General features: G+C 37.2%; 7 protein-coding genes across 16 annotated transcripts in view; 6 read left to right on the top strand and 1 right to left on the bottom strand.

Moving 5' to 3' along the window:
- Positions 1-3,350: 3,350 nt before the first annotated feature.
- Positions 3,351-6,435, top strand: LOC132096323 (pentraxin-related protein PTX3-like). Its single transcript, XM_059501616.1, has 3 exons — positions 3,351-3,669; positions 4,554-5,111; positions 5,819-6,435. The coding sequence occupies exons 1-3, from the start codon at positions 3,495-3,497 to the stop codon at positions 6,433-6,435; spliced, it is 1,350 nt and encodes a 449-aa protein (XP_059357599.1). The 5' UTR covers positions 3,351-3,494.
- Positions 6,436-12,744: 6,309 nt separating this feature from the next.
- LOC132096317 (Golgi integral membrane protein 4-like) lies at positions 12,745-22,201 on the top strand. Of its 8 annotated transcripts, XM_059501603.1 has the most exons (15): positions 12,745-13,252; positions 14,335-14,409; positions 14,586-14,635; positions 14,737-14,790; positions 14,898-15,048; positions 15,188-15,270; positions 15,584-15,667; positions 17,958-18,119; positions 18,460-18,502; positions 18,575-18,793; positions 19,124-19,194; positions 19,653-19,784; positions 21,107-21,163; positions 21,268-21,357; positions 21,529-22,201. In XM_059501603.1, exons 1-15 carry the CDS (start codon positions 13,066-13,068, stop codon positions 21,616-21,618), a joined length of 1,548 nt encoding a protein of 515 aa, XP_059357586.1. In that variant the 5' UTR covers positions 12,745-13,065; the 3' UTR covers positions 21,619-22,201. The 8 variants fall into 8 exon arrangements, with proteins under 8 accessions (XP_059357586.1, XP_059357591.1, XP_059357593.1 ...); XM_059501608.1 differs by lacking the exon at positions 17,958-18,119; XM_059501602.1 differs by having other exon boundaries at positions 12,746-13,252; positions 18,460-18,793.
- A 405-nt stretch (positions 22,202-22,606) lies between these two features.
- On the top strand, positions 22,607-47,280 carry LOC132096316 (programmed cell death protein 10). Its single transcript, XM_059501601.1, has 8 exons — positions 22,607-22,757; positions 42,049-42,210; positions 42,628-42,681; positions 42,850-42,967; positions 43,095-43,221; positions 43,725-43,803; positions 46,250-46,332; positions 46,496-47,280. The coding sequence occupies exons 2-8, from the start codon at positions 42,121-42,123 to the stop codon at positions 46,575-46,577; spliced, it is 633 nt and encodes a 210-aa protein (XP_059357584.1). The 5' UTR covers positions 22,607-22,757; positions 42,049-42,120; the 3' UTR covers positions 46,578-47,280.
- A 36,982-nt stretch (positions 47,281-84,262) lies between these two features.
- Positions 84,263-89,290, bottom strand: LOC132096314 (SLIT and NTRK-like protein 3). Its single transcript, XM_059501600.1, has 2 exons — positions 88,739-89,290; positions 84,263-87,658 (listed from the first exon to the last, which is right to left on the bottom strand). Exon 2 carries the CDS (start codon positions 87,632-87,634, stop codon positions 84,986-84,988), a length of 2,649 nt encoding a protein of 882 aa, XP_059357583.1. The 5' UTR covers positions 87,635-87,658; positions 88,739-89,290; the 3' UTR covers positions 84,263-84,985.
- A 3,795-nt stretch (positions 89,291-93,085) lies between these two features.
- On the top strand, positions 93,086-108,468 carry LOC132096313 (nardilysin-like). Of its 3 annotated transcripts, none has more exons than XM_059501599.1 (31): positions 93,086-93,222; positions 93,655-93,855; positions 94,147-94,408; positions 95,123-95,204; positions 95,302-95,455; positions 95,658-95,731; positions 95,821-95,916; positions 96,009-96,131; positions 96,218-96,275; positions 96,359-96,432; positions 96,517-96,586; positions 96,885-96,962; positions 97,099-97,219; positions 97,524-97,582; positions 97,701-97,755; positions 97,903-98,007; positions 98,114-98,237; positions 98,928-99,014; positions 99,120-99,239; positions 99,376-99,427; positions 100,729-100,879; positions 100,971-101,098; positions 102,278-102,440; positions 102,666-102,697; positions 102,823-102,961; positions 103,077-103,124; positions 103,768-103,820; positions 103,908-103,991; positions 104,917-105,124; positions 105,235-105,324; positions 107,862-108,468. In XM_059501599.1, the coding sequence occupies exons 2-31, from the start codon at positions 93,680-93,682 to the stop codon at positions 108,081-108,083; spliced, it is 3,288 nt and encodes a 1,095-aa protein (XP_059357582.1). In that variant the 5' UTR covers positions 93,086-93,222; positions 93,655-93,679; the 3' UTR covers positions 108,084-108,468. The 3 variants fall into 3 exon arrangements, with proteins under 3 accessions (XP_059357582.1, XP_059357581.1, XP_059357580.1); XM_059501598.1 differs by having other exon boundaries at positions 93,159-93,222; positions 93,562-93,855; XM_059501597.1 differs by lacking the exon at positions 93,086-93,222 and having other exon boundaries at positions 93,259-93,855.
- Positions 108,469-113,089: 4,621 nt separating this feature from the next.
- LOC132095769 (protein FAM163A-like) lies at positions 113,090-140,585 on the top strand. Its single transcript, XM_059500871.1, has 4 exons — positions 113,090-113,546; positions 137,371-137,470; positions 137,597-137,711; positions 139,768-140,585. The coding sequence occupies exons 3-4, from the start codon at positions 137,619-137,621 to the stop codon at positions 140,125-140,127; spliced, it is 453 nt and encodes a 150-aa protein (XP_059356854.1). The 5' UTR covers positions 113,090-113,546; positions 137,371-137,470; positions 137,597-137,618; the 3' UTR covers positions 140,128-140,585.
- A 3,004-nt stretch (positions 140,586-143,589) lies between these two features.
- rabgap1l2 (RAB GTPase activating protein 1-like 2) overlaps positions 143,590-144,179 on the top strand; it is a 3,353-nt gene continuing 2,763 nt past the window's right edge. Inside the window, exon 1 of the mRNA XM_059501596.1 lies at positions 143,590-143,899. Within this exon, the coding sequence (XP_059357579.1) occupies positions 143,789-143,899 (111 nt within the window). The 5' untranslated portion in view covers positions 143,590-143,788. The remainder of the gene's footprint in view (positions 143,900-144,179) is intronic.

Raw genomic sequence — 144,179 nt, 5'->3', positions numbered from 1 at the left:
GGCAGGTCTTCCAGCCAATTCTATCAAACCTTTACAATTAATTCAGAACGCGGCAGCAAGATTAATTTTAATGAGCCAAAAAGAATACACTTCACACCTCTGTTTATCAATTTGCACTGGCTTCCAATAGCTGCTCGCATAAAATTCAAGGCATTAATGTTTGCCTACAAAACTAACACTGGCTCTGCACCCATTTACCTAAATTTGTTAATTCAGACTTATGTGCCCTCTAGAAGCTTGCATTCTGCAAGTGAACATCGCTTGATTGTGCCATCCCAAAGAAGCACAAAGTCACTTTTACGGACTTTTAAATTAAATGTTCCCTCCTGGTGGAATGACCTCCCCAACACAATCCGAGCAGCTGAGTCCTTAGCCATCTTCAAGAATCGGCTGAAAACACATTTCTTCCATCTTTATTTGACCCTCTAACTTTAACACTCACTGTTCTAATTCTATTCTTTAAAAAAACCTACCTACCTTTCTAATCTTTTTGTATTCTATTTTCTTTTCATTTATTATGCAATTATATGTGTGTGTGTGTATGTGAAAAGATCTCTAACACTAGCTTGCTCTATTCTTTTTTTATTCTATCGGTTATTTTTTAATTTTTATTTATTTTTATTATTTAAAATCCCATGCTACGTGTACTGTGTTAACCTATCTGAGACTTGTTATAGCACTTATATATCATTGCTCTTTTTGTTGTTTTTGATTGCTTCCACTGTCCTCATCTGTAAGTCGCTTTGAATAAAAGCGTCTGTTAAATGAATAAATGTAAATGTAATGTAATATATATGTATATATAGTAAAATCATACACATATGTGCATAGTTTACTTAATTTGAAAAAGTAGTGCAGAAATATAATTTAGTACCATTTTTATTTGCTACTTAATTTTCTAATTGTGGGCCAAGTACAACAGCTAATGATGTGTGTGTGTGTGTGTGTGTGTGTGTGTGAGAGAGAGAGAGAGAGAGTAGTGCATATATATATATATATATATATATATATATATATATATATATATATATATATATATATATATATACTGGCACTTTATATATATATATACAGCACAGATCAAAAGTTTGGACACACCTTCTCATTCAAAGAGTTTTCTTTATTTTCATGACTATGAAAATTGTAGATTCACACTGAAGGCATCAAAACTATGAATTAACACATGTGGAATTATATATGGAATTATATACATAACAAAAAAGTATGAAACAACTGAAAATATGCCATATTCTAGGTTCTTCAAAGTAGCCACCTTTTGCTTTGATTACTGCTTTGCACACTCTTGGCATTCTCTTGATGAGCTTCAAGAGGTAGTCATCTGAAATGGTCTTCCAACAGTCTTGAAGGAGTTCCCCGAGAGATGCTTAGCACTTGTTGGCCCTTTTGCCTCCTGTCTGCGGTCCAGCTCACCCCTAAACCATCTCGATTGGGTTCAGGTCCGGTGACTGTGGAGGCCAGGTCATCTGGCGCAGCATCCCATCACTCTCCTTCTTGGTCAAATAGCCCTTGAATTTTCAATTTGAATTTTCAGCCCTTCAATTTTCATAGTCATGAAAATAAAGAAAACTCTTTGAACAAGAAGGTGTGTCCAAACTTTTGGTCTGTACTGTATATATTGTCACAGTTCGGGTGTGCAAGATAACCTTTCTAACGAAGATGAAAGTAAAACCTTTGTTTTAATAAATCCACACATAGTAAATCAGCAAGCAAGGCAGGAGACACACATGGGGCAACATTCATAATACCAGACGAGGGTCAACTGAACACTGAACTGGGTCACAGAACACATAAGGAATGAAAACTAAAAATAACAGAACATAAGCGTGACAGATATGTTCAAAGCCACTATAACAAAACTGCAGAAATTATACATATAATCTCAAACAACTTTCAAGATTAAAAAATGTATAAAAGCAGTATATTTTTACATTTGGGTGCCAAATAAACTATATTTATATAGCAAAGTACTTTCATTGCTTATTTTACAGTCTAAAAACAGACTGTAAAAGGTGATACTGATTAAACACTCACACATGTGCACAGCACAAAACTAGACACACACTAAATCAATCTGCATTTAAACAATGCTATTTCTGTCCCTCTCATAACCGCCAGTATATTGGAAAATGAAGACACGCCTCAGACAAGGAGTATTTAACAGACGTTTGTCCTCACCTCAATAAATTATTTGGCTGTGCTTCTAAAAACGTCTCTATGCTCATAAGCAGTGGGTGGAGCATTAATTGAAATTAGCCCTGGTCTGATGTATGGGGACAAAATTATTTCTGCTGGAAAAAGACCTTTCAGAAAAAAATAAAAATAATAAGTTTCAGGTGTTCAAGACACAATATTGCGTGAAGGGGGACTTTTCGGTTTTCTGTCTGTTCTTACAAAATGTAGTGAGGTCACAAATATTTCCTTCAATAGTATGAAAGCTGGAAACCAGACGATATTACTTCATTGTTTTGTATTGTATTTATTAACTTGTTTGTGTCGTTGAGAGTTTGACCTAAGGGTCTAAATAGCCATGACATAGTCATTATCTCATTGTTTATCTTGAGATCTGTTGGTAATTTATTAATACAGTCCTTGACACAATTATTTCAATATTGTATTGTGTAACTCAATTCCCAAGTTCTCTTTTCCCTCTATACAATATGGCGAATGAGTTAAACTTCAATCAGAGATTGATGCTCCAATGCATCCACAGTTAATATTTACACTACCTGTTAATATCTAGAGAGTTGAAACCTCAGATTATGAAATGGATTGACCCAAAATAAACATTCTATCATATTTTACTCAACCTCATGTCATACCAAACCTATATGATTTTCTTTCTTCTGTGGAACGCAAAAATATCTCATGTTTTTTGATGACGCGTGGACCCCACTGACATTCATCGTGGAGGACAATCTTCAAAATATCCTATTTTGTGTTCAAACAGGTTTGGAATGACATGATGGTAAGTAATCACTGGCAAAATTGTTGGCTGATCTATCCCTTTAAGAACCAGATGTAAAAGAGGATCTCCCATATTCAAGTGCTGAATAGTGATAAGAAAGAAATGGATGGGCTAAATCCTGGACAACATACAAAGGAAAGCTCCCTCTGGAGACATTATAACTACTCCCATAAGATCAAACATCCTTTTGCCCAAATCTCTCTCCTTATGCTTCCACCTGACCTGAGACCTCCTTTGGGGAAATTCAACCTCTTTCCTACTTTTCCTTTCCACACCCCATGGCAGTTTCTTGCCCAACCAGCAGTAGAGGCTGTGACATTTGAGTACATCACATATGCTGCCCACCTCCAACAAAGTATTACTCACACTGTGACAGCCCTGCTCTGAGTGCTGTGTTTAAAAGAGCTTGCTCAGCCTCATGTACGCTCACAGTGGGTTTGCAGGCACAGGAGGGACAACGGCTGTGTGGCTGTGGAACATCTGATTTACTTCAAAATAATCTGATTACATGCAGGGGCAGACTAACATACACACCAGCATTAACATCAGAATGTGTGCGCCCAGGGCCCTGCTGGCCCTCTGCCTGCCCTGCTTTTTGAGTGGGAATGTGTTTGGTTATGAATATGGAGAGGATTACTCTGATTCCTACTATAATGAAATCTCCAATGGTGAACGCCTGCAAAGTAAGTATTTTCAGTTCCAGATGTCTCTTCATTTTTATTTATACATGCAGCTGTAGTGACATTTTGCTTTTCATCGGACTTTTTAAAATAATCATGACTGCATGACATTATTTTAAAACAGGACTACTGAATAAAGGGTAAGTTGAATTGTTTTGTTAAATTGTTTTGACAAAAGGAAACATACTAGGTGCTTATAATTATTTCACTATTTAAAGTAGATTTTGTCTTCATCTTATATTTTAGATGTGATCAATTAATATAAAATGATTTTTCACATTTATGCTTTTCACAAGATTTAAATGTTCTCATCATGCGACAAATTCAAGAACAATATTCCATAGAACCTCTTAAATCATAATGTCATAAAAGTTGCACACATATAATTATAAAAAAAAAGCTAAATATTTCTGTTAAAGGTTTTAAATGTAGCATATTAACGAATAGCATATGGCAACTTTCTACAAATATTTAATGTCAACAACCCAAATATATTTAAATATCTGTATTTTTAATACACAGTACTATGAAAACATAATATCATGATTCATGACCTATAGCTTTCAAAAATACAAAAGTGTTGACAGGTTTCATGACATTTGACTTTTGCATACCTTTCCACTGACACTCTCCTGCAAAGCCAAGCCTGGAGCTTGAACATTTTAACCAGAGGATGCTTATGAGCATCAAAGGTAGTATTCCTTGTGGCCACTACAAAACCTTTAGAGGCACCCCTGGGGGAAAAAAATGACAACAAACCACAATGTTATTCATGACAAGAACATTTTGTTTTGTATTATTATATGATGTATGAAGGTATTACCTTTTAAAAAATTGGTTATGTTTCACCAACACAGAATAGTAAAAAGCATACTCTTTATTCACAGCAGGAGCAACACAAATTCCCTGTCCGCCTCAAGACCTTTCACGCTGGGACAAACTTTTTGTCATGCTGGAGGACTCTCAAATGAAGCAAGACATGCTCTTGAATCAGAATGAAGACATGGTTAAGGCGGAGATGGACTCCATTCGGAAGGAGCTCCATAAGCTTAACAACAACAAAGTGTGTGTCCAGGCCTCAGAAAACACCTGTAAATGTATAAGTGAACAGATGAACGGCAATCTGAACCAAGCCATGGAGCAGCTCAGAGAGGCTGCAGATACTTATCAAGCCCAAAACAATGAGACGCTGCTGCAGCTCATTCAGTTCAGCAGGAACCAGGCCACCCGTCTCAACAAACTGGAGAGCAGCTCACTGCTGGGAGCAGGTCTGGGGCAAGTGGCCATGAAGTCTTTCTCCGCTTATCAAAAGGAACAAGAAGCAAGCAATGCAGATGGCGGAAAGCTGGAGAGAGCGCTTATGGCCACCGTTGCGGATCTCCAAAGGGTACATGCCCAGCTGGCCCTTTTCCAACGAGCAACGGCACATCGATTTCTGCCTTCAGGTAGATGTTTCAAGGAAAACCAAACTATGATTTTACTGTTTTTTTAAATTTAATTGAATACACTTTATTCATTTGCAAAGGGCAGTTTAGTTAAGGGCATTCGGAACTGACAGGGTAGACCAACACTGTCTATTTATCTTATCCACAACAAGGCTTAATGTAGTTAAACAAAAGACAGTAAAAACATTTATATTGAGATATAAATTATCATATATTTTACGTTAATAAAAAGAAGAGACCAAAAGTGACAGTAAAGACATTTATAATCTTACAAAAGATTTCAATTTCAAATAAATGTTGTCCTTCAGAAAAAAATTTATTCATCAAAGAATCTTGAACTTATAACTGAGCACAACTGAAGTCTGAAATAATGGCTGCTGCAAATTCATCTTTGCAATCAAAAGATGTTTTTTAATATATTAACTATAGTTATTGAAATGTGATAATATTTCATTTCAATATTACCGTTTTTACTGTATTTTTTTGATCAAATGAATGCAGCCTTGGTGAGCATAAGATACTTATTTCAAAAACATAAAAAAACAACGATTCCAAACTTTGAACTTATAACAGAATGTGTAATATAAAACATCTGTGGCCTTGAGAAATAATAAAAAAAAAAATTTGCAAACACTGTACTTTGTTAGTATTTGCATGATGATTCAATGCAGTAATGAATCTTTAATTTCTTGCTCACTCTGTTTTAGGCTGTGAAATGGCTTTATTATTCCCAATGCGCTCCAAGCACATCTTCGCAGAGGTAATACCCTCCATGTCCATGTCCGTACAATCATTCACCATCTGTCTGTGGGTCAAAGTGACTCAGACTCTGAATAAAACAGTGCTTTTCTCTTACGGAACCAAGAAAAACCCTCAAGAGCTCCAGCTTATTTTGGCGAGACACTCAGTGCTCCTCACAGTAGGCGGTGAGACCCATCTAGTGGAAGCTCATAATGTAGTAACAGATGGGCAGTGGGGACACTTCTGTGCAGCTTGGAGCTCAGAGCAGGGGCTGGCCGCTTTGTGGGCGAATGGAGAGAATGTTGCCAGAGTGCCTGGAGTAGCAGAAGGGCACGTATTGCCCGGTAATGGGTTCATTCTGCTCGGACAAGAGCGCAGCCGCTCGGTTGTCTACAGAGATCTGGACTCATCAGTTGCATTCACAGGAAAAATGACAGGGGTAAACATGTGGGACCACGTGCTGGACGCAGGGAGGATTAAAGAGTTCGCCAATCAAGACGGATCCTGTGATAGCCTTGGGAATGTGATTGGATGGGGCGTTTCAGAAATCATTCCGCATGGTGGCTCTCAGTATATCAACTGATACTGCACCAGTATACACTGCAATAGAGTCTTGTACATTAAGTAATATTACATTGTACATCATCAATGATTTTGTATTTAACTTCTTCTTCATTCCAAATAGAAAGCACTACTAAAAGGAGTAGTCCTCTCAAAACAGAAAATGTCGTATTTACTCAACCTCAAGCAATCCAAGATGTATGGGACTGTCTTTCATCTGTAGAACAGTAAAGAAGATTTTTAGTTGAACCCATGGTCCTTGGTGGTTCATAAAATACAAGTCAAGCCACATAGACTCAGTTGCCCGGCAACTCAGAAAACAGGAAAATGATCGCACGATACATAAAATTAAATCTGATAAAGGTGAGATCCTGATTAAACCCAAGGACATTAATGATCGATTTCTCCAATTCTACAAAAATTTGTACACTTCCAAAAGTAATACAGACTATACAGCTATGCAAGATTTCTTAAATAAGTCCAATCTCCCCCAACTAGATGAAAATGAGGCAGCTCAGCTGAATTCTGAAATTTCTGTTGAAGAAGTTAAAAAAGCTATTACTTCACTCAAAAGTAATAAAGCTCCAGGCTCTGATGGCCTTCAAGGAGAGCTGTATAAAAAATTTAATGTAACCCTGTGCCCATACCTACATAGGGTGTTCACTCAAGCCCACACGGATGGTGTCCTACCTCCTACTTTAACAGAAGCGGTTATTACAGTGATACATAAAAAGGGTAAAGATCCAGAAGAGGTTGGCTCTTTTCGACCTATTTCTCTATTAAACCAAGATGGGAAATTATTTTCTAAAATTTTGGCCAATAGATTGAGCCCTTTTTTAGATAAATTAGTTCATCCAGACCAAACTGGCTTTATACCAGGTAGAAATTCTTTTTTCAATCTTAGACGTTTATTTAATATCATATATGCTACTAATAGACCACAAGAAGAGCTAGCCATCCTTTCACTTGATGCTGAGAAGGCATTCGACCAAGTCGAGTGGCCGTATCTATTTGAAATTTTAAAGAGATTTAATTTTGGAGAAAAATTTATATCAATGGTAAAGCTTCTTTACAACAACCCTTGTGCACAGATACTGACTAATCAAATATTGTCCCCCCGTTTCAGACTACATAGAGGAACGAGACAAGGGTGCCCTCTTTCCCCCTTAATTTTTGCTTTAGCAATCGAACCCCTTGCCGAGAGTATCCGCTCAGACCCTTTAATTCATGGTTATAATACACAAAAATCTATAAACAAAATTTCACTATATGCCAATGATGTTTTATTATTTATCTCTCAACCCCAAGTCACAATCTCACAATTACTCGATAAAATAAATTCATTTGGGACCTTTTCGGGTTACAGGATAAATTGGAATAAAAGCGAGCTAACGCCCATGCAGGTGCGGAATACTGCCTGGTTACAGAACCTCCCTTTTAGTGTATCTTCAGAAAAATTCACGTACTTAGGAATTCAGATTACAAAATGCCACTCTAATTTATTTAAGGAGAATTTCCCACCACTGCTGTCTAAATTACAATCAAATATACAGTTCTGGAAGACCTTGCCAATCTCATTACTTGGCAGAGTGAATGCCATCAAAATGATTTTCTTGCCCCAACTACTATATTTATTTCAGGACATTCCAGTATTTCTCCCCAAATCTTTCTTTAAAAAAATTGACTCGATTGTGCTCCCTTTCTTATGGGACTACAAAACCCACAGAATAGGCAAGAAACACCTCTGCAAATCTAAAATAGAAGGAGGCTTGGCACTCCCGAATTTTTTATCATACTACTGGGCCTCACATATCAAGATTATGGCATATTGGCTGGATAACACTGCTACCCCATCAAACTGGCTCGAATTAGAACAAGAGGCATGCCAGCCTAACTCTATAGGTGCCATCCTTCTGGCACCTTACACTATTGAGAAGTCTTTGTACAATAGCAATGAGATGATCCACAGTACAGTGCGTATTTGGAAACAAATCAAATCACACTTTAAGTTGAAACCCATATTTTATGCATTACCCATTACTGGAAACCCTACGTTTCCTCCATCCATTCTTGATAATACTTTTAATCTCTGGATGAACAGAGGCATCCATACAATAGGAGAGTTATACATTAATGGCATTTTTGCATCTTTTGCACAATTACAGAGTAAATATAATATACCGGGTAGTAGTTTCTTTAGATACTTGCAAATTAGAAACTATGTAAGAAAACATTTGCAAAATTTTGAGACCTTCTCAGGCTCTTGTCTGGATCGATGCCTCCGACCCATGTCTTGCTCAGAAAAATCGATATCTTATATTTATGACACTTTGCAGTCTATCAGTCCAGTGATCTCCACTTCAATAAAAACAAAATGGGAGGAGGAAATGAACACTGTGATCCCAGACCCTCTATGGGAAAAGAGTTTGGAACATACTCATCGATGTTCTAATAATGCTAGGCACTGCCTAATTCAATTTAAGATTCTACATCGTCTTCACTATTCTAAGGAGAGATTACACAAAATATACCCTGAGATATCCCCTCTTTGTGACAGATGCTTTGTTGCAGAAGACACGTTGCTTCACAGCTTCGTTCTGTGTCCCAAGGTTAAGAATTTTTGGTTTAATATCTTCAGTTTAATTTCTAGGATACTTAACATACAATTGGAGCCTAATCCACTCATTATTATTTTAGGAATTTCAGATGATATTAAAAGGTTAAACAATTACCAACAATGCCTCCTGTCCTATAGTCTCATCACCGCAAAGAAACTACTTCTCATGCATTGGAAAAATAAAGAAACACCCTCCACAAAGATGTGGCTTAGTGATCTTACTAACACTCTCCACTTAGAGAGAATAAAATATATTCTTATGGATAAACTCCCACACTTTGAAAAAGTGTGGTTACCTCTCATTCACTATCTCACACCTGGCAGTGGAAATTAATGTTTCCCTCTAACTATAATAAAGTAGTATTTAGACGGAAGGATAAGGCTAGGTAGGGTGGGGAAGCGGGATTTATTTAGGTTTTTTTTTTTTTTTTTTCTGTACTCTGTATGTCTATCTGTTGATTCTGTTCTTCTTTTACCATTGTTGTATGTTCAAAAAAATGCACACATTTCTATGTGGATACTCTTGTGTATGATGTAGATAATAAAACGTTGTGAAAATGTGCTCTAATAGAAATATTTGAAACACATAAAATACAAGTCAAGAGTAACAAACTTTGAGAGAGAAAAAGAAGATACAAATGAAAATGAATGTATACATACTGAATAGAATGATCAGAAACTACAGCATTATTACTTATCCATTCAGGTTCAGAGAAATCGTTTAACTTCACAGACTTCAATATATCTCAGAGACTTCAATATATCATTAGAAGACACAATTTGAAGAATTAATTTAGTTTTTCTGTAACCACTTTTTTTTACTCCTAAAGTGTAAAAAAATTTACCTGTATTTTATGACTCACCAAGGACCACGGTTTCAGTAAAAATCTTCTGTACTGTTCTTTTGAAGAAAGAAAGTCAAAAACATCTTGAATGGCCTGGCGGTGATTCATTTTTGAGTGAACTATTCCTTTAAAGGGATAATCTACACAAAAATGTAATGTCTGCATCATTTACTCACCCTTATGTCATATATGATTTTCCCCCCTTTGGAACACAAACATATATTTTGATACATTTCTCAGGCACAATGGAATTTTACTGTATAGTCAAAAACAGCTGAAACATTCTAAAAAATAACTTAATAATAAATAAAATATAAAATAAAGCATGACACAAGTTTCATTTTTAGATGATAATCTCTTTAATCTTAAAACACTGTACACTAAAACAATTAAAATGGTTTAATTAAAATGTTTTTTAAAAGTTAAAAGTTTATAAATTCTAGTGGTGTGGCTCAGTGAGGATAATTAATAGACTATACAAATAGAAGAAATGTTTCTCTGTTGTTCCAAATTTTTCTTTTAATGACTTAAGGTGGGGCAAGCCTGGATTTATTTACATCACCATGCTGGATGTGACTGTTTACATTGGTCACCAATGATTAAAAACAGATTCTCCCTCTTCTATAGTTTGGTAATTTACAATGTTTGGCTGGTGTATTGCTGCATAGGTGTTGCTCATGACTATTGCCAGTTGGTCCAGTCTGACCACAAATAACATAAAATGAACCCAAACAAGGCGTGTGCTTTAACCATAGTGACAGTAACTCTGAAATATCACCCACATGTGTGCATATAATGTTTGTTACACTGAGCAGTATTTTCCAGTGGTTTGTGAGACATACAGTCAGAATAGCCCTCCCATGTTAAATGACCTAACTTTGTCCTGTCATGCTTAAAATAGGCTATATTTAACTTTATTATTTATTATCAAAGCCTAACACATCAGTATCAATGACTGTACAAATTGATGTATATCACTTGCTATTTCTGTATTACAATAATCATTGTATCATAAAATCTTGCTATAGTTTGAAACATGACAATTTAGATATTTTTTGCATGACATATCATAAACAACATTGTTCAAGTTGTTATATTTATATAGCTCAGAATTATTTGGAAATCCATCAGCTCAAAAACAAAGAGGTTACACTATATGTGAATTTGTAGCAAAACATATCCTGATTGGAAGTCTACGCTGTCGTTGAAAAGCCATTAATGCCGTTTTGGGGTGTCTTGTTCTACACTTTTATGTCCCAGGAGTTGATTTTTATTAAAACGAACCAAACATTTTACATTTTATATGAATTTAATGTATTATATGAAGGACACGTTAAAACTGTCTTGGAAACTTTTATGATCCACTCAACATTTATTTCTTTGCATTTTTAATTTTTAAGAAAGTCTATCAAAACACAGGTCAGATATGTAAGTCACAGCAGGATTATTTTGATGAAAGAAGTGTTGAAATTGTTGTGATAAATCTTTGAAAAGACATATGACAAATCATACATGCAATACAAAGGTTGCACGGTGACAAAAGAAATCTTCAGGATCCTTCTTTGCCTGCCATTCACCCAGGAACAAGGGGTCGGATGACTACTTCACATTCTTTTTCTTCCCTTTAGCTTGCTTTTCAGCTTATAGAAGTGAACAGCATGTATATCATTCCTCTCATCCCATTATTTATAAAAGGTCTTTCACACCTGACTGGCTCTCCAGCTTTCCAGCACATTCGATGGTCTCCTTCCAGCCATCAACCCATGTATTCCAGTCCACATTCTCATCCCAGATAACAGCAGCAGACTGAGCAGAGTTATTGTCAGGTCTGGAATCTTTGCATGCCAAAGAGAAAAGTTTCAACCATTTTTGCATTGTTACCCAAAGTTCTTGGTCTTTTAGCAGTACAGCTGGCATGATGGCGGATCAGCTTTCTAAAGCTCCTCTGCTCCTAACCTCTTCTATCAGGGGCTGGCTTCTCTTCCTGACCCCAGTCTACTTCATTCCACTTGTTCCAGGACATCAAGTAGTTATCGTCGGCCCATGAGACAGAGGACTGTAAAGAACTATCTATCACTAGCATCAAAATTTCACAGCTGCACAAATCAGACATATATCACAAAGAAATATGAAAGATCTGACCAGAGCAATGACTGTGCTCAATTAAAGTGCTTTATAGAATGAAGACCACCACTCCGACATCATCTTATCGGCAAGAAAAGTTCCTTTACTAGAATCATACTTGTCATTTTGGAAACTTCATCTGCATAAAAATAAGAGTATTTACACTACAAACATCTGGTTTATGGTTTATGATTCGCAATCATGTTCATAAAAGTTAAATGACAGCAAAACTAGTCTCAGCAGACTGCCTTCTGTCAGTTTATAGCTATTTACTATTTGCCAGAAATGAGAATAAAGCACATTTTTTATTGTTTTTAATTTCATCTTGTAGTTTTTTTTTTTTCAAATTATGCAAGAAGTGTGGAAATATTATTCAGTTGTGTACCTACATAAAAACACTGTTATGAATTAGTCGTAGCAATACAATAGTTTTACTTTATAAATTAGCCTATACATTTATATTTTACTTCAGCAATGTTTAAAAATTCACTGTATTTCTTCACCACAAAACGCTAATAAAAACAATAGCCTGAATGTGGTTGAATTTATGTGGTAGCAGTTGTAATGCCTTTCAGAAAACATATACTAAATAATTTGTGCCCCAGGTGAGAAAACACTGTTTTATAAGAATATATCATATTTTGGATGGATTTCTGATGCATATTAATCTCTTTTGAGTACAGTAACCGAAGTAAATGTACAACCGCGTGCTGGCCTCTGGGTGGCACTGTAAAGCTACTCAAAAGGGAGGAGTTGGTTAGAAGAAACTCAAAATAATGATAGTCCTTTGTGAATGACACGTATGAAAGTTTTGAAAAAGCCAATTCATAGCCATTAGTCGGACTTACTTTTTCCGTAAGGTATAAGTAGCCTATAATTAGGGCTAACTCGAGAAGTCTAGGCGAAATCAACTGATGCGTCCATTAGCTAAAGGGGCAGCATCGAGAGGAGAAACAAAAAATCAAATAAACCGACGGATCATGTGGCTTTCCTAAACATTTACGTTACTGAAGAAGAATCGGATGGCACATAGTCTTTACTGTCTACTCAAGAAGAGGAGGAAAGGATGGGGAAAGGAATTTGTTCGAGACGACAGAGAAGAATATTTCAGTCTTTCCTGCTTCTCATCTTCGTCTGCGGGACGTTGTACGCCTTCATGATCTCATATGAGATGCATAAAGAGCTGAAAAAGACTGAGGCGACGGCTTTGAAGTACCAGCAGCATCAAGAGTCACTTTCTGCGCAGCTGCAAGGTAGAAAATTAATGAAAAAGATCCTACAGCGAAGGCACTTTGTATTAGATGTTTGAGTGGGGCTTATCTGATTGATTTGAGATATCTGATGCATGCCTCTGGAGATTTCTTTTGAAAATGTTTTGGCCTGTTTTATTAATTCCTCTTATCCAAGCGTAATAGTTGGTGCATAATAATTGACAAGCATCAGAACAACAAGATTTTCTTGTGAACAAGATTCCTTGAGAATACTTATTTGTTTTCACTTGATGGCAATGCTTTCTGCCCTTTAAGCTTTTGAATGGGGTCCTTTGACAAACATCGGGTAACACCACACTGAGGATTTTCACCTTTCTGTGCCAGATCATAGTGTTTATTATATCAAGGTGAAGAACATAAAACCAAATCACATTTCTGTCCAAAAAAAAAAGATCTTGCATAAAATAACTTGAATATATACAACTGGACTTTTTACATTGTGAAATAATTTTCAGAACAATTAAGTTAATTTTACCCCTATATTCTAATCACTGTAAAGTTTCTGGTATTCTCTTTCTACTTTTTTTCCCCAGCAATGATTCTCATTACTGTAATACAGCCATTTAATGTATTGCAGTAAAGATGCAGTGATTTAGAGATTTTTTAAATAAAAAAAGAATTAGCTTTAATTCGTTAAAGTACAGTACAGTAAAATACTATGATAAAATAAAATAAAGTATATATGAATATTTTTTATTTAATTTTAATTTATGTTATTCCAATGAGAATGAGATTTTCATTACAGTAATGATTTGGGGATAAAATTACCTAAAATATCCTGAAAATAATATCATTAAAAGATTAAAGGAAAATTAGTGTATATGTATAGTAAACATGTTTGTGTACATGTATATGTGTATCTATGATGATTTTTTATGTGCTAATGTATTAAGCAACCATGTCATCAATATTTATTTTATTTATATATGCAACTTAATTAATACAACATATAAACAAAAAAATCTATTTATATGTTTTTGTAATTCCACAAAGCTGATAATTTCATATATTTACATTCTAAAAAAAAATGTATAACAATAATATTTTTTTCTTTCTCTTTTCAGTGGTATATGAGCATCATTCTAAATTAGAGAAATTCCTCCAGAAAGAAAGACTTGAGCATAAGAAGGCTGAAGAGGGTAATGTCCTGTTCATTTGCACAATAATTGATTTCCTGATACACACAATCCACTTAATCTGGATGCGATTTGATAATGATGATAGATAATGAATTATAATGAGTCCAGGTTGTGCTGAATGCAGTCTGCTTCACGTTTGTTTTTAAAAGCCTCTATTGATTGTCAATACATCCTAGATTTGCTTGTGTTTAAGCGGGAATCACAGAAAGCCCTCAACAAAGAAAAGGTAATTTAAAAGTTATGGTGTTTTGATGACTAATGATGTATAAATATGATATAGCTGCTGTCAGATGTTGTGGATGCTTACAGTTTTGTTTGACCTAACAGCAAGAATCAGCCTATCGACTGAATGCTCTGCATACAGAGCATCAAATACTGAAGGTGAGATGGAATAATGGAGGTTTTAAAAAAAAAATAGTTATGGTATTTTAATTGTGGATGTTGTTAAATATAATAATTCTCATATCGTTTGCATACCACTAAATCAGTCCCAGCATGAAGACTTGAAGATGCAATACTATGAACTTCAAGAGAAGCACCAGAATCAAGGGCAGGATCATGAGCGTGTTCTGGATGTGCACAGGTTGGAAATAGACAATCTGCAGAGGGAGAAGGAGATTGAAATTTCCAGACTGAAAGGTGAATCTGTGTGCTACTCTTCTATGTGTTCAGAGTAATCAGATTTAAAGATCAGACCAAATCCATTTCCAGACATATAAAATGCACCTGACCACATACATTTGCTAGAGTCTTTCATCACCAGATTTCCTCCTTGTAGAGAATATGTACAACCTTAGAGAGGAGAACAGACAGCTGCGGAAAGCTCATCAGGACATCTACACACAGTTACTTGATCTGCAGGTCAGAGAAACTACAAAGGATTCTGTGATGCATTGTGTGATTAGAGTTTCAAGGAAGTTTGAATTTGCATGTAGTAGTTCAGTTAAGGACAGAGAATATCCTAGTCAACATTTGAAGTGGCTCAAAACCTTTCATCAAAGTTGTTCTAACTAAACTTAAAACCAAAATGTGTTCTTGTGTTAGGACAACTTGGATTAACTAATGCTGACTACTGTATTGCTGTTCAATTTGTAATCCTAAAACCTGGACTTTTACTATTCTAACCATTACTGAAATTACAGTTACAGTATTTATTTCTTCCTCATCATTTCAGGAACAGCACAAGAACCTGCAAGCTTCAAAAGATCATCTCTCACTCACATTACAAGACCATAAAAATGCACTTGTTGCTGCCGAGGTAACACACAGTCATGACCACTGCTTTAAGTTTTTGTGTATCATGCTTGAAGTCACATGATCCTTCAGAAATCCTTTACCGTATTTTTCGGACTATAAGTCGCAGAAAAAACATATATAAGTCGCACTGGACTATAAGTCGCATTCATTTACAGCCGTCTACAGCCGCGAGAGGGCGCTCTATGCTGCTCAGTACTCCTGTAGCCTCTCCCTGAAAACATAGAGCGCCCTCTCGCGGCTGGAGACGGTAATGTTTTCTCTTGGTTCATTTAACTTGGTTCATAAATAAGTGGCACCTGACTATAAGTCGCAGCACCAGCCAAACTATGAAAAAAAGTGCGACTTATAGTCCGGAAAATACGGTACTTATTAATTTTGGAAACATTAGTTTGCTTTGGATCAGTTTAATGCATCCTAATTGCACCTATATTTGTTTTTTCTCTCAAAGATTTTTATTGACCCTAAACTTTTTAACCTACTAATCATGTTCTCATCTCATTTCATGCCATCTCACCCTACAAAGACAGCTTAAATGTGTGGAGAGATGTGAAATGGAGTTAAGTTTGTTGGAAACACCTGCCTAGCGATGTCTACATCTTAAGCATGTCTTAAGTCTCTTATTATGGTTGCTCTTTTTCTTTGCCTTAGGCCATCTCAAGCTGTAAATACTACCGATGTGTCACCCTGGCATTTGAACATGTGTGAGTGATGCATGTTTGCCTGCTATTAACATTTTAATACTGACATTATATCTGACCGGATATACAGTGCTGTGAAAAAGTTTTGGCCCCCTTCCTGTTTTTTTTTCCCCCCTTATTTCCATATTTGTCACACTTATATGCTTCAGATCATCAAATTAATATTACTATTTCACAAAGATAATTTAAGTAAATACAAAAAGCAGTTTTTAAATGATTTCATTTATTAGGCATGATTAAAGAGCAACACATAATGCCATAATCTAAAGAAATTTAAGAACAGATGAGAAACAAAGTAGTTGACATGTATCAATCTGGAAAGGGTTATAAAGCCATTTATAAGGCTTTGGGACTCCAGTGAACCAAGGTCAGAGCCATTATCCACAAAAGGAGAAACTTGTAACAGTTGTGAATGTGATGATCAACAGTAAGAAAGAGACAGCATCCACAGGAGAGTTCCAAGGCAAACGCCACTGCTGACCAAAAAGAACACAAAGGCTCGTCTCACATCTGCCCTAAAATATCTTGATTATCCCCAAGATTTCTGGGCAAATATTCTGTGGACTTATGAGACAAAAGTTGAGCTTTTTGGAAGGTGTGTGTCCCGTTACATCTGGCGTAAAACCAACACAGTATTTCAGAAAAAGACAAATCATACAAACGGTCAAACATAGTGGAGGTAGTGTGATGGTCTGAGGCTGCTTTGCAATCCTGAAGGAGAATTTCCGGCCGTCAGTTTGTGACCTCAAACTCAAGTGCACTTGGCTTATGCAGCAGGACAGTGATCCCAAACACGCCAGCAAGTCCACCTCTGAATGGCTCAAGAAAAATAAAATTAATGTTTTGGAGTGGCCAAGTGAAAGTCCGGATTTAATCCGATTTAGATGCTTTGTCATGACAGTCCTTTCATGCGCGAAAACCCTCCAATGTGGCTGAATTGAAACAATTCTATGGCCAAAGAGTGGGCCAAAATTCCTCCACAGCACTGTGAAAGACTCATTGCCAGTTAACGCAAATGATTGATTGCAGTTGTTTCTGCAAAGGGTGGCACAAGTTATTAGATTTAGGGAGCATTTACTTTTTCACATGGTGCCAGGAAGGGTTTTTCCCTTAATAAATTAAATTATTTATAAAAACTGAATTTTGTATTAACTTGGGATATCTTTGTGTAACATTTAAATTGGTTTAATGATCTGAATCATTCAAGTGTGCAATGCAAAAAAAAATGTAAACTTTTTTGCCGGACTCTAATGTGCTACTGTGACATTCTAACATGTAAACTACATATTCTTCCTCACCTTGCATTGTAGAAATTATAGTGTCATGCCGTATAAAACATTGTTCTCAAATAAAACTGGGGAATCTGTTTTATAACAATTATTTATGAAGGTTAGAATATATAACATTATAAATTAAGTACATTTTCTCCTTGGCTGTTTATTTAATTTATGTTCTAAAGTCTTTGTGCTGAGTTTGCATCTTTCTCTCGTAGAGTCAGCTCTCACACTATTTGACTTTCATTACCCAATCTATGCAATACAAAGTATCACTTGAGAAATTTTAATTCCATCCTAATTCAATGTTTGAATAAAGCTTCAGGTGGATGAGCTGAGGCGCTTAAAGGAGAATCGCAATAAAGCATCCAGTGCAGGCCGCGAGGCTAAAACCTATAAATTTGCAACTGAACGCACCCGCAGCTATATACTGAAGACAGTAGAGCGCCTAAATGAGGAGCTGCATAATAAGCCCATTCAGGTACAGAAGGAAATGTAACCTACAACGTTAACTAATTTACTATTTGGCTTTTTGCTTTTATTAGTAAAGAAGACTATGGATTAGCCTACTGTAGACATGAATGTGTGCTGTTCACACTCTCGCGTCACAAATGGATTAAGTCTTAATCCTTTTTTGAAATTATTCTCACTTCCTATTGCAGTTGAAGTATATATTCAAAGGACATTTGGGCTAGTTTGTCAACTCCAGGATGAGATGACTCACATAACCTAATAATGTAAATGTGTGACTGTGGCTAATGCAAGTGTCTTATCACCAGGCCACACCACACTTTGGTCATACGGATGTTTCTCCTTTACAGGTGGAAGGATATGAGGAAAATGGAAAAGGTTTATCCCCTCAAGGTGTGTTGGAAATTGAAAATAACAATGCAACCAAAGTGGCAATGAAGCAGCCTCGGCAAATTGATATTTTAGCTAAGGGAAACGGCAAGAAAGAGGAGAGAAGCACATCAAAGGATAGAGGAAGAGAGGATAAGGGGGAAAAGGCAGTGCTGGAACATTCCTTATCAAACCCAGAAGACCTGGGCATTAACCCTCGCAACACGCTAAGCCAAAGCCCCGGGAAACAGACACAGACAGAGCCACTTCACAGAACCAAAGGACACTTTGAGGCTTTGGATACAGTTATTGCTGGTAAGGAAGGATATTTTTGTGGCAGGTATAGGGTTTTCTGATTCCGCTGTATTTTATGAAGCTAAGGGTTCAAGCACAAAAGTGCAAAGGGCTACCAAGCTGAGATTTGAACTGACAACATTTAAATAAAAAAAACTGATGTTATTATGCTGAAAAACATTATGTAATTTTTTTTTACCCATGAAATTGTCATTAAATTTCACAAATTACAAAAAAAGTAAGTAACATATAAATTAAACATGAAATTTCTAAATAGATAACCTAAAGTAGTATTTTCTTGTAAAACAAAAATCTATACAAAAATTAGTTTTCATTTCTGTTGAAATACAGGGAATGCTGTGCAATCACACCATGTTATGGCTGGACGAGAAGATGTAAAGGAGATGCAAAAGCTTGAAAAGGTGTGTCTGATAATGCAGTGTGTGTTTTATTATATATAATGTCTCAGTGTCTTTTTTTGATCTGCATTTGCAAATTTTCCTCTTTGCAGTAAGAACTGCATGATCAGACATGAAAGAGGCCTAAAACAGATTTGAAAAGATCAATGTTTGTTTACGCTGTTCAGAAATTAGATCTGTGTCACATGTAGAGAGGAAAAAACTGATCCGGACCACTTACACAGCGAGTGAATGACAAATTGCATGCAGAGTCATAAATTAATTATTCAATAACATCAAGGCAGTGTGGCGTAAACACTGTGGCTGCGCTTTCTCTGTATTATTTCTCGAAAAGCTCAATTATTTGACTTTGAAGTGCAAATTACAATTTCTTTAAAGTTTTATCACAGGAAAGTATATCATTTGAAGTTTAAGATTTCTATTAATGAATTCTTCTCTCTTGAAATGACTCCTTTGAGCAGGGCATAGGAGAAAAAAACCTGAACTCTGTGAATGAGGCCAACAATCAGAATGATTTTGAAGAGGCAGAAGAAGAGACAGAGTACAAGAGCAATGCGAATAAGATCAGGCCTGAAGAGGATGAGCAGCTTGTGGTGAGTTAACAAGAAGGATACAGACAAGCTCCTCTTCTAATATTCATGGAATAAAGTCTGCAGTGATACTGACCTCTGACATTTGTACAAGTTTGATTTATTTTGTCAAGGGATGTTCTTTAATTTATCATTATTTGGCAATATTAAACATACACTACTGTTCAAACATTTGGGGTCAGTAAGATGATTTTTTTTTTTTTTTTAAGAAATGAATTTTATTCATCAAGGAAACTGATCAAAACTCATTGTAATGCCTTTTACATTGTCACAAAAAATATATATATTTCAAATAAATGCAGTTAATGTTTTAAATGTTCAGTTGACCAAAGAATTCTGAAAATATCATAGTTTCTACAAAAAATAATAACTGTTTTCAATATTGATAACAAAAACACTGAAGACACTGTGACACCGAGCAATGATGCTGAAAAGTTAACTTTGCCATCATAGGAATAAATAATGTTTTAAAATATATAAAAATAAAAGCAGTTATTTTCAAATTGTAACTATTTCACAGAATTACAGTTTTTACTATATTTTTGATCAAACAAATGCAGCCTTGTCTAAAAAACACTTCAGCAAATCTTTAAATTAACATCCATTTTATAATGTACAGTACAGACCAAACGTTTGGACACACCTTCTCATTCAAAGAGTTTTCTTTATTTTCATGACTATGAAAATTGTAGATTCACACTGAAGGCATCAAAACTATGAATTAACACATGTGATATTATATATGAAATTATATACATAACAAAAAAGTGTAAAACAACTGAAAATATGTCATATTCTAGGTTCTTCAAAGTAGCCACCTTTTGCTTTGATTACTGCTTTGCACACTCTTGGCATTCTCTTGATGAGCTTCAAGAGGTAGTCACCTGAAATGGTCTTCCAACAGTCTTGAAGGAGTTCCCCAAGAGATGCTTAGCACTTGTTGGCCCTTTTGCCTTCTGTCTGCGGTCCAGCTCACCCCTAAACCATCTCGATTGGGTTCAGGTCCGGTGACTGTGGAGGCCAGGTCATCTGGCGCAGCATCCCATCACTCTCCTTCTTGGTCAAATAGCCCTTGATGCCTTCAATGTGACTCTACAATTTTCATAGTCATGAAAATAAAGAAAACTCTTTGAATGAGAAGGTGTGTCCAAACTTTTGGTCTGTACTGTACATGTATATAGTTTTTAGTGATTTATTTTTTCGTTTAGACAAAAGAGTAAATATAAAATAAATGTAATACCTGTTGCTGTTAGTAGTTTCCAGTAAACAAACTAAACCCACTGGTATGGAACGATAAGCAGATTACTGAAGCACTATATCAATAGGTGGCAAGCAATCCCGAGCAGCAAGAGGACCAGCTGGATGAGCAATATGAGGATGAGGTGAGGGAATACAGGCATTGATGGACTGGTGTGCTGAGGAAGTGATACAAAATGCTACATGAAAAATGACTTGTTCTCATCATCCCCACTGCAACATCCATTAGACTCTTGATGACTCAGTGCATGACAGACAGAAGAGAGCAGAAGAGGAAGAGAGTGAAGAAGATCCCTACAGTGAGCGTAATGGAGCACAGGTCAGCCAACTGCTTAAGAAGGCCATTCCTATCAATCAAGAATTATAACTCTGTACTTCAGCTGAAAATGCAGAGCAGTGTCTTTAGAATGTAAATGCACAGAATGTTAGACCGGCTAAGTGAATTTTGAGCACAGAAGATTTGAAATATCAAAAAAATGTTTTGTTTCAGGTCCATGGTAAACTGAATGAAAACCCAGAAGCTGAAAATGATGCCAATCAGATGGAGAGCTTCCAAGAAAAACTGATAAAAAGAGGATGAAGAAGAGCTTAGGGAAAGAAATCAAAAGCCTGAGATGTGGAGGGGACTGATTCTAGTTTCTGATGAGTGGCTTTACACATTTCTTCTTGCAGAAAACTAAAGTGCAACAACTGTGATCCCTTGTTTTGTTTTTTTTTCTTTTTAAGTGACTACTTATGCAAGAGCCTTGTACTTCCAAGTACAAGGATTTGTTTAGCATTCATATTTAATCAAAGCATTGTATCTTTTTGATCTAACGGATATGAAATGGCACCCTGCTGAATACAAATAAGTAAACTTTTGATTTCTTATGTCAGAGAGTAGTTGAATGATTTCTTATAGGCAAATACTATTCATTTTTTAATATTCCCTCAGTTCTGTACTTCAGATTTTTAAGGTAAAAAAAATTATTATTACACTTATTAAAAGTAGTAATGTAGTAAAATGGATAAGAAGTTCAATTTTAAATGATTTTCAAATGTTTCTTTTTACCTTTTTGTACTTTTTGTCTGGTATGTCGATTTCATCTCAAAACCTAAAGCACATCTGGACATTCCCTATAAAGTATAAAAATAGTTTATATATTAAAGCTGTAAAAAGAGCTCTTTTATCGTTTTCTGTTATCAAATTAAATTGTTATGCTTCTCAGTAGGAACCTTAAATAATTTGAACATGTGGTCATAAAATGTACTTATAAAAGTTTTTTTTTTTTTAAGTACACTATATTTTGAAATATTTACATGAAACCAAATCAGGGATTTTTAAAAAAAAAAAAATTAAATTCATGATTAATGTGGGTTCTTTTGTTCATGTTCACCCATAGTGTTCACCCCTTATAGTTTTGTCTTCTCTTAACTGCTCATACTATTATTTATATATCTGTATTTTTTTTTTGCGAATAAAATGCTGCATGTTTACTGATTTGCAAATTAAAAGGTCAAATATTTCTACAGTAATTTACATTATATTCAATAAGGTGCAGTCTTCTCGTCTGGTTGGTCAGAAGACGGAAGTCGTCAGCTTTCTAGCTCACGCAGAAAATTTCCGACTTCCGAAGTTGAAAAAAACAACAACACAGCTACATTTTGCTAGCTAAGCTTCAAGGAAATCTTTATAACTTACCATTCAGCTGTGGGACGTGCGGGCGAAGACGAGAGCGGGTATTTCTGTTAAGATTGTGATCATATTAAATGTATGGACGTCGAAATGAACAGATCTGTCTGCTAACTTTGATAGCCAGCCTGCTCATTTTTAGTTGGGTAAAGTTGGTTTTATATTCGCACATTCGCAACTTTTCCCACATTTCCGCGTTCAATAACTTTCAAATTATATGTGCAATAAAGTTTTTTTTGGCATATTCTAATCAGCGACATCATTGTGAACCAAACAGAATGGTTTCAAAATCGATCAAAATGGCCAAATATTGTTTTTATGGCATTTTTAGAAGCGAATGTCCGCTGAATATCCAACGTAGTGCTGGAAATTCGTTAGGGACCGTCTAAAAAGTTTTTTTTTCATTGTGTGCGAACAGACAAGTATTCTTGAGCCAACCACAAATGTGCCAGCAAATTTCACTTACATGATGTCTTCTAATGCTATAGATTTTCCTTGAGCAACAATAGAAATTGCATTATAATTATGGTGTTTGTAAATATGTTTAGGAACTTAAAAATAATAAACGTACATAAAGTATAATTTATTGCATAATTTAACAATTCAGACAAGTGGAAAATCAAGTGTAATCTCCTGAACATAGTTAATGGCATAGTTAAAGCAACATTTTGATATATTTATTTGCCTCAAAATGAACATAAACTGTGTTGATGTGTTGGTTTTAACAATGACATATGATTTCTTTCAATAGGTTTTAAAAGCATGGGTCAACTTCTCCGAAGCAAGCTGGAACATCTTGTCTGGATCCTACAGAACATACTACAGCCCATGTCTTGCAATTTATTCACCTTTGTTGTTTTTTCTGATTTTAAGTATGATAAAGACTTAACAGTGTAACAGTGTTCTCCAGGTGTTGAATGGAAAAAATGGCTGAACTCTTTTATGTTTTTCTTATTTATGACATCTTTGTTTAACATTAATCTCTCACAATTCATGTGCAATTCATGTCTGCAATTCTGCAAAAATATCACTTTGCCTGGTACTGAATCCCTCAGATTATTGACCATTACTCAGAAATCATGACAGCAAACACAATGTGGATTTTCGGCGAACATTTAAAAAATGATGGCAAAACTTTCTTCAAGATGGATTATAAAGAATTTGTGGTTCACATATTTAATTTGACCATCACTGTTTTTATGGGATTCCTCAATGACAAGCCACCCACTTCAACAGCTTTTGAAAGAAGGGAACATGTGCTAAGTAGCGATATATTTATCTGACCCTAGATAACATACATCCAGTCTTGAAATATAGAAGTATGTAGTGTAGATGTTGAAAAAGATCCATACCTATGTACTTGTCCATTGACACAAATTCCAGTTCAATAACTTAAAAAAAGCCTCACATTGATACAAAACAAGCTGCTAAATAATTATGGGACCTTATAGAACATATCTGAAGTCTTGAAATACAAGTATTGCCCATACATACATTTGCAGCATCCCTGTGTTTCTTCATAGACACCATAACTTCACTTCCAGTTCAATACGTTTCAAAATAAGGCTCACACTGTTACCAATGAAGTTGCTAAATATTTATCTGACCTTCTTCATCATATCAGAAGTCTTAAAAGAACTAGTATTTGCTTTAAATTATACATTTACAGCATCTCTGTATTTTTTCATAGAGACACTTACCTACACTTCCAGTTCAATACCTTTTTAAAAGAGGCTCACACGGTTACAAAACAAGCTGCTCAATAATTATGGGACCTTGTAGAGCATCTCAGAAATCGGGAAATACAGGTATTGCCCATAAAACATTCACTTGCAGCATCCTTGTGATTCTTCATAGACACACCATTACTTCACTTGCAGTTCAATACCTTTTTAAAAGAGGCTCACACGGTTACAAAACAAGCTGCTCAATAATTATGGGACCTTGTACAGTATCTCAGAAGTCTGGAAATACAGGTATTGCCCATAAAACCTACATTTGCTCTATCCATGTGATTCTTCATAGATACACCATTACTTCACATGCAGTTCAATACCTTTTTAAAAGAGGCTCACACAGTTACAAAACAAGCTGCTAAATAAGTATGTGACCTTGTAGAACATATCAGAAGTCTTGAAATACAAGTATTGGCCATAAAACATACATGTACAGCATCTATCTATTTCTTCATAGACACACTATTACTTCACTTCCAGTTTAATACCTTTCCAAAGAAGGCTAACTCTGTTACCAATCAGGTTGCTAAATATTTATCTGACCTTCTTCATCATATCAGAAGTCTTAAATGAACTAGTATTTGCTTTAAATTATACATTTACAGCATCTCTGTATTTTTTCATAGAGACACTTACCTACACTTCCAGTTCAATAACTTTTTAAAAGAGGCTCACACGGTTACAAAACAAGCTGCTAAAAAATTATGTGACCTTGTAGAACATATCAGAAGTCTTGAAATACAAGTATCGGCCATAAAACCTACATTTGCTCTATCCATGTGATTCTTCATAGACACACCATTACTTCACTTCCAGTTCAATAACTTTTTAAAAGAGGCTCACACGGTTACAAAACAAGCTGCTAAAAAATTATGTGACCTTGTAGAACATATCAGAAGTCTTGAAATACAAGTATCGGCCATAAAACCTACATTTGCTCTATCCATGTGATTCTTCATAGACACACCATTACTTCACATGCAGTTCAATACCTCTTTAAAAGAGGCTCACACGGTTACAAAACGAGCTGCTCAATAATTATGGGACCTTGTAGAGTATCTCAGAAGTCTGGAAATACAGGTATTGCCCATAAAACATTCACTTGCAGCATCCTTGTGATTCTTCATAGACACACCATTACTTCACATGCAGTTCAATACCTCTTTAAAAGAGGCTCACACGGTTACAAAACGAGCTGCTAAATAATTATGGGACCTTGTAGAACATATCAGAAGTCTTGAAATACAAGTATTGCCCATAAAACATTCACTTGCAGCATCCATGTGATTCTTCATAGACACACCATTACTTCACATGCAGTTCAATACCTCTTTAAAAGAGGCTCACACGGTTACAAAACGAGCTGCTAAATAATTATGGGACCTTGTAGAGTATCTCACAAGTCTGGAAATACAAGTATTGCCCATAAAACATTCACTTGCAGCATCCTTGTGATTCTTCATAGACACACCATTACTTCACATGCAGTTCAATGCCTTTTTAAAAGAGGCTCACGCAGTTACAAAACAAGCTGCTAAATAATTATGGGACCTTGTAGAACATATCAGAAGTCTTGAAATACAAGTATTGGCCATAAAACATACATGTACAGCATCTATCTATTTCTTCATAGACACACTATTACTTCACTTCCAGTTTAATACCTTTCCAAAGAAGGCTAACTCTGTTACCAATCAGGTTGCTAAATATTTATCTGACCTTCTTCATCATATCAGAAGTCTTAAATGAACTAGTGTTTGCTTTAAATTATACATTTACAGCATCTCTGTATTTTTTCATAGAGACACTTACCCACACTTCCAGTTCAATAACTTTTTAAAAGAGGCTCACACGGTTACAAAACAAGCTGCTAAAAAATTATGTGACCTTGTAGAACATATCAGAAGTCTTGAAATACAAGTATCGGCCATAAAACCTACATTTGCTCTATCCATGTGATTCTTCATAGACACACCATTACTTCACTTCCAGTTCAATAACTTTTTAAAAGAGGCTCACACGGTTACAAAACAAGCTGCTAAAAAATTATGTGACCTTGTAGAACATATCAGAAGTCTTGAAATACAAGTATCGGCCATAAAACCTACATTTGCTCTATCCATGTGATTCTTCATAGACACACCATTACTTCACTTGCAGTTCAATACCTTTTTAAAAGAGGCTCACACGGTTACAAAACAAGCTGCTCAATAATTATGGGACCTTGTAGAGTATCTCAGAAGTCTGGAAATACAAGTATTGCCCATAAAACATTCACTTGCAGCATCCTTTTGATTCTTCATAGACACACCATTACTTCACTTGCAGTTCAATACCTTTTTAAAAGAGGCTCACACAGTTACAAAACAAGCTGCTAAATAATTATGGGACCTTGTAGAGCATATCAGAAATCTGGAAATACAAGTATTTGCTCTAAAAGATACATTACAACATCCATGTCTTATATACCATGTATATATATATATATATATATATATATATATATATATATATATATATATATATATATATATATATATATCATACAGAATATTGCTCTAAGCGTTAAACTTGAAACGACCTTGAAATATTTGTATTTTAAAGGAAACCTATGCTATTTTTTATTTCATGCCACTGTCCATGGTCCTGATGCTACCCGCACCTTAACATTTCCATAAATTTCAGTGTTTGCCCAAGTTAACCCCAAATAACTTTGTTATTAAGCACACTCCAACGGTCACACTACACCATGGGGATTGGCTTATGTATTACATTTAGGTGACTTTGAAAAGAAGCTATACATAAAGCTCAAATATGCAATCAGGACCCAGCATACTGAGTGTTCTCAGTATTGATCATGCAGGTAGGCAGCCTATGAGGACACAGGACTTTAGAGTTTAATTATTATTATTAATAATAATAATTAGGATATCCGAGTTAAATTAAAGTGTGTACAGTATATAAAACATGAATAATATGGATTCAGCACTGTATCTAAAAACAATAAAAGGCATCATTTCAAAAACCAAGGCTTGTGCATCATAGGGAATAATGTTGTGATTATTTTACAGTTGGATGAATCCCTTCATCTTAATAACATTCTTTGAGACAAATGTGCAGTTTGCAGTCTTCATATATCAATTAACAACATATCTCGTCTAATACAGTACCTATAGTACATCCTTGCATATAATGTATTTTTCACCATTACATGTCCTATATCCTGTTCAAACATCCCACCCTTACCCAATGTACATTTTACATGAGAAATGTAGACAAAGATGCAACAACAGTGTAATATGCACATTTTAATATTAAATTGCCGTAGAAAAAACACTACAAACTAAAAAACACTTACAAATGATTATACTGTACTGGCTACACTCATAAAGAATACAATGTATGGATGTATGTGAAATATGACAAAACATAAGAGCAATTCTTTTACACAAAGAGCAGTAGACCAATATGCCACATACACTGAATACTACAAAAGAAATTCCATGACATATCAAAAAGGCTATACTTCTTTATTTAGTGTTTTACCGCACTTTCAGCATAAGCTTCTATACGAGCTTACCAACACAAGTCACAAATCCATGCTTGTTCTTCTGGTGGGGCACATTAATTTTGAGACACTGAACATGAAACCACCTATTACATGATTCACATTGGATCTGGAAGGGAAATATGACATGCTGTTAGATATATTCAGAAACTGGTAATAGTACTATTGAAAACACTTGTTTAAGCTTTGTCCAACTACTCAGTTGGCAGAAGTGGCATAGTCAATACCCAGATTACTTGCTCCTCTGTTTGGCCATTGTCGAATTTCCCACACACAGAGCAGTACTCGTCTCTTGAAACTGCAATTAGTAGAATGTAGATAGGAGTACAAGGAATCTTTCTGTGTGTGTGACTGATTTAAACTGTTTGTTAAAATGTTTGATACCTGATGCCAGCAAAATGTCTTTGGCCAGATTTTCCCTGTAGTGGCACATCATGGCCTCGCTGGGTGTTATATTAATATTCTCAGGAATATTGGGGAATTCTTCCACCACCTGTTTGCCCATCTAAAAGGACAGTTGTGTAAAGGAACAGACACTGTGTCATATGGGCAAAGGTCAGGACAGTGTTTATGTCCCCCCCCCCCCTCCATTTACCAGCATCACAAAAACACCACAGCTGAAACTGTCTGCCTGAAATGAATGGCTGATTTTGTCAGGTGTCCAGGTCTTCTGCACCCAGTCTTTCTTTTCATCCCGTTCTCTTCTCATTTCAAAAAAAGCTCTGGTTTAGGAAAAAAGCAGTGCATGTTGGTCTTAATCAACATCAACTATGGTAATTTATCATTATTAGTGGTTTGGAGGTGAACATGCTAGTTACTAAATACACAAATTAAGTGTCATACTGGAATTTTGAGCATGTCTCTGCGGCTTGTTTCTTTTCATCTGTACCCTTTAAAGAGTCGAGGATGAAAATGGTGTTCCTCAGAGCATGTAGGTACTAATTTGGAGTAAAAGAAACATGAAAATGAGTACTACCAAGTCAATTCTAACAAAGTTTCCTGAAACCACCAACCATTTCTATATGGCCATGTCCATGTTTACAGTATATTTAATAGTGTAACATTTCTGTTTGTACTTACCACCAACCTCCAGTGGTTCTCATTGACAAGTACGAAAGTGATGAGTCCATCGTATTGCTCAAAGTTGACCTATTTATCAAAAATGTACATAATCATGTCTGCGTACTGTACATATAAAAAGTAAGCGTTCCAAAAATTGCCTCTCACTTTTCGCAATCTTTGCCGTGCCATCTGCTCCCTTGTGCCATTTAAAATGACATGTGTGGTGTAATAGTTCAGCTGGTAGAGATTTGCTCCCGTCCTATGAAGTACAGCTCTTAAATAGCACTCAATAGTCTAAAAAAGGATACAGGATTTCAGTTTGAATCAAATTACTTGCATTACTACATATGGGGACAGTATGTTGGTATCATGCTCTGAAATATGATTGTAATTCTACAATAATGCATTTTGCTTTATGTGTACATATGTTTACCTCTCCATTTAACCAGTCATGTGGCCTTAGTGATTGGAATTCCCTGTGATGTAACGTTATCTCCTGATTCTGCCTAGGAGACTTCACAATGGCTATAACCAGCTCTGTAGCTGGCTTCTTCCATAGCATGTCGAACTATAAAAACATGAAGTACATTCAGTAAATAGCAGCATACCTTAATATATGCATGAAATATTTTTCTTGTTTTGTACTAAGAACCTCATTACCTCTTCTTCTACACGGAGTACCTTTGCAGAAATCTGACTTGTGTGCAAACTGGCTTTTTTCTTGCTCTGTGTCACATTAAGCCTTCTTTTTTGGGGAGCAGGTATTTTTGGAGGAACAGAATAGTATTTAGATTTAGTGTGTGGGAAACGTTCTTCCTTCTTCTTCATCCAGGTTTCTTGATACTGCTCCAAGTTCACAGGTGTCTGAGGTGTCTCAAGTTGGAGCAACGGCTTCTGAGGAAGGTTCTTCTTCATCCAAGTTTCTTGAGACTGATCAAGGTTCACAGTTGACTCAGGTGAATCAGATTGGAGAACTGGCTTTTCAGGAAGGTTGTTCTTCATCCAGGTTTCTTGAGACTGATCAAGATTCACAGGTGGCTCAGTTTGGAGCATCAGCTTTAGAGGGAGGTTATGCTGAATGATATTCTCTGTATATCTTGCTTGCAGAGATTGATGTATTTTTCGTATGAAGGTTCCTGGTTTGACTCGTTTTTCTTTCTGCATTATGGAATGTTTGACAATTCCAAACCACCTTTCGACGTGACAATTTGTATCTCTTGTTTTTGATTGGTTCTTTGCTGTCACCAAGTCCTGTTCATGACATTCATACCTACTGAGGTCTCCCAACAGCAATCCACTCCAAAGAGGAAAAATGGCCAGATAGGTATCAAAGAGGAGAGTGATGATGCCTGGACAAAAGTACGGGTTGTCCTCTTTTACCATCCATGTCTCATCACCTGCCACTTGTTCCTTCACCTCTTGCATGACCTGCTGAAAATAAGCAAAGAATGGTGATCTGCCAATGATGGTGGTTGCATGTGTTCTGTCTTCACTTTCATACATTTCCCAGCCTTTAGATTGGGTAGTTTCTTCCAATGTTTCATCTTTGGATCTGGAGATTACACTCTCCAAAACACAGAGACTTTCTCTGACAAGCTGTGTGTTTTGTGGGGTTGTGAGCAGGGCACATAATGCACGGAACACAATTCTGGATTCAGTCATGTTGCTGGCATTTTGGAGTCTTGCAAAGGCAAATGTTGCAAAGTCTCTCAGTCCTTTATCATCCGTTTGCCTACAGATTGCCTGTCTGACAGCCTTCAAAATGTGTGCAGAGCAAATGTGGAGGAGAGTATATGACTTCATTTCCATCCATGATTTTTGCCCCATGCACAACTCATATGCTCTGTCGAGGTAAGAGCTGATGTGCTCTTTGTTGAAAGCAAGCAGCACACTTTGTATTAATGCCCAGCTGTAATCAGTCTCAACCTGGTGAATCTTTATTTGTGTGTATTTTGACAAATGCAATGTAAATTGCATGAGCCAAAATGTGATTGGTGGTACTGAATGATCATTGGACAGCATTTCACAAACGGGAAGAGGTGGTGCCTCTCGATTATTTCCTGGAAGAACGACAGCATAGTACAACACACGTTTTGGCTGTTCTGGAATTTTTGAGACAACTCCACCAGTGGCATCAAGATAGAGGGCCACAGGGGACCTACTTCGCAAATGATGCACAAGAATGCTGATGCCACACTCTGTGTACAAATGAACAATGAAGGGATTCATACTGAAAAGCTGTATGTAGCCTGGTATTCTGAAGTACTTTGGGCCACATTCCTTGAGTAGTGTCTGCAGTAAGTATATTTCCAAGAAGATGTCAGAGTGAATGGATTCCTTTTTTCTCATTTCTGAGCTGATTACTTTCAACACTTCTTTACTGACACATTCACTCATGTTTCCAGCAAGGAGTTGCTCTTTTGGTGTTGATTGAAGTGTGCTGTAAAAATGCTGGCTGGGTCCATGCGTTAGGGACTTGGCTATTTTTCCTCGTTTTAGGTTGGTAGCTGGTCTAGCCTTTTTTTCTGAAAGTTTGTGGCGTATATCTCCGGTTTGTCGGACTAGGAATTTCACATCTTGGTCCAATGCAGTAGGATTATTTTGCATTGTGAAAGAGTATTTTGCTGGGCAAGAGGGGAATGTGCAGACTGCTTTCAATGTTAAATATGGTGAATTTTTTTTTCTGCTCCATGAAGGCTTTACATGTTGATATTTAAAGGCGAGAGGGCAACATGGATTTGTCTCTTTAAAGCTGTTGTACACATGGTCAGTCCAAGGTTCTCTTAATTTGCATTCTCCTTTTTGTGGCCTGATCCTATCCCACATTAATTTTGTCATGGAGATAAAGAAAGGGTTCTTCACTTCTGGACAATTTCTCAAAACATCCAAACCAGTCTCTCCCTTCTGTATCTTCGTAGTCTTAGGTGTAGTGTCTGAGTTGGTGTGTGGATCTTCGTATATAGGCTGAGAGTGGAAGTCTGACTGTTTTTCAACAATCTCAGTCTCATACTGGGTGTCCAGATCTGCCTCTTCTGTAACTGCATTACATGAAATCAATTGATTATTTTCTCACTCATTTATAGTCACCCTCACACAGAACAAAAACCTTTCTCCACTGAAATAAATTAATCATTGCATTAAATAAATGTCTTTATGGTAAGTGGTTGCAAACAATTTATTTTAACTACATTTAAATAAACAAGGTTTGCTGAAAGTTTAAATAATTGTTGATCTGACTGGATATTAAATCTACAAAGTAATTCAGTCAAGAGCAGTGAGTGATGGTCTTTCATTTTATTAAGATTAACAGTACTGCAGCCAATAGCTAAATTAGGCGCGGTCACTTTAAGAGACAATGAATGCATCCAATATAATACAAAACCCCCTTTTTCCCCCCAAACGGTTTACCGTCACTTAAGACTTAACCGACAGTTTTTTCTAACCTACTTTCCAAGACGGGTATTTTGACATATGTTGTATGTATTTGTCGGTACAAGAGCAAAATGAGGCACATTCGGCGTTCAAGTGTTCTGAGACGCTCAAAATAAATCTCTGCGTGAGCCCTGAACACCAGAACACCGCGGGGCTGAATCGGGCCCTTTTACATCCTTTTCTTTTTTTTTTAAACTGCAATTTGTATTTGTTCGTTCAGGTGCAGGAGGAAGTTCGAGGAGAGCTTCGCAAAGGAGAGCTTGGCTCAATGTTGCTGACTACAGTATTTTTTCCATATATATATATATATATATATATATTTTTTTTTTTTTGGAATTATCCTATTATTATAGCTTATATTTTTATAATCTGTTAGATTACCCCCCCCCCCCCCCCCTTCATTTCGATCTCTTTACTTTAAATTCATAATCATAACATTAAGAGTGCACAACGCTGGATATGCAGCTTTGATTATGCAGAATGGAATGTTGGCTGGAATGCATTGTAAATATATTTTTCTGTCATCTGGGTTAATGAATAGGCGCTAAAGAACCTACAGTGTTTCGTTGAAGATTAAATCATTAATGGAGTTTCAGTTGTGAAGGAAAACACAACATCACACATGGGCATACATGTAATCAAAACAAACCTTTTGCGGCATAATTGTCAGATACATTATAAATGAGGTTGTTGTGGTGTCAACTAATGCTAATACGTGAATGATTAATTCCTTAACGAAAATCATTGTATTTATTAATATGATTTATTAATTAGCCACAATTTCAATAAATATATGTTACATTTAAACATTCCAGGAAATACTACAGTCCGCCTAAGAAACGCTTTATTGGGGAAAATGAATATAAACGATTAAAAAATTATAAGAAATAATAATAGGATTTTTGTAATAATAAGAATAATATACAAACATTAGCCTACGGGGAAAAGACGATCAGTTGATGTCCTTACAAGACTGTAGGATGGATAAGAATTTTTTTATTGTAGGCCTATTTTATATTATGGGCATTATAACATTCATTCATGATATATTTCTATGCTGAATATCGAAATCCATTTCTCGTGGCCACGACTCCTTATGGAACGACATAATTTTCTCGTGGCGACTGGTGTAATGTAAACAAACCTGCAACCCGGAATACCGAGATGGAATCGTTATGATTGTATTTTCATTTGAGAAGGTATTATATTACTCCTTATAGACATTATTACATTTATAAATTATTATATTAACCATAGTCCTTGGCAGTAGGACTGTATTACGTGCGATAGTCAGAATTGAAGTGTATCATTAATACATCTTACATAAAGTGCATAATAGAACGCCTAATTTTCTGTCCTACAGTCTTGTAAGTCCATTTACTGATCGCCCCGTAATATTTGTTCATTAATAATAGCTACTTTTGGGTAGTATTGATGGTTATATTTTGACATTCGTTTATATTAATTTACAACCTTCATTTCGATCTCTTTACCTAACGTTCAGAATAGTTTTGTTAATAATAGCCTACTGTTAATGCTGGACATGACAATAGGCTTTGATTATGCTGACAGGATTTGTCGCTGGAATGCAATTTACTTCTAACATATATAGAATTGTATTTCGCCTATTGAATAGACAATTACAGTACACAACTATACATACTATAGTGTTACGTTGAGGATTTATTCATTCACGTCGTTTCATTTGTAAATGAAACCACAACACGCTAATTGTTCTTCACACAAGGGGATAAATGCAATAAAACATTAGAACTATCAGGCGTGTATTTACAAAATAGGCTAGCATAATTAGACCAAACGTCAGCTAGGTACAGGCATTCACAAATTGCAAGGGGGATAATAAACATATATAACATATAATATAAATATATAGGCCTAATAAGTTAGTGTAATTTTAGTAATAATACTATTAAACACAGTGAAATTAATGTTTGATGGAATAACAAATGTTGCATCTATCTCTGATAAACCAAGGTTGCTATGGTCACACAGGTTTGGTTATGCATAAAACTCCTGGCCATGAGAACAATATGTCGTTCCCTAATCATAACATGTGGTGGCCACACATAAGGATGTTGTTACCTCCACAAAATGATGTAGTGGCCATTATATCACAATCCCATGAGTTATGATGATGTTTCGACTAAATAATCTGTTGTGGGGACAACATTTTATCAAGTTCCCAGGAGTTATTATGTCGTGGCCACAACACAACTTAATTTGAGCTCCCAGACACCATACATCCCAGTATTGGTAATACTCGTATTTGTTCTACTCTAAAAGCTTATTAGTGTTCTGACAAAACACCTTCTCTACTTCCCAGAGCCTATAAAAAGTAAAATCAGTTCTTCACAAATACGTTTAAGGACTATAGGCCTACTTGGCTACAAATCAGTTTACCAGTTTTAAGTTTGAGGGTGTGCAATACAATATTTTACAGTACTAGAACAGTATAAAGTTAACTGATCTTAAGCAATGTAAACACTAAGGAAAAGTGATCATGTTGAAAAAGGTTTTGACAAACGTGTCTTTGTTATGAAAACTGTTTGAGTGTTTTGGATACTTGGTACAAATTAATATTGTATAGTGTGTTAGCAATTGAGAAAACCTGTAAAGTATTAAGGCCACCTAAATAATCTTTATAATTATTACATTATTATTTACACATTAGTATATTGTTTTTTTTATATTGTGTTATAATTATTTTACCTTGAACTTCTGACTCTTCTTTCACTTCTTCTCTGTTATTTTCATGGCATCCCCATTCCACATCTTCTGCAGCCAGACGTACTCTGTCCTGTATGCCTTCTCGGTTTGTTCTCCAATTCTCCCATATCCACGTGCGGTTTTTTGGTCTGTCATCGTTAAATAAATCAATGGCAAGCTGGGACCATATCTCAGAGGAATGTGCAGTGTTTCTATTCAAAATATCAGCTTCCTGCAGCTTCTTGACTATAACATCTGTCCCTCCAACCTTTCCCCATAGATCTGATCTTCTTACTTTGTGTCCTTTTTTAAATCTACCCATAGCAATGTGTAAGGTCTAACTATGGCGAGCTGGTGTGATTGTGGCGATCGACTGTCCTGCAAAGTTTGGCTCCGACCCTAATCAAACACACCTGCCTTTTTAATTTTTCAGTGGGCCTGAAGACCTTAATTAGTTGCTTCAGGTGTGTTTGATTAGGATTGGAGCTAAACTTTGCAGGACAGGGTTGGGCACCCCTGTACTAAACTGTCCGTATTCAGAGAATGTTGCATTGTGAATGACCATTCCACATCTCACCAGGACATTGATCTTCCAAAACATTTTCATGAGATGTGTTACTCACTGTGAAAAAGTATGTGTTATCGTAAGGGAGTTATGTTTGTGTTTGGACCTGGCCGAGTGTTTTCTGCAGGTGTGTGTGTGTGTGTGTGTGTGTGTCTGTGTGTGTGGGTCTGTGTGTGCAGGGCTGTGCATAGTCAAAAATTGTTCATTCTATATTTTCAGGCAATTCAAAAATACATCAAAAAACAACACCACACTGATATAATATCCATTATAGGCCTGTATTTATAATATTATGAATGAAATGGGCTTTAGTTGGAAGAAAGAGGAGGTGTAATAATGTTTGTATTATAAATTATAAATAAGTCGTTATTACAGTATATAAATCTATAGGAAGTAATATTATAATTCTACTGCATAATACCTGGGCAAACCAAAAGACAACCCAAACAATGTTCTGGTAAAACATTTTTTATTGGCAATACATACTATTAAAACCATTCCGTTTAAAACCATTGCATGTTCAGTGCATCAGCAATTTACAGGGATTATTTGGTTGTAAAGGGATAGTTGACCCAAAAATAACAATTCTGCCATCATTTACACACCCTTACGTTGATACAAGCATGAGGTTCTCGTTCTGTAAAATACAAAAGAAGTTATTTTAAAGGATATTACAATCCAGACCGTTGTTGGTAGCCATTGCAAAAAAAAAAAAAAAAAAAAAACCTATAGAATTCAGTGGATGATGTCATCTGTCTGGTTACCAACAATCTTTAAGATATCTTCATTTTGTGTTCAACACAAGGAAGAAATTCATACAGGTTTGGAATTACTTGAGGGTTAGTAAACTATGACAGTTTTTTCTAATTTATGTCAACTTACCCTTTAAGTGTGCACAAATGAAAATAAAACCAAAATATACAAGAAAAGAGAACACCTTGGGAAGCTGTGTGTGTGTGTGAGTGTGTATTTGTGAGTGGAAACAAGTATAGCTGTCAACCATCTGTAAGTATGTACAGTACATGTGTGTGCGTGTGTGTATAGCTGTACAAACATCTGAGAGTATGTACAGTGTGTGTGTGTGTGTGTGTGTGTGTGTGTGTGTGTTTCAGTGTATGAGTGAGTGGGTTTATAACTATATGTATGTGTTTATATGAGTAAATTTGTGAGTATGTGAATGTGTGAGTGAGAGGGTGTATGCATGTGAATATGAATGTGTATGTGTGAGTATATATGAGTGTGTAGCTGTGCAACCATCTGTAAGCATGTACAGTATATGTACAGTACAGACCAAAAGTTTGGACACACCTTCTCATTCAAAGAGTTTTCTTTATTTTCATGACTATGAAAATTGTAGAGTTACACAATCAAATCTCCTTCTCACCTCACATTAGGACGATATAGACACACGTCCTCTTCCAGGCAGATTCATAACATTTTCTGTTGATTGGAAATTCTTAATTATTTCCCTGATGGTGGAAATGGGAATTTCCACTGCTCTAGCTATTTTCTTAAAGCCCCTTCACTAATTTGTGAGGCTCAATTTCCTGACTTTCACAGCAAAGAACCTCAAATAAACCATCAGCTTATGGTAACTGTGTGAATATGAAGGTTCCCATGGCTCTTATCTGAGGCCTGTGGTAACTTTCCATTGGTTTGCATACTTGGTTTGACAAAAGGAGGGACATATAAATGTGTCCTGGGAAAGACGGGCACAGACTGAGTGAGAGCCGAAGACTGTGTCTGGCGCCTCTTTCCATGGAGGACATTGAAGACATCTACCTATTTGGAACCATGATAACAGGTCTTCTGCTGATTGGATTAGGCTTTGACCTGGGTTATGGAAAAATTAAGAAGACGGTAACAGTTGTCCAAAGCCTCACAGAGCTGCCCCTCATGACTGAAGCTGAGGGCAGAGCAATGACTGACACTATTAACCGCAATATGGATAACATCACAAAGAAGCTCACGGATTTGGAAATGAAATAGGAGATTTTGGAGACCAAAATGGACAATGATCAAACTTATTGATAGAGCAATATGAGCAGTGCATATAGCAGTGCAGCCAGAACCTTCTCGCTTTCCTCCCCCATCTTCACGACACCTGCTGATTGTTGACTCTGTCTGGGACCTGACCAAGGATGTCTCGATAGCAACTTGCTGTGACGCTGTATAATCTGCGGACTGAAGCATGTAGAGAGAATCGCAACTATCCAGGCCTACAAATACACAAACTCTTATATATATACAGATATGCATTCACATCATTAATGGAAGAAGTCCAGGTTACCAGATATGAACTGAGTTATTTCATTAACATGACAAAGATAATGACGGAAGGCATCAACGAGGAGCTGAGAGGACTGAGAGTCAGTGCTTTGCAAAATCGCGTAGTTTGGGATCAGTTTGTGAGATAGTCGGAGAAACATGTTGCGCATATATTCCTGCAAATGATGAAGATAGACATGTCATAGAAGATGGTATCCACAATTTGACCTTACTGTCAAAGACAGACAGGGAAACTACTTCAGGGTCAATTGGGTGGGGGTGGCAAACAGGTATTTTTCCTGATTTGACAACTGAGATACTGATTGTAACAACAGTCTGAAGACAACAGTCAATCTGATTAGCAGTGAAGAGAGGGTGAAATGGTTAGAAGGGTACGAGCAAATTTTATCTGTCCTACAATGAAATTGTCGTAATACTTAAAAATAAGAGTTTTATGTTTAGCTTACGTACATATAAGAGAAATGTATGTCTCACCAAAAATTTTGCAATAGCTTTCTTGAGTTATGTAGTGATGTCGTGAAGGATGTGAGGATTCAAATGCAAACGACATGCTTCAAGACAATAACCACACATTTATATTATTTAGGTTTCTTTGTTATAATCTTTTATTATTCATAGAAAATGTATAATAATGTGCATGTAATAGTTTCATTAGTCAATTTGATCATCTAACCATAGAAAATCATCATTATAATCATATATTTACTCGATGTAATCGTATATTGTTTTTATACACATTTATATATTTCTCATTATTTCTCCATTATTGTGTAGTCTTAGACTGCATAGTTTGAATGGCTGTTTGTATTCATTAATAAGACATATGATGGAATGTTTATGGGATGTTGTTGTGAATCAGTTTGGTTTAGCAGCATTTGTGAATCAGACGAAGTCTGAGCATTGACACATACACAACCAAGACTACTCAATAAACACTGTTTTGTTTTACATCAATTAGTCTCCTGCTTCTGCTCTTCATTGTCTTTTTTTTGGCTAAATAAACATCCATTATTGTTTTTTTTAATTATTTATTTTCTTTTTTTTGGGGGGGGGGGGGGGGGGGGATGGGTTAACACTAGCTGTTAACAGGGTTTGGATATAACACTGGTTTGCTGAATGGTGTTATATCCACACAATGGATATTTTCTGACAGTTGGCATCCAGGGATGGATCCGTTTTTTCCGAACTGCTTACACACATTTTCAGAAATTTATTTTTTGTTCCAAACTGTACACACACAAAAAGCAAAATGCATCACATCTTTTGCCAAATGAAGCACTGCATTCAAAAGATCTGAAACACTTTTCAAAAGGAAACATATATTCCACAGATTGATTCGGGTGTGGATTATTTTCAAGGCTACATCTGCAACAGCATCTGTGTTTTATGTATACACACATTTTTGCGATATTGACCAAACTGAATTGTGATATCTTTTGTTTGTGAGTGTGTGTGTGTGTCTGTGTGTATACATAATAATAATAATAATTCATGACATTTATATAGCGCTTTTCTAGGCACTCAAAGCACTTTACATAGTCAGGGGGTATCTCCTCATCCACCACCAGTGTGCAGCATCCACCTGGATGATGCAACGGCAGCCATATTGCGCCAGAATGCCCACCACACACCAGCTTACTGGTGGAGAGAAGACAGAGTGGTGAAGCCGATCAGCAGATATGGGGATTGTTAGGAGGCCATGATGGTCAGAGGCCAATGGGCGAATTTAGCCAGGATGCCGAGGTCACACCTCTACTCTTTTCGAAAGACATCCTGGGATTTTTAATGACCACAGAGAGTCAGGACCTCGGTTTAACGTCTCATCCGAAGGACGCTGCTTGTTGACAGTATAGTGTCCCCATTACTACACTGGGGCACTAGGACCCACACAGACCACAGGGTGAGCACCCCCTGCTGGCCTCACTAGCACCTCTTCCAGCAGCAACCTAGTTTTCTCAGGAGGTCTCCCATCCAGGTACTGACCAGGCTCAGCCCTGCTTAGCTTCAGTGGGAAACCAGTCTTGGGCTCCAGGGTGATATGGCTGCCGGCAATATCACCCTGTTTTTATATCCTGGTGGGGACTTACATGTTAATTCACACAGACTTCTATGTACTTGTGTCATGTTGGGGACCTCAATTAGGGGTAAGTTCAGGTGTAGGGTGATAGAATATACAGTCGTCCAGTAAAAAAAACAAAAAAAACAACAACAACAACAAAACAAACCATTATGCCTATGGAGAACCCCCACAATGACAGCCAACCAGATTTGTGTGAGTGTGGTTTATTAGAAAATATGCACTATATACAATTAGAACTTTTTGTTAAATACATGCACTGGACAATGTGTGTTCCATTATTTCATGTAGTGTCTCGTAAATTATCTGTAGTCCATGTAGTAGCAACTAATATGTATATGATTACGAAGCATTGTCTGTAGTTGCCTACAGCAGAAATGGTTTTTAGTTTGAAGATTTGGCTTTATGTTTAAGGTTTTAAGAAAGAGTGATGCTTTTAAGAAATGTGCTATAGCAATTCAGAAAACCTGTGTAAAAATAAACAAATACAATAAAAACAATGTGGTCCTACATATACAGTATAAACACTTCTGTATATAACACAATGGTTAAGAGAGGTTAGGCAAAAGAAAAGAGAGGTGCAGCACAGAAAGGAGAAGGAATTGAAAGGGTGGAGGAAAAAAAGAGGAAAAAAGGGAGGAGAAAAGAAAATAGAATCGATTACAAGTATATACAAATTGAACAGGCCAACGCCATCACACCTCCGTCCAGTAGATGGGGGTGGTGCACTTCCCTTGAAAACTGCCAATAAAAACCACCGTCGAAGAAGTTGTTCTTTGATGACTTAAGTACCATGGTCAGTATCATTGCAGGCTGTTTTAATAAAAAACGCGTATCTTGTAAGATAGTCCCTCAGATAAGCGATGACGTCACGACACTCCATAGAGGTAAGTGTGTTTGTCAGCTTCTTTAAAACGTCGAGTTCGACATAAAAATGTGTTCTGATTTGTGCTCATCATGGTCGGTATGACACTTGACCGAAAGTGGCTTCTTCAAGTGCATATTAACAAAGCTATTGAACGCGGAAGTCCGAATGTCTGAATATAAAACCAACTTTACCCAAGTCTCATTTTTGGCTATGAAGGAGTTAGCTAGGCTGCTAACTCTAAGAAACACCTGAGAAATAAGCTTGAATAATGTCAGAATGAGGTCTGTTTTATTTGGCTTTTGGCGGTTTAAAAACAGCCAAACTGAACCGAAAGGAGCCGAAGGGATTGTGACAAAGATGCTATAAAAACATTTGCTTCAAGTCTGTTGTAATGGACGGGTTAGCAGGTTAAATAATTAAACATAGTTCCACTAGCATGGACTATCTAGGCTACATTATGTGACAAAAACAAGGTGTCAACGTTAGACTGTGTCAGATGACGTCGATGTTATGTCATGCATGTTAGCAGTCAACTTTGACTGAGGAAACCATTGCTGTAAAATATTTAAACATCCCTTCATAGCTATTATATATTTAATTGTTATCTTTTCGTATAAAACATATACAGCAATAGCAATTCATTAAAATAGTAACATTGAGAAAGGCTTGATCAGAATATTTATTTCAATGCAGTAAGAGTTATATAATTAATTGTATCTTCTTAATTGCACCTCAGAGTAAAAATACTAATAATTTAATGTTACTGAATATGTTTTGTTTTTATGTTGTATTCTCTTAGCTGTCACTAATAATGTGTTTAAAACTTCCAAGTAGTATGAATAAAAAAAAATTGGCTTATATTTAACTAAACATTTTGTATCTGTAATCTGTTAAATGATGAAATGTAAATCTTTTAATGTAGAAAATTTGTCATGAAGTAAATTGTTATGAGTTGAGAGAATACATTTTTGATAGATATCCATTAATTCAATGTATTCCTTCCAAACCTTGTAGTGTGCTTGAGAGAACTGAGTGAACTGTGTGGCTCAACTGCCCATTTTTACCTGAGGTAGGCCTCCATTGAGGATGACAATGGAAGAGATGAAGAATGAAGCTGAGACAAATTCAATAGTCTCTATGACATTATATGCAGTCATGTATCCAGTCTTCAATGAGGTATTAAGATTTACACTTCAGTATAAACGAATATGTAGTTTATTGACCATATAAACATGTTATGTTTACATTTGTATAATGGAACTTGCTGTCAAATTATGGATTTTATCTTTTATTCAATTAATCCAATTTTTTTTTACAGCTGTTCTCTGCACACTTATAAATTTGTGTTTTTAATGCATGTTAAATACAAAGTTCAAAAGAATAGCATTTATTTTTAAAATATAAATCTTTTATAACATTATACTTATATTTATTGTTACTTTTGATAAGTTAATTGCATACTTGATAAATATGTATGAAAAAAGTTTTACTGACCACAACATTTTTAGCAGTGGTGTTGCTTAAAGCAGTTAATATTACATCATAATGTATGTGAATATGAAATATCTGATTTTGAATCTGTTCATCTGACAGTTGGAGAGGATAAACCTGTCAGCAGCACAGACGTTGCGGGCAGCATTTATCAAAGTAAGACTTCCTGAAAGTGTCCGTTCGTCATTCATTAATAAATTCATTTACTTTTTCTGATATGTTATCTCGCTTCATCTTTTAAAAAACGCTTAATTTCATGCTCAACATATTATAAGGTTTACTGATGTGAGTTTAATGCTCTTCAATCGACGCCACCCTCTCAAGGCAGAGAAAGAGAACCCAGGCCTCACTCAGGATATCATCATGAAGATACTGGAGAAGAAGAGCGTGGAGATCAATTTCACAGAGTCACTACTGCGCATGGCTGCAGATGACGTGGAAGGTAAAAAAAACATGATTTGCTTCTGGTGCAGTCCGTATTTCTGGACCTTTCCTACACTCAAAATGATACAAATAATGACTTTTTTTAGTATCTGAACCAAAGATGTTTTGTGATTCATATTTCACAGAGTACATGATTGAAAGACCAGAGCAGGAATTCCAGGACCTAAACGAGAAAGCACGAGCCCTCAAACATATCTTGAGTAAAATCCCAGACGAGATCAACGACAGAGTGCGCTTCCTACAGACCATAAAGTGAGGATCCTGTCCCATGTTTTTGCCTTGATGGCATAGTTGTTAAAGATCTGCCCCGGTAATCTGTATGGCACTTAACCTCTGGTCACTCCAGAGGGATTGTCCCAGTAATAAGTGTACTGTATGTCACTTAGGATAAAAGCATCTGCTAAATGAATACTTATGTTGTACTTACTACAAACTAGAGTAATGATCACACAATAACTGCAGTCAAAATCGTTTTGAGCCTATAGAATTTTCTCCCCTTATAGTCTTGTTTAAAGTCTAGTGCTTTAGTTTTAATCAAGCAATCAGCCAACAATTAATCGACTTAGTGATCTCACATAGCTGACAATACCATGGATACATAGACCTCAGGAGATGTTCAAACATGAAAGATTTGTAGACATTTTAATGGGCCTCTCCTCTGTTATCTTGCCACTATCTACTGCCTGACTGCTGAGTCAGTGCTTCCCTGTTCATAAACGTATTCATCACTCCTGACCTCTCACTGATTTCCACAGAGACATCGCCAGTGCCATAAAAGAGCTGCTGGACACAGTCAACAATGTGTTTAAGAAATATCAGTATCAGAATCGCAGGGTAAGTATTTCTTATTTCACAGATTTTCACTGTTGCTCAAGCAGGTTGGGATATTTTTGAAAATATTATTCTGGGATTAATACAAGTTAAAGGGATAGTTCACCCAAAAATGAAAATTACACCATTATTTACTCGCCCTCAAGCCATCCTAGGTGTATATGACTTTCTTCTTTCAGACAAATACAATCAGAGCTATATTGGAGTTCTTGCTCTTACAATCTTTATAACGGAAGTGAATGCGGAGCGAGATTTTGACACCCAAAAAGTGCATTTATGATAAAAGTGCTCACATGGCTCCGGGGACTTAATTAAAGGCATTTTGAAGCGAAGAGATGTGTTTTGTGTGAGAAAAATATCCATATTTAAAACTTTATAAACCGTGTAGAGTACTTTTATGATGAATGGATATACTTTGAATGGGCTTCAAAATCTTGAACCGATTCACTGCCTTTATTAAGCTTGGAAGAACCAGGACATTTTTTTATGTAACATTGATTTTATTTGTTTGCAAGAAGAAAGTCATATACGCAGAGGATTAGAAAGTCATGGGGTAATTTTCATTCTTGGAAGTCTAGGGATTTTCTGGTATCAAATTTTCACATTGCGATTAATTTCTAATGCTTTTATCATGGTATACAGTATTATCACGATATTGAAATTTCATTTAAAAAAAGTGGTCATAATACAGTATAACAGGTTTAATAACTTTTTTTTATAACAAAAATAACTACGCAATAAAGCAATACAGAAAAATATATGAAGTTAAAAGTTACATAGATTAAAGTGCAAAATCTTATTAAATCAAGATCTTATTAGTTAACCTTAGATAATGCATTAACATTCACAATGAGAAAGTTACATTTGTTACAGAAGTCATTAATCTTTGTAAAAAAAAAAAATACATCTCTTATTTCATGTTAGCTTATTAAATGACACAGTTGCAGCTTTCGATTTCAACAACTTGTTATATATTGTAATAAGTAAGATTAATGAATGTTCAGGAGATTTTTTCATTGGCAGTTTGATAATTAATGAATAAACTAATGTTAACTAATGAAGTAAAGTGTGAATAAACAATAAAGAATCAAAACACTTTCAAAAATATCTAGGGTATTTTGTAGTCCAGATTAAAATGTAAAAATGTGATGAACAACACAGCAAATCCACAAATCTTAATGGCTATTTAAATACGTCTTAGAAAGTAGAGCAGTTGCTTTATTTATGGGGTTTCCAGGGTAAGGGCTGCATTTTCTGCAGTTTAGCGCCATCTGCTGTCAGAGAGTGAATGTGCTTTCATTCAGCACGTGTTCCTCCATGTGCTTCTCATGCGCTTGTTTACATCAGAGCGCACGCGTCTTTTAAGCAGCATACAGCGGTGTTGTGCAGTTTTACCAGTTGATGGGAAAAGTATTCTTAAAATGCATTCCAAATTCTGACTAATTTTTAATATATAATTATTCACGGTATTTAGAAGTGCCCACGATAACAATATCGTGCATATTCATTACTGTGGTGTATCGCACTACCAAATACCAGCACTTCTACTTAGAACTATACCTTGAAATGAATAATTCACACAAAAATGAAAATTTTGAAAAAATGTACACCCTCAGGTCATTAAAGATGTAGGTGAGATTGTTTCTTCAATGGAACGGACTTTGAGAAATGTAGCATTACGTCACTTGCTCATCAGTGGATCCTCTGTAGTGAATGGATGCCTTCAGAATGAGTCCAAACAGCTGATAAACAAAAAAAGCTTATGTTTATTATTATGGTTTATGAACTCAACAGTTTAAAGTTAAAACACCTTGATGATGGATTTCTGACAAAAGAAAACAATATTTTGATGTCTTAATCATCTGTTTTGATAAAGTAACATCTTGGATGGCCTGAGGGTGCGTAAATATTCAGAAAATTTGGGTGAACTATTCCTTTAAGCTCAATTGATAGTGCTTATAAATACATTTCGACTTGTCCAATCTTTTCTTGAAAAAATAAAATGTAGCTTGCAGTGAGACACTTGCAGGAATCTGGAATCTGCCCAATCCATAAATGTTAGAATACTCATTGTAGTAATAGAGCCACAAGTCGTAAACATTATGTGTGTTAACATGATGTTAATGTGAAGAAGATAATTTACTAACCTTTTCTGTGTAAATGTTCATCTAATTATACTTTGTTACAACTTTGCAGGAATGACAGCCTAATGGCTAAAACCTTTAAATGACTTGACTAATGACTCATTTTTGTTTTAAAACTTTTGTTTGAAATGTAAGTGCTTTCATAAAATAAGCTTCACATTTATTTTTAATCATAAGAAAATGCCTCACTATAACCTTGATCTCCTTTTTTTGCACAATCAACAGTATGTCACAAATGCTGCTAGTTAAGCTCAGTTGTTTTTTCCTTAATAATCAAATATTAACATTTAAACTTTTTTTCCCAGGCACTTGAACACCAAAAGAAGGAGTTTGTGAAGTACTCCAAAAGCTTCAGTGATACGCTGAAAACATACTTCAAAGATGGAAAGTAAGCAAGCAGACGGTGACGGATGTCTTTTTAAAGTGCATTGCTTATGCTTCTAGGAGACATCTGTTTTACAGATCTTCTATGAAAATCTTCTACATTTCTCAGTGAAAAATGATCAGCCAGTTGATATCCTGAGCAGTGACTTTCTCTTTCCCATCCACAGGGCAATAAACGTCTTTATCAGTGCCAACAGACTTATCCACCAAACTAACTTGATACTACAGACCTTCAAAGCTGTGGCCTAGGAGATGGAGCTGTGACGTGTGCGGGAGTGTGGAGCCAGTTATGTTTAATATACAAAGATTTTGTCTTTTCAAAGTGTAATTTATCAACTTTGCCTCATTTAAAGGAACTTGTTCAAGTTCAAGACACGTTCATTTACTCTTAGCTAAATAATTATGATATTTACCCTTACTGACAGCTTCATTACCTTTTTCTTTTACTATTGTTCCGATCAAACGAAAGCCAAAAGACTTTGCGCCTTAAAGTGTCATGCAACATTCCATATTCAAAGTGTAAATATTTGTATTCTTTCTTTGTCATTGAGAATAGGAATAAATTATGTATTTAACAGATATTTGGTTATAAATGTTCAATAAATAGTTTCCAAATGTTTAATATTCTCGGGAGTCTTGGGAGGTTTTTAATTCATTCAATTAATATATCCCCACAGATGCACTAAGGAAGTTAAAAACACAGCTTTTATGAAGTCTGCTCTGTAATGTACATAAAGAAGCACAGTTAATGGAAGAGCTCTTTGACTTTCTATGCGTTTAAGTGGATATTTAATGGTCTGCGAGTAGATGCAGAAGAGGGTGTTCTGGGCTGAAAGATGCTGAGTATAGTGTAATTGGGTCAGCCAACCTCATAATGTTATTAGTTTTGAAACTGAAAACCAAAACATGCATATTTGCTGTCATGTACAAAAATACACTACTGTTCAAAAATTTGTTGCTTGTCATTTATTTTTCTTATTCTTACTTAAGAAGCCTCTTATTCTCACCAAGGCTGCATTTATTTAATAAAAAAATTAAATACAGTAAAAACGGTAATATGAAATATTGCAATTTTATTTTTTTAATTTTTAAATTATTCCAGTTATTTGCAAAGCTGTTTTTAGCAGACATTACTCTAATCTCAAGTGTCGCAAGATCCTTCTGATATAATTCTTATCAATGTTGAAAACAGGTGTGATGCTTTATATTTGTGCATTGACTGTGAATTTATTTTATTTTTTTCTTCAGGTTTTCTTTTGAGTCCTGAAAAAAAGAATTGAAATTATTCAGAAGTTAAAAGTCCATCATTTATTTAAGTGTATATTTTTGTAACATAATAAATGTCCTTAACTTGATCAAAACTGGCAGTTATTTGCCATTGCTAAATAAAAATATGAATTGATTTAAAAATAAAATGATGCAGACTCTATAATTTTGAATGCTCTGTCCACAAATTTTAATCAACAGTTGTTTAAAAGAGTATAGTCTTAAAGGGATATTTCACTCTAAAATTAAGTTTTGTCATTATTTCCTTGTTTACTTATCCTCATGTTGTTCCAAACCTGTATGACTTAATTGAGAAATCAAACAAAAAATTAAATTCTGAAAAATGATCTACTGTTTCTGTCTATATACACTGAAAGTCATCTGAAACATTAGACCCAATTGATCCCATTTTATCCTGTTTATTTATTTAATTATCTTCTATTGTGTTCCAGAGAGGAATTATTGGTATGGATCAATATGATGACTGGTATGGATCAAAGTGAGTAAATGATGCGCTTGCGCTCATATAAGCCTATATAGGCCTTCTGCTGCAGCTTTGTGTGTGGTAAAATATCTGAGAGAAAAGTGACTGCACAAGGTAAGGCAACAGATGATACTGGTGAGCAAACCATTTATTACTGACTCTAAATAGAATGCCCAAGGCCAGCACAGACAAGTTGCTGCTTCTGCTTTAATATCTAATGATGCCCTTTTGGGGTCTATTTGTCTTTGGAAACTATTTAGTCTGAAGCTATTTGTTGAAACAGTTTAGATGTTTGCAAATCTAAACAAATTCCATTTCATTTTCCAAAGTGGGCTTTGCATTTGGAATTTTAAATTTAAAACAGATGCTCAAAGTCATTCCAGTCAAAATCTCCAATTTAATTCATACACAATGTTTGATATTCATGCAATGCTCTCCAGTCCAGTCTTTTGAATGTAGCAAAAAAAAAAAAAAAAACAATTGCTGGCATTAATGCAGAAAGCCCATGAGCTGCTGCAGAATTAGCATTTAAAATGGTCTGAGTTGAGTTTAATGAGCCTCTACTAGGGACCGCTTTGTTTTTGTCTGCATTCTTGCAACATCAGAACAAGTTTACACACTTGCACCATACTGTCCAGTCATAAACAGGAGTTAGAACTGTCAATTCTGGTTTCTTTCTAGCTTAAACTTCCTGTTGGGTTGATAATATGGGTGCCCCATTTGTATTAGGCATCAGCTTAACCACCAATGCAATGCATTTGCCAAAAAATAAACACTACCGAAAACACTAATCAGTCATGAAAAAAACCTTAAATTCTGTTGTAGCTTGTCACAGACTAAAAAAATTAAAATATGAAAAATTATGAACTCTGTTATAGGGGTCAAATTGTCCCACAGATTTCTGTTTTAAATTTGCTTTCTTTGATGTTTTTTGTCATGGCTAATAACTTAAAGAATATTTTAGCCTCTGCATGTTTTTGTTTTGTCTGTTTTTTTTTAGGGTAACTTTTTTTCTGCACTTCTTTTCAGTGCTGCAACTGAGAACCTATATATATATATATATATATATATATATATACACACACACACACACACACACACACATACATACATACATACATATATATATAACAACCAGAAACATCCTTTGACCCCAACAATGTAGTCGCCAAAATGTGTACAGTACACCATTTCCCAAGCACATCTGTGTCAAAGATTTACAGGCTTCCATGACTCTGAGGGAAAAGTCAACAAGAAGAAATAGTTGTTTCACACAGTTTGAAATCGAATTGACTGCACCACAATAGGAAAGTTATCACTCACAGTTAAGTTTCACAGTTATCCTTTCTCTGCAAAACATGCTGACTTTCTCTTCCATTAGAACATTTATAGCGCCTATCCAAAGTACAGTCACAAGCGTGAGCGAGCACTGAGGCTTTCAATCATTTTAGAGGCACACTTCATGTCAGTTATCTCTGTTCCATCACACCTTGATTTTGGGAGGAAATACTCCCGTCTCTCTTACCAGGATGTATAAAGAGCCATCAGAGAATCCCTGCTGGTGTCACTGATGGAGAGAGCACTTCTGCAGAGATGCGGGACCTCTTCACACCATTAGTCATCATAGCAACATGCTTGATTGATAGATTGCTGAGCGTCTGTTTATTTTCGGCATTCAGAACTAGCGCCGTTGAACAAAAAAAGGTCTGCAGACAGTGTCGGCAGGTGTCCTACTGTAACCCAGGTCATTAAAATGCAGAAATCATTCAATCCCCAGGTATTTGTGTACTCTTCCATGAAATTAAAATTGTTGTTGAACCATGGATTAACTTGGGGCGAGGTAATTGAATACACAAGCGTAAGCACATTCAGAGTATAGTGGTGCGTCTCCTGCTTTCTGTTACAGCACACAGCATATATTTAATAGCATGTTGTTTAATTTTAATACAGACCTCCGTCTTTTCAGTCATTCATTGTGCGATTCAAAACTCAAAATGAGTTTTGAGGAAAAAGTTATGTTTATATGAAATGTATGGATCTCCTTTTACGTCTACTTTGCTCACAAGGTCAGCCAACATAACAGTCTCATTTAAATTCATAATCGTTTTAGGCAAATTGGCGACTAATTCATTAGAATTTGTATTATGTCACTTGTAAGTATGTTGAGGGTGGATCTTCAGGCAGATAGTTCACACAATCAATCTATCAATTAATAAAATCAATCATCATTCATTCACCCTCATGTTGTTCCAAATCCCTAGTTTTCTTTCTTCCACTGAAACAAATGTTTCAAAGAACTTGGGTGGCCAAGCAGTTGATGGTAGCCATTGACTTTCATTAGTATTTTTTCCCCTGTACTATGGAAGTCGGTGGGTAGGCTACCATTAATTGCTTACCCACGTTTTTTAAAAACATCTTTCGGTCTCAGCATAGAAAGAAACCCATAAGGGTGAGTGATTGAGGACTAAATTTCTTTTGGTGAACTAACCCTTTTTTAATAGTAGTACTAGGCCCTATGTTTCTGTACAAATCACATTTTACAAATTCATACAAAATCATCACCTTCTAAAATGGTTGTTTTCTCATAAAACAAAACAATGTAATTTACTGCTATAAAACTGTTACAGACTGGGGACACACACAAATACATTTTGTTCTTATCAGTACTAAAGTCAGTGGGGTCCGAAACAACACTGGGTCTCTTTGACTTATATTGGTATATTATAAAAAACACTGTATGGGTGAACTATTCCTTTAACATAGACGGCAAAGGATTTGATATTTAAAATGCTGACTAAGTTGATTATTCGTGCTTCATTCCACATGCATGGATAAAGTTGTGTGTAAATGGTCATACGTATGTAAGAAGGTAATTTGTTGGTATAACCACATAGAGAAGTAGAATCGCTATAGGCATTCCTACAATCTTCCTATATCAGCCACTGGATGCCAGTATAGTACTGATTTGGTATCCTGACTGCACCCTAATAGCAGGGTCTCTATTCTTACATTTTCTTAAACAGTGGCTATTTATTACCATAATGTGACCAATTAAAAATAATTTAGCTTTTAAAAGATGCATGCTGCTGGTTTATGGCAAACAGCACAGGTCACCACTTTAAAAGTGTTGAGATGTTTTTATGTTTTTTTGGGAGTGAAGTATCAGCTTGTCAATTTTCCAAGCACTTTGGAGGCAATCCTCATCTCCGTTCTCACCTGTCACTGGCTTGTTGTACCTCTCGCAAGCCGAAGGGTGAAAATTCACTCACACAAGGTAATTGTGTCAAAGTACATGTTTGAGCAGCAACAGAACAGATGTATCATTTTCCTGTGTTGCCTTTCTTACACCTCCTCAATTTGTCTCTGAACTTCACCTTCGTAACACCCACAACGTGTTGCCTCAGAATTTCAGTGTACGTGTACGAGTCTGTGCAGAACTGAAACAGTTAAGAAGGAGAGAAGGACATGAATGAATTTGCATTGAAATCACAATTTCAGTTCACTAAGGATCCTTTGTCAAATTTAGCAAAGAGGTTTTTTTCATTTCAGCCGACTTGCTCTGTGAAGAGACAGCTGTTTTTAATGCAGGGGCAGCGTGGGTCACAACACTGATATTTCAGTAGGTCAGCTGTCTGATAACACTTTCCAGCAAAGGCTTGCCCACTGGGGTTGTTTCCATTACTGTGTTTAAAGCACAATAGAGTAAATCCAGTCTCCCGACTTTTCCTTAAAAGGTTTATCTTAATAATGTGTTTCAGGAGAGGGCAAAGGTCAGCCTGGCTCCTGGCAATCTCAAACGCTTGCTTACAAATCACTGCAGAGTTTCAGCCTATACTTTATGGACACCAGCTGATAAAGGATTTGCCTTTAAAAACATCTTGTTTATGCACCATCCCTAGATTTACTTAAATTATTTGAATTCTTAAAGTCATGCAGATTAAAAACACGCAGTTGCGCCAAAAACATTTGGACACTTAAAGGAATAGTTCACCCAAATATGAAAATTCTGTCATCTACTATTTAAGTCAATGGGGACCATGAATTTTTTTTTTTTACACCAACATTCTTCAAAATATCTTCTTTTATGTTCAAAGAAGAAAATAACTCCTCTAGGTTTAGAGCAACTGGAGGATGAGTAAATTAACAATGAACAACATTAACACGTTTTTGTGCCTTTTAAATGTATTTATTAAAGCAGATGTTAGTGGAATATGTTATTGTGTTATCCACTAAAAATCACATTCAGAACGAGTTAGTTAAATTTAAAGTCTTTGCAAAAATACAGTACCTAACCTAACTAAAGTGAACTTATCTCTGAGAAAAGCAGAATTTGTTTGGAAATGCTGCTTTTAAATTTTGTTATGTATGCTATGAAATTCATACATTTTTAAGTGTCCAGATACATTTTGGGTCCAGTGTATTGCATATTATTAAAATGCCCTGAAATTATCCATCTCGTTTTCAGTTTGTGGGTCTGTGGTTGCACATGACTGCAATCCCACTGCTTTTCTTTATTCATTCACACACATTACACGGTTGAAGATCGTTCGAGAGTACATGTGTTTAATTAAAGTGAACTGCAGTATATTACATGGGAACCACTTTAGGTCTGAATTAGTAATGTGTGTTAATTATGCATGGTGTGCCAGCTGTTGAAAAAGTGTAGATTAGGGCCCGGTCGGCCTTACAACACTGATGTGATCCTTCACTAGTACGAGGCACCTCACTGCGTCTGCGCACGGGCTCTGTGGGCTCGTTTTAATTGCATCAGGCAGCACCCACAGCTAGAGTACTGGGCAAGGAGCATCCCGTCTCTCTGCCTAATGTCTGAGATGCTTTAGAAAGTTGTTGGTCTCTGCGCGGTAGCTGAGTCATTATGCCAGGCAGTGCTTCTCTGTGGCTTTGCACATTTTCTCTGCATTGATGTTCTTTCATCTCTCCTCTTCTCCCTCTAGCCCGCTGTTTGCTTCTGTAATGGAAGAGTGTGATCAATTCTTGCCCTTCCTGTTCTGCAAAAATGGATTTTAATATTTTTTTATTGTGTATTACCAGGAACAGCAATTGGGCAGACGGAGTCATGTGAGGAAAATAAAAACCCTCTTCCACGATGGGCTGTAAAATTGAATAATATTCCCAAACCATCAAATCTATTATTTTGCTTAGAGTGGTTATAAATGACAGCTTTACTGTGAAGTCATATGTATGCTGCATTCAGCATCCAGAAGAAAAAGAGATTGATACTATACAAAGCACCCTTATACTGTAGACTCGACACATGTCACAGTGAAAGTCAGGCTGGAAATCTCTGTTTTAGGATTTTGAATGTTTTAAAACAAAGAAACTCTTTGTTTAATGTGACAAAAACAAAGCATGTGACTTCATTCTTCAAATTGTATTCATTATTGCAAAGTAAACAGCGATAGTCACCAAAAAAAAAATAATAATAATAATTATGATATATTTTTACAAAACAATCAGCCTGGTAACAAGAAAAACACTATTAACAATATTACATTATTATTAGTACTGCCCCCATTTAACTATAATCAGTCACTGAAAAGGTAATTTTAACTTCAAATGAGGTGCAAAATAGTGCCAGTTGTTTGTATTAAAAAAGAGAAAGTCTGCCGTGTGATTTGATAGACGTGAAAGTAGTGCTGGTTTCAGTTACCCGGATATACAGAGCTGCCAAGGACAACAGGGAATATTAGAAAATAACCAACCACTGAATACCACAACTGAGCAATTAGAATCAACTATTACATAGTGCTGTGTAAAAATGAGTTAGGGGCCCATTTTATATTAAGTATCCTTAACTGCAATGTATACTTACATCAAAAATAAGTACAATGTGTCCATATTGTAATGCAAAACACTTTTTACTGCAAAACTGCTATTGAGGTGGGATATGGGTAAGGTTAGGGACAAGTTTGGTGGTATGGGTAGGTTTAAGTGTGGGGTAGCGTGTAGGGGATTGGTCAACAGTGTAATTATAAATGTAATTACAGAATAACAGATGTCGTTTTTAAAATATAAGTACAATGTAAAAACATGTATGTACACAATAAGGGCTATGTATTAAATTATTATTAAATTATTAATAAAATAAATGTAAATATAAAAATGTTAGTACATAGTAGTTAAGGCCACTTAATATAAAGTGGGACCCAGTTAAGATTTCACAATTTTTAAGTGAGTGACGTGACATACAGCCAAGTACGGTGACCCATACTCAGAATTCGTGCTCTGCATTTAACCCATCCAAAGGGAACACACACAGCAGTGAACACACACACCCTGTGAATACACACCCGGAGCAGTGGGCAGCCATTTATGCTGCAGCGCCCGGGGAGCAGTTGGGGGATCGGTGCCTTGCTCAAGGGCACCTAAGTCGTGGTATTGCCAGCCCGAGACTCAAACACACAACCTTATGGATAGGAGTCAGACTCTCTAACCATTAAACCAAGACTTCCCAAAAAGGTCACTGTTCAAATAAGCAAATTTGTGACAACTCTTTTTCACATTTGTCTTGCTTCCATTGAAGCAAAAAAGATGCTCTATGGAAGATTCTCAAATCATGCAGGAAAATATGAATCATTACTTAAGGGGGCCATGTCAGCTCAAGCCCATTAAATCAGAAGTGGACATATCACAAACTAAGAAATTCAAGGACTTGTTATAGTACTTAGAACTGGTAATAGGCACTAACCCTGACCTTAACTCATGTAGCTACCTTACATTACCATTTCTTTCTTAGACTGTAAGTTCAGTTAGGTGCACGTACTGTATAACAAAGTACAACCAAAATGGTTATAACAACATAATATGTAACAACACCATTTTATGTTTTCTTGAATGCATTAAACACAAAATGACCATCTTTATGATTCACTATCAACCTTATTGAAAACCAAGACACATAAAACATGCAAGAGCGACTCAGTGTTGTTCCGCTCCTTCACTGAAAAGTACATTTCTCTAAAGCTAAATCTTCAATGCATGCTTCATATGAATATTTAAAGTTATAAACTGTTATCTTAACCAAAACCTTAAATCTATACGGATGTTGCTAAGAACTTAATCAATTATTTGCATGCTGGCTTTCTTTCTTTAAAAGATCTGCAGAAAAAAAAAAACTTATGCATTTGAAACAGTGCTCCTGAAGCACAAGGTAAAAGTGAAAATAGTTGTGTCTCCTGTGCATGAGTGCCGGAATAAATGAATTGGTAAGTAGTTTGTTTGTTGGAGTTTTGCTCTGTAGTATTGTGGAGTACCTCTCTCTGTAAATTAGGTCCCAATGGAGCACTGCATCACAAACCCCTGCACTGATTGTGCGGCTAAAGCTCCTACAACCTAACTATACTCCATTTCCACCAAAGGATAAACTCAGGCTGTGGATTAGCTTTTTATTTTATGTTGCCCAAACCTTTTTTCTTTTAATTTGCACAGATCGTACATATCACTCTTGCAGAATCAATTCTATTACCCAAGAATGCTGCAAAGGTATGCAAGATTCTCACCTGCTGATGAAAAAAAACCCTGGGATTATTCTGGTCTCCAGGGCCGATTTTACTCCCAAGAGTTTCTGCCATTGTGAAGACTTTTCATTCTGGTTTTATTGGGAGCTCCAATCATGTCAGTTTGGCCTCAAGGGACAACCTATGCACCCTATCACATCGCCCACAATCCTTGAGCGTGCAGAGAGAGAGAGAGAGAGAGAGAGAGAGAGAAATGAATATGCCAGGACTGCAGCTGGGGATGATGAATTATATTTGAGATATGCAGACAATTTACCTGAGAACAGTGCATATGGCTCCAGCTTTCCCTGCTCTTCTGTGTTCCACAATGTTTTATGCGTGTTTGTGGCTTCATAAGAAACGGTCGATCTCTTGTGGCTTATCAATTTCACAGACGACCGAGTCAGACGCGAATGCGTTCTCCAGTGTCTTGCTCTGTATATTCCTCAGCAGATAGGTTGGCGGATTAGTTGATGCAATCAGGCAATACAGTGCTCTCAGCTCTCAATGCCACTGCAAAAATCCCTCAACAATGACTGTATAAAAGTTAACTTGCTCGAAAAATAGGAGCTGTTTTCGGCTTATACCTCAGCTAAACACTCAAACCCCAAGTTATTTAGTTTAGCCTTGACACTAATGTGCATAGAGATGGCGGCCCGCAATACTCATAACTCCCCAACGCCACAAACAAAGCTCTCCGTACCCCTAGTGCAGATGGAGCTGGCATCCCAAGGCACCTCGAGGCCTGCAGGAAAAGCCCAGGCCTGCCTGGACAGCTGATTGAATTTGGGCCTAATTTCTGCCGCTCGGGCCCGTGAGCAGGCTGTAAAGATCCCGCCGCAACTCGCAGATTAGAGCCCCACATGGTGCCTTACAAATCACTCCCACAGCGTGACTGCATGTGCGACTGCATGCGTCTGCCGCAAGAACATTAGATTAATTAACGCTTCTGTGTTTGGCACAATTGGAGCTGCAAATGTTAGCATAGTGATTAGGTTTATCTGGCATTTATGTGATAAATTGTAGATTTAGGACACGCACACAACTGTGCTGGAATTAAGTGTGGCGCATAACAGTTAAACGTGCAAGTTGGTGCATCTCTTTATTCTTGTGAAAACAGCTTGGTGTTTTCACAGGTGGCGTGTGCTGATGAGTCAATGTTTGGATCGGCAGGCGGCTCTGTGCATGTCCTTGCTTTTATATCTGTATGGGGGAAGAGGATTTCTCTTCAAATCTTGCATCTCATTTGTGCTGGCAGAACTTGTGCTGCAGAATGCCGTTTTCTCCCTCGGAAGGCCGGACACAGATCATTTAGCTTAGGATTTGCTATGCAGCCTAATAAGAAGCCATGATAGGCACTCTGACAATACAGTAAATTAGCTCATCGCTGCATCTTCTTAGCCGTGACTGGAGGTCTGCGCCTAAGACGAAATAATTATGTCAGATTAATCCATTATTATCCAAATGTTGTCTGTCGGAACGAGATGAGAGGCACTGGGCTCTGTATATAATGCACTGCTCTGCTAGTGGTTCATTCTTTAAATCAATGAAAAATAAGACAGTCTGTGATAATAAAAGGGAACATTTTGCTTAAAATCTCCATTTTGTATTCATGTACACACACACTTATTTGTTTTCTATTTATTTATATTGATATATTCTTAATAGCATTTAAATTACTTATTAAATAGATGTTTTATAAACTTTATTTTATATTTCTGATAAAAACAAACATGAGGTTAGAGATGAATATACCTGATATGTTAAATACTAAAAGGTTAGTCAAATCAAAAGATTGTATTATTAATATTTTAAATTGCCTCATATTTTCAGATTTAAATTTAGTTTAAATTTAAGTAATTTAATGTCTTTTGTCATTTTTTTTTTTTTTTTTTTTTTTTACGTGTTTGTTTATCTTTATTCTAATAAATATATATTTTAGTTACACTTAAACAGTAATTCATTCAGCTTCAATGTACTTATTTTAGTTAGTTGCCAAATTAAAAATTCAAAGTTTTTTAAGTTTTGGTTGTTCATCTAATATTTATATGCACTCTTTATTTTAATGAATGAAAATATATTTTATATAGTCTTACTTAACAAAAACACTTAAGTAAGAATAAAAATAGTCTTACTTAACAAAAACAATACTGTTTCATATGGCTATGCCATTTTAATTTATGCCATTTTCGAGAAATGTTTTGATGTGTTTTGATAAATGTCCTGTGGTCTAATCATCAAGTAAAATGCAAGAAAGATGTACACTTATTATTATTAATATTTAAATATATTTTTCAAGATACAAAAAAAAAAATATATATATATATATACCGGTATATCATTTTGTTGCACCGCATTTTCCACTTGTACTACAAAATTTGCTATACAAAAGTTTTCAAGTATAAATAATATTAACAAATATATTTTTTTTTCTACAAATAACAATAAAAGGTTATGCAATGGCAAAAATGAATGTCAGTCATGGCAGTGGCAGTGACCCCAGTGCAGATGTATAAGTATGGCAATCACTGTTTATATGATTTTTGCCTTGTTACAAGTAGCATGTTGGTTGTAATCATACAGAGCCTAAGAACTAAATTACTGTGCTAGAACCACATTTCACATCTCGAGTCCTACTGAGACTGTGATGTTCTTCCATCATGCGTGCCGTGAATGTGGAATTAAAGAGCTAGCATGTAGAACAGATTTCACTGCTAACTGTATCAGTGCATCTGTGGATCAAGGTTTGCATTTAATGAGCGAATTATCCCTGCAAACATTTCTAATAGCTGCATTCACACTTTCTCCTCCCATTTTTTAAGCAATTAGGCCATTTTAAAGATAGTCCTATCGATCTGACAATTTTTGCTTTCTTTTATTTGATAAAAGACAATTAGCTTATCGGTGCAAAGCATGCCACCATATGACAATCTGATAGATGGATAGCCCACAAAACACAATGCGGCCCTCATGTCTTCACTGTGAGTGACAGGGCTTCTATTACAGCTACAAAAACATCCGCATCAATCATTGCTGTGGCACCTTTTAAAACAATGGGCCTGGGACTCGCTTGAAATGGCATATCAGTAATTGCAGCCTCATTGTCAGGCGGGGACAAAACAGGGTCTCATTCGAAAACTCCCACCTCACTGTTTTTCGAACTGATAAAGTCAATCCAACCGCCGGCATAACTAATAATGCATAATCACAGCTATTAGAGACAACTGCCGCTAAGTAAAAGGTTGAGGATACAAGGCGACTCCTGCTAGAATAACTCTCTGGAAAGGTGAGATGTCTGGTTGTTGTCTTGATGAGGGTGCTCTACGACAGAGTTCACATTCGCAAGAACGACTGGGTAGCTTTGTGAATGTGTGATTTAAAGGAGTTAATTGATAGGGAAACTGAAGGAGGCTAATGAAAAGCACTTTGATGGCTCTCATTCGGAATGCTCCATTACTCTGCTGTAACCTCAGGCCTCTCTGCAGTTGCAATTATCAAAAGCATGTAACCCGGTGAGAGCCATCTGCAGCCTCTAGGAGTGTAATCTTCATGAAATAGATTCAATTTTTCCCAGAGCTCCAAATGAAAGCCACAGTGTTGTCCAAAAGTGTGAACTTTCAAGAATTTTCATTGTTTTGTTTGGAGATCTTTCTACGTACAGTCCAGGTAAAGAAGATCCAGCCTATCCAACATCACACTACGGTAGACTGGACTGATCACAGAGGTAAACTGGTTGAGTTGGCAACAATATAAATGTTATGCTTTAAGATCCATCAGTTTATCTGTAGAGCCTTAAGACATCAAGAACAACATATACACTACTACATAAGTTTGGGGTCAGTAAGATATTATTTTATTTAATCAATATAAGTAACAGTACAGAAGTTTCCATTTGAAATAAATGCAGTTTTCTTTTACTTTCTATCCATAAAAGAATACTGAAAAAAATATATTAATAATAAATGTTTCTTGAACACCAAATCAGCATATTAGAATGCTTTCTGAAAGATCATGTGACACTAGAGTAATGGCTGCTGAAAATTCAGCTTTGCCATCACAGGAATAAATTACATTTTATAATACATTAAAACAAAAATGGTTATTTAGAATGTTATTAATATTTCACAATATTAATGTTTTGCTGTATTTTTGATCAAATAATTGCTGCCCTACAACAACAAAACAGAGACTACAACAACTTACTGACACCAAACTTTGAATGCTAGTGTACACACAGAATTTAATAAAAACCTGTTCAAATTCGTCACTCTGAATGAGCTAATAAATTCACTCACCCTCTATCTAGATGAATACAGAGGGCACAACCAACATATCAAATAAACATAAGAGAAGTCAAAGCATGGCATCATTTATCTTCAATCATGTGTTAACATGTTTAATAACTCAATAAAAAAATGCTGATGCATGTTTCACAAGGGCAAAGAATAGCATAGATGACACTATATGAATTACAAATGACAACACTTTTTTATTGCACAGACATTTTTATCAGTTGCAAGGTGTGAAATGTTATAACTTTTTCATTAATCAGTTCTGACTGAACAAATCACAAGAAAAGTTTGTGAAACTTAAACTGGGGCTTTTCGCTGTTTGTTTCACTCCACTTGCCTGTTTCCTTTATGTTTCAGACTAAAGCATTTATGTTTTCTCTCATAGGAATGTATGAATCAGAAAATGAGGAACAAAAGACGTGTAGTGGAGTAATTTCAGAACACTTGGCTGGAATATATTCTATTTCTGTCTATGCGTTGCTTAGGGCCATGCAGAGACTGATGGTTTGGCTTGTTTTAGAACATTTTTTTGTGCAAACTGTACAAACTGGCCAATTTATATGAAAGTTTTCATCTGAAGTTACTGAACTCCCTGCCTGTAGAACTGCTGTGTAAAAAAGCAAGAGCACTGATATCCAGTGATGTGATTTTGCTTCACATTGGACTGATAACAATTCAATCTTTTACAAACAGGCCCTGACTGGCAGACAATTTCCTATTCCTTTTTTTAGGAATACCATGTCATTCTGGCTGCATGCACCTCCTGCACAAACATGGGCCAGCTTTTTTATGTGGAGAGAAGCACTGACATTATATTGATTTGTAAAACTTAACAAAAGTCTTGTTTTTTTCTCCTCCTTTGTGTTTTTATACTTCATCATGATGATAGAAGATTTCAGACTGTTGTGAAACCTGGCTGAGGATTGATTTACAGAGGAGTCGATTTTCGCAAGTTCTCTCATCCTCCCCTCCCTCACTTACTCTTTCTCTCTTTCTTTTCTCCTGCCGCTTTTCTCTCTTGCTTTTTTCTTTCTCATTGACTTTCTCACTGCTGTTCTTCCAGTACCGCATGACAGGTGTTGACAGGTTTTCTGGTCTAACTAAAACCTGCTTGTGGATCCAATCAATAATCATACCTCTTCTTCATTCCTTGTGTTCAACTTTGTTATAGATGTACAATAAAAACAATAAATCAAAATGGAGAAACTTGATGGGTTCTGTGCAATTGTGCGAAAAAAAATAGCAACAACAATTTTTTTGATAGATAGATAGATAGATAGATACTTTAAAATAAATAAAAAATAAATAAATATATAATAATAAGATATAAACACGACTCGCTCATAAGTCACTTGATAAAAACAGCTGCTAAATGACAAAATGTAACTGTAAATAAATCAGCATACACTTAGCCATTAACATATTTTATTGAACAAATGTTTAAACAATTTAAGCCAGTTCAAAGAGCATAAATATCTTTAAAGTGTGTTTCTATTTTCTCCAGAGGATGTCAAAATTGCCACTTATTTACATTAATGATAAACAGATTCACTATTCATGTAAGCAGTTGGTTAATGTGAAATCAAATATCGCAGCGTATGGGCAACTAGCTGCCAGGAAGTCGCTGTGAAAATAATTTATGGTTTTTGTTTTTTGATATTAATCAAATCGGCAGATTTTAAAATTCTGCCAGTCGTCTGTGTTTACGAGCTGACTTTGGAGTGCACAGGGAAGGCATCAGTGGGGGTTTACATGATTTAGAGCACATTTGCCATTATAGCTAATCAAAGGTGATTTTGGAAGCTGACGAATCTGTGTGTACACTGGGTTTTTTTGAGTGACACAATGACTTTGCCACATATGAATCATGCTTTTAACTCTGTCCAACTAGTCTTATGTTTATTTCAATTTCAGGCATTCATTGTTACACATCCAATTTTAATTTGCCTGCTCTCCAAGTCTGATTATAACAGGATGTTTATGTTTCTCTGAACAAGGTGTGTTCAATAGCGTTTGTCCTCGATGGGGTCAGAATAAATGTATGATAGTGAAGTAGAGTAGAGATGAAAGCTGCATGCCAAAGCTCTTTGGCAACAGATGGATGAAAAACATGAAACAGTCATGACACAAAATGAAAAAAAGTGTTTCTTTACAAACAGACAGTGAAAAAGAGAATTCAATTCAACCTTTGTTATCATAGTGTTCCTTTATATCTAGACTCTGAAAAAAACTCCTACACAGAGGTTCATTTGTTTGTCATCAGCCGAAGCAGAATTGTGGGTCTCTATTCACAGGAGACAAAAAAATTATTGCAGTTTTGATTCCCCAGTCTATAATTGATCTGTGTATTCAATAAACAGAGAGGTTTATTACTATCCATAAAATGAGTTTTTCACCATCTTCAATAAACAAACCAATAATGCTTGGAAATATGATACACTGTTATTGTACAGCACATATTCATGTCCTAATTTCTTTCTTTCTGTCTGTTCTTTGGCTTTCTGTTCTCTGAGAGTGGTTGCTAGCTGCTTCTTTTCTCATTTCTTTGTACATTTTTGATTTTTGATGGAGAATCTTGTAAGTTCCCTACAAATTGAATAAATATGAGAAAACGTAGTCAAATCAGTTATTATCGCAAAATCAAAAGGTGATCAGGAATCAGGATATATATAAGATTTTGTACCAATGGCTATATTGAGGGAAAGAACTACAATCCCATGAAGCAATGACAATTGAGTCAAAAAAATAACAGATAAACATAAAACTATTTATTTAGAGTTGTTAATCTATAGACACAATACAATAATTTTTTAACAAAGTATTTTGAAAGTGTTGGGAGAAGGCTCTTTTTATATGATTTTCTCACTGCAGCTCTCTGATTGTTGGAATTTTTGTGCAGCATCATGGGTAATGTAGTTTTCAACCTCAAATACCGCTGTTAAACTTTTTTTTTTTTTTTTAGTTAGCTGAAATAATGTGAACAGATGTCTTCAACAATTCATCAATCAACAATCTCAGAGCTCACAACAGGTGTGTCTTTAAAGTCTTATTTTATCCGCAAAAAATCTATTTCCCTATGATGAAAATGAATGAGGTTTTTACCTAAACCTGATTGTTCTACGATCTCTTGGGAAATATCCGACCACTACAGGGCACGATGACTGATCAGAATCACGCATTTAAAAAAAACAAACTAATTTAACAAACAGTGAGACCATTGTAAATCTCTGAGAGGTTAAAAAGACGACATTATGGCATTTGTCTTTCTGTTAATCTAAAACAACATTATCAAAAATCCGCTGATCCATTTTTCATTACAGCACAAACAATTTCAAAGAACTTGGCCTCTTTCTTAACTGGAGCATCATAATGCCTGCAGTGGTTTAATTGCTTTCTTATTGCTGCAACACATACAGTTAATGAATCTGAGCAGTTTAATTTTCATCATTTTACAACGTTCTACAAATATTAAATGCTAGACTGGTGAGGGATATGTAATGAGGTCTACTCCATATTCCATAACTGCTCTCTGCAGTACAATGTACTGTCTGCATACTTAATCTTCTTGATATTAAACATAATAAGGGAAACAACAGAACCTCAGAAAGCTATTAAGAGGATATATGCATGTACTTATTTGTTGTTCATCTCCTATTCTCAACCTTTTTTCTTTTTTTTACCATATTGTTAATCAGACATCAAGAAAATGTATACCAGTCTACACAAATACAGCCTCCATGTAGCTATACATTCATGGGATTACAAAGACAAACAAGAATATCTGTCATGTACGCAGTCTAGCATTTATATATTTCTTGCCATATTCTTGACACTTCAGGGAATGTCAAACACCTTTCACAATTAAAGAAAGAGAAGGGGAGCAAATCAAACACACATAGGAATCGATGTCAGTACCCACAATAGAAAATGAACTCAGTTTCTTGATATTACAAAAACTTTGTCCACATGAATGCATAGCTCCATACTCACAAAAATGCATGCATTTTTCAGCTATTTTAAGACTTCACTGATACCCTTGAATCTTGCCAATGAGTTGTGTTCATGCAATTAGAGGACACACATTTTAGAAGCAACTGCAAACCACACATAAGGTGTTGACAACGATGGTTTTCAACGCATGCAAAATTCCCACTTACAGCTTCCCAACTTAGCCGACATGTTTTACAGTACTTTCTCCACAGCAACAGCAAAACCTTTTTATATAATGAGAACAGAGACGTAATTTGACAGAAACAATTGTATTCACATAGCTCCATTAAAGCACTATTTCAACTGAATGCCAAAACAATGAAGTGTTTAAGTGCAGTGACCAAGCATGTTCTTCTATTGCGATCATGAACCAGCTTTTATCTCCTCCTCGGTAAATCCCTGCCTACGGGCACTGAAGGATTTGGCTTCTGCTTCTTCTGTAATGAGCTCTGTGTCAGTACATACAAAACAGCCCTTTTGCTCAATACTGGAGCTGCGGCTCTTACTCTTTTCGCCCTCTCTCAGAACCTCATTTTGAGCTCACAGTTTGATCAGTTTCGAATGAATTCTTATTTAAAAGCAAGTATTTTGGAGAACGCTTTGTCTAATACCTCATGAATGCTCTGACGTCCCACAGTGCAATACAACATCGGCCATTGTCAAGCAAGCATTAATTAACAGTGATGACTCACAGCCCACATTATGATGATGTCAAAAAGTAATACAATATAATTGTGTCATAAAATAGTTAAAGCCCTGTTTCTATAAGCTGCAGTCATGGTGTAAATCTCCTAATAAGCGTCCGCCAGCTTTAAGGATAAATTTCCATTATAATCATGGTATATTAATTTACATTATACATAATTAAATACGCAACTCGAGTCAGGTTATGTCTGGTTTTTACTTCACCACCTGTATGATGTTACCTACAACTGCAAATGAATTCACAATAATGTCCTAGATTTGGCTCAACTCCTTTTGAAGAACCAAGGTAATCAAGCGCTTTCATCTTCGTAAGGATGCATGCAGATGCTTTATTTGTCAAAATCTAATTAAATTTCTTTTTAAAGCCCATAGGCATTACTAATGTCTGGAGCATGGATTTAGAGCGCGCCACAATCCTCAAAAACAACATAAGAAGACCTTTAGTTATTAGTTATGCTATGATTCTGCAAAATGAGCTATTACAGCTTGTGATAAATGGGACATATAATTCACCATTGAAGTATTACAGCTGAATCAAAACTATTAAACTAATTAAACACTCCAAGACTGTTATTGCATGCTGAGCTTAATTAAAGTATTTTAATTATTTTAAATTTACAAAAGCTCAGACAGTGAGGAGACAAATATGAAAGTTGCAAGTATGCAGTGAGGATGCTCTAGTTTAGCCATGAACACAAAAAATGTTTCCCGTTAGTTCTCATTCCCTGGAGGAAGGGATACCAAAATTTAAATACAGTGATCCTACTTTGACAAGGAATATCAGTATCAATGCAAAATGCAGGGAAATAGTATTATTCCAGTTTTATTTGCTCCTTTTTAAGGCATGCTCATGAATTACTTATGGCATAAATGCATAGATCAAACTGAAACAAATGCAATATAATGGTCTCAGAACTGTGGCTGGCAAAGCTCTCTCAAAGTCATAAACAAACATTCTTCAAGTGACACTAATAGAATGTTAATTTAAATTTAGCTGGTCTTGTGTTAGCACAATTATTTATTTTATTTTTTTACAAAATCTCTTCAGTTGAACGTTTTTAAATGTTACTACTTAAAGGGATAGTTCATCCAAAAAATGAAAATTCTGTCATTAATTACTCACCCTCATGTCGTTCTAAACCTCATTCATCTTCATAACACAAATGAAGATATTTTGATGAATTCTGAGAGCTCTCTGGTCCTCCCATAGACAGCTAGGTTCCTTACCTGATTAAGCTCTGGAAACTATTAAGGACAATGTTAAAATAATCCACATCAGTGGTTCAACCATAATTTTACGAAGCTACGAGAATATTTTTTATGTGCAAAGACAACAATAATAATGACTTTCTTCAACAATTCGTCTCCTCCGCGTCACCCTATGGCACCATTTTGGAGAGTATTACAAGTTAACAATGTATGTTGTTCTGTTTCTGTTCTGTTCTGCTCTTTTTGTTGTTTTTGATTGCTTCCACTGTCCTCATTTGTAAGGCGCTTTGGATAAAAGCGTCTGCTAAATTAATAAATGTAAATGTAAATGTAAGTGTAAATGTTTCACCAGCACCATACGCAGATTGCATTGTTTACATTTTGATATGAACATAAACAACTGCATACATTCAAACAACTGTTTACCTATGTGATATGCTCCAAAATGGCACTATAGGGTGACGCGGAAGAGACACATTTTTGAATAAAGTCATTATTTTTGTTTTCTTTGCTTACAGGGTCTTACAGGTTTGGAACGAAATGAGGGTGATAAATTAATGACAGAATTAAAATTTTTGGATGAACTATACCTTTAATGTTACCACTTAAATATTGAAAAGAGAACATTGAAAAGTAATGTTACCATAATGTTTGCAGAATTTGAAAATGTAATATCCCCTTGAAGTTTGCATAACCAAAAAAATTATTTTAAAACAAACTGGACTTTAGAAAACATTCAGAAATAAAATTTTCCTTAATGGGAAAATGGTCTTAGATCATATTTTTGTTAGCTGGGCATGAGGTTAAACCTAAGCTTAGGTTAAGCATTGGACTTAACGGCAAGATGATAATGATGATGGATAACGTTAATGATAACCCATTGTTTGAACGGGCTATGGGTTAGCAATGTTTTCCACTAACAAATGGCTAGTTAGTGTTATTTATAGTCACAATCGATTTAGAGTTTGAGGCATTTCTTTGTTTTGGTTTCGAACACTGTAGCTGTAAGTGTGTTTGAAAGATCAGGGTTGGAGTAGGATTACTGTCAAGCGACGTCCCTGGAGTCGAGTCTAAACAGAAGCTGCACAGCTGTACACACACACATAGAAATGCTCTGCCCCATACAGCAAGAGATAGCTGGCAGGATGACAACAATGTATCCTATGCAAAGAGTGCTTATTTTTTAGCCCATCCTAAAAATATCTATCTGTAAACCTATAGTTAAATATATTTTTTACAGATTTTGTTGAGCTGAATTTCAGGGTAATGAGGCAGCTTTTTTAGGCTCATCTATATAATGTTCTGATACTAGGTTTTTATGGGAAATGTTTTATGTAATACATACAGTTCAAAAGTGATTTATAAATGGTTTGTAGAATTTATGGCAGATTTGTTTGTTATCGTCCTGCACATGCTGCAGCCATGAGGAGCTTAGAGCTCCGCACATTTTGCCTGCAAAAAAATAAAGAGTAAATAAAAGAACTTAAGCGAGAGCTGGTTATAGTGAATATGGGAAGGAAAATGCTGATGTAGAAAGTGCATGAACGAGGCTTACTTTCAGCCTACCATTAGCATGCGTTAACAACTTTTAACAGTTTTTTTCTTCTTTGGCCGGATTTAACCACACACATGTTGGCCTTGAACATTAACTGGCTATTTCTCCAACAACATCAATTGTTTTAAACATATACGTTTGGGAACTTAGAACAGTCTCATCTAAAAAAATAAATAAATAAATAATTCTTAATCATAATTTTAATCATTATTTTGATGTCGCTAGGTTCCTTCGCTTCTCGCATGTGCATCTTTTCACAGACGTTCTGATAGTGTTCAGTGAATTACTTCTTAGCTCAGAACATACAACCAGTCTGATTCTTGAGCAAATGTTTTTTATGAGCCGATTATTGTTAGTAAAACAAAAGTATAGAGCAGTGCATGGCTAGTGAAGTTAGAGGAGGTTCTTATTAGTGAATGAAACACATGCAGTGAAACTAGTGCATCCCATTTGAGTATGAATGACGGTTCTTTTTAGTTAATCACAAACACTTTTCAGTTCAGTTTCTCAATTAATGCAACTCACTAAATCAGCTCACTTTCTAAACCTTGGTATATGAAGTAAATAATTGAAAATATTAAAATATTTAATATTCAAATGTAATATTGTTGTCTGTACATAACATAAAGATTAAATTAAATCAAATATAAATATTAACAAAGAAAAACTAAATTTAAATGAATGAAAGTTAGAAATGTTGCTTTGGCAACTAACTGAAACAAGTTAGTGTTAAATTATTAAAATTACTAAAACAAAAACTGAAATAAAAATACATTAACCTTTTATAGAAATATATATTTTATATAAGCCCAAACCAAATATGTTAAATACATAATGCTAAAATATCACTGTACTCAGATTTGATAATGTGTTCTAAAATCTAAAATATAACTGGTATTTCATAAAAAAATAAGGTAATATTAAATATATGATAATTTGTTCTTTGTTGTTTTATATGTTACTGTTCCCAGCATTTAGCAAAAAAAAATTATACTTTGAACTATATACTGTGACCCTGGACCACAAAACCAGTCATAAGGTATTTTTTTCGAAACTGAGATTTATATATAATCTAAAAGCTGAATAAATAAACTCTCCATTCATGTTTGGTTTTTTAGGATAGGACAATATTTGCCCTAGATGCAACTATTTGAAAATCTGGAATCTGAGGGTGCAAAAAAAATCTAAATATTGAGAAAATTGCCTTTAAATTTGACCCATACGATGTTTTTTCCACTATTGCTACGAATAAACCCATACTACTTATGACTGCTTTTGTGGTCCTGGGTCACATATGTCCTACCAAACATTTCTTACTCTTTAATCAATCAATGTTGTTGGGGCTATTAAGAAATCAAAATTGTTCAGAATCAAAGGCCAAAACTCCTTAATTCTTCCTATCCCAAAACATGAGAGACATGTTAGTCCGCAGTCAAATAAGAAGTTGCAGGCATAGCAGACTCGTGGCTGCACGCTTGATGGAATATAAGTGGAGAAGTCAGGAAAGCACACAGCTTTTATGTTGCATTGTTTTCTTTGCATTTCAAGGCTGCACTATTATTCCTGCACAAACACAGCTTCTCACCATTCAATTTGGTGAGGGCTTCTTCAATAACTACTCCTTGGAGCTATTCCATGTCATCAAAGAGCACATCATCTGTTATTGTAATGAGTCTTGACTCTAACTCAGCTCTGAATCATTAGTGAATGGATCAACTGCTCTCATCAATGTGTTCGAGCCCCAGTGGGAATGTGAGCGTGATGAGGGCCCATCCAGTGCACTTTGATTGATCATTATTTTAATCACTGCAGGCAGACGGTCACGGGGACGACGTCAACCCACCACACCCTTATGGAAGAGAAAATAAATAAATGAAATGCAGGTAGGAGGCATTATTTCAAATTAGCGTCTTTATGGATTCTCACAGTTAAGGGCTTCCCGCACCTTCCTGTAAGCACCACACTTGACGCTGTGGTCCTCCAACGTTAAATACATTCACAGCCAGTGACCACACACAAAGATGAGTCTGCTCTCTGCTCGCTCTGTGCCAAGGTCGTCTGGGAAGTATCTCGGTTAGCTTACAGACACATTTTGTGAAGGATTCCTTCCTAGAAATTCAGGCTTGATAAATAGGTTTTTTTTTTTTTACAAGTAGTGTCACAGGCTGCTCATTTAATGGATTTGTTTCAAATTATTTTTAATTATCTTTAATAATCTTTCTGCAATAATACTGAGCTTTTCAGCTGTCATTGACCTGTGTCTCTGCCATATGAATAGCAGCTTTCAAACTGCTATTTTCCGTATGTCTCTGTCTTTTATGATGCCTGCAAGCACAAACAACACAGCTTGAGTAATCAAGTCAAAGGCTTTGAGATGAACTCTTCAAAAACATACTCCCACTTCTGTGTAGGAAAAAAGGTCACATTCGATCGTGTTTCGGAATGTGTGCAGTCGAGTAAAAGAGAATGTGCTGGAAGTCTAAAAACACTAAAAGCCGGTTCACTTTCTCTGTCTCTGTGGTTGAAGTGGCACATGCAATATACACCCCACATTCAGGGGATTTTTTTTACAGATCAGCACCTAGATGGCCTTTGTTTTTTCCAAGCCAGTGCAGCAACGCTGGTGACAGGATCTAAAGATAGTCCAGTAGCCGATAGCACAGGGGCAATCTAAAAAATCAAGAGGACACTTGATAGATTGCATCTAGAGAAAGCTATTGTTTCTCTCTTATCTGATATTGGAACAATCTGGATTGTTTGCAGGTTCACAGGTTTCCATAACGAAAACTCATTTTGTTGAATACCTGTTTTTGATAGTAATTAGTTCTGGAAGAAAATGGATCATGATTTCTACAAAGATATTAAGCAATACAACCCTTTTGAACATTGACAATAACAAGGAATGTTTGTCAGCACCATACCAGAATGGAATGGAGAGTCAAGTAATTTTTGTTTTTCAATACATTTATTGATTTGTTATCACAAATCAGGTTTTTGCTTTATCATTTTGGATAATGGAATGGGAATTGATGCTGAAAATATATTTATTTATTATCAAATTTTCAGCTTTTTTTCATCAAATATATTTGTGACACAGGGCCACATTTGTATATTTGTAGCAATAGCCAACAATACATATGGATAAAATTATTGTATTCCTACCATAAATATATCAAAATTAATTTTTTATTAGTAATATGCATGGCTAAGAACCTTATTTGGACAACTTTTGAGGCAATTTTCTGAATATTTAGATTTTTTTTGCACCCGCTATCTCAGCCAAATATTGTCCTGTCCTAACAAACCATAAATGAAAGGAAATCTTATTCATTTGGCTTTTAAGATGATGTATAAATCTCAATTTAAAAAAATAAATTACAAGGTTTTGTGTTCCAGGGTCACATTTATTTCTCTTTTCATAAAATTGAGCTTTTCATCCAGAATATAAATTAAATGTTAAAATACATTCAAATATATTTCTCAGTATTACTGTTTTTAGTGTATTTTTGATCAATTAAATGCACCTTTGGTGAGCAAAAGAGAACTCATTCAAAAACATTAAAAGATCTTAATTTATGCAGTGTTTTCAACAGTAGTGATAGATAGATAGATAGATAGATAGATAGACAGACAGATAGACAGACAGACAGACAGACAGACAGACAGGCAGACAGACAGACAGACAGATAGATAGATAGATAGATAGATAGATAGATAGATAGATAGATAGATAGATAGATAGATAGATGATAGATAGATAGATAGATAGATAGATAGATAGATAGATAGATAGATAGATAGATAGATAGATAGATAGATAGATAGATAGATAGATAGATAGATAGATAGATAGATAGATAGAATGTTAAATGAAAAATCCCGTATGCAGTAGGAAATACAAGAATGAGTTGTACGTCTGTTGTTGGAGGCTACTTTGCTTTTCTGTATAATGGATTTATGACTTGTGCTGGTGGATCAACTGAAGGCTTTGGGTTGCCAAGCAACAGCGGTCATGTGATAAATAAACGGTGCTTGCTTCTGTAAAAGATCAGATTATTCTCCCTCAGTGTATTGTCGGAGGGGAAGAATAACTAGGGATGAGGTACAGGGCAAAAGTTGGAAAGATAGTGCATTTACAAAAGTCTTTTAACTTCATGTAAATTGACACAATGTGAAGCTGGGTTTCTGGTGGCTATTTAACTGCCTTGCATTACGGTCAATGACCAAATTTAAGATGCAGTAATTAATAACTCATGTTATTATAACTGTTATTATAACTATTATAAGTGTCATAACTGAACTCACAGCACTGAGGACTTTATCACCATACCAAGCCAAATGGATTGGCTCAATTATCTGAATAGGGAGCAGGGACCATAAAGCAGACAGCATGAGATGTAAAATGAAAGCCTTGACTCTGTGTCTGAATAATTCAACAGGAATTTCTCTTGAATTATCAATAATTGCACACCACTGATACGCCTTTAAGAGGTCATTACAAGGCGCTGGGCGAAACTTGGGTTAGCTTCATGCACGCCTTTTGTTTTTCTTCTAATATTCTGCGTCGCGTGTGGCAATATTTTGTACAATTAAGAAGAGTAATTATTTTTCACCATCATGCAGAGGACTGAATCATTTTCAGTGAAATATTATTAATCAGAATTCCAGTCCTGACCCAGCCTCTGAGCTGTGAAATTGTATTTCTACTTTAGCAAACAACAATATAATGGATAGGAGAAAAAAGAAAGGAGAAAGAGTAAATTGTACAGCATGGTCCAAATCAACGGATAATAATTACAGCACCGTGCAGACTTTGTGTCTGCCATGGCTGTACTCAGCTGAAGTCATTTTCAATTAATCTAGACGAAAGCCATTGTGTGAAGCAACTCATGGAATTCTCTGAACTTCACAATGCTTAATAGCATACTCTCTGACACTCGGCTGTGCTGAAACTTTGGAATAGAATTACATTTATTAAGCCAAACGCTAGGAAATGTTCACACACGTACGCTCTCTCTCTCTCACTAATCTGTCGAAGTGTTGAAATGAAATCGAAAAATATAAATAACGAAATAAGGACTGCAGTTAAACTCGCACAGAATACCAAAGGGAAATTCTACTGGATTCTGGGGGTTCAGATGTTTCAGTGCACTGAGTGCAAGAGATGATGCAATCATTGTGGTGGTGGCCATGATGATGAAATAGGCATAAACAATATAACAAACAGACATATCAAGTACATGCTTGATGGATCTTTCTCTGCATTGCAGCAGTGAAATTTTTATATTTTTTTCTAGCACCAGTATCTTCCATTTTGCTCTGACGGCTTCTTTGTTGTTCTAAGTCAGAATGCTTTATTGCACATATTAATGTCATATTTCAGATGCCAGCGATATGATTAAAGAAATGTTCTATGCACTCTTGGCTTGATCTAAGAAAAATTGATTCATTTATTTAGACAAAAGAGTATAGAGTTTTAATACTGCCCATTTATCAGATAGCCGCCATAACATGAAAACAAAAATATTGGCTTATTAGTACAAGAAATAATTTTAATATTGATACATCCCTTTTTAGAAAGGTATGATACTGAAAAGATCTAAGAATGTTAAATCATTAGTGGCAAAAATCTAAAAATATATCAGTCTGAATTCAGAATTTGTTTTAGTTTTTTTGCTTGTGTTCTAATTCAGTAGGGAGGTAAAATGTCCCTCAGAATATCTCTTAGGATTTGACTGGACCCTTCATGTGTTGAGAGAATAAGAGTGATACAGGGAATTACCCAAAGTTCTCAGACCAAACCCAATAAAAGAATAAAAACTATCCTTTGGCAGAAACATATTGTAGCTGTCCGTCTAAGAATGGGCCACAGAGGTGTGTGGCGACAGCGAATCTAAGCTAAGGTTGAGGTATAGCTGTTGGGTTAGGGCTGCAAACAACCACAGCTGTTGCAGGCTTAGAGCTTATAATGACACTGTGTGTCACAGATTCAACCAAACCTCATTTACTTTTCCCTCTCTCTTTGTGATCAATAAATCCTATTAATGTTTTATTTGGAGAAAACTAAGAAGGTCTATAATATCTGGAAAGAGCTATGTGTTAACATTCCCATTATTCTCAATAGTGGTTACCTGGCTGGTGATGTAAAGTGATAATTTATAAACAAATTAATCTTAAAACCTTCTAAAGTGGACCAGGAACAATTAAAATATCTACTTCAGTTTCATAAAATATTTTGTTATTTATATGTTATATATTTGGTCTTTGAATGGAAATCAATGTAAAAAGTTTGACATCCACAAGCAAGGGTCAAGAGGGCCATGCTAACCAGCCACACATTGACAGTGATTCACAGTGACAAAGCAACCAGACATCATTTATTTTCAACCATCAGAGCTCAACTTTATGCAAATGAGCAGCGACAGGACACAACAATGACCAATGGGAATGCAAGCAGTAAGAACACCCACAAAAAAACTCAGTGACCTCCAACATTTTAATAGCTGTCAGTGTGAACGCCCCCTTAAGTGCCCGCAAAAACAAACACCTTAGCATGAGCATAATATGAAAACACGTCAGAACATGCTCCTTTGCTTTCTGCCTCCGCTGCTGCATTGTCTGAAAAATTGCTTTGCTGTACTTGTTGGGATTGCTGAGTTTTTGGCTGTGTTTTCAGCGTTTCAGTGGTTGCAAGGTAATCTGCGATGACACCGCAGTGATTTAAAGCTTATTTGCAGAAGATTTCGACAGAATTCCTGGCACTATAAAAACATCCATAATTCAGTGACCTCTTCCCTCTTGGTCTCATGGGATCCAAAACCTGGCTAGTGGCCTCATGGAGAGAGAGGGACTGAGAGAACAATTTGCTTTGCAACAACTGATGCTAGCCGATAGCGTGCAGTGGAGAGTTCAGATATGGCTGCTGAAATGTGCTTTGGAAACGTGCCTCATTAACATCAAAGGTTAATTCCCTTAAAACAACAAGCTCTCGCAGTGTTGTTTTCAGGGAAATGCAAATTCACACCCTCTGTCTCTGCGAAACCATGAAATCCGTTAACCAGGTACGGCGCTTTGAAACGCAACTGAACTACAACTATAATCTCTTTTAATCTGTATGGAACAGATTATGTACCCAGCACATTAACAAATACCGCTGAATGATTCATCTCATCATTTTTACATCTACGATGTGCTTGTTTGCAGGACTCCCTTTCATGTTTCCTCATCCTCCAAACTGGATTTGCGTAGAGCCATCGATAACTACCGTGAAGCCTTCCAAATTCTGTCCCTCAAACTTATTTAAGTTGCGATTAATTTAGGACTTACATAAAGGTTATGTAAAGTGATGAATAATGAATGGTGCATAACACCACACTGTCATTAAAAACTTCATATTTTATTAAGGATGGGGAGAGAAGCTCTGCAGATACAATTCATGTACCTCTCTAATTATCCTTGCAAATGACTTCGGGGACTAGGCCTAAATAAGAGACTGCAGAAGACAGCACCACTGCATATCATACAGCTGCCACTGTCATTTTCCCTTTCATGTGCGCTAGCCAAGGTCAGTCCCGCTCACACGTTTAATGGTGTGTACGTTTCATAACCAGACAGAAATTAGCAGCAAAAAAAAATTACTGATCTCTTCGAGGTTCCTTTCATAATTGATCTGAACACAAGTTCGAAACGGTCACGTATCATTCATCTGGATTGCCAGAATCCTCCAAGCTGAAATCAAAGAGACTGGGCTTAGTCACAGGCCATTTTTGCTCCCTTGCTGGGTAAGGAGCTTTCTTTGTGAGCGAAGCACTTCAAAAAGAATTTGAATATCATTATGACATACGTGCACCTTACTGAACCGAAATCGATTTGGCCATCTGAACCCTCCTCCTCCTCCTCCTCCTCCTCCATCTTCTAGAGTCTAGACAAAGTGGAAGCCCGCCGTATTATGACGGGGGCACGTATAGCCAAAGATGGGCTATAGAACATGTGGGTCATAAGGTGAGCCATCGTTTAAATGTGACATCTGTGCATCCATTCTACGTCAGGGATGAGCAGGCGCAAATTCCCAGGTAGACAAACGCTTCCGCCTCGGCTCCGTTTCAATGGCAGCGATGATATCTGAGAGGATAATGGTGAGTGTCAGACTGGGAAATAGACTGGAATAATTGATACTGTAAGGGTGTTATTCCAGCAGTCGGAGTTAGGAGACGATTGGCAGCGAGCCTAAGAGCGAAGAAGACTCCCTGAAGACGCTGGGCTCTCTGAAACTAACCATTCTAGAATTGAGACTAGTGATGATGTGAACAATAACCTGCCCTCCTCTAAGGAAATGAAAAAAAAAGACTCATAATGGAAGCCGCTAAACTCTGCCTGCATAGATATAGCCATTCATTACAACTGAGGAAATCATTAATATTTTATTGGAACATTATGGGACAAGCTTGTGAACATTTGTTTCTTTTTTGCCTCGGTACAAAATTTCTTTTCACTATGGTACTAATGAGTGGATTATGAATCTTCTCACTGTCATTATGAAGTCTTCAGGCTCACCCCTTGACACCAACAAACTGCCATCAACATTCAAAAGACTTCGAGAAAACTACATTAGTGTATCACTCCAGCTCACTCCACTGAATTTCAGCAAGACTTGCAAAAATAAACTGCATGTGCAGATTCACTGGCATTAAACTGGATATTTAGAGAATTTATGTTTTAATCCATAATTCCAGTATGGTATGTAATGTAATATAGTACTGTAATTCAATTAAAAATGACTGTGTAATCCTTGACATTTCAAGGCTGGATTTTTTTATAGTTAATTACAAAAGGAAGATCAGTCTTAAAGTCATCATGAAACAGAAGTTGCAATTATCTTTTCTTCCCTATTGTGACATATATCAGAGTCAAACAATTATTACAAAAAAAAAATTATCATGGGACTTGATTTTTGTCCATAGGAACTGATTAGATTATTAGATTGCTGTTTCCTATTTGATGGCCTCTTATATTGTGTATCTTATTGTCCAGCTCTCATGTCAGTGCACACATCAGAAGAGAAGAGATGTCTATAATATAGTTATAGTAAACACTGCAATATTCTGTTAAAATAGGAATTATAAATTTTGAATTCATGGTGACTTTAAACGTCATCAAAACTACTGTTAATGCAGGCTGAGAAACACAACCCAGAAATAGCACTTTTTTTTTTTTTGGTCAGATATTAGAAATCAGAAATTAGGCACAACAAAAACCTTCTATTTTCTTTCAAAGGATAGTTCACAAAATGATGTTTCTGTCATGATTTACTCTCATGTCAAATACAAAAAGGTATTTTTGAAGAACACTAGGGAATAAACAACACTGAATCCCATTTACTTTCACTGCATGAAGAAAAAACCCTGAGACATTTTTTTTTAAATATCTTCTCTTGTGTTTTGCAAATGAAAATAGGTCACATTGAGGCTTGAAACAACATTAAGGTGAGTACATTTTTATTTTTGGATGATCTGTCCCTTCAAAGATGCACTATACGGAAGTGTGGCCTCTCTATCACCATCTGTGGCTGAAACATTAAAATGCCAGTTTGGGGTCTTTTGAAAGAAGACTCTTCTGCTCACCAAAGCTGCATTTATTTATTTTTTACATACAGTAAAACCTGTATTTTCAGCATCCGTCTCTCCATTCTAAAGTGTTACATGATCCTTCAGAAATCATTCTAATATGATGAATTGGTGCTCTGTTCAATAAAAACTTATTATTAATAACAATGGTAAAAACATATTTTTATCATTGTAAAACCGAGATATTTTTTCATGATTCTTTGATGAATAGAAAGTTCAGAAACAGCATTTTTCATGTTTAAAACAGAAATCAGAAATCTACTATCACTTTTGTGTTCTTTCTGAATCAAAATATTATTTGTTTAAATATGGTAATGTACTTGTGGAATTGTTTTATGAGGAATCTGATGGCTTATAGGTATACATCTGCCTTTGATCAAAATATCAGAGTAGGTTTGTCTTTCTACACTAAAACCAGATGAAAGAAAATGCTTCAAAGCCCATGTCCAAAAATTGTGTTGTCTGACCAAGTAGAATCTTTACTTATGGATGAATGACACGAGTAAACCTGAAAACAAAGGTGTAACAGTGGTCAGTGCAGTAATTTCAGCAACACTAGCAAAACCAACTGGAACTGCAACAATAATGATTATTTCCAAACAGATTTCCTAAATGCTCTACTTTTATCCCCAAAATCAGGTAGTCCCGGTAGAGCCAATGATACATTGCTCAAACAAGTTAAAAGTTTTGATGTCTTCACGAATCACGATTTGCATTTTGTCATAAAAATGAATTGTTTTAGTTTTTTGCATAATGCTTCCTCTGGAAATGTTCCAAAATGTAGGTGGACTCTATATACATAAAACAAATATTAGTCATTGTTTTTAAGAGTTTAAAACATGGTGAAAAGAGAACAAAAGGGTTTAAAAAATCAACTCTTCATCTTAACTCAAGACATCATATAAAAATAAACATGCCCACACACTTCTTAATGTTAGATGTTAAACCTCGGCAGATAGTTAGATAAGCTAGATAAGTTAGATAGAGATAAGCACACATAAAATGAAAATAGATCCCAAATGTCTAAAAACTGACAGTGCCATGCTCTCCTGTTCCTGCAGTTATATTAAGAGCACTGACTAATGATCTGTCCTTTATCTCAGCCGTGCAAAGTATATCTTCTCTCGCCTTTTCCTTCGCACATAGTCTCTTTTCCATTTCGTTCTCTCGTGCATCTGTCGACTGAAGCAAATGTTCATCGCGGATTCGGTTTAGAGATTTCATTTCGGAGTGCCATTTACACAAGCCACAAGCTCCAAATGAGTTGCAACACGCTGCAAAAACAAAAATATCTAGATAAATCTACCACAGCATGTCACAATAAGTCACAGCTTTCCTTCTCTCTCTTTTCTGGTTAGCATGCTTCTTTGCAATGCTTTGAAGAGAATGTTAATGATCATGGAAACCTGTGCCAAATAGCTCAGCAATGAATTTCTTTTCCTCTGATCAAAATTGGAAGAGCCTGACACTGAGTAAACCCGGCTGGAGTCCCAGTCGGTATGATCCATATTTCATTGTCTCAGTAACATCTGTAATTAATCACTATTCTCAAAATGAATGCAGTCTTTCCCCTCTTCTATTTTTTATCATATGGGGTCTGAACTCTCATTTAAACGAAGGAAAATGGAGGAAAAGGAAAAAATGTGTGGATGTCTCTCCACAGATATTTTGCTTTGAGATCGACTGAAAAAGAAATTCATATTCTTAAGGTGGAGGGGCAAAAGACTCTAATTATGCTCTCCTTGTAATTATATTGTTGCATCCAATATAAAACATGAAACCCTCATTATTATTGTTATTACATCTTATCATGCAGAAACATTGCATAGCTTCAGGTTGCTTATACAAACATTAAGATAGCAAAACTATTTCTGTCATTCTGTCAAAACAATTAAGAAAAGGTTGCACTTGTACATTTCACTAGTTATGGTCTTATCTAGCTCGGTGGAATCATGTAATTAGCTAAATATGGAAACTAGTGTTCTATAATGAAATTAAATTCCATCATTACTGCAGTACTGTATATTATTTAATAACACGGCGTTCTAGAATAGTTGATTCTGATTGGTCAATTATGCTGCTAGTGTTCAGATATTTCCTAATAGACTGCAACAGTGCCTGTCCGCTTTTTCAGTGGTCTTGGTTCTAAAGCATTTTTCCTATTCATTTTTCCCTTAGGGATTAAAAGAAAGACTTTGCTTTAGAGTTAAAAGCCATGAACCAAATCAACAAGCTACAAGATTAATTACAACGTTACAAACTTTAATGAAAATCAGATAAAAAAAGAAAAAGGCCACAAAACTGTCTGCTTAAAGTCTTTACTGTGGGAAACAACTACTATTCCATTAAGCACTGAGAATAACAATTGATTAAACACAAAGATGAAATAATGAGACTATTGATTTCAGTATGTTAGTTATATATATAAAACAACATATTTTCATATTTATTGCAAAATATGCATGTTATGGATATTTGTCGTAGTTTGAGAGTGATCTTTGAGAGTGAGATCTAGTCTTTAAAGGTACATTATTATTTTTTAGATTCAAGATAACACAATTCAACATTTCATGTACATATATTTATTCATTTAGTGATCAGTCATGATAATGTACAATCAGATGGTCATTACTGCAAAAGAAACACCTTCTGGCTGTTATAAGATTGACGCACTCCCGATTACCCCGTTGTATTTTGTGATAATGACCGACTGACTGTACATAATCTCTAACATAATTTTCGATAATAGATGATTGAGTAGGACATTAAAATGTATAGATATAGGATAACAAAGAGCTTGCTTTGTCCATTTGAGCTTTTTTCTACTTTATTTTTTCACCTGTTTATATGTTATTTTTCCATACTTAGTTCCCACCTGCCCAAAGCAGCTCTATCTGACACATACGTAAACACCTCTGTGTAAACTTCAGCATTTTTTATATTCGTATAATAAAATCATCACTCCCATTGTGCATGCATGTCTGTCTCTTTCTCACTGTATATTGTGTAAGCTGAAGAAAGACATTAGGAATTTGCTAGGGGAAAGATTGTTCCTGGAAACATGCTGCTGGCAAAAACATGATCAGCTAAATTCTCCATTGAGATTAACAAATAAGCCTAATTAAAAATAAAACACCATATAAAAGCATTCCAGTGCTATCTAAACTTCCAAAAAGACTGTTTTGTTACATGGTGATTTCCAATAAACCATTTGGCAGATATCACACATAAAAAGCATTACTTTTAAATGTTTAAATATACAAACTCAAGACATTCAAATAAACAAATACCACATATAATTTGCTTTGTTTTCCTTTTCTCTTCCCCTTCCACTCTGATCAAGATTTCTTAATGAAAACATGTAATTACTGAGACAGTGACGGTGCTCCGTTAGATGCCATGGGTCAGATCAATGCCTTCCCAGCCAAGGCAAAAACACAATTACACTGACAGATCTCCCATAAATGTCCAAGAACTACAGCAGATGGTGGACTTAAGAGACGGTGCTTATGGCTGCTTCACAGTGTACTACTAGATTCTAGATTCATCCTCGAATGCATAAAACAGCTCCCACTGCAGGAAATAGCACACTGCAAAAGCTGCACAGCACAGCACAAGGCATTGTAGAACGCCTTGCTGATACCTTCTCTATCCTTTGCACAAAAGAAATTCAGCACCACGGACAGGGAATAACCAGCTCACACTGACTGTATCAGCACTCCGCACTGTATGAAGAAATTGGGCATAAAAAGTCACTCGTCAGACACTGAAACACAACTTTTCTCCTTGCTGGCAGAGTTTAATTCCAGATGAAGAAAGAAAAGTAAAGGAGAGACAAAAGATCTGGTTTGACAGCAGCCTACTCTCTTTTCCCAAGACAAAGCTCTCAGCATGGTGTCAGAGCTGCTTCAAACAGAGATTGAACCTGTGTGACATACAAAACACCAGCCTGTTCTTGCATCAGCTGTACATTTAGAGAAGTTTGCGGTGTGAGGTAAAATTTTCTTATCATTTCCTAAACTAGCAACCACCGTTTATCTTTCAGTCAGGGTTTGTGAGCTGATTTGACAATCAGGTGGATGTGAACCACAGAGAGAGAAGGAAATGGGAAAATAGGAATGCCCTGAAATTTTAATTCTGAGCAACAGAATAAAGAATTTTTTATTTTATTTTTTACTTTAACCAATAAATTCGGACCCACTTTATATTAAGTGGCCTTAACTACTATGTACTTAAATTTAAATGATTAATTTGGTACAATGCACTTATTGTGTACATACATGTTTTTACATTGTACTTATATTTGAAAAATATCTGCACGTAATTACATCTGTAATTAATTTCTGTAATTACATGTATAATTACACGGTTGACACATCCCTCACACCTTAACACACCCTTAAACTTACCCATACCACCAAATCTGTCCCTAACCTTACCTGTTTCCCACCTCAATAGCAGCAAAACAAATTAACAATACAACATGAACACAATAAGTACATGTATTCCTTTTTTGATGTAAGTACATAGTAGTTAAGGCCACTTAATATAAAGTGGGACCAATCCTAATATTACATATATTAACATGCTATACCATTTTGTCATAATAATTGAAAACAAAAAAGAAAGAAAGAAAACACTTCAAAACATTTTAAATTCTAAAAGTCATTTTAGACATCACAGAATTGTAGTCTAAACACAGAACAATATGAAAAAAATAGAAGTTACATTTAAAAGTGTTATAAAATTATTGTTTTTTCAAAGATTAACTTTATCACAGACATTAACACTCACATAATATAAAAAATATGGTAAATGAAAATTAAATATTCTACATTAAATTATCATTGATTATTCACTGAACATCAATACTGTACAATAAACAGTATGGTACAGGTTTGGATATTTTGCATCCTTACTAATAGTGCTGCATGTGATAACAACAAAACAGTCTGATTTCATTCAAATCAAAATTTTTCAACCTAAATACACCACTAAAACAAAACATAAAGATTTGGTGGCAATAGTTAGCAAAAAGCTCTTAAGTAACATTGACTGTTTACCATGTCGAAAGTATACAATACTGTAGTACAGTACTTAATAGGGACTTAATTAGTTCAATAAAACAGGCATATGTTTTAAATTAAAATCTTTTATCCAAAGACATCTTGTGGCTTTTTTTAATTTTTAACTAAATATGTGGTTTCTAAGAAACCTTTCCATTTTCTCTCTGTGTCCCCTACCTGTTTTTTTCAAGCACATTCTTATTATTCCTCTTTTCTTTCTCAAACAAGCAACTTCAATATCGTGAAAGGTTAAAGAGCAAACCACATGCAGTAAATATCACCCAACACAATACCACAGCAATATTGGTCAATATTGAATGGTATCGTCAATATTAGAAAGGCATTTGCCGAGGGTTTATAAAAACAATACCACACCGAATTCTGGTCAAAACTAAACACATCTATATGCAAGGCAGTGCAAACTTTTTCATATTTTTTCTGCTCAGTGATACATTTTGAGTAAGAACAGCTCTGACGACAGCAGAATACTTGAACCATGTCCAAGTTGTCCAGCATTTCAACTAAGTAAAATGACAACTGCCTGCACTGTGGTGTCCCTGAATTTCCCAAGAGGCAGGGTTTTTGACAGCATGTCTGAGCAGACACATTACAGGCGTGACAGCCAGAGGAAAAGGCCACAGTCTCCGGTAAAAATGCAAATGTCAGAGAGCAACGGCACACACCGTTTGCTGACTAATTGCATCCCATTGAAAATTCCGCAGGTACTTTGTGGCTCATTTACGTGTTGGGAACACATTATCCGCTGTGTGGCACATTACATTTTCACATTTATCGCCATATGTCGTGTTCAAAATTCATAACTGGTGTTTTGTTAAATGGCTGTTCTGAGAGCATTTTTCAGAAGTAATTATTAACCTCATAATGATGCCACTTTATGTCAGGAACATTCCCATCAAAAAGAAGTCACACAATAGTATCAAAGAAAGTAACTGCTGGTGAGTTCGATTCCATCAACCATTAAACATAAGCTATCATTTCACATTTGCCCGTTTCTCTCTGTTCATGGCCTCTTGGTTAAATGCCACTTTGTCTTGGCGAGGCACATGAGCACTATGTAGCAGAGCAGCTGACTGCCCCTGCGATCGCATTCACTGCATACAGGATCAGTTGGCCAGGCCGTCTGTGGGATTGGGCGGCAGAAGCGTATAATGAGGGTTACTGGAGTGGCATTGAGAGGATTATCTCTCCTCATACTTTGGACAAAAGCTTTGTGAATTATCACCGAGGAAAGGTGGTTAGGAAGCTGCTCTCTTTGACAAGCAGATCTGGATGCCAGAAGCAGAAATGCCGTTATAAACGTCCAACTGTGTAAATGATGGATGGCCTGTGAGGGATGGAATCTGCCAAGTACAACATTAGCAAAAATAAACAGGGGCAGCGCGATAAGAGCCGAGCCACACTCTGACGTTATCCTCCTTTCACACACGTGTCATTGGACTTTCAGCTCGTCGACTGGCCAATTTCAAGAGAAGCTGGATTGACAGCAAAACCCTTTTGTGAGCAGCTAAAACATTCAGGCACACACTTTTGTACTTTAGACGTTCCATTACTTTAATGTTTACTGTAGCTCTTTGAAACAGGATAATGTGTTCAGATGGCTCTGAGTGGAGGTTTGTAATTGCATTGCATGCAATCAGAGGATAAATTATGGAACAAGACCATGAGAATGAGGAAATAAAAATGACAAACTTCAAATCGTGGGATGACTGAATTTCGACACTCATAAATATTCAACTTCATCTCTTTCCAGGTTTGGTTTTATTCAAGGGTTTTACATTATGATGCCAAAGAGGGTATTTTTCTCCCTTATGCAATGCTGCGTAACTAGGTTAAGCCAGCTTATGCATGGTGAATAGGTGTATCTAACTGATGCCCTCCCATGGACACTCAGGGGACTGGGGACTGCAGAGGATGCAATAAGAATGCTGCACATATTCTCTGCTTCCTCTCCTACAGGTCTGCGAGTGACCTGACAAGAGTCTTTCGCAGATTGACTGTGTCAATATCATGCAATCTCTGACAAATTTCACACTGTTATTTACTAGATTCCAGCACATCAAGGTCTGGTTTGAAACACTTTGTTCTTTCAGATCTTGCCTGAAGCATACTATAAGCACATGGATAAAGTGCTGTGTGTGTACATGCTATGTAGAGGCCAAAATCTGCATGTTGGCTACTCAGAATGGTACAGTTTGCAGAACTTGGCTTAGTTTAGCACCTTTTATTGAATTCATGTTTTTTTTTTTTCAAGGAAGGCTAATCCAGAAGCATAATCATTATACACTGATTTAACATGATGTCTTACAATAATAATTGCAACACTGAAATCTAAGAATAAATATATGCACAGATCTGTCTTCGCCTTTTTGTGTGATAGATCATTAAAAAGTACATCCATAGACATGGTCGATAGTCCCCAAGCTTTTACATGTGTCGACCTTACCTTGGTCCATAAAACCATTCAATAAGTCCCAATAAAGACAATCTACTCAATTTGAAAATACAGATTCAACAAAGCACTCAACAGTTATACAATAACTGCAGTATCTCTATTGCTGAAGGACCATTTTCAGTTAAATAAAAAATATTTCTGAAGTTTTCAATGCAAACGAGTTAAAAGCCAAGACCTCACACCCTGCATTCATATGTATAATTTGCGTCACGTTTACCAACATCGCAAAGTCTGGAAACAGAAGTGGATCCTTTTTCCTCTAATGTAAATCTATGTATTTTAGATAAATAAAACTGTGATATAAAAATACTCATTTACAACATTGCTGGCTGCTCTTGTAAAGGCACTTTAAAAAATCTGAACGAGAGATTTCCTCCAGAGCAACTTGAGGGAAAACCGTACCATCGTACATCCCATGAATCCTTTTTCCATCTTACCATTTTCATTTTGGATGTGCAGCCTTATATCTGACATGTCTTAGAACTGATATGACCTCTCCAGCATATCAATGTAATCCATCTTTGTTTTGAGTCTAGCCCTCAGCTCAGGGTAATCACTTTGGGTCTGATTAGGACATACTGTCCTTGTCCCTGTGGTGGTTGTGATCATTTGCTTTTGTCTGGCATCCTGTTTGGCATGTGGATACTCTGAGGGAGGGTGTGTGTGTCTGTCAGGCAGGTTGCTAAACTGGGATGTTGTGCCAAAAAGACTGTCCACTAATCCCACCTTGGGAGTGGGACCTTGGCTATCAATGACAGTCGGGCAGAGTATTCCGTTTTCGTGGAAGCTGGAAATGTCACCACACGGTGCACCGACAGTGACAATAGTGTTAATAGGGGAGCTGGAGATCGCCATGGTCCACTCCTTCTCCTTCTCCACCAGCGTTCTGTAGTGCGATCTGCTCTCATTTGTCTCAGAGAATGGATGCTTCTGCCCTGACTCCTCCTGTCCGCTTTTGTAAATGGGGTTGCTGCACATGTGCGAGGAGGGAGCACCGATGCTATCGTACACGTGATTGGAAGGAGGAGTCTCTGGTAAGGTGGGTGGCTGCTCTGTAAATATGCCACATTCCATCTGAATGCCAGCCAGGCCCACTTCCCCTTGCTTCCTAAAGGGTAGCTTATTGCGCTTTTTAAGAGCATATGCGCAAAGAGCCGCAGCAGCAAAGAAGGCAGACACGAACAGAACCAGCAGGCTGAGAATGAGAACGGAGAGGGGTATAGCACCTTTTGGCGGGTGCAGCCCCACCTCAGGATACGTGGTGATAAGATCACAATCTGTTTCGGCAGGAGACAGCGTGGACTGTCGGAGCTCAGGGCAAATCACTTCAGAATTCAGAGAGCGTAAATCTTTTCCTGAGACCTGCTCGGGGGTCTTACACACCACTTCTCCGACTATGACCACTAAGCTCAGCGTGTCCAGCCACTCTTTGAGAGGGATGATGTCACAGGAGCAGTCCCAGGGGTTCTGATTCAGGTCGATCTGGACGACAGCATGCAGGTGTTCCAGAACGCCGCTGACAGGGAGGCAATGAAAGTAGTTGTTCCGCAGGTTCAGGCGTGTCAGCGAGGTACCTGCGAATGCGCCCACAGGCAATGTTCGCAGGAGGTTGTTGTTGAGAAAAACTAGCTGCAGGGAGGGCATTAAACTAAAGGCAGCCGGCTGGATTTCTCGTATTTCATTGTACTCAAAATACAAATACTCAAGGCTGTGCAAGCCATGGAACATATCAAGAGTTAACTTCAGAATGTTATTACCGTTCAGGTAAAGGCTTCTCAAATTAGGGAGATTAACAAAAGCCCCCTCTTGCACGTAAAATATTTGATTGTTTCCTAAGTGCAATAAATCAAGACTGGAAAAATTCCAAAAATCAGACTTATAAATTCTCTGAATGAGATTTCCACTCAAATAAAGCTTCTTAGCGTTCAAGGGTCGAGGCATTAACTCAGAAATGTTGCGAAACCCATTTTCCTTACAATTGACTGTCAAGCCAAGGTCATTAATATGCAAGTTACAGGTACATCCAATGGGGCAAATGATTGGTATAGGTGGCCTTGTCTGGTATCCGGCTACAGGTGGCTGATTAGGGAACACGCTGCGTGGTGTTGGTGGTGTCTTTGAGGGCCTGGGTCTTTTTGTTGGCTTTGGGGGTCTTTCTCTTTGTTCCACAGAGGAAACAGTGTTTTGATTGGGGGACACTATAGACGACGGCTTTGTAGGCCTCGCCCTCCCCGTGTAGAATGGTAAGTGGAGAATCCCTATAATTGACTCAATCTCAGCTTCATTCAATAAGGGACAAAGTTCACTGCGTTTGATTTCTCTGAGGTCCTTTCCGTGGAGGTGGAAAGGATACTCGCATGTGATCTCACCAACAACTGCAGTGTATGGAATCCGCTCCAGCCAGGCTTGGAGCTGGATGATATCGCAGACACAGTTCCAAGGGTTCTCCTCCAACTGGATCTCCATGAGACTGCGGCCGATATATTCCAAAATCCCTTTATAAGTCAACGTCTTTAGTCGGTTGCCTCTTAAGTCAAGGTGCGTGAGAGAGACAGATCTGAAAAGAAATGCCGGCAGCATGGGTATTAAATTGTCATTAAGAATGAGCACTCTGAGTCTGTGTAGATTTCGGAATGCCCCACTGTCTATTCTCTTGATAACATTATAGTCGGCCTGAAGGTATTCTAAACTCTCCAGTCCGAGAAATGTGTCATTCCGGAACACTTCCAGTTTGTTTTCGTGAAGGTACAACCTCTTCAGGGAGCTCAAACCATTGAAAGCCCCAACATGGATATCCTGCAGGGCATTATTGCCCAGATTAATGGCCACTGCATTGTTCAAGTGCAGAAAGCTGTTGAAGTAGAGCTTCCGTAAAGAGTTTTTCTGCAGGTAGAGCTTAAATGGTCTAAGCCATGACTGTGAGACTTGGCTAATATTTGTAAATCCTTTGCTGTCACAATGAACATGAAACAAGCCTTCCTTCACTTCGCAGTAACAGGGCTCAAAGCAAGGCTCGTCTATTTCTTCTGAATCATCAAGTAGTGGGATAGGAGTCGTCCATCCAAGTGCAATTGTGCTTAGCAGTGTAACCCACAACATGCTTTCACCAAAAGCTGGCAAGTGCATAGCCTCAAGAGCTCCTTCACTGCACTGAAAAAAATACAACAGTTTTAGTGGTGTGAACAGAGAGGATGATGAACACTGCTCAATACAAATGATGTTGACTTTTGACAAGTTGGTCGTGATATGACTGTAGAATAGGGGAGGTTATCATCTATACAGTATGACAGAGCAGAATGCAGCTCGGCTGCTTTGACTGCAGTTTTTTTCTGCAAACAATATACTCAAAATATAGAATAAGGCTTCAATAACCAATGTCAGCAAATGCACTAGAGCTTAATATTGACTTAAAAGAATGCCTGCTGCATTTGTTAAAGTGATATTGAGAAGAAGCAAAATATGACCTAATCCATTTAAAGGCATCATGGTTCTCTAGAGGTTTCGCTTTAGTTTCTAAATCAGCTAATGACTCCGGAATATCAATTTGACCTCCATGGAAAATATTTCTTTCTCCCCTCCTCTAGGAGCACCTATTAGCTAATGTGCACAGCAGGGCTCTTAGGAATGTGATGTTAATAAGACCTAGGTTCTATTGATTGCTGAAGGAGTATATGTCCATACAGGTCATTGAAATAATGTAGCGACCTCGGGCCGCCACTAATGCATGCAAAGCATTTTATTGCGAGCAAAATCTTTAGGGTAACAGAAATCATTATTTTGCAGTTGCTGTACTTTGAGGTAAAGTATGATTTTAAAAAAAATATAGATATAGATATAAAAAAAAATCATATTAATATTTTGCAACAACACGAGATAAATAAATATTTGTAAGACAAAGTTAAACTGAAATTCAGCCATTGCTCTCTTCGGCAGAACAGACCAAAATATCAGATCCAGTTTTGAACAGAGTATGCAATACTGACATATAAGGAAACCATTCAAGCACTGCATGAAAAAGCTGAACTTATGGAAGCTGAACACGATGTTCATTAGCTAACCAAGAGCGATTCACGCCATTATATTACGCTGTCAGAGACATAATTAACACATAATGATAATCCAATGCGCTAAAATGTATTCTATTAGCATTCCCCTTTGTCTGCCTTTACCACCGCCCGCGTCCGGATCCATTTCAGAGGCATTAACTGAGCAGAAATGTGCGCTACTCACTCAGGTTACTGCAGTGGAATTAAAAGAGCGGAAGATGGACCACTTTAAATGATGCTGCTTCTTGCCATGTCACCACCGTTGAACCGTTCTTCTTCTTATCCTCTCCGCCTCTCTCGTGGTGGAGGCAAATAGGAGAGCCGAAAACGTGACAGGACTGCAATGTCTCAGAAAGGTTTGCTTTAGGATGCAGGTCCGCTCCCCTGTCGAGCGCTCAACAGTGAAGACAGCGAAGGCTACAGTTCAGCACCACTGTGAGGACTGATGATGAGCGAGATATTAGTACATTTCGGTTAGAAACAGTATGGAAAACTAAACCGCTTCAAGTACGCAAGTTGGCATGGAAATAAATCACAGGATGGCGCTGCCTCGGACTTCGGTTTCCAAGTCAAATCTATTGTACCGAGCGCGCTCGCAGCCCTGCTATGAAACGCTTCAAATATGTGAAGATGATGAGAATAATATGAACGCAGCAGCCGGCGCGCAACACACCGTTTCAGGTTCAGCGGGGCTTTTTTTACGCTCGCTCTCCTGAGACACGTTTGTTGGATTTGCGTTGATTTACGAAAGAAAGTAGTTGAGATTGTTTGTACCCGTAATGCGTAACGCGGGTTGTTTACTTTTTTGTGTTACAACATTGTCGTTTTATTAAATAATACTGTAACTGTTCCCAGAGCGACTGGGCTTCTTGGGTTACTTATCCATCATCCTTCACGGTATTAGGACCCTAACAATTTAATGAAACCTTATTTCGGTTACCATGGAAACATAGTGCCATCTGCTATTGCACAACAATGTGGTGCTTCATGGGCATGTTGCTTATTTTGGAACAGAGAATGAACAATGTTGACTTGATGCCCACTTTTGCTGATTTCTCATATGGCATTTCTCATTAATCTTATAAATCATCAGTTAATTACTTCATAATGAGTTTGTCATTTGACAGTGATATGCATAGAGAAATAAATGAGATTTCTCATTAGATCATTTCGGTTTATTGTGGAACACACCACCTTCATGCTTCATTTTGAGCATTAAGTACTAAATTCCTCACATATATCCAAGTAATATTCTAAACACATGAGCATATCGACTTTACTTTTCCCTTTATTGCGAATTTCCCACAGGTAACAGAGAATCTGAGCTAAAGCTATTTAATACTCTGTCTCAGCAGCTCTCTGTGCCTTTGAGCATTAAACCATTTTCCTGAAGATCCTTAAAATAAAATCTTTAATGCCGTCACACACACAGATCAGTGCTACAGATCTGAAGATGTTCCAGTGAATTAGCTAGTGACAGCAGCTTCCCTTCTCTTCTAAAGCCTGTTAAAGGTGATTAAAGCAGTGTTTCTCCATCAAATTGCTGCAAGAGTATTTACCCGTGCCCTTTGAAGAGGAAAAAAGCTGGAAAAATACAAACAAACAAATCATTAGGAATTCTGGGGTTGAAATTATAATAAGGCTTTACATGACTTTTGTTCGCTATATATGGTGCTGGACATCCATTGTTCTGCAGCCATCACATAGCTAGGAGGAAGAAAGCACCGTGATTGACAAGATAGTAATGGGGTCCAGAAACCCAGACGTCTCAGAAAACTGATGTCAGATTCTGCTCTAAAGCATATTTCAACCACCTTCAAAGAAACAATTCAATCTCCCTTCCATAATGGTATAATAGCCATGCCATACTTTTCACTTACTGATCAGTTTAAGCAAGTAATTGTGTGTATTAATATTATTACAAAAGATTAGCTTTGTTTGAAGAATGATTATATTAAGGATGCACATGATTTTCACCACCTTTGACTAATTAACAAATCACTTCAAGCACTCTCATTCAATTATAAATCCCCCTCACATGAAACCAACAAAACCAAATGTCTCAATTTGCAACAACTGAAGAGACACAATTAGCAGTGCAATTTTTCCAGCAAAAAAAATTCACGAGATGTTATCTGGTGGTCAGGCCATTTGAAGCTCATTTAGCCTGAAGCTGGTCATTAATTACCCAGAAGATGAAGAGCGTCGCTGCCACTGAGGTGCTGGAGAGGGGGGTATCTGGATCCACAGGTGCTGTTACTATTTAGTTAGGCACACCTCGTGGATACCACAGAGCAATGACCCCTCTCCGCAAACACACGGACCACCACTAAGGATGGCCAGCCTTGAGCGATAACCAGTGTTAAGCTAATTAAACTACCCTCCCATTTTTATTAGGATATAAATCAGATGCCATGGGAATCTGTCCTTTGGAGTCCCCATGTAAACTCCTGATGGATTAAGTGCAGTGGATGAAATTTACAAAATAATCAGCCTAGCAACAAGACAAACACTGCCGCAATGTTACTGTAATATTAACACATTAATACTCGTGCTCTGAAAAAAATAGCACTGCTTGAGTTACCGGATATACAGTGTTGCCATGGACGACGGCAAATAGTAGGAAATATCTGACTCTGAATGATGTGACTGAATCTTGAGTAAAATCATGTTTTCATAAAACCATTCAGGGCCATTCAATATAGGGTGACTTTAAGTAAAGTAGGACACAATAGCTTAATTATCTATATATTATGTGTATGTAAATCCATTAAAAATCAGCATTCATTTCTAATACAGAATGACACTTATATATCCATAAAACATTATTTAAAGATCCACTTTATTTGTATTCTTTCTAAATATCTAAATCTGGTGTTATATTAATCATTTTGAATTTGAAATTATTTTGCTTGGAATTATTTATTTTTTCACTGACATACTTTTATTATCCTTGGCATAAATAAATGTTTGCACGAGGGCTTTTTCAGTCTCATTTGTTTTCCTGTTCGAGTGCTTTTCTGGCCTAGCATTTCCTTGTCAAAAGCATCTTGTTAAAAATTTAAACACACCAGACCTAAACTCAAAATGTTGTGACACAGCATTTCGCAAAACAGGAGTAGTGCTCCAAGGGAAATCACCTCTTATCATGTGAAGCATCATACTTGAGATGCTAAAAGATTACATCAAAGCAGCAACACTAAATGAAGCAGAAAGTATGCCATGACGAGCGCTCCCCCTACTGGCGGAGACCGTCTCACTCATCCACTACTAAACAATGCAAGCGTGTTCACGGGCATGTAATACCCACACAGGATTATACAGGGAAGGAATCCAATGATTATGATTATCTCCACTTGAGAGCCTTCCAATTATAAAATATAGAAACAATTAACCAGAATTAAATTACTAAGCACAGATTACCTGTTCTAAACATCAGCAAATAAGAACCTTGCAAGAAAACCATCTATTCCTTTCATCCACAGCAGAACTCATTAAACACATTAGCTATGACTTAAGCATGGTCTTATCCACAGCAGCAGTAATGTGATATGCGACTGAAAACACTGAGTTAGCACTTAATAGTATTATAACGACAGCTCAGCATTCTATACTGTTCCACATCTGGCTGTCTTGGATGCAGTATTTATCAGTCTCCCTTCACATGGGATGTTGGTAATTAATTAGAAATGAATAAAGATTCAAAAGAACACTTAAGCTGTGTCTGTGCATATCAGTTTACTGAATATTCAATACAGGCTGGTCAGCAATCTAAGATATAATAAAACCAAATAAAATAAAAAGCCTTGTTCTAAATTACTAAATAGCCAGAAATATGTATGTATCTGAGGTATTTAATCACAATTCCTGAAATCAGATTTTTTTTATATATTTTTTTTTACTAATTTTTCTGTCAATTATATTACATGTAAAACTTAAAAGAGTTAATATTGACTTTGACAAATATATTGCCATGGTATATGGTAGTATCTTAAGACAGTCTTATCATTACAGCTTTTCTAAAGGTCATATATGAAGTCATACATGTGTTTGGGAGGTTGGTGGATAACGTCCATATTTTTTTTTTTTTTTTTTTGTATGTATATTACTAAGGGAAGGGGTATATTTAAGTTTCCATGAGATCATCTTCAGTTATATATTTTGTAAATGTCTTACCAATCCTGTACATAATTTTCTTCAGGATGATTTATCTGGGATCAGTTCCAAAATCAATGTTGATACACGCTTATACGTAACTCTTAAATAATATATATTATATATATATATATATATATATATATATATATATATATATATATATATATATATATATATATATATATATATATATATATATATATATATATATATATATATATATATATATATATATTATATCCTAATATAGTCTCAGGCATTTACTAAAAGACAGTCAGGTAATATAGACAAGGCGTCATTACACAATTCTGCCGCTAATTTAGTAAACGGTTCACAACATAAACTTGTGAATTGCTGAGACAGATAAAACAGCATCATGTATAGCAATGATTTTGGCCAATCAGAGAGTTGCGTTTTTCTACGCCTGTGACATTTGACCAATTACAACTCTTCTTGTTGCATAGATGCTGAGTGCTGTAAAGTTCGGCTGACCCACCCTAAGGATAGCAGGTATGAGAATGCGATGAAACTTGGTAAACTTTGTTAAATAATGTGATGGACTCATCGGGCTTGGGCATATCATGTTTTAGATAAATTATCTAATGTCGTTTGTTATCCATAGCAAGGTTGAGCGCTTTTGGTTTATATTAAATTGTGTCACTATGTAGCAGATTAGCTTCATTGTAGCATAGTGGTGATGATACAAATATATATTGTACAAATATCTGTCTCTGAAGTGAAAATATTCTTTCACCAAAAGCCCGATTCCTTCTGTCATTCAAGATAGATTACATAATGTATGTATTTTTAAGGTCACCCTGTTTCTAATATGAGTATCGTTTCTTTTAGACTGATAAAGTCAGTATTACTCTGTTCGAAGCTGCGCGTGCGTTTCCCGTTTTGTAGCACGGTCATAACCCGCCCCTTTCACCTCAACTCCAGTGCTAAAGTAGCATCATTGCTCAAGATGCCACAGACAAACAAGTTCAAGAGTGCTGCATCCAGCAGTGCTGCTCAGTCTGCTGGTCCAGACCGGGGAGAAGCCCTCAGAGACCCCAACGCACCTCCAGGGGACAGTGGTGGAGAGGACAACCAGGGAGACCCTCAAATTGTTAAATCTCCCAGTGACCCCAAACAATACAGGTATACAAGTCCACATGTACAGATTTTAAACGCCGATAACTAGGTACTATTGTTCAGCTTCTGCCTTATTCTTAAAGTAACAAGTCACTGCTTCTAAAAGATCATTTTACAGTATGAATGATACAGTATGTTGGCACTTAAGGCCAGGAGTTAACAGAAATATGAGATCACACGAGTAAAACACAAGCTCTGGTTGCATCTCTTGAGTGTGTAACACAACACTGCATGCAAGTGCTGACGACTAAACCAGCTAACAGATTTTTTTATTTTATTTTTTCTCTTTTTGTCCAGATACATTGAGCTGAGTAGTGGACTGAGGGCTCTGCTGATCTCTGATCTGAGTGGTTTAGATGGGAAAACTGAAGATGAGGATGATAAAGATTCAGAAGAGGAGGAGGAGGAAGAAGAGGAGGCAGCAAGAGAGGAAGAGGAGGGAGACTCAGGGGAAGGAACGGATGAGGAATGTGAAGAAGAAGGGGACAGTCAAGATAGCGACTTTGAAGAGCTTGACGAGGACGACGACAGGAAGAAGAAAAAGGGATCTGAAAAACAGGTTTGTGTCTTGCTGTCTAGCGATTCAGACACTGATACTGGTTGTTTTATTTTTTTTGTTTGTTTTTTTTAGTTGAACCTATATATTAAAGCATTTCTTTGAACTCACCTATTTTTCAAACCGTAATAATTCAATATCCCTGTGAAATGACTTCTCGAATCTTTTGGTCTGCTTAAACACAGCCCCTTTCTTACAATCGACTTAAAACTCAAATTCAGCTCTTCATTCATCCTGACAACAACTGATGGATAGTCCCCACTAAAAAATGTTTTTATATTATTTTATAACAATTCAGATCTGTCACTACGTGTTCAATCGTAACTTGAAGAATAAATGCTATGTCAGCTGATATTACAGATTTGTGTGTTAAGTTATCTTTATCAGTATTGGATATTTTATTATGGATTTGTTTTTTACATTTTTTACATTTAATTTAATGGCACTGTTACATGTAATATTTAGCCAATCTCAAATGAATATCCATTTCCTGTTACTGTACACTATAATGTTTTGATGCCTAGATTCACTTGTAGCATTTAAAATGACTTATATTAGTTTGTAGTGTTTTTCTTAGAGTAATTCAAAGCTATTTTATCTGTTATGATCAATAATATGGCATTAAATTGGCCATTACATAAAAATATCAGCTAAAGTGTGTTATAGTATTTGTATTTCAGCACAGTTTAATGTATTTTTTATTTTTTCTGAAATAAGTCTGCAGCGGCCCTTTGTATTGGGGTAGGAAGTTTCAGTGACCCTAATGACCTACCTGGCCTTGCACACTTTCTGGAACACAGTAAGTCACACATGCATTTGTTTTGCCATTACTGTATTCAATAATGCTTTATTCTCAATGATAATGTTTAACTCAAACGTACCTCTCTACTTCCCAGTGGTGTTCATGGGCAGTGAAAAGTACCCTTCTGAAAATGGCTTTGATGCATTCCTTAAAAAACATGGCGGCAGTGATAATGCTTCCACTGATTGTGAGAGAACCATTTTCCAATTTGACGTCCAGAGAAAACGCTTCAAAGAAGCCCTTGACAGGTGAAGCAGCTCTTAAAGATGTGATCTTATCACATCACATCACATCACCTCTTATCCTGTCCAGAATACTTAACGCAATCCTGTTGAGTATTTATCTAACCAAAGGCATTGAAATAAAAGCAAATGCGATTATATGTTTTTAACCTTTGGTTGTACATAACCTTTAAAATAATGTGATCGTCTCTTTTTAATGTTTTCTCAGATGGGCTCAATTTTTCATCTGTCCTCTTATGATTGAAGACGCCATCGACCGAGAGGTTGAGGCTGTGGACAGTGGTGAGTAAAGCATTTATATTACAGATTAAAATATTGTTGATAGCTCAACTGTGCAGTTTAACAGCCTGATGTTTTTTTGTTTGCTACAGAATATCAGCTTGCTAAGCCTTCAGACTCTCACCGTAAGGAAATGCTCTTTGGCAGCCTAGCAAAGCCCAACCATCCCATGAGCAAGTTCTGCTGGGGTAAGTCAAACACGTTGAAAGCTGCTTTAGAGTAGCTCCTGGGTTTATTCTAAAGTTGCTTTTTTTTGATGGTCTTGTGATTTGTTTTTAAGGTAATGCACAGACCCTGAAGACTGAGCCTAAGGAAAAGAATATCAATGTTTACAAGCGGCTCCGTGAGTTTTGGAAGAGATACTACTCTGCCCACTATATGACCTTAGCTGTGCAGTCTAAAGGTAGGTACAGTATGCAGGACTTAACTTTATTATGGAATTTCTAATAGAAGATGATCCTAAAATCTCTTCTGCTTCAACCTTCACAGAGAGTCTTGACACCCTTGAGGAATGGGTTAGAGAAATCTTCAGTCAGGTACCCAACAAGTAAGCTCAACCAAAGCCCTTTTTCAAAATTTGTAAAATGTGATAATATAAATGTATTTAAAGAGTTTCTCAATGCCATTCAGTGGACAGCCGAAACCTGATTTTTCAGACCAGTTGAGCCCCTTTGAAACACCTGCTTTCAACAAACTTTACCGAGGTATGCCGTAGAACTTACTGCTCAAGTGAGGTTTAACGAAACTCTAGAACTCACTATTAATATTCAGTTTGTTATTTGTTGCAGTGGTACCTGTTAGAAAAGTACATGCCCTCACCATCACATGGGCTCTACCACCTCAAGAGAAGTACTACAGGTAAACCAGTCATGATTGCACTCTGTGAGGCTCCTTTTTATATATATATATATATATATATATATATATATATAAGAAGTGATCTACAGTAAGTTTCAGTCATTTTTACTGACCTGTATTCAAAACAACATCTTTCAAAAGTGCTGTTAAAAACACATCCGCAGTATACAATATATCCACATCTTTAGCCATTTCACTCGGACTTTACATATCAATTTTATTGGTCTTTATTGGAATGCCAATATTATTTATTTTTATAATACGATGCTTAACCGACGCTCTTTATGTTGGTCCTCAGGGTAAAGCCTCTGCATTACATTGCTTGGCTGATTGGCCATGAGGGAACTGGAAGTATCCTGTCCATGCTTAGGAGGAAGTAAGTCCTTTCTCTCCTGATTTGGCTTTAATAAATGACAAGCTGGTTCTACTTTCATTGTAACTAATCTGTACAAGCAGCATAAATTTTGCACTAACTCCAGAAACTGAAATCGAATCTCTTTCTCTCGCTCTAGGTGCTGGGCTCTTGCTTTGTTTGGAGGAAACAGTGAAACTGGTTTTGATCAGAACACCACCTATTCAATATTTAGTATCTCCATCACTCTTACTGATGAGGGCTTCCAGAACTTCTATGAGGTCTGCATGGGTCACCAGTCTAGACATTGCATTGTTTTACATTTCTTTGATCCTACACTACTAGTGCATGTCCAAATTATGCAGTACAGTATCTTAATATCCTTAAGATATTATATTGTTTTCACACTTAATGTCATTATAGAAATATGGGGGAAGCTGAGAAACTAACAGCTTTGCTAAATGTGTGTAAAATAGGATTACAAAGCCTCTGAGGCACAAACACACCCCTTTGCCATCCTAAATTATAACAGACACGTTGCTATAAAGTTTAGCCCCACTAATCTGGATGGTTTTCTTCATTCAGGTTGCTCACCTGGTCTTCCAGTACTTGAAAATGCTTCAGACCCTTGGGCCCCAACAGAGGTAGGTCCTTGATGTGAAGTGTTTATCTCGAGAAGGATAATTGCAGAACTTTACACATACACTACATTAAATAATGTAGCTTGAAAGATACCACAAAAAGTTTGCTTCTCTTTGGCAGAATATATGAAGAAATTCAAAAGATTGAGGCCAATGAATTCCACTATCAGGAGCAGGTAAGGTTATTTGTCAGCCTATGAGTGCTTAGCTGTTCCTCACCAACAATGGAGTGTTTTTGTATTTCCAGCTTTTAGAAATAATTAAAAAGAGATGTATAGGAGTATTTGTTTGTAGACACTGCACTCACAGTGATGCTTTTACAGACTGATGCTATTGAATATGTGGAGGACATCTGTGAAAACATGCAGCTGTTCCCAAAAGAGGACTTCTTGACAGGAGACCAGCTAATGTTTGAGTTCAAACCAGAGGTACTTGCCCATCACATGCAGCACTGAATTTAGATTTTTGGGTACACATTTGTGTGAAAACAGTAATTGTGATTTTTTTTTTTCTCTCTCTCTCTCTCACTCTTAGGTGATCTCTGCTGCACTAAACCTCCTCACCCCAGAGAAGGCAAACTTGCTCCTTTTGTCCCCCGAGCATGAAGGCCAGTGCCCGCTCAGGGAAAAGTGGTTTGGGACCCAGTACAGTGTAGAGGGTTTGTACAATTTTTTTTTTCCAGTTAAAAAGTACCATATTCAGGATCAGAAGTAAAAAAAAAAAAAAAAATAATAAAAATTGGTGTCTTAGAATCTGTGTCCGTATTAGATTACTCTGGAAGTGAAAGTGAGAAGCTAGTGTTGAATTATTAGAAAATTGTGGATTAACTAATTTAAAAAAGATTTTCTAAAAGGTTTTTAACCACACAATTATACATTTAATAATTTTAAAACAAGTAGCGGTGGTGACAGTTTAAAGTGGAGAATTTGCTGTAGATTATGAGTCCTTGTAGCCAATGCAGCTGTAGAAGGATAACTGATGCCAAAATTAAGAAGTACTTTGGTTCTGTAGGAATATGTTTGTTTTGAACATAATAACTGCAGGAAATGATAGCTGATATTAGTATACTAGTAGATTGAGATTGTTGTTACTCAAAAAATAAATTTGAGTCTAAGCACAACAAGCAGTTTCCTATTGCTTAAGTAAAAAAAAAAAAGCTATTTCTGAAGCTGACATGTTTATTGAATTATATTATTTCCTTTTTCAAATCTACTTGAAATGTATTCATAATTAATCTTAGGTTTATCTCAAGTGATTAAGGAAATAGCATTAAGCATGTTCCTCTATATTGTGCAGCTCTGGAGACACAAGCACTTGTTTGAACCATGTATTTTTTTTTTCCTTAAAGACATACAGCAGCACTGGAGAGAGCTTTGGGCTGGAGATTTCGATTTAAACCCAAGCCTTCACCTGCCTGCTGAAAATAAGTTCATCGGTGGGTGTCTTCAGTTGATGTATTTTAATGCTGTTGCTATGTACTGTATCTGTAGCTTGTTTCAAGACTGTTTGCAATTATTCTTTTGTCTCTTTTCTCCTCCAGCCACTGATTTCACCCTCAAAACCTCTGACTGTCCAGACACAGAGTACCCTGTCAGAATAATGAACAATGACAGAGGGTGTTTGTGGTATAAGAAGGACAACAAGTTCAAGATCCCCAAAGGTGTCGTTGTATTTTTCTCTACACTCAATATATATCATGTCTCCGATGTCCAATAGCAAAATAGATTGAGTGGGAACTAATGAACCTCTGTGCTCAATTACCAGCTCACACTTCTGTTTTCTCTCTTTTCCTACAGCGTACGTGCGGTTCCACCTCATATCACCAGTGGTTCAGAAGTCTCCAAAAAAGTAAGCTGAAAATCATGTCAATTAGGGGTGTAACGGTACGTGTATTCGTACTGGACCGTTTCGGTACAGGGCTTTCGGTACGGTGCACGTGTGTACCGAATGACCGAATATAATATTTTGTGTCCGGAACAAAGGTAAATTTTCGTGTTTCCAAACACCCTGACAGGGTACTCTGTGTCAGGTCTCCAAACGAACATATTAAGTGGCGGAAGTCTCCGCGTTCAGCGCAAATCCCGCCCTGCAGCTGATTCTAAGGCCGGCAACACACTGGCTGCATGGCGTTTCTGCTGCGTGTCAATTGCGTGACGGCTGCTTCGTGTTTTCTGTGTCTTTACACACCAGAATCGTGCCTGACACGGCGCTGGCGCGCTGCTGCTACTGTAGGTGACAAAGCGGGAGACCGCCGACAGACCAGGATCTTGTCTTCACGACAACAATATCTATACTTCATGTTGAGAATAAATATAAAGCCTACTGATAAAGGACACCGTCAACAGTATTGACGGCAAAATAGACTATGTTTGACAGGTGCAATATGCCAGTGTGCCACCGGCCTAAGGTTTTCAAAAGGCATCACGCGAGTGTGAACATCACTACAACTAGGAAAAAAAACAATTGTAATTCAAACGCAGCTCCCGTCGGCATTTAAACAGACCTTTGCTCTTGATTCCGATCGGTCCAATGCAATAACGAAATCTGAGCAGGTCTAAAAACTGAAACTGTTCATACTGCACTTTACACTTTGGAAAAGTTATATATATTTTTTAAATATGAGCAGGCCTACAAGCTGGGATTGGTAATGCTGCACTGTAATTATAGTTATTTATTTATATTTTAAATTATATTTTATTATATGATATTGGTTTGAGACTGAGAGTTTTATTTAGTGGAGAACTTTGCAGCAGTATTTTATTTCTTATTCTTTTTTTATTTTATATATATTTTATTTAAAAATATTTTTAAAAAAGTGTAAACATTGTTAAAAAAAGTTTATAGTAATAAACAACCTGCAGTTTAATGTTTGCATTTCTTTCACTTACTGTACCGAAAATGAACCGAACTGTGACTTTAAAACCGAGGTACGTACCGAACCGTGATGTTTGCGTACCGTTACACCCCTAATGTCAGTACATACAGTCATTCCAGCTGATCTTGTAAATGCTGAAGCCATGGAAAGCCCATCTAGCCATTAGTGTGTCTGCTCAGGTCTTAGGAATCACTATCTCTAGTTCATATTCTTGTTCATCCATTTACCTTTCCATCTGATATTCTCTTTGTTCTTTCATCTCACCTCCACTTAGCCTGGTGCTTTTTGACCTGTTTGTGAATATCCTGGTGCATAACTTGGCGGAGCCAGCCTACGAAGCTGATGTAGCCCAGCTAGAATATAAATTGGTTGCAGGAGAGCATGGTCTTGTCATCAAGGTTAAAGGTTTCAACCACAAACTGCCGGTAATTAACAGGCACAAATCAGATCATATGAAGAAATTGGTGTCTTTTTTTTATTTGTATTTTTTATTTATATTTTTATTATTTTTTGCAGTTGCTGTTCAACCTGATTGTGGATTATCTCGCTGATTTCTCCGCTGCTCCTGATGTATTCAGCATGTTTGCAGAGCAGTTAAAGAAAACCTACTTTAACATCCTCATCAAGCCTGAGAAGCTTGGAAAGTGTGTCTTTAAATTTGCCTTCAGTCCACCTACACTTTATATATGCCTGTAGCCCCCCCCATAAGTAGTGACATCATACACAAGCGCTCTTATCAAAAGTTTTTTGCTTTTTTTTTTTTTTCGTTTTTTTATTTTATTTAGAAAATACCAATCAGATGGACTAATTCAAGTCGATTTTTAGTGTTTTTACAGTGCCAATCTATTGTGTGCAACATTCAAGCATGTGACATTTGTTTCTTGCAATTGTGATTTAGTGTGAATACACTTTTGCCACCTTAAAACATCTGTGTAAATACACTTGTATATACACTAACTTCCATAAGTTTTAGGTCAATAAGATTTGTTTTTAATGTTTTTTATATAAGTCTTTGCTCACCAAGGCTGCATTTATAAAAATACAGAAAAGTACAATAATATTGTGAAATATTAGTAAAATAAAAAAAATACAGTTTCATAATTTATTGTACTCCTGTGATGGCAAAGATAAATTTTCAGCTGTCACGTGATCCTTCAGAGGTCATTCTAAAATGCTGATTTGGTGCTCAAGAAATGTCGTAATTGTGAATCTTAAAAAAAAAATTCCTTCATCCTTGCTGAATGAAAGTCTAAATTAAATTACATAAAGAAAAACTTACTGACCTCAGACTTTTGATTTGTAGCGTTTGGATGCCGCTTGTCGAGCAATGTTGTGTCAAAACTGAACTAGGATAGGCGAAATGAAGCATAATATAATTGGCTTGGAACACCATGATGGGTTCCTCCGCAACCCCCGCAGTCCCTTATGCCAGAGTCTTTATTACTACCGTATTTTTCGGACTATAAGTGGCACCTAAGTATAAATCGCATCAGTCCAAAAATACGTCATGACGAGGAAAAAACATATATAAGTCGCACCGGACTATAAGTCGCATTTATTTAGAACCAACAACCAAGAGAAAACATTACCGTCTACAGCCGCGAGAGGGCTGTAATGTTTTCTCTTGGTTCATTTCTCCCGGTTCATGTCATATTAATTTTGATATATAAGTCGCACCTGACTAGAAGTCGCAGGACCAGCCAAACTATGAAAAAAAAGTGCGACTTATAGTCCGGAAAATACGGTATATATCTTTTCAATGAAAAAAAAATGCATGCTTTTCCACTCATTACTCTCTTGTCTGTCTCTATGTGTCTCCTCAGAGACGTGAGGCTTCTGATTCTAGAGCACTCCCGCTGGTCAATCATTCAGAAGTACCAGGCTGTGCTGGATGGGCTCAGTGTGGATGAGCTCATGGAGTTTGTAGGCAGCTTCAAGTCAGAGCTATATGCTGAAGGACTAGTGCAGGGAAACTTCACTAGCACTGTGAGTATACACTATACACTGATTTGTTTTTCAAAGAACACTCCAGGCTCAAAATATCCCACAAATGCTGCTGATAGAGCTTACTGCGTATTAATGTTTACTTAGAATATTAGGTAATGCTTGTATAAGTAAAAAAGCTTTTAAGTTTACTGTGTATAACTGCAGTTGTTCTATTATGAAATATAAAGATCTTTTGAATTTTATTTTATTTTTTTGAATCTGTAGGAATCCATGGGATTTTTGCAGTATGTTACGAAGTAAGCACTTTTTTTTACCAGCTTATTTTGTGTAGCACCTTCACTATTTTTAAAAAAACTGAATCAGATTCACTCTGATTTTCACTCTGATCACTTTTTTTTGTTTGTTTTTTTTCCACTTTCAGCAAATTGCAATTCAAGAAGCTGTCAGTAGAGGTCCCTGTTCTCTTCAGAGTGGTAGAGCTTCCTCAGAAGCATCATCTCTGCAAAGTGAAGTCTCTCAACAAGGGAGATGCAAACTCTGAGGTCACTGTGTATTACCAGGTAAAACTTGTTCAGTGGTTTAGATCAAACATATAGGCATATTTACTTTTTATATATTGCATTCCTAAAAAAGCAGTGGTTGTCCCTAATATTGTTTTGGTATTTCTTTTGATAGTCCGGTCCTAAGAACCTACGTGACCACACTCTTATGGAGCTACTAGTGGTGAGAATGAGTTTTGGTTGCTGACTTCATAATGACGGGGGTATAGATTACAGTAAACGTTATTGTGGCTTTATCTATGTATAAAAAAAGTATAAGAACAGCTGCCCCAGGGTTTTTTTATAAGCAATAAAGTCAGTCCCTCTTGCCAGATTCAAAAGAAGTTCTCAGATATTGCTCTCTAGGGCGCTGAGCACACACATCTGCATGGCCATAAGCTCAACTCATCCACTTTACTTTATACTGAAGACTGACTTTGGATGCTGTCCAGTTCTCTGTCTTTCTCAGCAGTTGCTTTAAAACACTCTAAAAGGTTGAGCTGGCTCTCATTGTAAAGTGTAATGTGCTGTTCTAAAAGTTCAACGATTTATTTATTTTTGCTGGTGAATCGCTGCTGATAACAGCTTTTGGAACGACAAATGTCTATAACTGGTTTTGTCTCTTCTTTTTTTTAAGTTTTTTTTTTTGTCTGCATATTAAACTAAAACTTCATTAAAGAAACACCAAAAACATTTAATATAAATTTTAAAAACCATTGGCTAATTATTCAGAAATTTGCCTTATATCAGTTAAATACAATATCCGACTTCTGTGCAGTTCTAATGCTATGACAACTTATGTTTTCTCATTGTTGCTCCTGTTGTAGATGCACATGGAGGAGCCATGCTTTGACTTCCTCCGAACCAAAGAGACGCTGGGGTAAGTCTGTGGCACAGAGACAACATTAAGACATTATCTTGCTCCAGTTGCTGGTTTTAATTAGTTGTACTCCATCTGTTTTCACAGATATCATGTCTACCCAACCTGTAGAAACACATCAGGTGTTCTTGGATTCTCAGTCACAGTGGAGACTCAGGCCACCAAGTTCAAGTGAGCTCTCACTGTGCTTTTTGGTTGCAGTTCACTGCTGCATCAGAATTATCTGATTTATGTGCTGCAGCTGCTGCCTCTTGACTTCAGAATCATAATTAACCTTTATCTCCACCTCTATCTTGACTAAATTGGAGTGTTACTTTACACTGATTGGCTCTCTTTATTATTTCTGACATGAAATACAGACTACACTTAATGTTAACAATACATCCAGGTATTTACAACATGCATAACATTTTATTGCTTTATAAAAGTCTGTCTTATGAAATGCTGTGTTAATATATATCAGGGTTACCACTGTAATAAATATAAGGGAATTGTGACTTACTTTCTACAATTCATATACCCCCCAAAAAAGTCTTATAAGTTCTTGGAAATTAATGTAGTTTAAATTTTTAACAAATTACTTTTGTTCTAAAGTATTTCTTTAGGTAGAAACATTTATATTACATGATTTTCTTTTTTATTATTTGGAATCAGTAAGTTCCTGAAAAGAGTATGACAGATTACACAAATTGTAAGCAGCATGACTGTGTACAATATTTGTAATAATAATAAATGTATCAGGTGATCATGTGACACTGAATACTGGAGTAATGGCTGATGGAAATTCTGCTTAACAAAAATTATGTATTTAAATTAAATGTATTTTTTATCAAATAAATGGTTTTGGTGAGCATGAGCCTTCTTTCAATATCAGTTTTAATGGTAGTGTAGGTCAGGAAGTGTGGGAACCCTGGTATGTTCCCACAGTAGTGCACTGTAAAAGTATTTCCTATTGTGTTCAGTTCGCTGCATGCTGCAAAAATGACTTCCACACATAGAAAATTATGGTAACTGTTAATCTGAGCTCTAATTGAGGTTAGATTGTGCAAAAACTCTTTTTCTTTTCTCTTTTCTGAACTCTTTTTCTGCATTCTAGCACTGAGCTCGTGGAGACAAAGATTGAGGAGTTTCTGGTGAGCTTTGGAGAAAAGATGAACAGCTTGAGTGATGAGGCTTTTAAGACGCAGGTGACTGCTCTCGTCAAGCTGAAGGGTTGCGAAGACACCCATCTCGGCGAGGAGGTCGACAGGAACTGGACAGAGGTGGTCACGCAGCAATACGTCTTCGACAGACTCAGCCGAGAGGTGAGAAGCCCTGTTGCACATGGGCAAAGTCTGACAGTTCAGCAATGTGTTAATGATGAATTGTGGGAATCTACTTGGACATAGTCATATTTTTTCTGCTTGTACAACAGATTGATGCTCTGAAACTTATGACCAAGGCTGAACTCGTGAACTGGTTCATGGAGCACTGGGGTCAAGAAAACAGGAAGCTCAGTGTACATGTAAGTTTACCGAAACATCGCTCGCTCACTTGAGATTCATCTCTGCATTGAATCGAATTATTGAGAGTTGCTTTTTAAAAATTCTTCCTGCCCTTTTTTTTTTTACTCCATTTTCTTCAATTAATACCCCTTAATATGTCTCTCTCTCTATATATATATATATAGGTATAGATATCTATATATCTGTATAGATATCTATATATCTGTATAGATATCTATATATCTGTATAGATCCAGTCCCTGCTGACCAAAATCTGGCATCTTTCTCCATTCATATAAATTTTTTTGTAAAGCATACTTTATATATATATATACAGTACAGACCAAAAGTTTGGACACACCTTCTCATTCAAAGAGTTTTCTTTATTTTCATGACAATGAAAATTGTAGAGTCACACTGAAGGCATCAAAACTATGAATTAACACATGTGGAATTATATACATAACATAAAAGTGTGAAACAACTGAAAATATGTCATATTCTAGATTCTTCAAAGTAGCCACCTTTTGCTTTGATTACTGCTTTGCACACTCTTGGCATTCTCTTGATGAGCTTCAAGAGGTAGTCACCTGAAATGGTCTTCCAACAGTCTTGAAGGAGTTCCCCGAGAGATGCTTAGCACTTGTTTGGCCCTTTTGCCTTCTGTCTGCGGTCCAGCTCACCCCTAAACCATCTCGATTGGGTTCAGGTCCGGTGACTGTGGAGGCCAGGTCATCTGGCGCAGCACCCCATCACTCTCCTTCTTGGTCAAATAGCCCTTACACAGCCTGGAGGTGTGTTTGGGGTCATTGTCCTGTTGAAAAATAAATGGTCCAACTAAACGCAAACCGGATGGAATAGCATGCCGCTGCAAGATGCTGTGGTAGCCATGCTGGTTCAGTATGCCTTCAATTTTGAATAAATCCCCAACAGTGTCACCCGCAAAGCACCCCCACACCATCACACCTCCTCCTCCTCCATGCTTCACGGTGGGAACCAGGCATGTAGAGTCCATCCGTTCACCTTTTCTGCATCGCACAAAGACACGATGGTTGGAACCAAAGATCTCAAATTTGGACTCATCAGACCAAAGCAAAGTTTTCCACTGGTCTAATGTCCATTCCTTGTGTTCTTTAGCCCAAACCAGTCTCTTCTGCTTGTTGCCTTTCTTTAGCAGTGGTTTCCTAGCAGATATTCTACCATGAAGGCCTGATTCACTAACGCATTCTCATCCCAAGGCGTCATATACTGACACTCTTGACATTTCGTCAACATCCTACGCATATGGCACCCTCTAGCGTCAATATGAGACACAGATTATAGGTTAGGGTTAGGGTTAGACCGCTAGGAGGCGCCTTCTGGCCCATTTTTATATGCTTCTAATATTGACGCTAGAGGGTGCCATGTGCGTAGGATGTTGACGAAATGTCAAGAGTGTCACTATATGACGCCTTGGGATGAGAACAGGCTGGATTCACGCAGTCTCCTCTTAACAGTTGTTCTAGAGATGTGTCTGCTGCTAGAACTCCGTGTGCCATTGACCTGGTCTCTAATCTGAGCTGCTGTTAACCTGCGATTTCTGAGGCTGGTGACGCAGATGAACTTATCCTCCGCAGCAGAGGTGACTCTTGGTCTTCCTTTCCTGGGGTGGTCCACATGTGAGCCAGTTTCTTTGTAGCGCTTGATGGTTTTTGTGACTGCACTTGGGGACACTTTCAAAGTTTTCCCAATTTTTCGGACTGACTGACCTTCATGTCTTAAAGTAATGATGGCCACTCGTTTTCCTGTACTTAGCTGCTTTTTTCTTGCCATTATACAAATTCTAGCAGTCTATTCAGTAGGACTATCAGCTGTGTATCCACCTGACTTCTGCACAACACAACTGATGGTCCCAACCCCATTTATAAGGCAAGAAATCACACTTATTAAACCTGACAGGGCACACCTGTGAAGTGAAAACCATTTCAGGTGACTACCTCTTGAAGCTCATCAAGAAAATGCCAAGAGTGTGCAAAGCAGTAATCAAAGCAAAAGGTGGCTACTTTGAAGAATCTAGAATATGACATATTTTCAGTTGTTTCACACTTTTTTGTTATGTATATAATTCCACATGTGTTAATTCATAGTTTTGATTTCTTCAGTGTGACTACAATTTTCATAGTCATGAAAATAAAGAAAACTCTTTGAATGAGAAGGTGTGTCCAAACGTTTGGTCTGTACTGTATATATATATATTCACTTAAAACTTTGATATTACAGTAGATATTTATGTAGCTGTGATCTTTTTTTTTTATCGTAATAGATGAACTTATGGCATTATTCATGTATTTTCATATATTCAAATTAACCTGCTTACCTTTTAACTGACATTAGTCTGCTAAGTATCTTTTTTAACTATTTCAATTATTAATATTATCTTTCAGTGTTTTTATTTCTTTTTGTGGATTTTATTTTTTAAAGAACTAGTTTCCTTTGTGTAATGCACGTTTGTTCATATTTTATTTAGTGAATATACTATTTTAGATGCCAGCCTGAATGATGAATGGTTTCTTTTCAGGTTGTTGGTTATGGAGTAGAAGAAAACGATCCTCCTAGTGAAGAAGAGTCGGCCGCTGGAAAGGAAGAGGAGGAAGGCAGTAAGATGTCATTATATGGGGAGGTTTCCAAACTCACCTTCCTTCCTGCTTCCACTTTACTGGCCTCAGCAACTACCATTACAGACATCCAGGCCTTCACTTCCACCCTCAATCTATACCCTTACCACAAGATTCTTAAATAAACAAAGCATTGACTCACTCTGCCAGATGGCACACAAGCACACACCCCCTACCTCCATCTTTCATCCTTTCTTCTCATCTACTCTGTCATACTTGAGCAAGGATGAGCAGGGGCCGGCGGTCTCCCGATGCTCTCGTATTTGAGAAACAAGCTTCAGCCATGTGTGCATTCATATAATGAGCCCTGCTGTTGAAATGACATTGCTGTGAATGTAGTGTGTTTGTGTGTGCGGGCGGGCGGGCGGGTGGGCATGGACTGGACTCAGATTGGGGGTCATCATAAACATGACTTAGAACATAAACATGACTTTAAACTACTCAGAATTGTGTATTTTATCAATAGGTCTGTGGTGTTAAGTTTGTACTAATAAATTTATAATGTTCTGACACCGTGCTGAAAAGTATGCTATATATTTGAATGAAAATGCTTTTTATGTAGCCAGTTGATGATGCTTGATGCTGAGGATGTGTAATGGTGCTCAGAGGTGAGCATTTGAGCGTGCAAGACCAAAATTATGCTTCTCTCACTCTTTCTCTATAGCATCATTCTGCATTTGGAAGAACTTCAACCTGAAAAACAGAGCAATGGCTAATATCACTGCTTAAATTCAGAATGTGCAAATTTATATTTATTAAAGCACAGTGAAGCTAATAATGGACTGCATTTGAACATCATCTCTTTCATAAATCACCATTTAATTGTTTAAAAATTAAAACAAACATGGAATCAAAATGTACACTATTTACTAGATACACCGTTCTGGTTTTGTTGTACGTGATTCATTGGTGCATGTAATTCTGAATACCAAAATATTTGTATTCATAGTCTTATATGAAAATGTAATTTTATTTATTTTTCTTTGTCGCTGAAGCATTTTTTTCTTTTCAGCTGACGTCATAGAGTACGCATACTGGTTATCCTCACTCCTCCAATCGCCTTGCTCCGTTCTGGTGCTAATATTTTTATTTATTATTATTAATTATTCCCGCATCTTCGGAGCCATGGCGAAAGAAACTCGAGTGTTAAATGTAAGTTTGCTGTCTGTGTCAAATGAGAGAAAATACATTTCATAATGTATGGATCATATTAGGAATGCAAGGAGGCTTGCTAATGTAACCAGTGTACGTTAGCCAGATTTCCGATCAAAATGACTCTTACGAGACTTTTCTTTTAATGAATAGTTCAAAAACACGAATTTTAATTGAATCATAATCTGATACACTGAACTGCAAATGATAATTATTTTATTTTGTCCGTAACGAATTGAAGAAAGTTATCAGTTGCACAACTGACTGACAACGTTTGATTAAAGACACATTTATTTATTGTAAAAAAAATAATAATAATAATAAAAGGAATATTTTAACAACATTCAAAATATGTGCAATATATTATAAAATGTAGGCTATCGTATAAAATGCAATGGGGGTGGACATGATTCTACCACTGCACCAACGAAATTCTAGAAAACATGTAGGCCTAAAATAAAAATCCAATAAGCTAGTTGAATATCCTGTTTTATTTGATTACAAAAGTAAAATGTGTTGAAAATAATGTTTCATGTTGAGTGACAAAAATGTGCCATTTACAATAGAATAGCAAAATATTATAATCATGTAAACTGCAATGTTAGGTGTAATTACTGTAATTTAATTACTTTTCCTTTGAAAAAGTAAAGTAAGGGATTACTCTTATTTTTTTCTGTAATTTAATTACTCATACTTCTTATGTAATTGAACTTAATACTGTGTATTGTATATACCCTTCTAACTTTAAACACTTTGGTGAGTTTAATAAGAATATTGGTAACACTTTAGTGTCCAATTCTCACTATTAATTAGTTGGTTATTAGCATGTATATTACTAGGATATTGGCTGTTTATTATTACTTTAAAAACACGTATTAATGTCTTGTTGTGCAAGACTTTATTCCAAATCCTTAATCCTACCCAATTCTTAAACTTAACAACTACTTTAAATATTAATAAGCAGTGATTAGAAGTATTGAGGCAAAGGTCATAGTTAATAGTTAGGTAATAGTGAGAATTGGACTCTAACCCAAAATGTGACCAGAATAATTTATGTAGTTATCTGTTATTTATTTGAAAGTATATGTGGAAGTCGTGGCCTAGTGGTTAGAGAGTTTGACTCCTAACCCTAGGGTTGTGGGTTTGAGTCTCGGGCCAGCAATACCATGACTGAGGTGCCCTTGAGCAAGGCACTGAACCCCGAACTGCTCCCCGGGCGCTGCAGCAAAAATGTCTGCCCACTGCTCCGGGTGTGTGTTCACTACTGTGTGTGTGCGTGCACTTTGGATAGGTTAAATGCAGAGCACAAATTCTGAGTATGGGTCACCATACTTGGCTGAGTGTCAACGTCACTTTGAAGAATTAAAAGAACGTCCCATTTTTTTGAGTAACTTACCCAACACTGGTGAACTGTACATGGATGTGATTTATACCGAATGTGATTTTAAAAAGCATGCCCTCAACTCTCCAAAGGTGACCTTACATTCAGCTGTAAATACGTTGAGAATTGTCACAGTGCCAACACTTACCAGGCACCACATGGAGTTGGCATTGTGTTCTCCTTGTCCAGGCAGGAGGCACATAGCAGCACACAGCAAGAGAGTTGATCTCTTTGTACTCCAGAATAGCTCTTTTCCTCTCACCACCCCGCCTTTCATTGTTCTGATCCTGCTGTCCTGAAGCGCTCTGTAGAGGTGCGGTACACTGGCTAGAGTTTCATCAGTCTGCTGAAAGCTGCACAGTTTAAGAGGGATCACATTATAAATATTTAGACTGTCTTGGCATTCACTGGCTGCCTTTTGTAGTTAGACGATTAGAAATCTCACTCCTGCAGGGTGTCTTAATTGATGATCTGCATAAATGGGAGGAGTTGTAAGAAAGGAAACGGGTGGATAATATGAATAAATAAGGCAGATATATTTGAACAGTCCTCCTCCTGCTCTACAGGGAGTTCTCTCAGCTTTACTCATGGAGCTGTGAGTCTCGCTGCTCTTACAGATCATGTTAAATATAAGAAGGACATAAATTATGTGCCTTCCAGGCAGCAAAGCACAGGGAATGAAACAAGGGCTTCTGTAAGACAGGTTAATTGTTTCTGGCCTTTCGATACTGAGATAATGGCGTCTAATGCTAGATTCAAACAGCCTAATTTAATTCATTTAATAACAGATAAATTTGTAGTTGTAATTATAACTTTGTGTGTGTGTGTGTGTGTGTGTGTGTGTGTGTGTGTGTGTGTGTGTGTGTGTGTGTGTGTGTGTGGAACTGCTCTGTTATGAATTTAAAAAGCTGAACATCATCATCAGTGCTTGGTGGTAAGTGATTACATGTCATTTGGATTACGGAATCAGATTCCAAAGATGTTCTTGTAATTAGATTATATTACATTCATACAGTAACTTTTTTATTGATTACTTGTTAAAATGACACTGTGTGTGTAATATGGTTTAGCTTTGAATATTCACAATGTAGCATGGCCATGTAAATGTCACGTAAATTAGTATGCAGTCCATTCTTTTAAATTTGGAAACAAAAGTAACTCTCAGTCAATTATACCATGTTAATACTTTACACAGTATTAAAAGTTAAAACTTTTCACAGTTCTCTGATATCAGTTAATGGTCACTGACATGCAGGTCAACAAATAAAATATCTAAAATGTGGAAATTTAATTATTTGATTAATTTTCATGTTTAAATGCATTTCATGATGTTCATAACAAAGAATGGAATATATTTAATTTCTCTTTGATCTTTATGACACTAACCCCATTTAAATCTATAAAAAATTGGGGTCTATAAACTCTACAAATGTCTACAAAATATATATTTGTAATATTTGTATACTGTTACATGTTTTAAAAGTTTTGTTTAAGACCTTGACATGCTTATCGAGGTGGCATTTTAATTAAATAATTTCTTCACGTCTAAAGACAGTGTAATGCAGTCAGGAAGGAGGGAATGGCATTCCCGTGTCGTGTGTAATATTTAATTAGAAAGATGTCAAATAACAAGTATGGAAGCTTTGCACTAAAGCACTTTCCCTACATTACATTCAGTGCCACAGATGAGTTGAGCAGGCTCTTAATCTCCTTCATACAGCTTTGTTACAGATACCCTCTGTTGGTACTATTCTAATTTATGCAACAAATCCCTGCTAGCCCTCATAATTAAATCTGTCAATGATGTGGCACCTTGCTGTGTGTGTGAGCACACATGAATGTGCATGCATGCATATAAGAGAGGAAGAGTCTGTGATGGGATTTGCATATGTGCATGTGATTGTGTATTAATTTATGTCAAACGTCATTAATCTTTCCACATTTTGCGTGTTGCCAAAAACAAATTGAGAAATACTTAAAGGGACAGTTCAGTTTTGTTCAGTCATGTAATATGAAATATGCAATAAAGAATCAGTAGACCATTACGCTCTGTAAACAAATGTTTTTTAAAAAGTACATTTTGAAGATCTATCTGCCAGTTTCTTGCAACAACACTGATACATGAAAAAGTCTGTTACTTCTTCTTAATGCATAATTTATATAAAGTAGTTAATTTGGCTTGGATATGTTATTATAAATAATAATATTGTTGTTGTTTTATATATATATATATATATATATATATATATATATAGTTATAGTTATTTTGAGATAGATAAATAGCTACAGCATGAAGAATGTATTATGTAAATTTTCAAGAGTCAACTGTCAGTTTTAAAAATAAATGTAATAAAAAAATTAGGTGTTCTTAGGTTGCCACCAACCAAATGGTTTGCAGTCTATTTTACTTTTATGTAATCAATCGATTCTTTTAAACTATGATTTCATTCAAGCTTCCTAATTTCTTGACTATTATAAACTCACAAGCACGTTTCTAAAAGATAAAGCCATGTGTCGTGAACGCTGTCACTTTTCTCTCTATATTCTGTGGACAGTGGTCATGTGAAACATGACGCACGCTCATAGGCTGACGCTTTGCTCTCCTTTAACGTCTGTAAAGGTGTGGGTTCATTTCCTGACCCTTTCCGCGCGTGCAGCATCATCTCCTCGCAGGCTGTTGCATCCTCCCGAGGGACCGTCGGCGCTCTTCACAGCCTGCACATTACATACCGGTCTCTGAATTGCAATCTGTGTAATGCCACTCATTCATTTGCGAGCTCGGATGTGTTATATTGTTTCTCACAGCATACTCGCGGCTGTTCGCAGGGATACTACGGAATTACAGCCGCGAGAAATGATAATGTGACAGCCATCCGTTCAGACAGATAATAAAAGCTCGCTGTGCAGTGGACTCAGAATTTCTGCTAACGAAGCAAAGCCTCAGACGAGCCTTTCCATACAGTAGTGTTCACTACTGACAAGCATCAGTCCTTTGGAATAATATTCTACACGCTGCATTACAAACATTCTGGGAGGAGGAGAAGCTGGTTTTAAGGTAACTGAAATGTCCTTTTATGCACGTGTGCTGAAATGGTCTGATTTTGATTTTGCAGTGTAATGGAAGTGTTTAAGGGCCAGTTCAGTCAGTAAATGTGTCTGGTTATGGATCCTGGTGTTTGCTCTTTGCATGAATAATAATAAAAAATCTCACACACATATAGTAGTAAGTAGCTAAGCATGCAGCAGCCATGAAAAAGGAGGCCACTTTACAGAACCATAGGATACAATACATTTATGGAAGTGGGAGAATCCAAAAATATGTTGATGCTGGCACCAGTTTTTATTATTTTATTAGCCTATATAGTCTATACACACACACACACACAGTGTGGTTAAACTATCCTGGATTAAGATATTTATTTAAAAAAAAAATCTATACAATAACTGATTAAATGTTCTATTTATATAAAGTAGTTAAACAATCCTGGATTAAGATATTTAAGTTGCATGTAATTTAATTGTATACTTTTTTTTTTATCTATCTCTGTGTTTATACATAACGGGCTAATTCAGCCAGATTGATCAAAGAGATAGATAGATAGATAGATAGATAGATAGATAGATAGATAGATAGATAGATAGATAGATAGATAGATAGAACATTTTTGTGATGGTTGAGCATGATAGTAGTCATATAATTCACACAGAGCTGTTGCTTTTGGCAAAAAAAGTAATGTTTTCCTCAGGGGGAAAGCATATGTTTTCTGTTTCTAGCAGACATGACACATACACAGATGCTGTTTTAGTAGAGACATGATTTCTAGGCCAGTGATGATCTATCTGCCAAGGGGGCCTGGCGTGTTTGGAGCACTTTTTCAACTGTTTGTTTTGCTGGATTAACATGGCAAGCTCTCCAGCAGTGTGCTCTTGGCAGATGTCCTGCTTGAGGGAGCATGTTTGTTTGAGTCAAGCTACGGTAAACCACGCAGTCTGAAGTTTTCAAAGCCTCACTGTGAGTTGCCTTGACAGGGGAGAGCCCATCAAGGTCTTTTCTGGGAACAATTCTTGTCTGTTGCAAGAAATGCAGTTGAAAGCTAAAGGACGATGACAAGTGTACATGAACATGACGTAATACTACTATGGTTAAAGGGAAAATGGTGGAAGATTGTTAGTTGTTTACTGTAGTATTTAGAGGAATACTTCCAAATAACCAAAATATATCCAAAAATGAAAGTGAAAAACTGCATGTTTGTATAAGAAAGAAATCAATCAAGGCATTTTAACTTCAAACTATCAGATCTGGCCAAAATATGAGTCCAAATTCCATAACACCTGCTCCAGTGAAAAGTAAATCCTCTGTCCTCTCACATTAAAATCCACTGATTTATTAGTTTAGAACTGTTTTGGATAGTTTTTACTTATAAACATTGCTTGAGTTGTGCATATTTCACTCCTGATTGAGACAAGATTACTTTTTCCCTGCAAAGCAATATTTTGGATAAAGGTACTCGCACTTAGCTGGAAGCAAAGGTTTAAAGTAAAAAGCAATGATCGATTTGTTTATTACAGACACACAACTTTTCACAATATGTTAACTGATGAACTGGAGTCATGTGAATAACTTATGGATTATTGTGATGTTTTTATCAGCTTTTTGGATTCTCATTCCAACGGCAGCCATTCAGCGCAGAGGATCTATTGGTAAGAAAGTGTTGTAATGCTAAATTTCTCCAAATCCGTTCCGATGAAGAAACAAACTCATCTACATTTTGGATGATTTTTGGGTGAACGTATCCTTTAACAGGACTGTAAACTTCCATAGACAATAAAGGAGACATATGACCCCTAATGTTCAGATTAGATGGCGATTAAGTTGGTTTTCCAATGCCAAAATTCTAATGCTATAAATTGACAGGATTGCATTTATTCTTTTTATCAAAAAAAAAACGAATGATGATATTCGTCTTCTCTCTGTTCATTTTTTAAATCTATGCAACTGCCCCAGATTTCGACATAAATATATTCTCTCCATACACAGCAGAGATGAGTGCTTTTTGAAGAGAATGGGGTGAAAAATCCTTCCTTCACTACCTACCTAAATGGCCCGGTGATGGAAAAATATTGTTACAGGAATGATATTTGAATAATTGAAAAGGGCCGACTTAAAATTCCAGGCTTGCCTTGATTTCAAGTGCAAAGTTAGAGGCTTCCTCGCCGAAATATTCATGCCATTATTTAAGAGTGGAAAAAACAGGGGAAGGGATTCATTCGAAAATGATCCGAGCTCCTGCCTCTCCATTTCACAGAGCGAGAACCGACTCTCATGGCTGTGGAGAAGAGATTCATTTTAATAATGAAGAAGGACGTTCACCTTACTATCTCCCCACACCGTTGTTATAAGTGACATCATAGATCAGGCCGACAAGCTGTGTCAAGAGAAGCCTCTCAGCATTGTGATTGCGGCGGTTTCTGTTTGTTGCTGACTTATGTAATACACATCAAAAACAAATTACAATGTGTTTATGGTGAACAGAGCACTGAGTCATCTGCTTAGTATTGCTTGAGCTATCTAAAGTGAGAGCTTTAATACTTTGTTTGATATAAAACTAGTTTGATATAAAACTATTTTTGCCAATATTAATTCAGTTTTTATGCCACAGTACTGTTAAATCAACTATTACTTAAAACTATGTCTTGCTATTATTATTTTTTAGCAATTATCATCTCCGAACACAAACAGATATTTATATAATATTTATGGAATAAAAACTAATATTTAAATATGTGGCCCTGGACCACAAAACCAGTCATAAGTCGCACAGGTATATTTGTAGCAACTGCCAAAAATACATTGTATTGGTCCAAATTATCGATTTTTCTTTAATGCCAAAACTCATTAGGATGTTAAATAAAGATCATGTTCCATGAAGATATTTTGTAAATCTCCTGCCATAAATATATCAAAACTTAATTTTGGATTAGTTATATGCATTGCTAAGAACTTCATTTGGACTACTTTGAAGGCGATTTTCTCAATATTATGATTGAGTGTGTGTGTGTCAAATAAGTTTTTAAAAATCTGTTCTATTTTTATTCTATTATTATAAAAGTTTTAGTTGAGTCTTTTAGTCTTCTTTACTCTAGCATTTGTACGCAGATTGTCTGTCTGTCCCCCTAAACCATGAGCCTCATGTCCATCAAAATTATATATTTTTTAATTACCCCACAATTTTTTATTGTCTCCTTTTGTGCTTTAAATAAACGCCAGTGAGTTAAGTGAGGTAGCGGCAATTGCTGAATAAGAACCCAGTCAGCAGCTGCTTTATAGCCTGACATCTGAAGCTGTCTCTTGATTTGTCCTTGGGGCAGGATGTGTATGCTGGCCGTCCATAAATCAGGCAACAGAAACCCGCTGGCATAAACAGGCCCAGCTTGAGAAAGAAGCTAAAACTAAAGCTGCAACATTATAGGTCTGGGGGTTTCATTTGAGCATTTAAGTGTTAGAGGTTTCATTTTAGATTTCATTTCATCATGAACACTCTAAAATTTTGTGTTTTTATTCCATTTTGATTCTTGATAAAGGGAAGTGGAAAATAGAATAAGAAATTGAAGCATAGCTCTATTTCAATCAATCCAGGAGACATTAAAGTTGAATAACCCAAATCTTTAAAGTTGATAATGGTGAAATTAGTAAAATGAAGGGGGCCTGAGAAGAAGCTCTCTCTGGTGATCAGTTTCTCAACCATCTCCAAAACTATGACTGTCATTGTATTTGATATGATTTAGGTCAGTCACTACTGTGATTCCTTTAAACAGTTCCTTAAATATCTCTCAATGACTGTGTCAGAGCCCATTGAGCTGATCTGAGTGCTTCTATACATCAGGTAGTGTTTAATATATGCATGTATGGTGTTTCTTACAACTGTCAGTTAGTTACTTGATATTATTAACTGTCACTTATGCAAACAACTTACAAGACAGTTTTCCTAGAGCAATCTGGTGTTAAAGGGATAGTTCACTCAAAAATATATATTATTTATTCCTATTTTCTCATCCCCTAATGTCTTCAGTGGAAAATAAGAGAAGATACGTATATTGAAAAATGTCTCAGTCATTTTTAATCCATAAAATCAGTGGGGTCCAATATTTATTTATTTGTAAAATTCATACAGGGTTCAAATGACATGAAGGTGTGTAAATGATGGCGAAATGTTCATTTATTTGACAGATAGAATCAGTTATGGCATGTTACATTGGGAAGTCGTGGCCTAATGGTTAGAGAGTCGGACTCAAAATTGAAGGGTTGTGAGTTCGAGTCTTGAACCCCCAACTGCTCCCTGGACGCCGCAGCATAAATGGCTGCCCACTGCTCTGGGTGTGTGTTCACAGTGTGTGTGTGTGTTCACTGCTCTGTGAGTGTGCACTTCGGATGGGTTAAATGCAGAGCATGAATTCTGAGTATGGGTCACCATACTTGACTGAATGTTTCTTCACTTCACTTCACACATTTACATTTAGCAGACGCTTTTATCCAAAGTGACTTACAAATGAGGACAATGGAAGCAATCAAAATCAACAAAAGAGAAATGATTCGCAAGTGCTATAACAAGTCTCAGTCAGCTTAAAATAGAACATGCAGCAAGTTTTTTTTTTATAATAATATAATAAATAAAAAACGATAGAATAGAAAAAGAATAGAGGAGCTAGTGTTAGTTTTTTTTAAAGAAAACAAGCAGTAAATGAATAGAGTGCAAGTCTGAAAGGGGCCCTTTTTTTGGAAGAATAAAATTATTGTAGAGTAGAGATTGCTCGAGTTAGAGGGTCAAATAAAGATGGGAGAGATGTGTTTTTAGCTGATTCTTGAAGATGGGAAGGAGGATTCAGCTGCTCGGATTGAGCTGGGGAGGTCATTCCACCACTTTTTTTTTATTTAAAAGTCTGAAAGCAATTTTGTGCCTCTTTGGGATGGCACAATAAAGCAACATTCACTTGGAGAATGCAAGCTTCTAGAGAGCACATAAGTCTGAAGTAATTAATTTAGGTGAAGGGTTGTAGAAACAGTGGTTGGGTTTTATGCAAACATCAATGGCTTAAATTTTTTGTGAGCAGCTATTGGTAGCCAGTGCAAATTGATAAACAGAGGTTCGACGTAGGCGTGGGCCGGCATGAGATTTTGACTTTATGATAACCTTAAGCAAAAATATCACAGTTTCACTGTATCACAGTATTATTGTTACATCTCTGAAATGTGTTATTTTTAAATGACTGGGTAAAAAATAAAAAAAAATTCCCGCTGGACACAGTATGTTTTGTTTTTATTTTTTTTATTTACGTTTATTTGAATAGGGACAAGTATGTTACATAAACTCATGTTACATACAACATTTTAGCCGAAGCTAATTCTCAATGTTCGTCCCTAATGGGCCTTTACATAAAATCAAACAATACATTGGTAAAATAAACATAATAATAATACAGTGTAACACACTAATGCAATTGTAGAGTTGTGGCACTATCACTTTAAATATCAGTGTTCATGTTAACATTACTATGGTGACCCCTGTTGGATGAAGCCGGTAACATAAATAAAGTCAGTCTAGTGTCTACACTCACACGAGTTACATGTGTATTACTGACACTCTACATGGTGTCAGAAGTGGCTGATAATGGCTCAAGGACTCCGTCGTATCGATCCGCTAGTTTTTGACAACAACATTGCCGACAACTGGCGGAAATTTGAGAAAGAATGGATAATCTACTGCAACGCAGGACTGTCGGATAAATCGAAGAAAGTTCAAGCTTACACGCTACTGAACCTAGCTGGCCCGGAGGCTGTTGAAAAGTTGGAATCCTTTGTGTATGGAGAGGGGGAAAGTCACGAAGAACCAGAGACTCTACTGGTAAAGTTTGCTGAATTATGTTTGCCAGCGAAAAACATCATTATGGACAGGCATGTTTTTAACACCACTAGTCAGGGAACCGGTGAGTCTATTCAGGCGTATGTCTCCACTCTGAAAATACTGGCGAAGAAATGCGATTTTGGCGCACTCCGTGATGAATTGATCAGGGATCGTATCGTCTGTGGAATACAGAGCGACACCCTCCGCAAACAACTATTACGTGAAAAGAATCTCACCCTTGAACTGGCAGTTAGCATTAGCATGCTCCATGAACAGTCGGAGAAAAGCTCTAAGGAACTTCATAAGGAAGCTGAAGTGTGCTCAATTCAGAAGGCTCGCTGTGGCAATTGTAATGGCCAACACTCACCTGACCGCAGCAAATGCTTTGCTCTCAACAAGACATGCAATAACTGTGGAAAACTTAATCACTTTGCTAGGTGTTGTCGCTCTGCACCAGCGCAGGCCACAGTTCCCCCAAAGCCCCCACTCCATACAAAAGAAGAGAAATGGGTAGAGTAAATGAATTGACCACTGAACCAGACAATCAAATGGTTGATACTTTCTACTGTGACACAATACTCACACCGGCACAGAAGGGGGAAATCTTCGCCACGCTCGCAATGAAGAACGGAAATGGACAACTGAAGGTAAAAGTGGACACTGGTGCCAAATGTAATGTGCTGCCCAGAAAACTGCTGCATGCAGTTGACCACACAGTGCATGTGGATCCAAATGAAAAAGTCAATCTAGTGGCTTATGGAGGTGAGTCAATCAAAACTGATGGCACTGTAACACTGCATTGTACACAGGGACAGTTCAAGTTTCATGTGGTCAATAGGGATGTAAAACCCATACTGGGACTACAAGACAGTATTGCTATTGGTCTCATACATCTCGGACCTGACGTCCACATGCTGCAACAAGAAGCTCCAGAAATACTGGAGTACAAAGACCTTTTTGACACTAATGTCATAGGTAAATTACCTGTGATATATCATATGAGACTAGATGACACTGTTGCCCCCACAATATGTGCTCCCCGCAGGATCCCCATTGCCATGAAAGATAAGGTCAAGGCGGAGCTGGACCGAATGACTGCCCTTGGTTTAATTATACCAGAAAACGACGCAACAGAATGGGTGTCTGCCATGGTGGCAGCGAAAAAAAAAGATGGAACAGTGCGACTTTGCATCGACCCAGTGCATCTAAACCGGGCCCTCCTCAGACCCCGTCATCCACTCAAATCAATTGACCAAATCATTGCGGACATGCCCGGTGCAAAAATATTTAGCATCTTAGATGCCAAGTGTGGGTTTTGGCAAATACCCCTTGACCGCGCATCCTCCAAGCTCACAACATTCATGTCACCTCATGGCCGATATAGGTTCTTGAGCATGCCATACGGCATATGCACAGGCAGTGAGGTCTTCCAAAATGTGATGGAACAGTTATTTGCTGGACAACCTTGCGAGATCGTGGTCGATGACATCCTCATCTGGGGACACACATTATTAGAACATGATGAACGCCTAACACAGGTTTTGAACAGGATCCGTGCCATCAACCTAAAGCTCAATCCTGACAAGTGCAGATTCAGAGTCAACTGTGTACACTATGTAGGACACCTGTTAACCGCTGATGGTAAAGCCGTCTGCGAGATGGAGAAGCCACAGGACAAACAGGCTTTACAGCAGTTTCTGGGCATGACAAACTATCTATCCAAATTCATCTCCCAGTACAGTGACATGACTGGCCCTCTGAGACAGCTGATACACCACGACGTGGAGTGGCACTGGCATGACGCCCATGATGCGGCTTTCAGCAAACTGAAGCAGACACTGACTAATCCCCCTGTGCTGCAATTTTTTGACACATCAAAGCCAGTGGTTATATCAGCAGACGCCTCCCAACACGGTCTGGGGGCGGTGTGCCTCCAAGACGGGAGGCCGGTGGCATTCGCATCACGTGCCCTCACACAAACTGTTAAGTTTATTTTCATCTCATCTGGAAGAAAGGGGATGTAGAGTTGTGGCACTATCACTTTAAATATCAGTGTTCATGTTAACATCACTATGGTGAGCCCTGTTGGATGAAGCGGGTAACATAAATAAAGTCAGTCTAGTGTCTACACTCACACGAGTTACATGTGTATTACTGACACTCTACAGCAATGAACAGTCAGTGGTCACAATTCTGACCACTAATTAAAGAGTCTTTAAGTTTATATTTGAAGAGAACCCAGTTTGACTCTCCTTTCAGTTCAGTGGTTAAACAATTCCAGGCTCTAGTGCCTTGTACAGAGAAAGCTGATTGTCCAAATGAAGTTTTACATTTCGGGATCTGACAGTTCCCATTCTGAGCTCCTCTAGTCCTTGAACCCACAGCGCTAAGAGAAACTATGCACTCACTCAAGACCTGTGGGGCTTGCTGATTTAAACATTTATGCATCAGCTTCAACAGAGAAAATTTAATGAAATTTGCAAAAGATAAAATATTTAAATTCCTCAGACTAACACAATGATGTGACCTAATGGGTTTCCTATCTAAGACTTAAACCGCTCTGTTATAAATCATTTGAAGTGGCTTAACTGTAGTTACAGTAGCCTGTGACCATGAGCAGATGCAGTAACTCATATGCGAGAAGATCATGGCGTGCATGAAAGTGTGAGCAGCATGGAACGGTAGGTAATCCCTGATCAATCTGAATGTATAAAGATTTACTTTGACTACTCGACAGATTTTTTTAATGTGACTGTCAAATTGAAGTTGAGAGTCTAGTACAAGGCCCAGGTATTTGACCTCTGATACCTGTTGGATCTTTTGCCCCATTATTCGTAAATTTAGTTCTTCCGATATGGACTTGAATCTTGAGGCAAAGCAAACAGACAAAGTCTTTTTAAAATTCAATGTTAGACCTGCATTTTGAAACCACACCGCCACAGTTTGCAGGTGTTTTGCCAGTTCATCAGAAACTGCATGCACATTTTTCCCACGCACATAAACCACTGCATCGTCTGCGTACATCTGAAATCCTGCTGTAGGACATGAGTCTGGCAGATCATTAATATACAGTGTAAAGAGCAAGGGCCCAAGAATGGACCCTTGCGGTACTCCTGTATTAATTTTTAAGAATGTAGACATTTCATTATTGACCACCACACACTGATCTCTCTGTTCAAGATATGATTTAAACCACTGTAAAGTTAATGTTGTGAAGTTAAAGTTTGACAGTTTATTAATAAGGATGTCATGATTTAGTGTATCAAACGCCTTTTTGAGATCCAAAAAGACGGCGCCAACAATTTCTCCTCTATCTATTGCAAATTTGAGTTGTTCCATAAAGAAGCAGTTTGCGGTTTCGGTGGAGTATTGAGGACGGAAGCCAAATTGTAATGGGTGTAAAATGTTATTTGATTGTATAAACGCCATAAGCTGACCGTACACAATTTTTTCTAACACCTTTGAAAATATAGGTAAGATGCTTACAGGCCGATAATTGCATGCCTGGTCAGGTGTTCCTGACTTAAATAATGGCATAACTTTTGCCTGTTTCCAAGGTGTAGGAAATTGTCCGCTCTGAATAGACAAATTGATCAGGTGTGTCAGCGGCTTTACAAAAGTGTTTTTATTTCGTTTCAAAAAGACAGTATTTATGTGAAAAAGATCCTTACTATAGCTATTGTTAATTAAATGTATTGCTTCAAGCACTTTTGCTTCATTGGTCTGCTGAAGTGAGAATGAAGAGTATTGTTTTATTAATTGATGATTAGTGAATTTTAGTTGCTGTTCTACATTAACTTGTTGCACCAGTTCTTCCACTGATGAAACAAAAAACTTATTAAATTCCAGTGCTATTTGTTTACTGTCCCTAATCTGCCTACCTCCAATTCTAAGCTCATGGATGTTCTTTGATTTGCCTGACGGTTTCACAATACCATTTATTTGCTTCCACATTATAAGAGGGCTTCCCTTGGCTTCTGTTATTGTTGTAATGTAATACTCCGCTTTTGCTTTTCTTATATTTTTAGTGACTCGATTTCTAAGACTTTTAAAAATATTTATATCACTACTTAATTTGGTTTTAACAGATTTTTTCAGAGCCAAATCTCTTTCCTTCATTAATGTTTTCAACTCCTCATTAATCCAAGGTAGTGTTCTCTTTTTCAAATGCTTTTGCTTTTTAAGAAATTTAGAAATGATCCGTTCAACCTTGTTCATCACCTCTTTACAGCAGCTATTCACATCATCATTGTCTAAAGTTGAGCTCCAGTCAAGAGCATCTAATTCACTATCGATAGCAGGAAAATCACGCTTTTAAATGGTCAGTATATTTGATTGTGTTTTGTTTATATTTAACAGACGTTTTTTTGATAATTTTCGGGCAACGAAAATCATGTTATGGTCTGATAAACCAGTTAGAAAATTATATGATTTCAAAACCCGATCCTCCTTATTCGAAAAAATTAGGTCTATTTGTGTCCTAGAAGATTTTGAGATCCTTGTGGCACCCTTGGTTATTTGGGTGAAATCAAATTTAGTCATTAAGGTTTTGAGTTTTTTCCTTTTACCAGCATTAGACCAGTCTATATTAAAATCACCTAGTACAATTACTTCGGACTTTTATATGCCACCAATTTCATCAATTTACTCAACTCATCATAAAATACATCTTTAAAAGAGGGAGGATTATATAAAACCACAATTTTAAAATGCATACTTAATGATAATGTGATTTCAACACAGATATATTCAATATTTAATTCATGATCAAAAGTGACTTCTGTGCCTGTCATATAATCTCTTAAATAAAGTGCCACTCCTCCTCCTCTTCCAGTTTTCCTGTCATTTCTATAACATTTATAACCTGGGATATCAATTAAACCAGTTTGAATCCCACTATGAAGCCATGTTTCACTCAGACCTAAAAAGTGTAAAGTCCATTAACAGTGATTTAACCTCATCATGCTTTGGCAACAGGCTCCTAATGTTCAAATGCGCCCCGAAAATGCCCTTTGGTTTACTTTTGCTGTCCCATAAAATTTTCGAACGGTTCACAGTGGAAAAAAACGTACTCGGTTACTAAACGTAACCTCGGTTCTCTCTAGAAGAGCGAACGAGTACTGCGTCTTAGCTAAGACGCTACGGGAAAAGTCTCTTTTCACGAAATACTGAAGCAAAAAATTATCCTTAATTTTGTATTTTTGTAAAGCGCATTTGCAGCAGTACACAGCCATAGGCGAGACGGCTCGTTCGCTCATTGGCTTGTTCTGCGGCAACTGCACAGCCTATCGAGCGCGGGCCGTCACGCCCTTCTTGCCACTTCCCGCCGAAACGGGTGTGGCCCAACCTATAAAAGGAGCTCGAAAATGCTGACTCACCTGATTTATTTCATCGCCTAAGCGAACCAGAGTGAATTGTGCGCACGGCAGAGAACGCAGTACTCGTTCGCTCTTCTAGAGAGAACCGAGGTTACGTTTAGTAACCGAGTACGTTCTCTTACGAGAGCTCTCTCGTACTGCGTCTTAAAAAAAAAGCTCTCCGTCCTATATCTAGCAGCATCCATAGATGCTGCAATATGACATCACACAGCCGAGGCAAGGCCTGACCAATGTGGCAATGCGGGTCTTACGCAATACTGCCCATATAACAGTCGGCAGCGCATAACGCTCGTGAACTCAAAATTCCCCTCAGGGCCCTGATTCGACTATACCGACAACAGCCTTGCTTGCAAGGCGGGGACTTCCAGGTTATAGAACCTGATAAATGTAGACGGCGAGGCCCAACCTGCCGCCATACATATATCCTGCAAGGAGATCCCAGTAGACCACGCCCATGACGAGGCGACGCCTCTTGTGGAGTGTGCTCTGACGCCCAACGGGCACTGAAGGCCCCTGGAAGCATAAGCTAACGCTATGGCGTCAACTATCCATCTGGATAGAGTCTGTCTCGAAACAGCCATTCCCTTGGAACGTCCACCGAACGAGACAAACAGCTGCTCCGTCTGCCGAAAGGCAGCAGAGCGAGACACATAAGCTCTTAAAACCCTGACAGGGCAAAGAAGACTCGAGTCTCCATCCTCCCCTGACACCGGCAGGGCAGACAGGGCAATAACCTGAGCCCGAAACGGTGTGTTGAGGGATTTCGGCACATAACCGTGCCTAGGTTTGAGTATGACCCTTGAGTCATTGGGCCCAAACTCCAAGCACGACTGGCTCACCGAGAGCGCATGCAAATCACCCACACGCTTCACAGAAGCGAGAGCCAACAAGAATACTGTCTTGAACGACACATGCTGAAGGCTAACCGATTGGATAGGCTCAAAAGGGGGACCCTTCAAGGCCTCCAAAACCGCCGCGAGGTCCCACATAGGGACTGACGGAGGTCTGGGAGGATTCAGCCTCCTAGCTCCTCTGAGGAACCGGATGACTAAATCGTTCCTTCCTATTGACTGACCGGTTTTCTGACCATTTCAGAAAATGCAGCGATGGCCGCCACATAAACTTTGAGCGTGGATGGGGCTCTGCCCTTATCCAACAGCTCCTGTAGGAAGGAGAGGACCTCCGTCACCTCACAACTAAGGGGTGAATAACCTCGAGCTGTGCACCAGCTGGAGAACACCGACCACTTCGAGGCATACAGACGTCGTGTCGATGGAGCTCTAGCCTGAGTGATGGTATTTAGCACTCCCACTGCGAGATCAGCGGGTAACCGTTGAGCGCCCACACATGGAGGGACCACAACTCCGGTTGAGGGTGCCAAATCGAGCCCCTGGCCTGCGAGAGGAGGTCCCTCCTCAACGGTACCGGCCACGGGGCGACATCTGCTAACCACATCAAATCTGGGAACCATGGTTGGTTCTTCCAAAGAGGTGCTACAAGCAGTATTGAACATCTCGTTTCTCTCACCCGCTCTATCACCTGCGGAAGGAGGGAGACGGGAGGGAACGCATAAAGCGGGCAGCACGGCCATCTCCGTGACAGTGCTCTTTCGTTCTTGGAAAAGAACGCAGGGCAGTGAGCGTTTTCGTGGGACGCAAAGAGGTCCACCTCCGCCATGCCAAATCTCTCCCACAACAGCCGGACTGTTTGCGGGTGTAGAGACCATTCGCCCGTAGGAACATTGCCTCTGGACAGCCTCTGGACCCAGATTCTGCAGTCCAGGCACATGCACTGCTCTCAGCGAGCGCACGTTGCGCTGAGCCCAAACCAGGAGGCGTTCCGTCAGCCTGCACAGGTTTCGGGACCCGAGACCGCCCTGGCGATTTATGTAGGACACCATGGACATGTTGTCCGAACGGACTACGACGTGGTGATCCTTGATATGGGGACAAAAGCGCGTCAGCGCGTTCTCCACTGCCAGCATTTCCAGGCAGTTGATATGATGGAGCTTTTCCCATTCTGACCATAGGCCAAAGGACGGTCTGCCTTCGAGCAGCGCTCCCCATCCCGAAGTGGAGGCGTCCGTCGACACCATTTTCACACTGGGGGAAGTCCCCAGGCTTACACCTGATCGGTACCAGCCGTTCGCTGTCCAAGGTGCTAGAGCCGCAACACAGCTCTGATCGACCTTGAAATGCAGCCGGCCAGACGCCCACGCTCTGTGCGGCACCCGAGCCTTCAGCCAGAACTGCAGGGGGCGCATGCGGAGCAGGCCCAGCCGCAGAACCGGAGATGCTGAGGCCATGAGACCCAGCATCTTTTGACAGTGTTTGAGCGACACGGTCGCACCGCAGCGGAAAGAACTCGCTGCGCGCTGAATGCCCATCGCGCGCTGTGGTGACAGCCGCGCCGTCATGGAACACGAGTTCAGAACTATACCCAGAAACAGGATCGTCTGACTGGGGTTCAGCGAACTCTTCGCCCAATTGACACTGAGGCCGAGCTTCTCGAGGTGATCGAGTAAAACGGCCCTGTGGTCCACGAGCTCCGCTCGTGATCGGGCCAGAACCAGCCAGTCGTCCAAATAATTCAGCACTCGTATGTCTCAGAGTCTGAGAGGAGCGAGCGCTGCATCCATGCACGTCGTAAACGTACCAGGAGCCACGGAGGACTGTAAACTGGTATGCCTGGCCCTCGAAGGCGAATCTCAAATATCGCCTGTGGTTTGACGCTATCTGTATTTGAAAATACGCGTCCCTCAGATCTATTGACATGAACCAGTCCCCTCTGCGAATCTGCGCGAGGAGTTTTCTGGTCGTAAGCATTTTGAAACTGCGTTTCATCAATGCCTTGTTCAGCTGTCTTAGATCCAGTATGGGCCTGAGACCCCCGTCTCTCTTGGGCACCAAAAAGTATCTGCTGTACAGCCCCCCCCCCCTCGCTTTGAGCTTGAGACACATGCTCTACAGCCCCTTTGCTCAACAGTTTTAATATTTCGGCCCAAAGTATGTGTGCTACTTCTGTTTTGACCGTAGTTTCGACGCGCGCTGAAAAGCGTGGAGGGCGTCGAAAAAAAAACTGTAGCGAGTAGCCTCTCTTTATAATGCCTAGCACCCAATCCGAAACCCCTGGAAGTGCTGACCATGCATCTGCATGAATGGCTAAGGGCTGGATGCGAAGCGCGCTCTGTTGACCGGGCAACGGCGGCGCTCGGGTGTGCTGCGCATTTGAGGCGGGGAGCGCGCTGATCACAGCGGGAAGATCGCTCCTCCTCGACCCCGTCCCGGCGCTTAACCGACTGGGGGAAGGCTGAGCAGGTCCCGTGGGACTCGATATGTCTGCGAGTAACTGTGGGCTGCATATGTGCACATTTACCACTTTCAACTCGCTGTCTGCCTGTGCAGAGCATACATGCACGGGCCTCGTTTTTACAGAAGCCACGCGCCGTATGTGACATAGTGTATGTGGGCACTGGGGAGTGGGCACGTTTACTATGCGGCGCGCTCGACCGATCTGTGTCGATCTTATGTGTGCAAGCCCTGTGTGCAGGGCTGTGCTTACATGTGGAGATGGGCACTGAGGAGTGGGCATTGTCACTGCATTTATAGCACCATCGGCCGTGGCCGGACGAGCGTGCACGGGTTTTGTTTTTTACAGAAACCACATGACGCATGTGACATAGTAATTGTGGGCACTGAGGGGTGGGCACGCTTACTATGCAGTGTGCGCGATCGACTTGAGTCGCTTTTATGGGCGCAGGCCCTGTGTGCAGGGCTGTGCTTACATGTGGAGATGGGCACTGAGGAGTGGGCATCGTCACTACATTTATAGCACCATCGGCCGTGGCCGGACGAACGTGCACGGGTTTCGTTTTTACAGAAACCACATGACGCGTGTGACATAGTGATTGTGGGCACTGAGGAGTGGGCACGTCTACTATGTAGTGCGCGTGAGCGACTTGAGTCGCTTTTATGGGCGCGAGCCCTGTGTGAAGGGCTGTGCTTATATGTGGAGATGGGCACTGAGTAGTGGGCATCGTCACTACATTTATAATGTCAAAAGCATTGGATAGATCCAGCAATATAAGTACTGAAGAGTTGGAATCTGCTCTTGCCAGTCTTAGGGCTTCAACAACTGAGAGCAAGGCAGTCTCAGTTGAATGTCCACTTCTGAAACGAGACTGGTTGCTGTCGAGGAGGTTGTTCTGTGTGAGAAAGGAAGAGACTTGGTTGAACACAGTGTTTTTGCAATGAAAGGCAGAAGAGAAACCAGTCTGTAGTTCTCTAAAAGAGATGGGTTAAGTGTGGGTTTCTTAAGTAGTGGGGTTATACAAGACTATAATGTTAATGATATCCCATGTTAATGAGAGTTGTATCCCACAATGATATGAAAGAAGTATTATTATTCATTTGTTTCCTGTTCTAATCTAAAAGTCTGGGAACAATCCACAGTTTTTAAAAAAGAAAGAAAAACAACAAAGTGACCCGTGATAACAAAAATACATTAATATAAAACCTCTGACTTTCAAATTCTACTTTCAGCTCCCAAAGAGAAACTGAACATGATCACTCTAAATCCTTCAAGAAAGCAGCCCAGAGAATTCTCCACAGTGAAGAAGGATTATGAGAAAAATTATGCTGAATGGGGTTTGATCTCTTTCTCTTTTTCTTCTCTTATTATGCCCAGTGGTTTAAGTGTATGTTATAAAGGCTAGAACTGCAATTAGAGTAAATGAAAGTTCGGACTGTTCTAGTAATGGCCCTTAGGGCTGTCCATAAAGAGTGCATCTCAGCTCTTTGCAGTTGTTTTCTATTAGCGCCACGCTGATCACACCAATTAGACTGTTGAGGGAAATTAGCTGTATAATATTCAGACAGTGTTCAACACATCAGAACTTGTCAAACAGGGTTAGTTTAGTGCTAGTCATTTATATTTAGCATTTTCTAAACCATGGGACATTTATTTTGTCCTGTTTAGCTTGTTCAGTGACATGAACCATCTTGCTGCCACTTTAAATAGTGATATATGAGGTTATTTACACTGAGAAAACAACACTGCCACACTGAAAAGACCACCGTAGTTGCTCACCAGCATACTGTATTTTAATTCTGATGCTGGTGCCCAGCATAGAATGCTGATTTTTGATTTTCCTACCAAGCATCTTAGCTTTACCAACACAACTACCATGAAATAAACAAGCTTGGAAATTCATATTGCAGACTGGTCTTTTTAGCAGGTTTTCCTTTCTAGCATTAGCTTAGCTAATCTTTAGCGTTTTATTAATGCTCTTTTTTGTTTATGGTGGTCTTCAGTTTGCAATGAGCACATGATGACACTTATCAGAACTTCCCTCTGAGGAGTTTTGGACATCTAGGACTTTGGAGACATTCATGTGACTGATGTCTTCACACTAGATGCTAAATTAAGTTCAGTGTTGTTTTGCTGTCATGTTTGATGAGATTTGACTTTTCTTTTCACACTGCAGACATATTTGTGTCGTAAACATGTGGAACGCCCACAGCTTTATTGGGCCTGGTGTGCAGTCGGAAAGATAAGAGGTCAGACAGAGCTGCCAGATAAAAAGTCCATAACTTTTCTGGAGCAAAGTCAGGGAGGACACATGCCACACTCTACCAGAGCTCTTGAGGGGAAGTGTCATCATGTGCTCCTTTAAAAGAAGCAGAGGGGAAGCTAAGGAAGTAAGAAGAGTCTTATTTTTGGCAAGGAGAGAAATAGAGAAATTAGACAAGAAAACTGAGCAGGTGAGGGGAAGTGAGCAGGTGGTGATCAGTTCTGAAGATCTAAATATGTCTTTGTTATATAATATTATATCTTAAATGTTTGGTTCAGTAAGATTTCGTTTAAATGGCACCTATTATGAAATTATAAACTTTTATTATTGTTTAAACAAATGTGTGTTGGCAGTGTTTGAACATGACCAACCTATAATAATAAAAATCCACACACTCTTGTCGGTGCCAATAGCCTAGTGGGCAAGCCAAGTGTGTCGACATATAGTGCTGTTGCACTATCGGTGTCCCGAGTTAGAATCCCAGCTTGACAGTGGCGGATCTGGAGATTTTTTCCTGGGGTGGCAAAAGGGTGGCATGAAGTTTCAGGAGGGGGGCCATGGACATTATTCATAATTTAAAATGCTACGGCTTTCACTGAATGTGTTTTTTTTCTCTACACTGCATTACATGGAGTGGGAGTCAAATCTGTTTAGTTTTTGAATGGTGTGGGTCTTAATTTGTGAATTGTGGACTCTTTCTCTGTGTAATCAGTGAGCTAAACTAACGTTAGACCCTTATCAGACCTGACGATCATAGAAAAATTCAATGAGACAACAAAGTATTGCAGATGTAAATAACGTAACAGTGTGGTTGCGGCAGGGTTAATTGTCTGCTTATGGACTTTTTCGACTTTGTGTCAAACTTATCTCTAAACAAACTGCTAACTGCTTATCAACCTCTCTTCTCCGAGACACTGCATACCGCAGACAGACGCACTTTGCAGCCTGCCCAAGCTGCTGCCACAGACTGGTGAAATTTCGCGGGGGTCGCTGCCGTGCTAGTGATGGGAGAACAGGGGCAACACCCCGTAGATCCGCCTTTGCAGCTTGAGGACCTTTCCCGATGTAAATAATTCATATAATGTTAAATATCATGCCAGAGCTGATAAGTATAGCGAGCTGAGTGGAGCGAGCTGAGTGGAGCTTGTCGAGTGAATATCTCACACACATCACTGGAAAGTTTATACAGCTGCATCTCAATGAATTAGAATGTCATGAAAGAGTTATTTTATTTCATTTCAATCAGCTTACCATCTCAAAACACCTGCAAAGGTTTCCTGAGCTTTCAAAATGGTCTATCAGTTTGGTTCACTAAGCTACACAATCATGGGAAAGACTGCTGATCTGACAGTTGTCCAGAAGACAATCATTGACACCCTTCACAAGGAGGGTAAGCCACAAACATTCATTCATTGCCAAAGAAGCTGGCTGTTCACAGAGTGCTGTATCCAAGCATGTTAACAGAAAGTTAAGTGGAAGGAAAAAGTGTGGGAGAAAAAGATGCACAACCAACCGAGAGAACCGCAGCCTTATTAGGATTGTCAAGCAAAATAGATTCAAAAATTTGAGTGACTTCACAAGGAATAGACTGAGGTTCGGGTCAAGGCATACAGACGTGCCAAGGAATTTGGCTACAGTTGTCGTATTTCTCTTGTTAAGCCACTCCTGAACCACAGACAACGGCAGAGGCATCTTACCTGGGCTAAGGAGAAGAAGAACTGGACTGTTGCCCAGTTGTCCAAAGTCCTCTTTTCAGATGAGAGCAAGTTCTGTATTTCATTTGGAAACCAAGGTCCTATAGTCTGGAGAAAGGGTGGTGAAGCTCATAGCTCAAGTTGCTTGAAGTCCATGTTAAGCTTCCACAGTCTGTGATGATTTTGGGGTGCAATGTCATCTGCTGGTGTTGGTCCCCATTGTGTTTTTTGAAAACCATAGTCACTGCACCCGTTTACCAAGACATTTTAGAGCACTTCATGCTTCCTTCTGCTGACCAGCTTTTTGAAGACGCTGATTTCATTTTCCAGCAAGATTTGGCACCTGCCCACACTGCCAAAATCAGCAAAAGTTGGTTAAATGACCATGGTGTTGTTGTGCATGACTGGCCAGCAAACTCACCAGACCTGAACCCCATATAGAATCTAATGGGTATTGAAAATGAGAAACAAGAGACCAAAAAATGCAGATGAGCTGAAGGCCACTTTCAAAGAAACCTGGGATCCATACCACCTCAGCAGTGCCACAAACTGATGACCTCCATGCCACGCTGAGTTGAGGCAGTAATTAAAGCAAAAGGAGCCCCTACCAAGTACTGACTACATGTACAGTAAATTAACATACTTTCCAGAAGGCCAACAATTAACAGTACAGTGCACGTGGCGCAAATTACATCACCAAAACAGCACGGACGTACTCATATAATGTATAATGAGTGGTTCCCTGCATTATTTTAGGAAAATATTTTATGATTACAGTATGCACCTTTAAAATTAACAGTGAGAGTAACAAAAGCTTATACAATACATTTTAACTGGTATAATTAAGTGTGGAAATACCTGAAGGAAATGTTTGCTAACTGGAGCTTTTATTATGCCACAGTCGACCGCTTCCGCTCCTTACGGTTGTGCGTATGTGAAAAAAGAAAAAGAAAAGCAGCCTGTTTTATCACACTAGATACATTTGAAAGTTCTGTTACAATGCTACTCAGTGTGGTCCTCACCTGTCTAATAAAACGCACAACATATTAAAGCGTCTTTGGTGTTTCCATGTTTTCTACAAAAATGTTTTTTCTTCTACAAAACAAGACGGGAAATCAAGTGTCAATAACGTAATTGACAGCTGACACAATGACACTAAAATTGCTTATTTCTCTGGATTTAAACATTCTTCAGAACATTTGGGATAATGTAAGTTCACAAGTCAGCAAAATATATAACAGTGTTCTAATGGTTTTGGATATATTAATTAAAAAATCTTGCATTTTGTGCCTTTCATACACAGATCTAATATAAACATGCAATCTTTACACATAACCAACTGTGTTTTTTAACACATGTTTTGCTTGCATGTTTTTCTATAAACGTGTTTGTGTTTGACAGTTTAAGTGCAATAAGACATGACAGGTGCTTTTTGTGCGTTTGCTTCAGATGTGTGTGCTCAGAAAATGGTATATCCAATGGTATCTCACGACCAATTCATACGTATTTTACGAGGTGGCTAATTCGTACGACCTCACTCATTCAATTTTGTAACAGGTAAGTTTAGGGGCGGGGTAAGGTGTAGGTCATTCTTACAAATTCATACAAATTGTGCAACTCATAAAATATGTATGATTTAGCAAAAATTAGCTACCTCATAAAATATGTATGAATTGCTGTGAGATTGGGCTGGTATATCAGAATTTTAAAGTGAAAAGGATTTAAACTCATGATTTTAGCGATAGACATGATAACCAAACAGAAGTTTTTTGGCAGAGTATCAGCAGTGCGAGTTGTAATGGCACAGCCATATTCTGGAAAAGGTGCGGAGAGCAGCAGTTAATTTGCATTTAAAGACACATGCATACTTCCACTCAAAATAGTCATTTTCAAAATGATGTAATAGATCCCTTACGAAAGGAAAATATATTTACCAATATATTTCTTAAAATATATTGTGATATATTGTAATATATTATTTTCCCTTTTTATTTTCTAATATATTGTATATTTGAATACATTTAATAATATATTGATGATACATATATTGCAAAATATACAAATGATTGCCGCTTTCAATATATTGCAATATATTGGAAAAAATAAATATTAAATCCCATATGCCTAATATATTACATTATATTTTCCAATATACTGCAATATATTTTTGTTTCATAAGGGTAATCTGTGGAGTATTTTGAGCTAAAGCTTCATAGACACATTTTGGGCACACCTGAGACTTATATTAGGCCTACATCTTTTAAAAAGGAGCATAATAAGCATAAAGTGATAAAAAAGTATAATGTTACAAAAATTTCAAAAATCATTTCAACTTTCTTTTCATCGAAGAATCCTGAATTTTTCTAAAAAATATTAACAAGCACAATTTTTCAACATTAATAATAATAATAGGTTATTCTGGAGGACCAAATCAGCATATTAGAATGATTTCTGAAGGACAATGTGGCACTGATAATTCAGCTTGTATCATCACAGGAATCAATTATATTTAAAAATATATAGAATGGATGAAGGAGAAGGGTGCTGGGGTATTTGGGCAGAAGTGGGTCAGCAGCCCTAGGTACCATGGCAACGGAGATATACGAGCATCTGTCCATTGATCTGCAGACTCATTGGTGTAATAGAGTGAGCCAGGTGATAAACGAGCATGCTGACAAGGTCTGCGCCAGGTCACACTTCCTTTTGCAGCACATCTCCGTCGACATCTCCTCACATGCCTGCATAATATACATGGGATGGTCATCTCACATTATGCACATTCCATGAATAAATAAAGGAAAACATACAACAAACAATCTCTCAAACATATTTGGGGGACGGGGAAGCCGTCACAGCTTGTGATTCTGAGCTAAACTCAAAAACACTGAAATGTAATCTGCCAAGTGAATGGTATGGTAGTTCTATTATCACAGTGTTCATTGCACCCAGTGGTGGCTTTAACTTTTTAGTGTGAATAATTGATTATCCATTTACAAAAAATCTCTCCAGGGACTTGAGGACCAATTTAATGCATAGCTCAATTTAATGGTTCTCCTTTTTTGCTTCAGTGTACACTGCAGTGTGGTTTTATCTGTAATATGGTTGTGGAGTATGTAAGGTCAGACACACATTGGGTGTAAAAAGAAAAAGACAAACCACATGTAGTTAAAAAAAAAGGTATTTCTCTATAATTTGGCTGTAGGAAAAGAAGTCAAATCTAGCTTTCAGTTAAAAGATCACCTGATCACCTTAATGGTAAAATCTTCACAGGGTTGAATTCATAGTAGCATAATTTTCTTACTAGTGATGTGAAGTTCTGTTCATTTTACAGATCTTTGAATCTTGTTTGGCAAACTGTAACAATCTGCATTGAAGTCATTTTGTTTGTTTGAGCAGTAAAGTTAGAAGTAATTTACACATTTAAAGTAAAATGTTACATTTTCTATAGCAAAATTCCTCCAAAAGAATCCACGTTCACGAGTGTTGCTTATGCAGTTTCCACAAGACCAGTGAACAAAAAAAAATTGGACCAAAAAACTTAAGGAGGTTACAGAGTCTGTGTGGCTTTAATGTGTCAAATAAATGAAGGGTTATGCATGAGCATGAAAATGAACAGATTCTCATAGAAAACTCGTGTCACAAAATAAACTAAATGTGTTTGAAAGACCCATCATTAATTCTTTTACATATGATTTTGGAAGCACTTAGCATGTTAGGGGCCATTCACACAGGAAACGGAAAAATGTGCAACGTGAACAGTGGAATAGGAGAAAAAACAGGTCTTGATATTTCGTTTCTACAAGTTTAACTTATTTTAACTTGAACAGCACAAACTTGAAACTTGACATAAAAGACATAAACGTGGTCATATTAGACAAGACTATTAAGTAGGCTTATCATTTATGGGTAAATAAGGTGCAAAGATGTACCTTTTAGCTTTTTTGTATCTCATGGTTCATCCCCAGTGACACCTTTTGCACCTTTTTTAGTGTACAAACACGGTTAGCTGCATCTTGCATCTATAGTGTTTGAATTGAAAATAACAAAGGACATTGTTTTCATACCTTGCAGTGTTTGTTTTGTTGCAATTACATACATTAGATTAGATACAAATACATTTTGTGTCTATACATTTATTTATTTAATTAATGGCTGACAGCATTTATGTATTACGTAAGCTTGGCAGCCTTTTTTTTTTCATTTTGGCCTATCCTCGTTCTAGTAGATAACAGAAAATAGCTGCATTGGGGTGTTGCCAAGATGATCACCAAGTGAACGGACTTTGGATTTTGGGATTGTGTGCAGAAATGGCATTACTTTAATATTAAATTTCACAGTTCAGTATCGCCACAAATTAGCACATCAAAATACTCGGATAAACACAAACATTCTCCAATTGCCACCCGTCCTTGTTATTCAAAGGGTTCTTAGTGTACTTACAGTGACCATCAGCTGCATGTAATTGTCCAAACGTCTACCAGTGGTCCATTGCTGTCCGTGTTGCCATGATAGAGGGGTTTGACCTCCAGCAGCCCACTGAAAGATCCTACATCCATACTTTCTTAGAGTTTAACTGCTGGCAAGCAACACAGGAGACAGAAACACACTGCTTGGCCACATTCCAGGGAGAATAGATGGCACATTGCTTTTAACAGCATTAGTATTCCACCATTTCTGTATATAATTTAGTGCTTTTACTCTGAGAAAATGGAAAGGAAGAGGACTTGTGATGGGTTTTTGAACCAGATTTTGAAAAGATGAGCCTGTGTTCTGTTTAAGGGGACATTAATTATTTAATATTTCATTAGTTTCAACTGTATTTTAAGTCCTCTATAGTAATGTTGCTTTTAAGTTTATAAATTTTTTCTCACTGGTTTTCATATAGTACTTTATGTCAGGCTTCAAACAAAAAAGTTAGGATAATATTCTCTTCATATTGTCCACCATGTTTGCTCTCTCTGTTCGACCATTTTCTGCCATTGGCTTCTATTACATTATCCTTGATTACATCTTTATTGCCTTGAATTATGATCTTGGTATCAAGATCTGTAAAGATTTTGAAATGTCTCCAAACTTAATGTATGCTTACAATCTTTGTAGATGTCAAAATCTCATTAACACATTATTCTTAGTTGAATAAATTTAAAAAATGTAATGTGTATCTCTGTGGTTCCATACAAGTAGAGCTGTGCTGTGGTAATATGTGCATATCTTATATTGTACTGCCTCCTTCTGGACGGAATTGTTATTGTTGCTGTTATACTATTGCTGAAACAGATTTTTTTCCAAAAAATCTACCATTCACATCACGTTTCACTTCTTCTGTGATATCCAGAAACTGTACAGCTGAGTATCTGCAACCCATGAGCCGTGTGTCAGGAGAAGCAGCAGTACAAACTCTCTGTGGCCTGTCGTCCTCTCTGCTCTTTTCTAATGTAAGTGCACTGAGCACAATCCATCAACATGTTTTTGTGTTGTCAACTGTTTTTAGTATCTGTCTGTTTTTGCATATGGAAATGAAGTTTCAGTGAGACAGTTGATTCCCTCTCTTTTTTTCTCAGGGTTTGATGGAGATCTGGTCGGATGACAGCTGGAACTGTTGTCATAACCGGAGGAATTCTCGCAACAGTGATACTACTGTGTATCATTGCAGTGCTTTGTTACTGTAGACTCCAGGTAAGCATTGCATTTACATTTCATTGCAGGGTTAAGGAGCCATCCACAAAGAACATGTTTTTCGCATTAAAGCAGAAGGTCTATGAACCTTATTTACTGATTATCACTATGAGTCACTATTCTAAAAACCCAAAGAAAATTCCTGAATGTCGAATTAGGAACCATTCACACAGTACAGGGTTTTGAATTTAATAACAAATGACGTATGGCTGATGAATTGGAAACAAACTGCAAAATCTCAAGATGTGTTTTTTAAAACTTAAACTTGAGCACCATGTTTTTTTTAGATCAAATATGTACGTCTATTTACATTGAAAACAATAGAAAAGCAGTGCAGTGAAATGCAAAAACGTGATGTGTGTGAATGACCCAAAACTGATTGATCTGTTTAGTCTGTTGTTCTAAAACTCACAAAAAATAGCACTTTTATGAATTCCCTTTAAGAATTTCTAATGGGGTTTCAGATTTAAAATTACATATCTTTTAAGATTACCAAAATGTTTTCAGAATTCACACTTATGATTTGATTTGACTTTATATGTAAAAGTCTCTTCGAGTAGTGCTAACCACAGATCCTGTTTTATCAATATACTATGACCCCTAGTAAAAAAAGTAATGTATTTAAAATACATTTATTTCATACTATGTATAGTTAAAATCTATTAAAATATTTACAGACATTTCGTTTGAGACTTTATTTGGAGTACTACTTGTGCACAATGCACATTTCTCAATATTAAGTCTAAAATTTGTTTTAACTTCGCTGTTGATGAGGACTGGATGATTTCTGAATAATATAGGTATCTAAATACAAGAGATTTAAAATGTACTGAAGTATACTGCAATAGTTCCACTTTAGCATAGTCAGATGTACTTAAAAATACCTTTAGGTAGACTTTAGCACTACTTACGCATAATTAAAGTGTATTAAGTACAAAATTAGTTGCAAACATTAAAGGGATAGTTCACCCAAAAAATTTTAATCTGATGTTAATCTGCTTACTCTCCATTTAGACAAAAAGGTTCTTCTATGGCATCGCGAAGCACCTTTATTTTTAACAGTGTACCAACACAAAGATTTTTAACTAAAACCATTGCAGTCTGTCTGTCCTACAATGGAAGTGAATGGGAATCATGGCTTTGAAAGTAAAAAAAAACACACGCAAAAAAACTAATTAAACCCTGCGGTGTGTGTAAAGACACAAACCGAACAGTATTTATATAGTTATTTTTACCTCTGATTCACCGCAATGTCCGAACTGTCCTGAGTAGGTTCTATTTCTCAAATGGATCCTTGACACTCTATCTACTATCTCAATTAGGAGTGTCAATAGTCCATTTGAGAGATATGTGGCGGTAATGCACTTATAAGTCTGCGATCCGCCGTAAAACCAGAAGAAGAAGTCATGAGCCGACTGTTGAGAATGCACTCAGGACTGTTTCAGACATTGTGTTGAATCAGAGGTAAAAAACAATGATCATTTTGTCTTTACCCATCAGTGTATTGTCACGAGTCGCAGGGTTTAATTTGGTTTTGTGTATGTTTTTTTTACTCTCAAAGCCATGTTTTTTTTACTTCCATTCACTTCCATCATAAGACTGACAGACTACAATGGTTTGAGTTAAAAAATCTTTGTTTGTGTTCTACTGAAGAAACAAAAGTAACGTTGGATTCCCTGGGGGTGAGCAGATAAACATCAAATTTTCATTTTTGGGTGAACTATCCCTTTAAGTATACCAATTCAGCATACTAAAAATAAAACTTCAGGGTATTTGAAGCAAATACATTTTTAAATATACTTAGCATGAAATAAATGTATTTCAAATACATTTTAGTATATTTATTTTTCACTAAGCTCAGTTTTAGCTACTTGTTGAGTTAAAAATGACCTCATGACTGAACAGCTCTATTATTTAAATAACTAAAATCCATTGCAGAACCATTCCGTACTCAAAAAGGTTCTGTGTGTTACTCAACAATTTGAGGAAGATCTGTGTTGAATGCCCAGTGTCTAATCTAATTTCCTCTGTATATCAAACCGTCCCTCCATCCTAGTATTACTGCTGTAAGAGGAATGAGTCAGAAGGGGAGGCAGGCTCGGTCGGAGATCCTCAGCCACAGTTCGCCTGCAATGCATGCAGCGCTCCGGGGGTGGACGGGGCGGCCGTCACACCTCTCTCGCTGCCCTACGACCCCACTTCGTCTCACAGCTACTGTCCGACTTGCTCACCCTACTACCTCCGTGGCACGGATGAGATGCGGAATGGCGGTGAACGCCTGTCTTACATGCCCACTCACTATGAGAACCATGGGGCCACTGCCCTTGGTCTGGCCGCCATGTACGGTCCTGTGCTGAGCCATCGCAGTACGCCAGACTTATACACCAATACACGAGCCATCAGCACTGACGTCTGACATTCACAGACCTGGAGATGGACCCAGGGACAGAGCTGCCTCTGTGAATGAGAACAACTGGGGCAGTTACATGTCCACATGCCAAGAGTTAAAAAGACCTACAGGATGCCATGTTATTCTTCCACGCAGGTCTAAGGCCATCTTTAGTCTTCCATTGTCTTTTGTTTTACCTGCTGTTTACATCTTCTTCTCGCACATCCATCCCTTTTGTGCTTTGAGGACCATGTGTTATATGACATGAAGTGTTTGTGGAGTATTTGGCCTTTTTAATTTAACTTTTAAAGGTTTATGCAAATAGGTTGTTTTATATATCTGGACAAGACAGAGATAAAGCATATATATTATAGTCAGAAAATCGAAATGGAGCAACCCAAGGAAGCTTTTTAGGCTCATCTCAAGTATTTTGTTGTTTATTGTGACATAAAAGGCAAACGTTCCACACAAATTTTTAATAACTTTAAAAAAAAACTAAATATCCCCTGATATACTGAATCTTTGTCTTTGAAAAACTTATTTTAGGATGAGAAATTAACCAAAATGTGATTGTCTTCATGTATGTTGAACTGTTGGGAAAATGATAAATGAATAACTGATGATTATTATATTGGTCAGTATATTTGAATATATATGTCACATTAACTAAAATTCACAATGGCACAGAGTTATCAGATAATACTGAGGTTGGATTTTAAATGTTAATTCCCACTTTTTTGTCCATATCCACTACAGACTACAATTAAGAGCTTTTTAAAGGAGCATTTTCAGACATGTCTGATGGCATATCATTTTCAAATTTATATGCAGCATTTTCAGAAATCTTCTGAGGCACTGAGAGGAAATGACTGGAAAATATTGAAAACATTTCATTATCTTGACCCTGTTTGTATGATATTATGGCAGTGGAAATGATACTTATCTACTACGATAACGATAGTTTCCTTGTCTTTGCAAATGTGTTTATGTAAATTATTATATTTTCTCACATACTTGTTTCAGTAGCCATTGGTTTATGAATTGTGCATTCTGATGTCTGTATTCACTCTCTCTGAAGCACTGTTTGCTAGTAACTGGATCATATTACACATCACAGGATGACACTTCTCTTTTAAGTATATAAGGGGAAAAAATATTTAAGTATATAAGTCTATGGTTTAAAATACTGAGGAAATAAAAGAGTAGCCTATTGTCCACATATTTCACTGAATGCTTTTGAATATAAATGAAGCTGTGATGAGTGGGGCGGGGCAGAGAGACGTGGGAACAGAGCGAGGCCGGTGGAGTGATTGGAAATGAGCGACACCTGCTCGACCCACCGGTCTCGAGTCCCACGGAGGAGATGGAAGGATATAAAACTGGAGCGACGACAGTGAAGGAGGAGAGAGGACCAGGCCTGGGTTTTAGTTTGTGTTTTGTTTTTATTTGTGCGCGTCAATTGTCCGTGAGGGGCTGATGCACTGTTTTGTGTTTATTTTGATCATTAAAATATCATTTGATTGTCCGCCGGTTCCCGCCTCCTTCTTCCCGATGATTATGAAGGTTTAATTCGTTACAGAAGCATTTATAAATGCCTGTAGACTTTTATAAAATTGGTCAATTGTGATCAGAGTAATAAAAGCCATTTCACATCGATACAAATACATTTACATAAAGATCAGATTATTTCAATGATTGAAATGTTTCCTGTCAAGTCTATATCTATATCTGTATCTAAAACTTGAATACCAATGCTATATTCTTCTATATTCCTATTCATGGAGATGCTTTGGCACTGTGGATTAAGTAAAACCATAAAAAACTGGTTGTCAAATGTTTTAAAAAACATTTTCACTTTTACTCCCCAGTTCACTGAACAAATGCTGACATTTTGTGATAACATGCCCCAACTGCACATCATATATAGGGTATGTATTTCAACAAAAGTTAAGTTAAGTACAAAGTTTACTCTGAATGCCATTGTGCCTTTTTGTGTTCACTTATTTACTGAACAGCTACAGTAGCAAAATATGATGATAGTGTTATTCTAGCTTAGACAGAATCAATAGCAAAAACATTTAAAGGGGTTTTGAAGCAAGTATATGAAATTAACATTTATTAACACAAAGAAATTGAGGTCAGTAAGTTTATTTTATTATTATTATTTTGTTATTTTTTTTCACCAAGGCTGCAACTATTTGAAAAAAAAAGTAATTTTGTAAAATATATATATACATAATTTATACCTGTGATTGTAAAGCTAGATTTTCAACAGCCATAATCGTGATACTTTTTAATCAATAGAAACTTCAAAAGGACTGCACTTATTTGAAACAGATTTTTCCAAACAATGTAAATGTTTTACTCTCAGTTTTGATCAATTTGATATATGCTTATTTAATAAAATGATTAATTTCTACAAAAGAATCTTACTGACAAACCTCTGAATGTACAGAGCCACTGCTTGAGGAAACACATTTTCTTTACTTATCTTACAATTTTCTATTTGTAGCCTGTTCTTTCACTTTTGCATCTTAAAGTGCTGCATTTGGGAGTGCCAAGAAGGGCTGGGGCTGCATTCTCTCTGTGTATTGTGTTAAACTACTTGAAGGACCAGTTTAAGATCTCGTTAAAAAAATAGCTGTTTCATGCATTTCATTTGCATTGCAGTTCAGCAAATGTAAAGAATTTCACTCTCAGCATGATGAAGCTTTCCTCTGAGTATTCATCCATAATAAGCAGCACACTCAACACACGAATGAGAGAGTCACTCTCCCTGGAGAAAGTTGTGTGTTTGTTTGCTTCACAGGATCATGACGAAACCTGAAGACTGAGACGTGGTGCCTCCTCCAGTACAAGAACCTTTGAACACCATGACACTTTGCTTCTTGTCTTTATTGCTCTCTTCTCTTCCCTTCTTTCAATTATTAATAACATCCTCCCCCACTTTTGTTCACTTTTGTCTCCTTCTCTTTCCCCCTTATTAGCTTGGCTTTGTTCAGGCTGATGAGCACAACAGATTATCTCTGTATAACAGACAAAGAAGCAAACATAATTTTACAAGAAACCAGTGCTTTTTAACCAGTTTTGCATTATGCATTATGCTTCCCTGAAACTGCAGTGAGATGTTTAAAAAACAGTTCACAGCCTCCATCTATCCTGCTGAACATACAGCGGCCAGATATAAGCAGCTTAAGGAATGGAGGAATGTACTGGCACCTGCTTGTCCCAGGAAAACCACAGTGTTTTTGTGTAAGAGGCGAACTACAGGATTACAGCAAGAATTTCAATTTCACAGTCTTTAGCCCTGAGCTTGAACACGCAGGCAGGCTAGCAAAGTCAAAAATATATTTATTTCAGGTCCTGCTTGTGTTGGATTAATCATTTTAATAATATTTAACTGACTTCTGCTGTGAGCAATGAGGAAATTGTGTGTGGAAATTATTATTGTAAGGAGAATAGGAGCAGTTGAAAGCTTTTTGGTACCTGCTTATTAGGTAAGTGAAGATACAGGGGACAAAAGGTGGACTGAAACGAATCCCCTCCCATAGTCTTGCGTTGGGGCAGGGCTTACGTTGAGACAGACAGTTAAAGACTGAGTCTTGTCAAACCTGTTGTCATTTCTCCAGACAAGTTTAGCTGCCTGCTTTGAGTTTAGAGATCGCTTGCATTCTACTCACCTGCCAAAATGATGGAAGAAGTGTCTATTGCTGTGGCCTATGATGCCCATATTTTTGACCAGATGTCAGAGGAGGAGATTCTGGCTAGTCTAGTAGTGGAGACTCTACCAAAGCAAGTGGTAAGTTCAGCAGCCTTTGACCTCTGATGTTTGTCACGTTGATTCAAACCTGACATGCTGGAATTTTTAAGGCGTAGCACTATAGCATGTTTTGATTCAAATCTCTCTACAGCAATGTTGAAATATTACTGCAATCAATATTACTTGTAATCATTTATTTTTAGCGATCGTATACTCCTTGGTACTTATAAGAACATATACATTATATATCATTTATGATAAATACATGATGTACAAAATAAATTTTTTTAGCATTTTATCATGAATGTATCAATTTACA

The sequence above is a fragment of the Carassius carassius genome, chromosome 20 (assembly GCF_963082965.1).
Source record: "Carassius carassius chromosome 20, fCarCar2.1, whole genome shotgun sequence".
NCBI lineage: Eukaryota > Metazoa > Chordata > Actinopteri > Cypriniformes > Cyprinidae > Carassius > Carassius carassius.
Note: the sequence above shows the minus strand (reverse complement) of the source record. Positions and strands in the feature narration are given on the sequence as shown.

Excerpts from the sequence above, each read along its gene's own strand:
- LOC132096316 (XM_059501601.1), top strand. The coding sequence starts at position 42,121 with ATGACAATGGAAGAGATGAAGAATGAAGCTGAGACAAATTCAATAGTC. Across the intron at positions 42,682-42,849 it reads TGCGGGCAGCATTTATCAAA|GCAGAGAAAGAGAACCCAGG; the intron begins GTAAGACTTCCT and ends CACCCTCTCAAG. Across the intron at positions 46,333-46,495 it reads ACATACTTCAAAGATGGAAA|GGCAATAAACGTCTTTATCA; the intron begins GTAAGCAAGCAG and ends TCCCATCCACAG.
- LOC132096317 (XM_059501602.1), top strand. The coding sequence starts at position 13,066 with ATGGGGAAAGGAATTTGTTCGAGACGACAGAGAAGAATATTTCAGTCT. Across the intron at positions 18,794-19,123 it reads TTTGGATACAGTTATTGCTG|GGAATGCTGTGCAATCACAC; the intron begins GTAAGGAAGGAT and ends GTTGAAATACAG. Across the intron at positions 21,358-21,528 it reads GTGAGCGTAATGGAGCACAG|GTCCATGGTAAACTGAATGA; the intron begins GTCAGCCAACTG and ends GTTTTGTTTCAG.
- LOC132096314 (XM_059501600.1), bottom strand. The coding sequence starts at position 87,634 with ATGCACTTGCCAGCTTTTGGTGAAAGCATGTTGTGGGTTACACTGCTA.
- LOC132096313 (XM_059501597.1), top strand. The coding sequence starts at position 93,542 with ATGAGTATCGTTTCTTTTAGACTGATAAAGTCAGTATTACTCTGTTCG. Across the intron at positions 97,220-97,523 it reads GCTTCCAGAACTTCTATGAG|GTTGCTCACCTGGTCTTCCA; the intron begins GTCTGCATGGGT and ends TTCTTCATTCAG. Across the intron at positions 102,962-103,076 it reads AGGTCACTGTGTATTACCAG|TCCGGTCCTAAGAACCTACG; the intron begins GTAAAACTTGTT and ends TTCTTTTGATAG.
- LOC132095769 (XM_059500871.1), top strand. The coding sequence starts at position 137,619 with ATGACAGCTGGAACTGTTGTCATAACCGGAGGAATTCTCGCAACAGTG. Across the intron at positions 137,712-139,767 it reads TTTGTTACTGTAGACTCCAG|TATTACTGCTGTAAGAGGAA; the intron begins GTAAGCATTGCA and ends CCTCCATCCTAG.
- LOC132096323 (XM_059501616.1), top strand. The coding sequence starts at position 3,495 with ATGCAGGGGCAGACTAACATACACACCAGCATTAACATCAGAATGTGT. Across the intron at positions 3,670-4,553 it reads CAATGGTGAACGCCTGCAAA|CAGGAGCAACACAAATTCCC; the intron begins GTAAGTATTTTC and ends CTTTATTCACAG. Across the intron at positions 5,112-5,818 it reads ACATCGATTTCTGCCTTCAG|GCTGTGAAATGGCTTTATTA; the intron begins GTAGATGTTTCA and ends ACTCTGTTTTAG.